A 144,179-nucleotide genomic window follows, 5' to 3' on the forward strand; every position below is an offset into this window, starting at 1 on the left:
ACCGACCCCTCCGTCACCCAGTCTCCACACACACACACACACCGAACCCTCCATCACCCAGTCTCCACACACACACACACACACCAAACCCTCCGTCACCCAGTCTCCACACACACACACACCGAACCCTCCATCACCCAGTCTCCACACACACACACACACACCGACCCCTCCGTCACCCAGTCTCCACACACACACACACACCGAACCCTCCATCACCCAGTCTCCACTCACACACACACACCAAACCCTCCGTCACCCAGTCTCCACACAGACACACACCGAACCCTCCGTCACCCAGTCCCCACTCACACACACCGAACCCTCCGCCACCCAGTCTCCACTCACACACCGAACCCTCCATCACCCAGTCACCACTCACACACCGAACCCTCCATCACCCAGTCTCCACACAGACACACACCGAACCCTCCGTCACCCAGTCTCCACACAGACACACACACCGAACCCTCCGTCACCTAGTCACCACTCACACACACACCGAACCCTCCGTCACCCAGTCACCACTCACACACACACACACACCAAACCCTCCGTCACCCAGTCTCCACTCACACACACACCGAACCCTCCGTCACCCAGTCACCACTCACACACACACCGAACCCTCCGTCACCCAGTCACCACTCACACACACACACACACACCAAACCCTCCGTCACCCAGTCACCACTCACACACACACACACACCAAACCCTCCGTCACCCAGTCTCCACACAGACACACACCGAACCCTCCGTCACCCAGTCCCCACTCACACACACACACACACCAAACCCTCCGTCACCCAGTCTCCACTCACACACACACACACACCAAACCCTCCGTCACCCAGTCTCCACACAGACACACACCGAACCCTCCGTCACCCAGTCTCCACACACACACACCGAACCCTCCGTCACCCAGTCCCCACTCACACACACCGAACACTCCGCCACCCAGTCTCCACTCACACACCGAACCCTCCATCACCCAGTCACCACTCACACACCGAACCCTCCGTCACCCAGTCTCCACACACACACACCGAACCCTCCGTCACCCAGTCTCCACACACACACACACCGAACCCTCCGTCACCCAGTCTCCACACACACACACACCGAACACTCCGTCACCCAGTCTCCACACACACACACACCGAACCCTCCGTCACCCAGTCTCCACACACACACACACCGAACCCTCCGTCACCCAGTCTCCACACACACACACACCGAACCCTCCGTCACCCAGTCTCCACACACACACACACCGAACCCTCCGTCACCCAGTCTCCACACACACACCGAACCCTCCGTCACCCAGTCCCCACTCACACACACCGAACCCTCCGTCACCCAGTCTCCACACACACACACCGAACCCTCCATCACCCAGTCACCACTCACACACACACCGAACCCTCCGTCACCCAGTCTCCACTCACACACACCGAACCCTCCATCACCCAGTCTCCACTCACACACCAAACCCTCCATCACCCAGTCACCACTCACACACCGAACCCTCCGTCACCCAGTCTCCACACACACACACACCGAACCCTCCGTCACCCAGTCTCCACACACACACCGAACCCTCCGCCACCCAGTCTCCACACACACACACACACCGAAACCTCCATCACCCAGTCTCCACACACACACACCGAACCCTCCGTCACCCAGTCTCCACTCACAAACACACCGAACCCTCCGTCACCCAGTCTCCACTCACACACACACCGAACACTCCGTCACCCAGTCTCCAGACACACACACACCGAACCCTCCATCACCCAGTCTCCACACACACACACACCGAACCCTCCATCACCCAGTCTCCACACACACACACACACCGACCCCTCCGTCACCCAGTCTCCACACACACACACACACCGAACCCTCCGTCACACAGTCTACACACACACACACACACACACACAACGATCCCTCCGTCACACAGTCTCCACTCACACACACCAAACCCTCCGTCACCCAGTCTCCACTCACACACACACCGAACCCTCCGTCACCCAGTCTCCACACAGACACACACCGAACCCTCCGTCACCCAGTCTCCAGACACACACACCGAACCCTCCGTCACCCAGTCTCCACACACACACTCACCGAACACTCCGTCACCCAGTCTCCACACACACACACACCGAACCCTCCGTCACCCAGTCTCCACACACACACACACACCGAACCCTCCGTCACCCAGTCTCCACTAACACACACACCAAACCCTCCGTCACCCAGTCTTCACACAGACACACACCGAACCCTCCGTCACCCAGTCTCCACTCACACACACACCGAACCCTCCATCACCCAGTCTCCACTCACACACACACCAAACCCTCCGTCACCCAGTCTCCACACACACACACCGAACCCTCCATCACCCAGTCTCCACTCACACACACACACCGAACCCTCCGTCACCCAGTCTCCACACAGACACACACCGAACCCTCCGTCACCCAGTCCCCACTCACACACACACCGAACCCTCCATCACCCAGTCTCCACTCACACACACACACCAAACCCTCCGTCACCCAGTCTCCACACAGACACACACCGAACCCTCCGTCACCCAGTCCCCACTCACACACACCGAACCCTCCGCCACCCAGTCTCCACTCACACACCGAACCCTCCATCACCCAGTCACCACTCACACACCGAACCCTCCATCACCCAGTCTCCACACAGACACACACCGAACCCTCCGTCACCCAGTCTCCACTCACACACACACCGAACCCTCCGTCACCCAGTCACCACTCACACACACACCGAACCCTCCGTCACCCAGTCACCACTCACACACACACACACACACCAAACCCTCCGTCACCCAGTCACCACTCACACACACACACACACCAAACCCTCCGTCACCCAGTCTCCACACAGACACACACCGAACCCTCCGTCACCCAGTCCCCACTCACACACACACACACACCAAACCCTCCGTCACCCAGTCTCCACTCACACACACACACACACCAAACCCTCCGTCACCCAGTCTCCACACAGACACACACCGAACCCTCCGTCACCCAGTCTCCACACACACACACCGAACCCTCCGTCACCCAGTCCCCACTCACACACACCGAACACTCCGCCACCCAGTCTCCACACACACACACACCGAACCCTCCGTCACCCAGTCCCCACTCACACACACCGAACCCTCCGTCACCCAGTCTCCACTCACACACACCGAACCCTCCATCACCCAGTCACCACTCACACACCGAACCCTCCATCACCCAGTCACCACTCACACACACACCGAACCCTCCGTCACCCAGTCTCCACTCACACACACCGAACCCTCCATCACCCAGTCTCCACTCACACACCAAACCCTCCATCACCCAGTCACCACTCACACACCGAACCCTCCGTCACCCAGTCTCCACACACACACACACCGAACCCTCCGTCACCCAGTCTCCACACACACACCGAACCCTCCGCCACCCAGTCTCCACACACACACACACACCGAACCCTCCATCACCCAGTCTCCACACACACACACCGAACCCTCCGTCACCCAGTCTCCACACACACACACACCGAACCCTCCGTCACCCAGTCTCCACTCACACACACACCGAACACTCCGTCACCCAGTCTCCACACACACACACACCGAACCCTCCATCACCCAGTCTCCACACACACACACACCGAACCCTCCATCACCCAGTCTCCACACACACACACACACCGACCCCTCCGTCACCCAGTCTCCACACACACACACACACCGAACCCTCCGTCACACAGTCTCCACACACACACACACACACACACAACGATCCCTCCGTCACACAGTCTCCACTCACACACACCAAACCCTCCGTCACCCAGTCTCCACACACACACACACCGAACCCTCCGTCACCCAGTCTCCACACAGACACACACCGAACCCTCCGTCACCCAGTCTCCACTCACACACACACCGAACCCTCCGTCACCCAGTCTCCACACACACACACACACCGAACCCTCCGTCACCCAGTCTCCACACACACACACCGAACCCTCCGTCACCCAGTCTCCACACACACACACACCGAACCCTCCATCACCCAGTCTCCACACACACACACACACCGAACCCTCCGTCACCCAGTCTCCACTCACACACAACGAACCCTCCGTCACCCAGTCTCCACACAGACACACACCGAACCCTCCGTCACCCAGTCCCCACTCACACACACCGAACCCTGCATCACCCAGTCACCACTCACACACCGAACCCTCTGTCACCCAGTCCCCACTCACACACACCAAACCCTCCATCACCCAGTCTCCACTCACACACCGAACCCTCCATCACCCAGTCACCACTCACACACCGAACCCTCCGTCACCCAGTCTCCACACACACACACACCGAACCCTCCGTCACCCAGTCTCCACACACACACACACCGAACCCTCCGTCACCCAGTCTCCACACACACACACACCGAACCCTCCGTCACCCAGTCTCCACTCACAAACACACCGAACCCTCCGTCACCCAGTCTCCACTCACACACACACCGAACACTCCGTCACCCAGTCTCCAGACACACACACACCGAACCCTCCATCACCCAGTCTCCACACACACACACACCGAACCCTCCATCACCCAGTCTCCACACACACACACACACCGACCCCTCCGTCACCCAGTCTCCACACACACACACACACCGAACCCTCCGTCACACAGTCTCCACACACACACACACACAACGATCCCTCCGTCACACAGTCTCCACTCACACACACCAAACCCTCCGTCACCCAGTCTCCACTCACACACACACCGAACCCTCCGTCACCCAGTCTCCACACAGACACACACCGAACCCTCCGTCACCCAGTCTCCACACACACACACACCGAACCCTCCGTCACCCAGTCTCCACACACACACACCGAACCCTCCATCACCCAGTCTCCACACACACACCGAACCCTCCATCACCCAGTCTCCACACAGACACACCGAACCCTCCATCACCCAGTCTCCACACAGACACACCGAACCCTCCATCACCCAGTCTCCACACAGACACACCGAACCCTCCATCACTCAGTCTCCACTCACACACACACCGAACCCTCCGTCACCCAGTCTCCACACAGACACACACCGAACCCTCCGTCACCCAGTCTCCACTCACACACACACCGAACCCTCCGTCACCCAGTCTCCACACACACACACACCGAACCCTCCGTCACCCAGTCTCCACACACACACACACCGAACCCTCCGTCACCCAGTCTCCACTCACACACACACCGAACCCTCCGTCACCCAGTCTCCACACACACACACACCGAACCCTCCGTCACCCAATCTCCACACAGACACACACCGAACACTCCGTCACCCAGTCTCCACACACACACACACCGAACCCTCCGTCACCCAGTCTCCACACACACACACACCGAACCCTCCGTCACCCAGTCTCCACTCACACACAACGAACCCTCCATCACCCAGTCTCCACACACACACACCAAACCCTCCGTCACCCAGTCTCCACTCACACACACACCGAACCGTCCGTCACCCAGTCTCCACACACACACACACCGAACCCTCCATCACCCAGTCTCAACACACACACACACCGAACCCTCCGTCACCCAGTCTACACACACACACCGAACCCTCCGTCACCCAGTCTCCACTCACACACACACCAAACCCTCCGTCACCCAGTCTCCACACACACACACACTGAACCCTCCGTCACCCAGTCTCCACACACAGACACACCGAACCCTCCGTCACCCAGTCTCCACACACACACACCGAACCCTCCATCACCCAGTCTCCACACAGACACACAACGAAACCTCCGTCACCCAGTCTCCACCCACACACACACACCGAACCCTCCGTCACAGTCTCCACACACACACACACACCGAACCCTCCGTCACACAGTCTCCACACACACACACACCAAACCCTCCATCACCCAGTCTCCACACACACACACACACCGACCCCTCCGTCACCCAGTCTCCACACACACACACACACCGAACCCTCCATCACCCAGTCTCCACACACACACACACACACCAAACCCTCCGTCACCCAGTCTCCACACACACACACACCGAACCCTCCATCACCCAGTCTCCACACACACACACACACACCGACCCCTCCGTCACCCAGTCTCCACACACACACACACACCGAACCCTCCATCACCCAGTCTCCACTCACACACACACACCAAACCCTCCGTCACCCAGTCTCCACACAGACACACACCGAACCCTCCGTCACCCAGTCCCCACTCACACACACCGAACCCTCCGCCACCCAGTCTCCACTCACACACCGAACCCTCCATCACCCAGTCACCACTCACACACCGAACCCTCCATCACCCAGTCTCCACACAGACACACACCGAACCCTCCGTCACCCAGTCTCCACACAGACACACACACCGAACCCTCCGTCACCTAGTCACCACTCACACACACACCGAACCCTCCGTCACCCAGTCACCACTCACACACACACACACACCAAACCCTCCGTCACCCAGTCTCCACTCACACACACACCGAACCCTCCGTCACCCAGTCACCACTCACACACACACCGAACCCTCCGTCACCCAGTCACCACTAACACACACACACACACACCAAACCCTCCGTCACCCAGTCACCACTCACACACACACACACACCAAACCCTCCGTCACCCAGTCTCCACACAGACACACACCGAACCCTCCGTCACCCAGTCCCCACTCACACACACACACACACCAAACCCTCCGTCACCCAGTCTCCACTCACACACACACACACACCAAACCCTCCGTCACCCAGTCTCCACACAGACACACACCGAACCCTCCGTCACCCAGTCTCCACACACACACACCGAACCCTCCGTCACCCAGTCCCCACTCACACACACCGAACACTCCGCCACCCAGTCTCCACTCACACACCGAACCCTCCATCACCCAGTCACCACTCACACACCGAACCCTCCGTCACCCAGTCTCCACACACACACACACCGAACCCTCCGTCACCCAGTCTCCACACACACACCGAACCCTCCGTCACCCAGTCCCCACTCACACACACCGAACCCTCCGTCACCCAGTCTCCACACACACACACCGAACCCTCCATCACCCAGTCACCACTCACACACACACCGAACCCTCCGTCACCCAGTCTCCACTCACACACACCGAACCCTCCGTCACCCAGTCTCCACACAGACACACACCGAACCCTCCGTCACCCAGTCCCCACTCACACACACCGAACCCTGCATCACCCAGTCACCACTCACACACCGAACCCTCTGTCACCCAGTCCCCACTCACACACACCAAACCCTCCATCACCCAGTCTCCACTCACACACCGAACCCTCCATCACCCAGTCTCCACACACACACACACCGAACCCTCCGTCACCCAGTCTCCACACACACACACACCGAACCCTCCGTCACCCAGTCTCCACACACACACACCGAACCCTCCGTCACCCAGTCTCCACTCACAAACACACCGAACCCTCCGTCACCCAGTCTCCACTCACACACACACCGAACACTCCGTCACCCAGTCTCCAGACACACACACACCGAACCCTCCATCACCCAGTCTCCACACACACACACACCGAACCCTCCATCACCCAGTCTCCACACACACACACACACCGACCCCTCCGTCACCCAGTCTCCACACACACACACACACCGAACCCTCCGTCACACAGTCTCCACACACACACACACACAACGATCCCTCCGTCACACAGTCTCCACTCACACACACCAAACCCTCCGTCACCCAGTCTCCACTCACACACACACCGAACCCTCCGTCACCCAGTCTCCACACAGACACACACCGAACCCTCCGTCACCCAGTCTCCACACACACACACACCGAACCCTCCGTCACCCAGTCTCCACACACACACACCGAACCCTCCATCACCCAGTCTCCACACACACACCGAACCCTCCATCACCCAGTCTCCACACAGACACACCGAACCCTCCATCACCCAGTCTCCACACAGACACACCGAACCCTCCATCACCCAGTCTCCACACAGACACACCGAACCCTCCATCACTCAGTCTCCACTCACACACACACCGAACCCTCCGTCACCCAGTCTCCACACAGACACACACCGAACCCTCCGTCACCCAGTCTCCACTCACACACACACCGAACCCTCCGTCACCCAGTCTCCACACACACACACACCGAACCCTCCGTCACCCAGTCTCCACACACACACACACCGAACCCTCCGTCACCCAGTCTCCACTCACACACACACCGAACCCTCCGTCACCCAGTCTCCACACACACACACACCGAACCCTCCGTCACCCAATCTCCACACAGACACACACCGAACACTCCGTCACCCAGTCTCCACACACACACACACCGAACCCTCCGTCACCCAGTCTCCACACACACACACACCGAACCCTCCGTCACCCAGTCTCCACTCACACACAACGAACCCTCCATCACCCAGTCTCCACACACACACACCAAACCCTCCGTCACCCAGTCTCCACTCACACACACCGAACCGTCCGTCACCCAGTCTCCACACACACACACACCGAACCCTCCATCACCCAGTCTCCACTCACACACACACCAAACCCTCCGTCACCCAGTCTCCACACACACACACACCGAACCCTCCGTCACCCAGTCTCCACACACAGACACACCGAACCCTCCGTCACCCAGTCTCCACACACACACACCGAACCCTCCATCACCCAGTCTCCACACAGACACACAACGAAACCTCCGTCACCCAGTCTCCACCCACACACACACACCGAACCCTCCGTCACAGTCTCCACACACACACACACACCGAACCCTCCGTCACACAGTCTCCACACACACACACACCAAACCCTCCATCACCCAGTCTCCACACACACACACACACCGACCCCTCCGTCACCCAGTCTCCACACACACACACACACCGAACCCTCCATCACCCAGTCTCCACACACACACACACACACCAAACCCTCCGTCACCCAGTCTCCACACACACACACACCGAACCCTCCATCACCCAGTCTCCACACACACACACACACACCGACCCCTCCGTCACCCAGTCTCCACACACACACACACACCGAACCCTCCATCACCCAGTCTCCACTCACACACACACACCAAACCCTCCGTCACCCAGTCTCCACACAGACACACACCGAACGCTCCGTCACCCAGTCCCCACTCACACACACCGAACCCTCCGCCACCCAGTCTCCACTCACACACCGAACCCTCCATCACCCAGTCACCACTCACACACCGAACCCTCCATCACCCAGTCTCCACACAGACACACACCGAACCCTCCGTCACCCAGTCTCCACACAGACACACACACCGAACCCTCCGTCACCTAGTCACCACTCACACACACACCGAACCCTCCGTCACCCAGTCACCACTCACACACACACACACACCAAACCCTCCGTCACCCAGTCTCCACTCACACACACACCGAACCCTCCGTCACCCAGTCACCACTCACACACACACCGAACCCTCCGTCACCCAGTCACCACTCACACACACACACACACACCAAACCCTCCGTCACCCAGTCACCACTCACACACACACACACACCAAACCCTCCGTCACCCAGTCTCCACACAGACACACACCGAACCCTCCGTCACCCAGTCCCCACTCACACACACACACACACCAAACCCTCCGTCACCCAGTCTCCACTCACACACACACACACACCAAACCCTCCGTCACCCAGTCTCCACACAGACACACACCGAACCCTCCGTCACCCAGTCTCCACACACACACACCGAACCCTCCGTCACCCAGTCCCCACTCACACACACCGAACACTCCGCCACCCAGTCTCCACTCACACACCGAACCCTCCATCACCCAGTCACCACTCACACACCGAACCCTCCGTCACCCAGTCTCCACACACACACACCGAACCCTCCGTCACCCAGTCTCCACACACACACCGAACCCTCCGTCACCCAGTCTCCACACACACACCGAACCCTCCGTCACCCAGTCCCCACTCACACACACCGAACCCTCCGTCACCCAGTCTCCACACACACACACCGAACCCTCCATCACCCAGTCACCACTCACACACACACCGAACCCTCCGTCACCCAGTCTCCACACACACACACACCGAACCCTCCGCCACCCAGTCTCCACTCACACACACCGAACCCTCCATCACCCAGTCTCCACTCACACACCAAACCCTCCATCACCCAGTCACCACTCACACACCGAACCCTCCGTCACCCAGTCTCCACACACACACACACCGAACCCTCCGTCACCCAGTCTCCACACACACACCGAACCCTCCGCCACCCAGTCTCCACACACACACACACACCGAAACCTCCATCACCCAGTCTCCACACACACACACCGAACCCTCCGTCACCCAGTCTCCACTCACAAACACACCGAACCCTCCGTCACCCAGTCTCCACTCACACACACACCGAACACTCCGTCACCCAGTCTCCAGACACACACACACCGAACCCTCCATCACCCAGTCTCCACACACACACACACCGAACCCTCCATCACCCAGTCTCCACACACACACACACACCGACCCCTCCGTCACCCAGTCTCCACACACACACACACACCGAACCCTCCGTCACACAGTCTACACACACACACACACACACACACAACGATCCCTCCGTCACACAGTCTCCACTCACACACACCAAACCCTCCGTCACCCAGTCTCCACTCACACACACACCGAACCCTCCGTCACCCAGTCTCCACACAGACACACACCGAACCCTCCGTCACCCAGTCTCCAGACACACACACCGAACCCTCCGTCACCCAGTCTCCACACACACACTCACCGAACACTCCGTCACCCAGTCTCCACACACACACACACCGAACCCTCCGTCACCCAGTCTCCACACACACACACACCGAACCCTCCGTCACCCAGTCTCCACACATACACACCGAACCCTCCATCACCCAGTCTCCACACACACACACACACACACCGAACCCTCCGTCACCCAGTCTCCACTCACACACAACGAACCCTCCATCACCCAGTCTCCACACACACACACCAAACCCTCCGTCACCCAGTCTCCACTCACACACACCGAACCGTCCGTCACCCAGTCTCCACACACACACACACCGAACCCTCCGTCACCCAGTCTCAACACACACACACACCAAACCCTCCGTCACCCAGTCTCCACACAGACACACACCGAACCCTCCGTCACCCAGTCCCCACTCACACACACCGAACCCTCCATCACCCAGTCACCACTTACACACCGAACCCTCCGTCACCCAGTCCCCACTCACACACACCAAACCCTCCATCACCCAGTCTCCACTCACACACCGAACCCTCCGTCACCCAGTCTCCACACACACACACACCGAACCCTCCGTCACCCAGTCTCCACACAGACACACACCGAACCCTCCGTCACCCAGTCTCCACACACACACACCGAACCCTCCGTCACCCAGTCTCCACACACACACACCGAACCCTCCGTCACCCAGTCTCCACTCACAAACACACCGAACCCTCCGTCACCCAGTCTCCACTCACACACACACCGAACCCTCCGTCACCCAGTCTCCACACACACACACCGAACACTCCGTCACCCAGTCTCCAGACACACACACACCGAACCCTCCATCACCCAGTCTCCACACACACACACACCGAACCCTCCATCACCCAGTCTCCACACACACACACACACCGACCCCTCCGTCACCCAGTCTCCACACACACACACACACCGAACCCTCCGTCACACAGTCTCCACACACACGCACACACAACGATCCCTCCGTCACACAGTCTCCACTCACACACACCAAACCCTCCGTCACCCAGTCTCCACTCACACACACACCGAACCCTCCGTCACCCAGTCTCCACACAGACACACACCGAACCCTCCGTCACCCAGTCTCCACTCACACACACACCGAACGCTCCGTCACCCAGTCTCCACACAGACACACACCGAACCCTCCGTCACCCAGTCTCCACTCACACACACACCGAACCCTCCGTCACCCAGTCTCCACACACACACACACACCGAACCCTCCGTCACCCAGTCTCCACACACACACACACCGAACCCTCCGTCACCCAGTCTCCACTCACACACACACCGAACCCTCCGTCACCCAGTCTCCACACACACACACACCAAACCCTCCGTCACCCAGTCTCCACACAGACACACACCGAACACTCCGTCACCCAGTCTCCACACACACACACACCGAACCCTCCGTCACCCAGTCTCCACTCACACACAACGAACCCTCCATCACCCAGTCTCCACACACACACACCAAACCCTCCGTCACCCAGTCTCCACTCACACACACCGAACCGTCCGTCACCCAGTCTCCACACACACACACACCGAACCCTCCATCACCCAGTCTCAACACACACACACACCGAACCCTCCGTCACCCAGTCTACACACACACACCGAACCCTCCGTCACCCAGTCTCCACTCACACACACACCAAACCCTCCGTCACCCAGTCTCCACACACAGACACACCGAACCCTCCGTCACCCAGTCTCCACACACACACACCGAACCCTCCATCACCCAGTCTCCACACAGACACACAACGAAACCTCCGTCACCCAGTCTCCACCCACACACACACACCGAACCCTCCGTCACAGTCTCCACACACACACACACACCGAACCCTCCGTCACACAGTCTCCACACACACACACACCGAACCCTCCATCACCCAGTCTCCACACACACACACACACCGAACCCTCCATCACCCAGTCTCCACACACACACACACCGAACCCTCCGTCACCCAGTCTCCACACACACACACCGAACACTCCGTCACCCAGTCTCCACACACACACACCGAACCCTCCGTCACCCAGTCTCCACACACACACACACCGAACCCTCCATCACCCAGTCTCCACACTCACACACACCGAACCCTCCGTCACCCAGTCTCCACACACACACACCGAACCCTCCGTCACCCAGACTCCACACACACACACACACACCGAACCCTCCATCACCCAGTCTCCACACACACACACACCGAACCCTCCGTCACCCAGTCTCCACGCACACACACACCGAACCCTCCGTCACCCAGTCTCCACACACACACACACCGAGCCCTCCATCACCCAGTCTCCACACACAAACACACACCGAACCCTCCGTCACCCAGTCTCCACACACACACACACCGAACCCTCCGTCACCCAGTCTCCACACACACACACCGAACCCTCCATCACCCAGTCTCCACACACACACACCGAACCCTCCATCACCCAGTCTCCACACAGACACACAACGAAACCTCCGTCTCCCAGTCTCCACACACACACACACCGACCCCTCCGTCACCCAGTCTCCACACACACACACCGAACCCTCCGTCACCCAGTCTCCACTCACACACACACCGATCCCTCCGTCACCCAGTCTCCACTCACACACACACCGAACCCTTCGTCACCCAGTCTCCACTCACACACACACCGAACCCTCCGTCACCCAGTCTCCACACACACACACCGAACCCTCCGTCACCCAGTCTCCACTCACACACACACCGATCCCTCCGTCACCCAGTCTCCACACACACACACACCGAACCCTCCGTCACCCAGTCTCCACACACACACACACACCGAACCCTCCATCACCCAGTCTCCACACACACACCGAACCCTCCGTCACCCAGTCTCCACACAGACACACAACGAAACCTCCGTCTCCCAGTCTCCACACACACACACACCGACCCCTCCGTCACCCAGTCTCCACACACACACACACACCGAACCCTCCATCACCCAGTCTCCACACACACACACCGAACCCTCCGTCACCCAGTCTCCACTCACACACACACCGATCCCTCCGTCACCCAGTCTCCACACACACACACACCGAACCCTCCGTCACCCAGTCTCCACACACACACACACACACCGAACCCTCCGTCACCCAGTCTCCACACACACACACACACACCAAACCCTCCGTCACTCAGTCTCCACACATTCACACACCTAACCCTCCGTCACCCAGTCTCCACACACACACACCGAACCCTCCGTCACCCAGTCTCCACACACACACACACACACACCGAACCCTCCGTCACCCAGTCTCCACACACACACACACCGAACCCTCCATCACCCAGTCTCCACACACACACCGAACCCTCCGTCACCCAGTCTCCACACACACACACACACCCAACCCTCCATCACCCAGTCTCCGCACACACACACACCGAACCCTCCGTCACCCAGTCTCCACACACACACACCGAACTCTCCGTCACCCAGTCACCACACACACACCGAACCCTCCGTCACCCAGTCTCCACACACACACACACCGAACCCTCCGTCACCCAGTCTCTCCTCAGTGTACCATCACACAATCTAATGTACCCTTCCCCACTCAGTCTCAACGCTGTGCACGTCTCTGCTCTCTGTATAGATTGTCCAGAACACAGCATTTCTGGTCTGATACTGCACCACGTGGTAAAATCTTCACACTTACAACCAGTTGAAATGGACGCCAGCCCAGTGTGGTATTTATTTATTGATTTAGCAATACATCTTGGTTTCGGCCCTTCAAAAGGGAACGATAACTGACAACTCCCAAATTATCCCTAAACGAATCCTGTGACAGTTTGCAATTGGTGATCAGTACATCTTTGGATTGTGGGAGGGAACCGGCGCACCAGGAGAAATCCCATCCCCTCCATCGGGGGGATGTACTCCTTACAGAGCAGACTGGGATTGAACTGTGAACCCTGCTTCCCAAGCTGCCAAGCTACTGTCGCGCCCAGCTGTGCATTTCTCCGCTGAGTTTACGTGTAGTCAAGGAACTCCACTGCCCGCGCCCCACCTCCAACAGCAGACTCAGTGGCGTGAGATGGCTGGAGTATGACCAGGGTAGTTGTCTGCCCACAGCACTGCAGTGCTGGCTACAGTGGGGTATCAGGGCAGTGTGGTCAGGGCCACCACAGTAAACCAGCAGCTAGTCAGCACCGCCCCAACAATGGGTGCAACGTTCAGAGCAACAAACATGTCACATTTTCCCCAGGATCCCTCAGATCATTTACTGTAGACAACCTGGAGGACAGGGATTGGGAATTGCCTGCCTTTTGTGCCACAGTCATCAGGAGAACCCTCAATGGAAATTCAATAACCACATCCTGGAACAAATTCACACCACTGGAAATCCCTGAACTCTGTCCAGGGCTGTACCGGCTACCATTCCAACCCCAAGCTTGGCTGCACTTAGAGATATTTGCAGATTCGGAACCACTTGTTGACAGAGTCCATAACGTTGCTGTATGATGAGTTCCAGTCCCGTTCAAACACCTCTCGCAGCTGCTGAGCGACAGTGGGAGCTGAGGACCGTCCCCTTGCGTCGGACTGGTTTACCACCAGCCCCGCTCCCGCCGTGTTCTCAAAGTAGTCACCAGACCAATTGGATGTCCCTGGAATGCAGAGCAAACACTGGGATTAGCAAAGGCCTGTGATGGAACTGCAATACAACCCTGTTACCGTTCCCAAACCTCACTGGTGAGGAGACACTATCCAGTCCTGAAGAGGGTCCTGGCCCAAAACGTAATTTTTTAATCCCCCTCCATAGATGCTGCCTGACCTGTTGAGGTGTGTGTGTGTGTGTGTGTGTGTGTGTGTGTGTGTGTGTGTGTGTGTGTGTGTGTGTGTGTGTGTGTGTGTGTGTGTGTGTGTGTGTGTGTGTGTGTGTGTGTGTGTGTGTGTGTGTGTGTGTGTGTGTGTGTGTGTGTGTGTCTGTCTGTCTCTGGATTTCCAGCATCTACAGCGTCTCATGTTTAAGTCCTTATCTGGTAAAGACTGAAAAACGTTTATCACGTAGTGATTCCCCCCTCACAATCTCCTGTAACCTTTGCCCCCAACACTAAGTGACATCACTGACCTGTCTCCTCAGGAGACCTTACAACTGCCCGTACATCGGCCTTCCACCTGCACAAGTCTACGTTGCATCAGGACCCGTGTCACACGCTCGTGATCTGAAGGGCACGAGGGCACGAGGGCAGCTGTAGCTGGTGCTCTGCCTCAGAAAGGTTGTATCTATCAAGGACGCCCACAACCCGGCTCTGCCACTGCTGCCAAGTCTCCAAACACCAAAATCCAGAGCAGCTACTTTCTGACAACCATCCGGTTCTTGAACTGATCCAAGACCATAAGACTATGAAATATTAGGCCATTCAGCCCATCAAATATCCATTTTCCTCTCAATCCCATTCTGCTGCCTTCTCCCCATGACCTTTCAGACCCCGACTAATCAAGAACCTTAAATACGACCAATGTCCTGCCCACCACAGCTGCCTGTGGCAGTGAATTCCACAGATTCACCATTCTCTGGCTAAAGAGATTCTTCCACATCTCCATTCTAAATGGATGCCCTTCAATTCTGAGACAGTGCCCTCTGGTGCAAGACCACCTCGCTGCAGGAAACATCCTCTCCACAACCCTATCCAGGCCTATCAACACTTGGTAGGTTTCGATGAGATCTCCCTCTCATTCTTCTGAATTCCAGAAAGTACAGGCCCAGAGCCATCAAACGCTCCTCAAACAATAACCCTTTCATTCCTGGAATCCTTCTCCACTGCTCTCTCTCCAATGGCAGCACATCCTTTCTTAGACAAGGGGCCCAAAAACTGCCCACAACAATCCGAGCTCCACCCACAGCTCCAAGCTGCTAATTAAATTTGCTGACAACACTACTACACTGATTGGCCTCACCTCAAATAATAACACGGCAGCCTACAGAGAAGTCTGATCACCCTGACATAGTGGCATCAAGAAAACAACCTCTCCCTCAATGTTGCAAAAACAAAGCTTGTGGACGACAGGAGGAATGCCACCCCCATTGACATCAATGGATCTGGGGTTGAGGAGGTGAGCAGCTCGGCAGAAACATCACCGAGGATCTCGTGGTCTGTGCATACCAGCTGTTTGGTGAAAAAAAACACAACAGCGCCTCTTTCACCTCAGACAGTTGAAGAAGTTTGGAATGATTCCCCAGATCCTAAAGACTTTCTATAGGGGCACAATTGAGAGCATCCTGACTGGCCGTATCACTCCTGGTATGGGAACTGTACTTCCCTCAATCACAGGACTCTGCAGAGAGTGGTGCGGACAGCCCAGCGCATCTGCAGATGTGAACTTCCCACTATTCAGGACATTTACAAAGACAGGTATGAGAAAAAGGGCCCGGAGGATCATTTGGGAGCCAAGTCACCCCAACCACAAACTGTTCCAGCTGCTACCATCTGGGAAACGGTATCGCAGCATAAAAGCCAGGACCAACAGGCTCCGGGACAGCTTCTTCCACCAGGCCATCAGACTGATTGATTCACACTCATGTATTTTTACTCATGTACGTGAAGGATGTAAGAAATACATCCGTCCCAAACACTCAACAGATGACGCCATTGCCATCACCCTCCATCTGGCCCTAACCCACCCGGACAAAAAAGACACATACATTCGAATGCTGTTCATAGACTTCAGTTCAGCATTCAACACAATCATCCCTCAGAAACTAATCGGAAAGCTGAGCCAACTGGGCCTGAACACCTCCCTCTGCAACTGGATCCTAGACTTCCTGACTGGGAGACCTCAGTCAGTCCGGATCGGGAGCAGCATCTCTAACATCATCACACTGAGGACAGGGGCTCCCCAGGGCTGTGTGCTCAGTCCACTGCTGTTCACTCTGCTGACCCACGACTGTGCTGCAACACACAGCTCGAACCACATCATCAAATTCGCTGATGACACGACTGTGGTGGATCTCATCAGCAAGAACGACGAGTCAGCTTACAGAGAGGAGGTGCAACGGCTAACAGACTGGTGCAGAGCCAACAACCTATCTCTGAACGTGAACAAAACAAAAGAGATGGTTGTTGACTTCAGGAGGGCACGGAGCAACCACTCTCCACTGAACATCGACAGCTCCTCGGTAGAGATCGTAAAGAGCACCAAATTTCTTGGTGTTCACCTGACGGAGAATCTCACCTGGTCCCTCAACACCAGCTCCATTGCAAAGAGAGCCCAGCAGTGTCTCTACTTTCTGCGAAAGCTGAGGAAAGTCCATCTCCCATCCCCCCCCATTCTCATCACATTCTACAGGGGTTGTATTGAGAGCATCCTGAGCAGCTGCATCACTGCCTGGTTCGGAAATTGCACCATCTCGGATCACAAGACCCTGCAGCGGGTAGTGAGGTCAGCTGAGAAGATCATCAGGGTCTCTCTTCCTACCATCACGGACATTTACACTACACGCTGCATCCGCAAAGGAAACAGCATTATGAAGGACCCCATGCACCCCTCATACAATCTCTTCTCCCTCCTGCCGTCTGGGAAAAGGCTCCAAAGCATTCGGGCTCTCACGACCAGACTATGTAACAGTTTCTTCCCCCAAGCTATCAGACTCCTCAATACCCAGAGCCTGGACTGACACCTTACTGCCCTATTGTCCTGTTTATTATTTATTGTAATGCCTGCACTGTTTTGTGCACTTTATGCAGTCCTGGGTAGGTCTGTAGTCTAGTGTAGCTTTCTCTGTGTTTTTTTTTTTACGGAGTTCAGTCTAGTTTTTGTACTGTGTCATGTAACACCATGGTCCTGAAAAACGTTGTCTCATTTTTACTATGTACTGTACGTAGCAGTTACGGTCGAAATGACAATAAAAGTGATTTGACTTGACTTGAAATAAAGTCAATTCAATTCAAGCGAGGCCTCGCCAGTTCTTTATAACGTCTTGGCATTACCATCCTTGCTTTTATATTCTAGTCCACTCAAAATCGATGCTAACATTGCATTTGCCTTCCTCACCACTGATTCAACCTACAAGTGAAACTTTACAGAATTGTGCACGAAGACTCACTAATCCCTTCGCACCTCAGCTGTTTGAATTCTCTGCCCTGTTAGCAAAGCAATCTGTATTTTAATTTCTTGTACCAAAGTGCATGACCAAACATTTCCCAACACTCTGTTCCATCTGCCACTTCTGCGCCCATTCTTGTAATCTATCTGTCCTTCTGCAGCTTCTCGGCTTCCGCAACGCCCATCTCTGTATCATCCGCAACTTAGCCACAGGGCCATCAATGCTGCCATCCAAAACACTGACAGAGCCGACAGTTCGCAATCAAATCAGCCGGGAACTCACCGATATAGGCCACCTTGTCTGTTACCATGTATTTGTTGTGATTGACCCGAGCGAATGGGATCTTCCTCTGCTTCTGTGTTGCTGGGACAACAAAGACTCTCTGTAAGAAGCAAACAGAAAAGGTTACTGTATTTCCATAACAACAGACCACTGGAGACGGGGCTCCCGGTAACATTACCCAGCCTCAGTGAGTGAGGGGAGGGTAGAAAGGTCAGTGTGGAGTGAACACATCTGCCCTTTCAGAGTCTGTGTGGGGTGAACACATCTGCCCTTTCAGAGTCTCAGTGGAGTGAACACATCTGTCCTTTCAGAGTCTCAGTGGAGTGAACACATCTGCCCTTTCAGAGTCTGTGTGGAGTGAACACATCTGCCCTTTCAGAGTCTGTGTGGGGTGAACACATCTGCCCTTCCAGTGTCTGTGTGGGGTGAACACATCTGCCCTTTCAGAGTCTGTGTGGGGTGAACACATCTGCCCTTTCAGAGTCTCAGTGGAGTGAACACATCTGTCCTTTCAGAGTCTCAGTGGAGTGAACACATCTGCCCTTTCAGAGTCTCAGTGGAGTGAACACATCTGTCCTTTCAGAGTCTGTGTGGGGTGAACACATCTGCCCTTTCAGAGTCTGTGTGGAGTGAACACATCTGCCCTTTCAGAGTCTGTGTGGGGTGAACACATCTGCCCTTTCAGAGTCTCAGTGGAGTGAACACATCTGCCCTTTCAGAGTCTGTGTGGGGTGAACACATCTGCCCTTTCAGAGTCTGTGTGGAGTGAACACATCTGCCCTTTCAGAGTCTGTGTGGAGTGAACACATCTGCCCTTTCAGAGTCTGTGTGGAGTGAACACATCTGCCCTTTCAGAGTCTGTGTGGAGTGAACACATCTGCCCTTTCAGAGTCTCAGTGGAGTGAACACATCTGCCCTTTCAGAGTCTGTGTGGGGTGAACACATCTGTCCTTTCAGAGTCTGTGTGGAGTGAACACATCTGCCCTTTCAGAGTCTCAGTGGAGTGAACACATCTGCCCTTTCAGAGTCTCAGTGGAGTGAACACATCTGCCCTTTCAGAGTCTGTGTGGGGTGAACACATCTGCCCTTTCAGAGTCTCGGTGGGGTGAACACATCTGCCCTTTCAGAGTCTGTGTGGGGTGAACACATCTGCCCTTTCAGAGTCTCAGTGGGGTGAACACATCTGTCCTTTCAGAGTCTGTGTGGGGTGAACACATCTGCCCTTTCAGAGTCTCAGTGGAGTGAACACATCTGTCCTTTCAGAGTCTGTGTGGGGTGAACACATCTGCCCTTTCAGAGTCTCAGTGGAGTGAACACATCTGCCCTTTCAGAGTCTGTGTGGGGTGAACACATCTGCCCTTTCAGAGTCTCGGTGGGGTGAACACATCTGCCCTTTCAGAGTCTGTGTGGAGTGAACACATCTGTCCTTTCAGAGTCTGTGTGGGGTGAACACATCTGCCCTTTCAGAGTCTCAGTGGAGTGAACACATCTGCCCTTTCAGAGTCTGTGTGGGGTGAACACATCTGCCCTTTCAGAGTCTGTGTGGGGTGAACACATCTGCCCTTTCAGAGTCTGTGTGGAGTGAACACATCTGCCCTTTCAGAGTCTGTGTGGAGTGAACACATCTGTCCTTTCAGAGTCTGTGTGGAGTGAACACATCTGCCCTTTCAGAGTCTGTGTGGAGTGAACACATCTGCCCTTTCAGAGTCTGTGTGGAGTGAACACATCTGCCCTTTCAGAGTCTGTGTGGGGTGAACACATCTGCCCTTTCAGAGTCTGTGTGGAGTGAACACATCTGTCCTTTCAGAGTCTGTGTGGGGTGAACACATCTGCCCTTTCAGAGTCTCAGTGGAGTGAACACATCTGCCCTTTCAGAGTCTGTGTGGGGTGAACACATCTGCCCTTTCAGAGTCTGTGTGGGGTGAACACATCTGCCCTTTCAGAGTCTGTGTGGAGTGAACACATCTGCCCTTTCAGAGTCTGTGTGGAGTGAACACATCTGTCCTTTCAGAGTCTGTGTGGAGTGAACACATCTGCCCTTTCAGAGTCTGTGTGGGGTGAACACATCTGCCCTTTCAGAGTCTGTGTGGGGTGAACACATCTGCCCTTTCAGAGTCTCAGTGGAATGAACACATCTGCCCTTTCAGAGTCTCAGTGGGGTGAACACATCTGCCCTTTCAGAGTCTGTGTGGCCAGAAGCTGTGGGGGAGCAGGTACAGAGACCAGGACCAACACGGTTGTGCACGTCAATCCCCATGTTGCTCATCCAGTGCCCCAACGTCTGAAGACATCCGTCCACTTAAAAGGAGAGCTTTTACTGACATGAACCTCGAATGTGGTAGTGTGGAAAATCCCATTTGTTTCACATTTGAAACTCCACACGGACAGCACCCGGGATCAGGGTCAGACCCAGGCCTCTGGAGTCTGTGCAAACTCCACACGGACAGCACCCGGGATCAGGGTCAGACCCAGGCCTCTGGAGTCTGTGCAAACTCCACACGGACAGCACCCGGGATCAGGGTCAGACCCAGGCCTCTGGAGTCTGTGCAAACTCCACACGGACAGCACCCGGGATCAGGGTCAGACCCAGGCCTCTGGAGTCTGTGCAAACTCCACACGGACAGCACCCGGGATCAGGGTCAGACCCAGGCCTCTGAAGTCTGTGCAAACTCCACACGGACAGCACCCGGGATCAGGGTCAGACCCAGGCCTCTGGAGTCTGTGCAAACTCCACACGGACAGCACCCGGGATCAGGGTCAGACCCAGGCCTCTGGAGTCTGTGCAAACTCCACACGGACAGCACCCGGGATCAGGGTCAGACCCAGGCCTCTGGAGTCTGTGCAAACTCCACACGGACAGCACCCGGGATCAGGGCCAGACCCAGGGCCCTGGAACTCGGAGGAAGTCTATAAGATGAGCCATTGTGGCACCTACACTCTGTAAATGCCTGCAGTACGTGGAGGAAAATGTAGACAGGTGGGTTAGTAAGTTTGCGGATGATAACAAGACTGGTGGAGTTGTGGATGGTGTAGACGATTGTCGAAGAATACAGTGCAATATTGATCAGTTGCAGATATGGGCTGAGAAATGGCAGATGGAGTTTAACCCATGTTAATGTGAGGAGCTTCACCTCGGGAGGGGAAATGCATGGAGACATTACACTGTTACGGGCAAGGTCCTTAACAGTGTTGCTGAGCCGATAGATCTTGGGATCCTTGTTCATAGCTCCTCGAACATGGTTACACAGGTCGAAGGCTTATGGAATACTTGCTTTTATTAGTCAAAGTATTGAGTTCAGAAGTCAAGACGTTATGTTGCAATTTTATGAAACCCTGGCTCGGCCACTTCTGGTCACCCCACTGTAGGGAGGATGATCACGATTTGGAGAGGCTGCAGAGAGGTTTACCAGGGTGCTAGAGTGCATGTGCTATCACAAGAGAGTGGACAAACTTGGGATAATTTTCTCTGGAGCGGCGAAGGCTGAGAGGAGATCTGATAAAGGTTTACAAGATTATGAGATAAAGCGAACAGAGAGTGAGCAGAGCACCTGTTTGTCAGGGTTGAGGTGTCTAATACCAGAGGGTATGCACTGAAGGTGAGAGGGGCCAACTTCAAAGGGGATGTTTCTTTACTCAGGGAGTGGTGGAAGCCTGGAATGTGCTGTCTGGTATGCTGACAGGGGCAAATACATTCAAAGGGGATGTTTCTTTACTCAGAGAGTGCTGGATGCCCGGACTGCGCTGTCTGGTATGCTGACAGGGGCAAATACATTCAAAGGGGATGTTTCTTTACTCAGAGAGTGCTGGATGCCCGGAGTGCGCTGTCTGGTATGCTGACAGGGGCAAATACATTCAAAGGGGATGTTTCTTTACTCAGGGAGTGGTGGAAGCCTGGAATGTGCTGTCTGGTATGCTGACAGGGGCAAATACATTCAAAGGGGATGTTTCTTTACTCAGGGAGTGGTGGAAGCCTGGAATGTGCTGTCTGGTATGCTGACAGGGGCAAATACATTCAAAGGGGATGTTTCTTTACTCAGGGAGTGGTGGAAGCCTGGAATGCGCTGTCTGGTATGCTGACGGGGCAAATACATTCAAAGGGGATGTTTCTTTACTCAGGGAGTGGTGGAAGCCTGGAATGTGCTGTCTGGTATGCTGACAGGGGCAAATACATTCAAAGGGGATGTTTCTTTACTCAGGGAGTGGTGGAAGCCTGGAATGTGCTGTCTGGTATGCTGACAGGGGCAAATACATTAGAGGCTCAGCTAGGCACATGGATGCAAGGAAGGTGGAGAATATGGACACGGTGTAGGTAGGAGGGATTAGTGTTTGGGTGTTTTTGATTTGCTTTTTAGCTGGTTCAGCACAACGTTTTGGGCCGAATGGCCTATTCCTCCTCTATGTTCTATCATAAACATCACCCAAGACGTGATTTTCTGTAACATGAGCCCTTCTTTACCAAAGCAGTCAGGCTAATCAACATCTCCACCCACTAACCCATCAGACCACAATTTTATTATTTCCTGTCAGTCACCAAGTGTCACATGATTGACATACAATCACTGTATACAAGCTATCTAATGTAGTTATAGTTATTGTGTGCTTTATTATTGTGTTTTTGTGCTGCAGCAGACCTAGAGTAACAATTATTTCATTCTCCTTTACACTCGTGTACAGGAGATAACACTAATCCACGTCTCTGGAGGTTTTCCGTCATCGTATATCAATTGCAGGTAAAGCTGGACGCTGTGTTGCCTAGGAGACGTTTTGCCACTCATCCAAGAGTCCTCTCCAATTCTGATCCATGGTGGTTGACAGACTCTGAGAGTTGTTGAAAGGTATCATTAGTCTTACCTTTGCATGAATGGAGGTGCGAACCATTGTGGAGATGGGGTAGAGAGGTTAGGACTGCATGGAAGTAGCTGATAGGTGGTCTGGTAGCTCGCCCTCTCTATTCAGGATAGGTTTTCCAGTTTGACTGGGATGGCTTCTTTAACCCCTCTTTCAAACCACCCGTCCTCTCTGATAACAACGTGCACATTTTGGACAAAGGGTTTTTAACAAACACCATATCCCCGTTTTTCAAACCTGACAGAAGATCGTCCACCCCAAGGATCCTACACCCAAACATAAACAGAGTAATATTGTAGATGCTATCTGTGTATCAGTGAGACAAAAGAACCACTGTGGCGACCCACTTCCCAGCGCACTCGAACCGGCTCACAAATCGGCGCGCGCCGGCATCGAGGCCAGTCCCAAAGAGAGCGCCAAGCCTGCTTCACCAGCAAGGGGAAAAGCCCGCGCGCGGGTCTGTGTCTACAGCATTCCCGCCCGGGGAGGGCGGGATCAGGAAGGCTTTAAAGCGAGGCTGCGAAGTTCGAATACATCTCTTTTGCAACTGCAGCTCATCGACTTCGTGTCGTTATTTCAGCGCGGCGTGTAGCACACCACTACAATTGGTGACCCCGACGGCCCAAACGATATTTGGACCGGAGATGAACGACGCCGCATCTGTTCATGCAGTTTCGTTAAAACTGCCAAGCTTCTGGACGCTGCAACCTCACCTATGGTTCCAGCAGGCAGAAGCCCAATTCCACATTCGGCAGATAACCTCGAAGTAGTAACATCACGTTACAACTACGTGGTGAGCTCCCTCGACCAGGAGACAGCGGCCCAGGTTGAGGAGTTCATACAGTCGCCCCCGGAGGACGGGAAATACACAGCATTCAAACCCCTACTCATAAGGACTTTCGGACTCTCACGGCGCGAACGAGCTGCCCGCTTACTGCACCTGGATAGTTTGGGTGACAGACCGCCATCGGCTTTGATGAACAAGATGCTGTCCCTGGCCGGAGGACACAAGCCCTGCCTCATGTTTGAGCAGGCATTCCTGGAGCAGCTGCCCGAGGACATACGCTTGCTGCTGTCCGACGTGGATTTCAGCGACCCCCGGAAGGTGGCAGCCCGGGCAGACTTGCTGTGGAACACCAAGAAGGAGAGTGGGGCGTCCGTCGCACAGATCACCAGGCCACACTCCCAGCAGCAAACTGGACCAGGCCCGGCAGCAGAGCCTGCTAACCCCAGAGGCAGGGGTGAGGAGCCCAACGAACAATGGTGCTTCTACCACCAGCGGTGGGGCACAGAAGCCCGCCGCTGTCGCCCGCCCTGCAAGTTCCCGGGAAACGCCAGGGCCAGCCGCCGCTGATGGCTACGGCGGCTGGCCATCGGGATAGCTTCCTGTATGTCTGGGACAAGCAGTCGGAACGCCGCTTTTTGGTCGACACTGGAGCCGAGATCAGCGTCTTACCTCCGACGAGTTACGACACTCGCAACAGGGCACCGGGTCCCACCTTGAGGGCCGTGAACGGCAGCACAGTAAGGACCTACGGCACCCGTACGGTGCGGCTACAGTTCAGCTCCAGCCGGTTCACGTGGGACTTCACACTGACCGCCGTAGCCCAACCGCTCCTGGGTGCGGATTTTTTGTGGGCTCACAGCCTACTGGTCAACCTGCCAAGGAAGAGACTGATCCACGCTGAGACCTTTCAAACATTCTCCCTGGGTGAAGCCCAGTTGCCGGCCCCACACCTAGACTCCGTCACCCTGTCCGACAACGACTTCACCAGAGTCCTGGCGGATTTCCCATCGGTTCTGGCACTGCAGTTCACCACATCCCGACAAAAGGACCACCCCTCCACGCCCGTGCTCGAAGGCTTGCTCCAGACAAGCTCCGACTGGCGAAGGAGGAGTTCAAGAGGATGGAGGAATTGGGGATGATCCGGCGGTCCGACAAGTCCATGGGCCTCCCCCCTGCACATGGTGCCCAAAGCATCAGGGGGTTGGAGACCATGCGGCGACTACCGCAGGCTGAATGAGGCTACAACACCGGACCGCTACCCTGTGCTGCACATTCAGGACTTTGCAGCAAACCTGCACGGCGCACGGATCTTCTCCAAGGTGGACCTCGTCCGGGGATACCATCAAATCCCGATGCATCCGGACGACGTCCCCAAAACGGCTCTCATCACCCCTTTCGGCCTTTTCGAGTTCCTCCGCATGCCGTTCGGCCTAAAGAATGCCGCACAGACGTTCCAGCGGTGAATGGACGCGGTGGGACGCGACCTGGACTTTGCTTTCATCTACTTGGACGACATCCTCATAGCCAGCAGCAGTCGTCAGGAGCATCTGTCCCACCTCCGTCAACTCTACGCCCGACTGAGTGAATACGTCCTGACAATCAACCCGGCCAAATGCCAGTTCGGGCTCGACACCATCGACTTCCTGGGCCACGGGATTACTAAAGATGGGGCAACTCCTCTGCCCGCCAAGGCAGACGCGGTCCGCCATTTCCACCGACCCAACACAAACAAAGGCCTTCAGGAATTCGTGGGTATGGTAAATTTCTACCACTGCTTCCTCCCTTCAGCTGCCCGAATCATGTGCCCCCTGTTCGCCCTGATGTCGGGTAAGGGCAAGGACATTACCTGGGACGAGGAGTCTGCTGCTGCTTTCATTAAAATGAAAGAAGCCTTGGCAAACGCCGCGATGCTAGTGCACCCCAGAACGGACGTCCCTACCGCCCTCACAGTGGACGCATCTAACACGGCAGTCGGTGGGGTGCTGGAACAGCTCATCGAGGGTCGCTGGCAACCCCTGGTGTTTTTCAGCAAACATCTACGACCACCCGAGCTCAAATACAGTGCTTTCGACCGGGAACTGTTGGCGCTATACCTGGCAATCTGGGATTTCAGGTACTTCTTAGAAGGTAGGCCCTTCACCGCGTTCATGGACCACAAACCGCTTACCTTTACGTTCACGAAGGTGTCCGATCCCTGGTCGTCCCGCCAGCAGCGCCATCTGTCCTACATCTCTGAATACACGACGGACGTCCGGCATGTCTCGGGAAAGGACAATGTCGTGGCGGACGCCCTCTCCCGCCCTAACATCCAAGCCCTGTCCCAGGGGGTAGACTATGAAGCACTGGCGGAGGTGCAACAGGCAGACGAGGAGATCCCTAGTTGCAGAACCGCAGTCTCTGGTTTGCAGCTCCAGGACCTCCCCATAGGCCCAGGTGAGAGGACCCTACTCTGTGTCGTCACCACCGGCCAACCCCGCCCCGTCGTCCCGGCAAACTGGCGGCGGCGCGTTTTCAACTCCATTCACAACTTAGCGCACCCCTCCATCAGGTCAGCCGTCCGGATGGTCTCCAGCAGGTTCGTTTGGCACGGACTCCGCAAGCAGGTCCGTGAATGGGCCAGAACGTGCATGCACTGCCAGACGGCCAAGGTGCAGCGACACACCAAGGCCCCGCCGCAGCAGTTCCACCTCACCCACCGGCGTTTCGACCACATTCATGTGGATATCGTGGGCCCCCTGCCAGTGTCGCGAGGAGCGCGGCACCTCCTGACTATTGTGGACCGGTTCACAAGATGGCCAGAGGCGGTCCCGCTCACCGACACCACCTCCGAATCTTGCGCCTGGGCACTGATTGCCACCTGGGTATCTCGCTTTGGTGTACCGGCCCACATTACCTCCGACAGAGGCGCCCAGTTCACCTCCAGCCTGTGGTCAGCTATGGCCAGCCTTTTGGGGACACAGCTGCACCACACAACTGCCTACCACCCACAGTCGAACGGCCTGGTGGAGCGTTTCCACCGTCACCTAAGGTCGGCTCTCATGGCCCGCCTGCGAGGAGCTAACTGGGCGGACGAGCTTCCCTGGGTCCTACTCGGCATCCGCACGGCACCCAAAGAGGATCTGCACGCTTCGTCGGCCGAGTTGGTGTACGGCGCACCCCTGGCCGTCCCAGGGGAGTTCATACCAGCCCCAAGGGGGCAAAAGGAAGAACCCGCAGCAGTCCTGGGCAGACTACGCGAGAGGCTCGGTAACCTGGCCCCCATACCCACGTCGTAGCATGGGCAGAACCCGACCTGCGTACCCAAAGACCTGCAAAACTGTAAGTTCGTTTTTGTACGACGGGGCGGACATCGGGCACCGCTACAGCGGCCCAACGAGGGGCCGTTTACGGTGATCAGAAACAACGGGTCCACATTCGTGCTGGACATTGGGGGGAAAGAGGAGGTTTTCACAGTGGACCGACTCAAACCGGCCCATGTGGACTTGGCGCAGCCGGTCGAGGTTCAGGCACCGCAGCGCAGAGGCCGACCTCCCAAACAGAGTCCAACCCAGACTGTGGACATTGGGGGGTGTATCGCCGGTTCTAGGGGAGGGGGGTTATGTGGCGACCCACTTCCCAGCGCACTCGAACCGGCCCACAAAGTGGCGCACGCCGACATTGAGGCCGGTCCCAAACAGGGCGCCAAGTCTGCTTCACCAGCAAGGGGAAAAGTCTGCGCGCGGGACGGGACAGTGAATACGCGCCCCCTACATCAGGAAGGCTTTAAAGCGAGGCTGCGAAGTTCGAATAAATCTCTTTTGCAACTGCAGCTCACCGACTACGTGTCGTTATTTCAGCGCTGCGTGTAGCACCCCGCCACACCACTTCATAAACGGATGGCCTAACCCCTCAGGTCAAGGCTCAGCTATACATCTACACCGAAAGGACAAGGGACACTTCTTTAATTACAACAATAGAGTCCTGACCTACTCGATCTTTCCCTATAACTCAGTCCTGGCAACATCCTTGTAAATTTTCTCTGGACAAGGAGGAAACAACAAACTTGGTCAGTTTTTAAATTTTGTGCCATGGAGCGATACGTTATGGCTACTGAATCACTGGGCTGGGAGTCGTAGCCAATCCCCTCCTTTTCCCTCGCCCTCTCCAGCACTGCCGCCCTCTTCAACTGCGAGGCACGTTCTCTGATGGCGTGGGCTAGTGAATTCAGGAAGAGTTTCTTCGCGAGGGAGTACCTCAAGAAGGCAGCATCCATCACGAAGGACCTCACCCCTTCTCATTCCTGCCATCAGGGAGGTACAGGAGCCTGAAGACCCATAATCAGTGTTAACAAACCTGAGAAAGGGATGTGTTTCAAGACTCGGATCCAACACTGTCCTGTTAAAACACAAGCTCAGGAAACAGCTTGACAAAGTCCATGTGAATAACAGAACTACAGATCTTCCCTGCCTACAGCTACTGCTTGCAGCGTGCAGGATCACGGTTCACTCACCACTTCCACTTCCAGGGGTTTCCAGCGGCTCTTCAGGGCAGCCAGGGAGTGGAGGAAAGGGAACATGGAGGGGTCCGTGTGACGCCAACAGCTGACCAGGAGACGGACGCGCAATCTCCGTTCGAACGCTGCCTTCCTCAGCCTGTTGTCGATTGCTGGCCAGAACCTGCGGGGTCACTGACATTAGTACTGGGCGTTGTCGATTGCTGGCCAGAACCTGCGGGGTCACTGACATTAGTACTGGGCGCTGTCGATTGCTGGCCAGAACCTGCGGGGTCACTGACATTAGTACTGGGCGTTGTCGATTGCTGGCCAGAACCTGCGGGGTCACTGACATTAGTACTGGGCGTTGTCGATTGCTGGCCAGAACCTGCGGGGTCACTGACATTAGTACTGGGCGCTGTCGATTGCTGGCCAGAACCTGCGGGGTCACTGACATTAGTACTGGGCGCTGTCGATTGCTGGCCAGAACCTGCGGGGTCACTGACATTAGTACTGGGTGCTGTCGATTGCTGGCCGGAACCTGCGGGGTCACTGACATTAGTACTGGGCGCTGTCGATTGCTGGCCGGAACCTGCGGGGTCACTGACATTAGTACTGGGCGTTGTCGATTGCTGGCCAGAACCTGCGGGGTCACTGACATTAGTACCGGGCGCTGTCGATTGCTGGCCAGAACCTGCGGGGTCACTGACATTAGTACCGGGCGCTGTCGATTGCTGGCCAGAACCTGCGGGGTCACTGACATTAGTACCGGGCGCTGTCGATTGCTGGCCAGAACCTGCGGGGTCACTGACATTAGTACCGGGCGCTGTCGATTGCTGGCCAGAACCTGCGGGGTCACTGACATTAGTACTGGGCGCTGTCGATTGCTGGCCAGAACCTGCGGGGTCACTGACATTAGTACTGGGCGCTGTCGATTGCTGGCCAGAACCTGCGGGGTCACTGACATTAGTACTGGGCGTTGTCGATTGCTGGCCAGAACCTGCGGGGTCACTGACATTAGTACTGGGCGTTGTCGATTGCTGGCCAGAACCTGCGGGGTCACTGACATTAGTACTGGGCGCTGTCGATTGCTGGCCAGAACCTGCGGGGTCACTGACATTAGTACTGGGCGCTGTCGATTGCTGGCCAGAACCTGCGGGGTCACTGACATTAGTACTGGGCGCTGTCGATTGCTGGCCAGAACCTGCGGGGTCACTGACATTAGTACTGGGCGCTGTCGATTGCTGGCCAGAACCTGCGGGGTCACTGACATTAGTACTGGGCGCTGTCGATTGCTGGCCAGAACCTGCGGGGTCACTGACATTAGTACTGGGCGCTGTCGATTGCTGGCCAGAACCTGCGGGGTCACTGACATTAGTACTGGGCGTTGTCGATTGCTGGCCAGAACCTGCGGGGTCACTGACATTAGTACTGGGCGTTGTCGATTGCTGGCCGGAACCTGCGGGGTCACTGACATTAGTACTGGGCGCTGTCGATTGCTGGCCGGAACCTGCGGGGTCACTGACATTAGTACTGGGCGCTGTCGATTGCTGGCCGGAACCTGCGGGGTCACTGACATTAGTACTGGGCGCGACTGATCCTCTCCCTGGGAAACTCTGGACATGAACGATCCCCACCCTCACAAACAGATGCTGCAAATCCGCTGCCTGGGAAACTCTGGACATGAACGATCCCCACCCTCACAAACAGATGCTGCAAATCCTCTCCCTGGGAAACTCTGGACATGAACGATCCCCACCCTCACAAACAGATGCTGCAAATCCTCTCCCTGGGAAACTCTGGACATGAACGATCCCCACCCTCACAAACAGATGCTGCAAATCCGCTGCCTGTCCTGCTGAGTTCCTTCGGCACTTGTACATATTGCTCCTCACCATCAATTGGAGCACGAGCACTACACTTAACTTTGTAACTGTAGGATCAAATTTACCCCGTACAATTGCAGGGTGTGACGTGCAATAAAACACACAAGATTCACAATTAGAAACATTTCTATAAAAAAGCTATTAAAAATACAATTAAGTGTTTAAACAGTGTTTACAGTGCAGTGCATTAATTGGGATAACCGATGGGGTGGGGGGAGGGGCAGGGTGTGGAGCGAACAAGAACAGTTGATCAGATTAACTGCCTGGGAGGAGACACTTTTAAGATGGTGTGAAGTTTTCGCTGTAATAGCCCAATAGCACTTTTCAGAAGGCAGATTGCTGGGTGGGTAGTGTCTGCCATGATTTTCCCTGCCTTGGACGCTAAAACTAAATTCTTCACTCTAACACTGCTTTTCCCTTGCACGACATCGATAACAGTTAGTTTTGAAATGAATGGCATGAAAGCATTTCCCACTGTATCTTGGTGCACGCAACAATAAACCAATTCCTCTTCCAGACTGACGTGACTCGTACAAGAAAGGAGAACAGATTGATGAAAGCTAGTGCCTGTTTCTCTGCAGCAGAGGAAACTCCCATAAACAGAAACATGCTAGCAGTAAGGAGGAGCACCTCCCACCTTCCCTCGTAGACAGGGTAACCTGCTGCTGTGAACAGCTCACTGGGGGTAAGAGGTAGGAGAATGGGGCAGGAGGGATGTGGGGAGGAGTCACGAGAGACTGCCGATGCTGGAATATGGAGCAACCAAATCTGCTCAAGAAACTCGGCAGGTCGAGCAGGCCTTGTGAAGGGTCGAGGACGAAGGAACAAGACCCTGTACGACTGAGAGTGGTGTAGAGTGGGCAAGTTTGGGAGAGGCAAAAGGGAGCGAGAAATGTGGAAGTGAAACAGGAGCCTGACGTGACTGGTGGACTGATGAAGAGGGAAAGGTGATGGGCAGGCTGTGCCAGGGAGGGGAGGGGAGGGGATGGAGTTTGTAGACACTGTAGGCAGGTGGGTGATAGATAGTGACAGGCAAAGAGAGAGAATGCAATGACAGATAGAGTGGAGTGTGGCAAGGATGAAGGTTGGAGATCGCTGCTGGAGGAAGATGAGCAGAAATACAGAGGCCATCAGTGAAGAAGTTGCTAATGGGATCCATTGCGGGGGATGATCGATGCAACCAGAACTAGATAGAGGTGGGGGGGGGGGGGGATTGTTGGGAAGGAAGGTGCGTGTGTGTGTACTATGAGTGCAGTGCGTGGGGTCAAAGGCAATGTGGAAGAGATCAGGCTCTCAAGGAACATTTAGGGAAAAGGTATTGTTCTGAGATCCAGTATAGATTCAATGGGTCATAAGGCCTCTTTTGATGTCTGGGCTTGTCAAACGAGGAACATTTCATGGCTTTGGGCCTGAACTCACTGGAATTAAGAATGAAGGGGATTGTCATTGTCACTGAAACCTATCAGATGTCGAAAGGTCTCAATCAAGTGAATATGCAGGAGATGTTTCCTATGGTGGGAGAGTCTAAGACCAGAGGACACAGCCTCAGAATAGAGGGGCATCCTTTTAGAATGGAGATGAAAGGAATGTCTTTAGCCAAAGGGTAACGAGTCTGTGGAATCTGTTGCCACAGGTAGTAGTGGAGGCCAAGTCATTGGATACACTTAAGGCAGAGGTTGATAGGTTATTGATTAGTCAGGGCATGAAGGGTTGTAGGGAGAAGGCAGGAGAGTGGAGCTGATAGGGAAATGGGTCAACCACAATGAAGTTGCACAGCAGACTCGATGGGCTAAATGGCCTGACGTCCTATATCTTATGGAATTCCTCTGCCAATAACTATTAAGAACTAAAACACAGCTTTATAGAACCGTAGTACTACTGGTAGTGTTCTTTTCTCTATATTTCAATTAAATACACAACTTGTTACTGTTTATCTTTTTTTTATACCTTTTTAACTATTTCCATGAAACTTTGGCTAATTGGAACAGCCACTTAAATGGGCCAAAACACGACCCAATTAACTGGAATCCACTGTTTATATTTCTATTGCAACTTACAGATTTTTAAAAAATATATATTCCACTGCTACAAAACAACAAATTCACAACATGTGAGTGATATTAAACCTGATTCTGATCAGGACACTCTTTTACCAACCAGAGGTGGAATTGCTGGAGGCCTGACTCCCAACTATAATGGAGGTGCAGAATGCAGCTCACACATAACCAATGACCCTTCATCGCCCAGACACCCACCCACCAAACCACCCACACAGAAGGTTACAGTTCTCTTTGAAAGGCTGGATAAAAACAAACATAGGTCATCACTGGCCAGTAACAGCAACTAGTGACAGCAGGTTTTAAATACAATTAGCTACACAACCGTGGGTGGGTTTTAGCTAAGCAGAGGATGCTTGGATTCCACCTCTGGGGCGGGTGACAGGGGAGCAACAGACATGAGTGGGGCACGAACGAGAGAGACACAAGGAAACGCACACAGATAGACAGACAGACGAAGAACGTCCATTACCTTCTGGGGGAAGTAAATATCGTAGCAGGGATGTAATTCATGACGGCCACATAGACAAACTTCTCTGCGTCGTCAATGATGCTGAGGATGGACGTGAGATCATCGGTCCGGTTCTTTGGGCACAGAGCAGGCGGAGAGCTCTGGAAGGGAGAAGGGTTCAAGAGATTGCAGTCACAGTCTATTTGCTCGAGTATGCACAGGGTGCAATGAAAAGCTGACTTGCAGCTGCATCCCAGGCATTGAGAATTAGAGACACGGCCAGGGAAAACCCACAGCGGCCATACAAACTCCTTACTGGGATTGAACTCTGAACTCCGACACCTTGAACTCTAACAGCATTGCTCTAATCAATAAGTTACAGAGGCCCCCCCCCCCCCCACCCCAAAAAATCTTATCAATCATTGACAATTGTTCCAAAGGGTAGAGGGGGAAGAGTGGAGGTCCACCTTGTCACAAGTGCGGGGTGGGAGAACGAAAAAGCTGCATCTTAATCACAGGGGCGTTGGGTTGTTCACCTCTCCACCCACAGGCCAGATCTGGTTTGCTCCTCCAGGGAACTCACCGAGAAGTAAACGCTAGCTGGAGTGTTGTTGAACTTCAGTTCCATGGGACTTTCTCTGTTGTAGGCCGTGGAGTAATTACTGGGCCAAGTGTGAGGGATGGTACCATTGGGCCCACCGATAATCCAGTATGCGTCAAAAATCTTCTCCAGGTCCTCGGCCAGACAGCTGCAGTTGTAGATGATGACGCCCAGCTCCTTCACCTGTTGACGGAAGAGAAAGACGAGGAGTTTGTGAACACGCAGCAGCCCCTCCCAAACAGCATCACCGCCTGTTCATGAGGGTTGGGTATGGAGAGGGAACACAGGGGGCAACATGGGCAGCAGTGGGGAGAGGGAAGTGCTCTAGGAGCATCAGTTTCACTGAGGATCTTACTCAGACAAGGCATCTAACACCCTCTGTCACCCACGGCACACCCCTCTAAAGGGCAGCAACCGTGCCCGTGTTGTGCCCTGCAAGCCTCAGCTTGGTGCTGGCATGCCTGGAGTTGTGCTCCAACCGACAGCCCTCCAGCCCGGAAACTGGGGTGGCCAGCCTGGAGGCAAATGACAGAAGTTGCCAGAGGTGGATCGGTGGGAGCGTATGCCGAAATGTGACCCGTACACCAAGCTGGGCTGCCCTGCCACAATCGCCTCTCTCTGGAGGTCCTTAAAGACTTGGAATCTCAGATCAAAGTCCCCCAGCCAGCTGACATTTCACGGTCTCTGACAAGTGCCGTCCTGTACCTGTGTCAGCGATCTCCAGTCCATGTTGGCGCTCCCAATGTACAAGTGTTTCTTATCCACAATCCAGAACTTGGTGTGCAGAACCCCCGTGGTCAGTCTGGGCATGTCCACCACCGTCACCTGGGCTCCTGCCAATGCATCAAACACACATTCACCCAACTGCACCTCCGTAGAGAAACACTGGAAACAGGAACAGGCACAGACCCCTCAGCCGTCAACCTTCCCTGGTATTCAACACAATTGTTGTTGACCCACTACATTCCCACTCTCTTCCCAATATTCTCAATGCCTTTGGTGTCCGGAACACTCAAGCAGGCCCTTCAGCCCATCCTGTCCATGATGAACCTTTCCCTTTCGACACCCAGCCCACGTGCATGCAGTAGGCCAGTCCTTTTCCTCGCCATGTTAAATTTTCTGTCTACGCTTCCTCAGGAAAGCACCCAACATAATCAAGGACTCTTCCCACCTTGCCCCTCTTCTCTTCTTGCCTCTCCCATCAGATAGAAGATACAAAAGCTTGAGAACATGTACCACCAGATCAACTGTTATAAACCTGGACATTAAAGATGAACTCCTGATCGCTCAGTCTGCCTCATGACCTCTGCACTGTGATGTCCTCCATTTTCTCCTCGTGGCCCCTCCCTTCCACATGGCCTTTGCACAGTCATGTCTCCCAGGGCAGCACATTCTCTATAACCATTTCCCCTTTCGTACCACTGCCATGTACTGATCTATGGAATAATGTCTAGATGGCAGGCAAACAGAAAGCTTTTTGCTATATCTTCATGCATCTAATAGTAATAAAACCAATGACCATCATCTAATTGCTTCTTAAACATGGACTGTCCACCTTAACAATATTCAGCGACTTGACCCCCCCCCCACCAACCGTCTACTTGTCAAAGCGTTGCAAACTCAGGCGCCCTTTCAAAATGCAACCTACTTAACCTCTCCTCATTCACAGAGTGGTGACCCACTGCCTCTACAGCAGGAGTTCCCAACCATGGCATAAAAACGGTTGGGAACTCCTGCTTTAAGACAAGCACAGGCTGTTCCTGGGTTCTGTCCCTGAGAACAGTCTGTAAACCAATTTTTCTGTAAATCAGACATGAAAAAAATCCCCCAAAATGAAGAAAAGAAGTCACAACCAAAGTAGTTTTATCTCCCCTTCCTGATGTACTATTTTGATATCGCACTGCACTGTTACCCATTTCTCTAGCTGACCATATGGTATCGCTCCACCTACACTTCCTATAATTCATTCATATCATGGACAAGCAACATTTCCAGTCAAGATCCTCCACCTGGATTGGATCTGCATTCAGCATACAGTGACGTCGATGACAGGCAGCACAGGGTCACGCACCCGGAAGGAGGAGGTCTGGTGAACTGGCCTGTCCCTTCCTGAACCACTGGCCAGGACTACTGGAGTCTCTCTACAGAGCCATTAGCCCCAACCCCCATTCTCCACCACAGGTCTGCAGTCCCCCAATCCAGCAACATTCTCCCACCTCCGACACACTCCGGTATCCCGGTCGCTCCCCAGTTTCCTCACCGCTTTGCTTCAGCAGATTAAGGTCGGCTAGAGTCTGCTCCTGGTTCGGCTTGCTGACAGCAACTCGGACTGAGAGCTTCCCAGATACTCTCTGTAGTTCCTTTAGTATGGCTTCCCCCTGAGGAGACAAGGCCACAGATCAGGAAGTTAGTGACAGGTGCAGACGGAATTCAGCACAGCATAGCACTTTCAACAAAAGGAATGAGAGGAGGTGGATGGAGCCAGTTGTGAGAGGCTGCAAGAAGAGAGATCTGGGTGGAAAATGTGTTCGCATCACGAAAGGAGACAGGACTGGTTAGCCCAAGACCCAACGGTACAGCAAGGAATTTATAGTAAACCCTACCCAGCACAACTACTGTCCCAGCAGGGCTCCACAGCACAGCGTGACGACCAAGAAGAGGTTTATTTGCCCTGATTGACCTGCCCCTGGGCCTGACCAAACTGCCCATGCAGTTGAGGGCCCTGCCCAAGCTGGGTAGACCCCCGGCATCCCTGAAAGATAAAAGGTGCTGGCTATGAGCGTGAAGGAAGGGCCGGACACTGCAGGGAATTCAATGGCTTCCCAGATCAGTTTGGCAATATTTTAATTTGGCTGAAGTTAGTCGGGTGCGACAGCTGTCAGCACAATTCTATCGTAGCTCAGGGTGTTGGGGCTCAGAGTTCAATTCCAATATGATCTGCAGGGAGCACCTGTTACGACCCCCTCCTAGTGCTTCTGTTTCCTTCCACATCCAAACTCGTTACCGGTCAGTAGGTTACGGTAATTGGTTATTGTAAATTGTCCGGGGAGTTAGGCCAGGGTTGCTGTATGGAGGGCCACGGGACAATTCCACACTGTTTCTCTATCAATCAATCAATCAGTTTAGTTGTCATTGCAGTGTGAAACGATTTATTGAAGCACTTCCAATAAAGTTGCTTTTTTCTTTGAACCAGGCAGCAAAGTCAATGACCAGCAGAACAGGGTCACAGATGTGGGAGAAGGAGCGACGAGGTCTGGTGAACTGATGGTGCGGAGAGGCCATTTCCTATAGCGGGGGGCATGTCTAGGAACGCAGGCCACAGCTTCAGGACGAAGCAGAGGAGGAGGAATTTCTTTAGCCAGAGGGTGATAAATCTGTGGAATTCATGACGACAGACAGCAGATGAGTCCATGTCATTCAGTATATTTAAAGCAGAAGTTGACATAGAACAATGTTGTGCTGACCATGCCATCTGCTCTGGAGACAACTTCCCCACCCCATCGCCCTCTACTTTTCTAAGCTCCACGTACCTATCCAAGAGACTCTTAAAAGACCCTACTGTATCCGCCTCCAACACCATTGCTGGCAGTGCATTCCATGCAATCACCAATCTGTGTGAAAAACTTCCCTCTATCACACCCCCTCCCCCCAACCTCCTTCAAACTATGCCTCCTCACGTTAGCCATTCCAGCCCTGGGAAAAAGCCTCTGACTATCCACATGATCAATGCCTCTCATCATCTTGTACACCTCTATCAGGTCACCTCTCATCCTCCGTCGCTCCAAGGAGAAAAGGCCAAGTTTACTCAGCCTGGAGGATATGTTCTTGAATAGTCAGGGAATTACAAGGAGATGGCAGGAGAATAGGGTTAAGAGGTACAATAAATCAGCCAGGAAGGAATGTTGCAGCAGACTCAATGGGCTGAATGGCCCAGTTTTGCTCCTACATCTTATGGATTAAGACCAAGTGACAATGAAGGACTAGCCACAAAGTAGCACGGTAATGTTGTGGTTAGCGTAACACTAATACAATGACACAGACTCGGGTTCAATTCTGTCGCTGTCTGTAAGGAGTTTGCACGTTCTCCCCATGAATGCGTGGGTTTCCTCCAAGTGCTCTGATTTCCTCCCACAGTCAAAAGACGTACAAGTCAGTAGATTATTTGGTCACATGGGTGTAACAAAGTGGCGCGAGCTCTCTGGGCTGGAAGTGCCTTTTACTGAGCTGAATCAATGAACTGAATGGGAACCTGTAGGAGTTGTCAACTCCCAAATTTCTACAGATGTACCGTGGAGGTCATTCCGACTGGCTGCATCACTGTCTGCTATGGACTGCACGGGATCAGAAAAGCTGCAGAAAGTTGTAAACTCAGACAAATCCATCAAGGACACTGGCCTTCCCAGCATCCAGGTCCCCGTCAAAAGGCAGCATCCACCAGGGAGGAGATTCAGGAGCCTGAAGAGCCACACTAAACATTTCAGGAACACGTCCTCCCCTCTGCCATCAGATTTCTGATGTGGATAATGAACCAGAACACTAGCTCTGAATGCTTTTTTTCTCCTTTCTTAATGCACTTTTTAATTAACTTATATATATACACACACACACACACTTATTGTAACTTAGTTTTCTTTAAGATCATATACTGCAATGGACTGTCACTGCAACATTTTACGACGTATGCCAGTGATATCAAGCCTGATTCCGATTCCAATTCCCTTGCAGCTGCTGTCATTTTCCTTCCTGGAGCAGGGATGGCAGAGTTTGGGAAATGCCGTCCGAGTATCCGGGCAAGTAACTGCAGTGTGCTTTGAAGGCACGCCACTGCTCTGTGGCGGAGGGAGCGAACGCTTACGTGGACAGACGGGAGGCCTGCTCGGAAGATTGCTGTGCCCTCGACTTTCACGCGAGGTTCTGGGGTCGTATTCATCTGGCCACCTGGAGACTGTTGCAGCACAGTCCTGTCCACGAGGGCGCGGTTCACCGCAAGTGGCCACTCACGTAATCAGGGCGGAGAAGGCGGCATTTAACACGCTGGCTTTCACCAAAGCGTCACACATTATACAGGTCACTCATGAGTTCGCGCTTGGCGTACTGTGTGCAGATTTGGACACCCTGTAATAGGACAAGCTGAAGAGGTACGGTGCATAAGAGATACGGTGCCTACAAAAAGTATTCAACACCATGGAAATTTTCACGGTCTATAACACTGAATCACAGCGGATTTAATTTGGCTTTTTTGACACTGATCAACAGAAAATACTTTGTCAAAGTGAAAACAAATTTCTACATATTGGTCTAAATTTATTACAATTATTAAACACAAAGTAATTACTAACCCCACTCAAGTCAGTAATTAGTACAAGCACCTTTGGTAGCAATTATAGCTGAGTCTGTGTGGATGGGTCTCTATCAGCTTTGCACAGCTGGACACTGAAATTTTTCCCCATTCTTCTTTACAAGACTGCAGAAGCCCTGTTATGTTGCATGGGGATTGCAAGTGGACATCCGTTTTCAAGTCCAGCCACAAATTCTCAATTGGATTGAGGTCTGGACTTTGACTTGGCCATCAGGATATTAACTCTGTTGTTTTTAACCCATTCCTGTGTAACTTTGACTTTCTGTTTGAGACCATTATCTTGCTGGAAACAAATCTTCTCGCAAGTCAAGGTTTTCTTGCAGACTGCATCGGGTTTTCCTCCAGGATCTCCCTGTATTTTGCTGCATTCATTTTGCCCTCTACCTTCACAAGCCTTCCAGGGCCTGGGGCAGTGAAGCATCCCCACAGCACGATGCAGCCACCACCGTGCTTCACAGCAGGGATGGTGTGGTATTGATGGTGTGCAGTGTTTGATTTACGCCACCGTCTGATGGCCAAAAAGCTCAATTTTGGTTTCATCAGACCATAGAACCTTCCTCCAGCTGACTTCAGAGTCTTCATATACCTTCTGACAAACTCCAGCTGAGATTTTATGTGAGTTTTTTCCAACAGTGGCTTTCTCTTTGCCACTCTCCCATGAAGCTGCGACTGGTGAAGCACCCGGGCAACAGTTGTTGTACGTGCAGTTTCTCCCATCTCAGCCACTGAAGCTTGTAACTCCTCCAGAGCTGTCGGCCTCCCTCACTAGTCCCCTTCTTGCACAGTCACTCAGTTTTTGAGGACAGCCTGCTCCAGGCTGATTTACAGCTGTGACATATTCTTTCCATTTCTTGATGACTGACTGAACTGTACTCCAAGGGATATTCAGTGACTTGGAAATTTTCCTGTATCCATCTCCTGACATGTGCTTTTCATCAACCTTTGCGTGGAGTTGCTTGGAGTGTTCTTTTGTCTTCATGGTGTAGTTTTTGCCAGGATAAACAACTCTCCAGTGATTGGACCTTCCAGATACAGGTGTATTTTTACTACAATCAATCGAAACACCTTTACTGCACACAGGTGATCTCCATTTAACTAATTATGTGACTTCGAAAACCAATTGGCTGCACCAGTGATGATTTGGTTTGTCATGTTAAGGGGGGGGGGGGGGGTGAATACTGATGCAGTTATTTTGTATTTGTAATTGATTTAGATCACTTTGTAGAGATCTGTTTTCACTTTGACATGAAAGAGTATTTTTCTGTTGATCAGTCTCAAAAAAAGCCAAATCAAATCCACTGTGATTCAATGTTGTAAAACAATAAAACTTGAAAACTCCCAATGGGGGGGGAAATACTCTTTATAGGCACTCTACATGACGATGCTATCTGGACTAGAGAGTTGGAGTTACAGAGAGTGGTTGGCCACACTATCTTATTCCCTGGAGTATAGGAGAATGAGGGATGTTTGTAAACTCATGAGGGAATGGATAAGATGGAACCACAGGGTTTTCCCTAGGGTTGGGGAGACCAAAACTAGAGCACAGATACAAGATAAGATGAGAGGTAACAGGAGAGTAGCTGGAATGAGCTGCCAGGTTCACAGCAGGTACAACTGCGATGTTTAACATGCATTTGAAGAGGTATATGAAGGAAGGTGAGTTCAAGGGTTATGGGACAAATGCAGGCAGCTCAGACTAGCAGGGAGAATGCTGTGGTGAAATGGGCTGAAGGGCCTGTTATCATGTTAAATTCATCTATGACCAAGGGTGGCCCGTGCATCATTCCGGACTCCCATCTGCCCGTGAAGAGGTCAGTGATGGGTTACAGGCAGAGGTTACCGACTGAGCATCTCCTGACTCACCTGCCTGGCTGTGGGCTCTTCTGTCCTCGTGTCGTTGTTTCTCATGGTCCAGTAGAAGGAGGCGATGTCAACGCTGCTCCCAGCACTGCTCAACAGCTTCATCCAGCCATCAGAAATGGAGGGATTCCTGGTGAAATTGGGATCAAAGTGCATCCCTTCTGGAATGCTTTCGACAAGGGTGAGACTGGGAACAGAAGAATGATCTTCAGTAACTTGAACAAAAAAAAAATTTGTTACAACAAAATCTCTCCCCATCACTACATTTGGCTGACACCCCCTCACAGAAGTGGCATTAGGTAATGGGTGGGACCTGGAAGCTAGGGCTGTAATATTCCCCCCCCCCCCCCCCCACCGATCCCAGTCACACCGAGAGGCAGGGAAACCTTATTAATGCAACCTTCCTTAATGTCATTTCCAGCATGATAGAAAATTGTTACTCCGGGTCCAATGCAGCACAAAAAAACACAACACAATAATTTTTTAAAAAATCAATACATATAGGATAGCTTATATAGATTGACTGTATTGATTATAGCTTATATAGATTGATTGTATGTCCATGAAGTGACGCTAGGTACAGGAGAGCCCGTACACAAGGCGACTCTGATGGGAAATGATAAAGTAGTGGTGGAGGGGTGGGTTAGTGGGTGGAGGTGTTGACCAGCTTGGGGAAAGTTACTGTTTTTGAGCCTGGTGGTCCTGGAGTGGATACCCCATATCCTCCCCGATGGGAGTGGGAATTAGTCCGTTCCTTAATCGTTCACAGATCGGGCACTGTCTATACTGAAGGAATGTAGTCCAGATAATCAGAAGAGGCTGCTATGTCTCATGGGGAAAGGCTGAGTGAGCCAGGGCTTTTCTCTCTGAAGCAGAGGAGGATGAAAGGTGACCTGATAGAGGCGTACAAGACAGCAGGAACAGACCAGGTGGGCAGCCAGACTTATTTCCCAGTATGAAAATGGCTTTTACAAGGGGGAATAAAGAGATCGGAGGAAAGCATAGTGGGGAAGGACTGTCAGAGGCAAGTTCTTTGCGTAGAGAGTGCTGAGTGCATGGAACACCCCTGGGCTGGTGGTAGAGGTAGACACATCAGGGGCATTTAAGAAACACTTAGACGGCACATAGGTGACAGAAAAATGGAGGTCTATGCAAGAGGAAACGGTTAGATTGACCTTAAAGCAAGAGATCGGCACAACATTGTGGGCCGAAGGACGTATATCCAGATGAAGTGTTCTATGTTAGTGGCACAAACGAAAAGTTAAGCAGCCAAACCCTGTTAGCCTTAATGCTTCACAGAATAAATCTTTATTAAGGACAGAACTTGACTTCTACTGGAATGACATCTCATATCTGACACTGAAAACATCTGCTTGAAACTACACTTAGAACCACTTTATCAGGTATACCTGCTCGTTAATGCAAATACCCAATCAGCCAATCATGTGGCAGCAACTCAGTGCATGAAAGCATGCAGACGTGGTCAAGAGGTTCAGTTGTCGTTCAGACCAAAATTCAGAATGGGGGAAGAAATGTGATCTAAGTGACTTTGACCATGGAATGATTGTTGGTGCCAGATGGGGTGGTTTGAGTATCTCAGAAACTGCTCACCTCCTGGGATTTTCATGAACAGTCTCGAGAGTTTAAAGAGAATGGTGTGAAAACAAAAAATATCCAGTGAGTACCGTTCTGTGGGACAAAACATCTTGCAATGAGAGGTCGGAGGAGCTGACAGTAACTCAAATAACCACACATTACAACAGTGATGTGCAGAAGCGCATCTCTGAATGCACAGCATGTCAAACCGAGAAGTGGACGGGCTACAGCAGCAGGAGACCACAGACATACACTCAGTGGCCACTTTATTAGCTGAAACAAGTAAATTTGCTACAACAGGCATATCACTGCCAACACCACAGAATGCACCCAGGACCAATCTGTTCCCCGGGATACCAGCAGGAGATGATGGGTTTTGACACTCCTCCCTCCCCCAACCCTCCGGATAGTTGGAGAAACCACTGCAGCCCGGCATTGCCAAGGCTAACCTCAGGAGCCTGCCTCCACCCCGCCGGGTGCCAGAGCCCGCTATCCCATCGGTACCTGCAGGAGTCAATGCAAGCCCTGGTCCGGTCCTCGTCCGGCCGTAGTGCTCCGCCCTGCGTCCGAGCCGTGTGGCTGACTCGCTGGTTGAGGGGGAAGAGCAGCAGCTGTACCAGCATCAGGAGGACGAGGATGAGGATGACAGACAGCACCATGGCCGCCTCTCGGTAGATCTGAAGCAGGAAGGTTCATACTCAGTGTGGGTTAAAACAGCAACCCCACACCGCCACCCAACAATCTGTCCACAAACCCCTCCAACACGGGCCCTTCCAGTAAAAGCAAGGCACAGGGCAGATTCTGATCATGCAGAACCCTTGGACTCTGGCTGCTGCAGACCAGCAGATGTCCCGGACTGTTAGATGTTGCTTCCACTAATATCGATTGTTATACTGCTGAAACTACCCTGCCTGGTTGCAACATGCTCTGCTGTGGTAATTCCAACGTGCAAGAACATAGGAAGCTGTAGAGTAATGGACTCAGCTCAATACATCACGGGCACCTCCCTCCCCCACCATCGGTAGCATCTACAGGAGCTGTCAAAGAACCCCAGCATCTCACAGCACCATCAGGCAGGAGGTACAGTAGCCTGAAGTCCTGCCAGATTCAAGTTCGAGAACAGCTGCTTCCCTTTAACCATTCAGTTCTTGAACCAACCTGCACAACCCTATTCTCTACCCCAAGTACAGCAGCACTATGTCACTTTGCATTACAATTTGGTCCTATTGTGTTCTTTCGTGTATAACTGTTGTTATTAATTTAGCGCTTTCTTGTAAATGTTGTTTATCTGAACCTACGTTTGCAGCCTCTGACGCTGCTGCAAATAACTTTTTAATCACGGTGTGTACGTGCATGACAATAAACTCTATTTTGACACACTAGCATTCTGACTGGACCCCCACCACTCACTTTCAGCACCTGCCCCAAGAGCAGGACAGACCTATACCCATCCCCCTCACCCCTGGTAACAGACCTTCCCAACCTCGGGGATGTGTTGGAGGTTGGACCCGTACCTTGTGCAGTCCTGGGGTCGGTGGAGTGCAGCCTACACTCCCACTGGGTGATGGTAAAGATGGCTTCATCTACAGGGAGAAAGGAGGTCATGGTCAGAAGGAGCTAACACAACAATGTCAATGCGAAAGGATAGAAATGTTCGTCAGAGAAGTACTGCACAGAAACAGGCCTTTTGGCCCATCTAGTCCTTGCCAAACCATCTAACCTGCCTACTCCCATTGACCTGCGCCAGGCCCCAAGCACTTCATATCCCCAACATCCGCGTACCCATCTACACTTCTCTTAAATGTTGAAATCGAGCTCGCACGCACCATTTGTGCTGGCAGTTTGCTCCCCATTCTCACGACTCCCTGAATGAAGCTGTTTCCCCTCGTTCCCCTTAAAAATTTCAACTTTCACCCTTAACCCATGATCTCTAGTTGTAGTCCCACCCAACTTCAGTAGAAAAAGCCTGCTTACATTTACCCTATTTATACCCCTTATAATTTTGCATACCTCTATCAAATCTCCTCTCAGTACAGAACCAAGGATCTAGCAGGAATGAGAATCGAGTACGATAAATATTGATCATAAACTGGCCCTGGAGATGCCGATGAGACCAGGCCCAGTCCCGTGACACTTAGCTACCCCCAGCACAGTGTCAGGGACGCAATTACCTTCTGGTGGATCAGCTGTAGCCTCATGTTGTTATTGCACAGGACTGGAGCTCAGTCACGTACCTGCAGAAAGGGACAAGGTGGGGCATTAGTGAGGAAGGGAAAGAAAGGCAGGACCACACACCCAGCAAGTTACTGAACAGAATACAGACCTTTCCATCTGTTTTCCCACTTGCCCCAAGCTGTCACTCTGGATTTAAAAATATTTTTTCTCGTATCCAATTCCCTTATTTAGTTAGTGATATTTGTTGAGGTACAGCACAGAACAGGCCCTTCTGGCCCTTTGAGTCACATTGCCTAGCAACCCCCGATTTAACCCGGGCCTAATAACAGGACAACTTACAACGACCAATTAACCTACCAACCGGTACGTCTTTGGACCGCCGGAGAATCCGGAGAAAATCTATCCGCTTCACGAGGAGAACATACAAACTCCTTACAGATGGTACGAGAAATGAATTCAAACTTCAACACCCCAAGCTGTAGTGGTGTTGTGCTAACTGTCACACTACCAGAACTAGAGGTCACTGGTTAATCGATCTCTAGACCACAAAAGTCAGCACTGGTTCTTACTTCGTTATCTCCGGGCCACTCAGACAGTGCCTGTCGATTAAAACCCCTCAGCATCTCGCTGCCCTGACCTTCTCTGCCGAGAGGTGGATTGCCCCAGCCCTGCCGAGGGACTGCTCTTTCCCAGCCGGTGCTGCTTAATAGATGCCACGGCTCCCATACAGCACTAGAGACCCAGGTTCAACCCTGGACTCGGACACTGTTGTCACGACGTCCTGTCTACAACCACGTGGGTTTCCTTCTGCATCCCCGAGACGCTGGGGCTGGTGGGTTAACTGACGCTGCAAATTGCCCCCAGTGTGCGGGTGTACGGAAGAATCTGGGGGGGGGGGGGGGAGAGAGTTGATGGGAACATGGGGAGAATAAATAAAAATATTTACAGTGAATTCAAGGCAGTTTAGTGTCATTTCCTGTACACAAATGTAAAGGAGAATGAAATCATTGATAATCCGGATCCAATGCAGCAGGAAAGACTAAGATAACAGTCATAAAAAAAAACAATAAACACTCAAAATTAAAGTAAAAATCTAGAAGATAAAGGAATGGTGGGGGTGTGGAGGGGTGGGTCAGTGGGTGTTTGGGGGGTGTGGAGGGGTGGGTCAGTGGGTGGTTGGGGGGTGTGGAGGGGTGGGTCAGTGGGTGGTTGGGGATGTGTGGAGGGTGGGTTAGTGGGTGGTTGGGGATGTGTGGAGGGTGGGTTAGTGGGTGTTTGGGGATGTGTGGAGGGTGGGTTAGTGGGTGGTTGGGGGGTGTGGAGGGGTGGGTCTGTGGGTGTTTGGGGGGTGTGGAGGGGTGGGTCAGTGGGTGGTTGGGGATGTGTGGAGGGTGGGTCAGTGGGTGGTTGGGGGGTGTGGAAGGGTGGGTCAGTGGGTGGTTGGGGATGTGGAGGGTGGGTTAGTGGGTGGTTGGGGATGTGTGGAGGGTGGGTTAGTGGGTGGTTGGGGGTGTGGAGGGTGGGTTAGTGGGTGGTTGGGGATGTGTGGAGGGTGGGTTAGTGGGTGTTTGGGGATGTGTGGAGGGTGGGTCTGTGGGTGGTTGGGGGGTGTGGAAGGGTGGGTCAGTGGGTGGTTGGGGGGTGTGGAAGGGTGGGTCAGTGGGTGGTTGGTGGGTGTGGAGGGGTGGGTTAGTGGGTGGTTGGGGGGTGTGGAGGGGTGGTTGGGGGGTGTGGAGGGTGGGTTACTGGGTAGTGAGGGGGTGTGGAGTGTGGTTAGTGGGTGGTTGGGGGTGTGGAGGGTGGGTTAGTGGGTGGTTGGGGATGTGTGGAGGGTGGGTTAGTGGGTGTTTGGGGGGTGTGGAGGGGTGGGTCTGTGGGTGGTTGGGGGGTGTGGAGGGGTGGTTGGGGGGTGTGGAGGGGTGGGTCAGTGGGTGTTTGGGGATGTGTGGAGGGTGGGTTAGTGGGTGGTTGGGGGGTGTGGAGGGGTGGGTCTGTGGGTGTTTGGGGGGTGTGGAGGGGTGGGTCAGTGGGTGGTTGGGGATGTGTGGAGGAGTGGGTTAGTGGGTGTTTGGGGATGTGTGGAGGGTGGGTCTGTGGGTGTTTGGGGGGTGTGGAGGGTGGGTCAGTGGGTGGTTGGGGGGTGTGGAGGGGTGGGTCAGTGGGTGGTTGGGGGGTGTGGAAGGGTGGGTCAGTGGGTGGTTGGTGGGTGTGGAGGGGTGGGTTAGTGGGTGGTTGGGGGGTGTGGAGGGGTGGTTGGGGGGTGTGGAGGGTGGGTTACTGGGTAGTGAGGGGGTGTGGAGTGTGGTTAGTGGGTGGTTGGGGGTGTGGAGGGGTGGGTCAGTGGGTGGTTGGGGATGTGTGGAGGGTGGGTCAGTGGGTGGTTGGGGGGTGTGGAAGGGTGGGTCAGTGGGTGGTTGGGGATGTGTGGAGGGGTGGGTTAGTGGGTGTTTGGGGGGTGTGGAAGGGTGGGTCAGTGGGTGGTTGGGGGGTGTGGAGCGGTGGGTCAGTGGGTGTTTGGGGGGTGTGGAAGGGTGGGTCAGTGGGTGGTTGGGGATGTGTGGAGGGGTGGGTTAGTGGGTGTTTGGGGGGTGTGGAAGGGTGGGTCAGTGGGTGGTTGGGGGGTGTGGAAGGGTGGGTCAGTGGGTGGTTGGGGATGTGTGGAGGGTGGGTTAGTGGGTGGTTGGGGGGTGTGGAAGGGTGGGTCAGTGGGTGGTTGGGGGGTGTGGAGGGTGGGTTAGTGGGTGGTTGGGGGGTGTGGAAGGGTGGGTCAGTGGGTGGTTGGGGGGTGTGGAAGGGTGGGTCAGGGGGTGTTTGGGGGGTGTGGAGGGGTGGGTCAGTGGGTGGTTGGGGGGTGTGGAAGGGTGGGTCAGTGGGTGGTTGGGGATGTGTGGAGGGGTGGGTTAGTGGGTGTTTGGGGGGTGTGGAAGGGTGGGTCAGTGGGTGGTTGGGGGGTGTGGAAGGGTGGGTCAGTGGGTGGTTGGGGATGTGTGGAGGGTGGGTTAGTGGGTGGTTGGGGGGTGTGGAAGGGTGGGTCAGTGGGTGGTTGGGGGGTGTGGAGGGTGGGTTAGTGGGTGGTTGGGGGGTGTGGAAGGGTGGGTCAGTGGGTGGTTGGGGGGTGTGGAAGGGTGGGTCAGGGGGTGGTTGGGGGGTGTGGAGGGTGGGTCAGTGGGTGGTTGGGGGGTGTGGAAGGGTGGGTCAGTGGGTGGTTGGGGATGTGTGGAGGGTGGGTTAGTGGGTGTTTGGGGATGTGTGGAGGGTGGGTTAGTGGGTGTTTGGGGATGTGTGGAGGGTGGGTCTGTGGGTGTTTGGGGGGTGTGGAGGGTGGGTCAGTGGGTGGTTGGGGGGTGTGGAGGGGTGGGTCAGTGGGTGGTTGGGGGGTGTGGAAGGGTGGGTCAGTGGGTGGTTGGTGGGTGTGGAGGGGTGGGTTAGTGGGTGGTTGGGGGGTGTGGAGGGGTGGTTGGGGGGTGTGGAGGGTGGGTTACTGGGTAGTGAGGGGGTGTAGAGTGTGGTTAGTGGGTGGTTGGGGGTGTGGAGGGTGGGTTAGTGGGTGTTTGGGGATGTGTGGAGGGTGGGTCTGTGGGTGTTTGGGGGGTGTGGAGGGTGGGTCAGTGGGTGGTTGGGGATGTGTGGAGGGTGGGTCTGTGGGTGTTTGGGGGGTGTGGAGGGTGGGTCAGTGGGTGGTTGGGGGGTGTGGAGGGGTGGGTTAGTGGGTGGTTGGGGGGTGTGGAGGGGTGGGTTACTGGGTGGTTGGTGGGTGTGGAGGGGTGGGTCTGTGGGTGTTTGGGGGGTGTGGAGGGTGGGTTACTGGGTAGTGAGGGGGTGTGGAGTGTGGTTAGTGGGTGGTGAGGGTGTGTGGAGGGTGGGTCTGTGGGTGTTTGGGGGGTGTGGAGGGGTGGGTCAGTGGGTGTTTGGGGGGTGTGGAGGGGTGGGTCTGTGGGTGCTTGGGGGGTGTGGAGCGGTGGGTCAGTGGGTGTTTGGGGGGTGTGGAGCGGTGGGTCAGTGGGTGATTGGGGGTGTGGAGGGGTGGGTCAGTGGGTGATTGGGGGTGTGGAGGAGTGGGTCAGTGGGTGATTGGGGGTGTGGAGGAGTGGGTCAGGGGGTGATTGGGGGTGTGGAGGAGTGGGTTACTGGGTGTTTGGGGGGTTGTGGAGGGTGGGTTACTGGGTGTTTGGGGGGTGTGGAGGGTGGGTTACTGGGTGTTTGGGGGGTGTGGAGGGTGGGTTACTGGGTGGTTGGGGGGTGTGGAGGGGTGGGTTAGTGGGTGGTTGGGGGTGTGTACTGGGTGGTTGGGGGGGTGTTACTGGGTGGTTGGGGGGTGTGTTACTGGGTGGTTGGGGGGTGTGGAGGGTGGGTTACTGGGTAGTGAGGGGGTGTGGAGTGTGGTTAGTGGGTGGTGAGGGTGTGTGGAGGGTGGGTCTGTGGGTGTTTGGGGGGTGTGGAGGGTGGGTCTGTGGGTGTTTGGAGGGTGTGGAGGGTGGGTCTGTGGGTGCTTGGGGGGTGTGGAGCGGTGGGTTAGTGGGTGGTTGGGGGTGTGTACTGGGTGGTTGGGGGTGTGTTACTGGGTGGTTGGGGGTGTGTTACTGGGTGGTTGGGGGTGTGGAGGGGTGGGTTACAGGGTGATTGGGGGTGTGGAGGGGTGGGTCAGTGGGTGGCTGGGGGGTGTGGAGGGGTGGGTCAGTGGGTGATTGGGGGTGTGGAGGGGTGGGTCAGTGGGTGGCTGGGGGGTGTGGAGGGGTGGTTGGGGGGTGTGGAGGGGTGGGTCTGTGGGTGGTTGGTGGGTGTGGAGGGGTGGGTCAGTGGGTGGTTGGGGAGTGTGGAGGGGTGGTTGGGGGGTGTGGAGGGGTGGGTCAGTGGGTGGTTGGGGGGTGTGGAGGGGTGGGTTAGTGGGTGGTTGGGGGGTGTGGAGGGGTGGGTTAGTAGGTGGAGGTGTTGATCGGCCTTACTGATTGGGGAAAGGAACTGGTTTTGAGTCTGGTGGTCCTGGAGTGGATGCTACACAGTCTCCTCCCTGATGGGAGTGGGACAAACTGTCTATGAGGAAGGTGGGTGGGACCCTTCGTGATGTCACTGGCCCTTTTCTGTGTATACGTTTACACGATGGCGGGTAGACTGATACCAGGGATGTGCTCAGCACTTCTGACAGATGGTTTGCTCTGCAGACTTGAGTCAGCGTCAGAGAACACCACAGCACAGAACATCTAGTCAATGCTGAATCTATTATTCTGCCTCGTCCCTTCGATGCTCAGCTGGAACATAGCCCTCCATACCCCGGTAAGCCACGTACTTAGCCAAATCTCCCTTAAATGTTGAAATCAAATCCACATCCCCCACTTCTGCTGGCAGCTTGTTCCACACTCTCACCACCCTCTGAGTGAGGAAGTTCCCCTCAGGTTATTTCACCTTTCACCCTTAACCCATGACCTCCAGTTCAAGTCTCACCCAAACACAGCCTGCTTGCATTTATCCCTTGTCGCTCTCATAATTTTGTGTACTTCTATCAAATCTCCCCATATTCACCCAAGTTCCAGGGAATAAAGTCCTAACCTATTTGACCTTTCCCTAGAACTCAGGCCCTCAAGTACCAGCAAAATCCCTTGCTGGCCACCGTGTCCATGCTCTGTGACCCAAGCCACAATCTGGGCCTAGATGGGGCCCCACCTACTTTTTTCTGGAAGTTTAAACACAAATTCTATGCACCTTCCCTCGCCAAAGAACTTGTTAAAACTACTCCAATGAGTAACACTCCGCTCTGCCCCAGGCTTCACAATCTGCAGCAGTTAGCATGTCACTATTCGGCCTGTCGGGAAGCGGCCTGGTCGAGGGGAGTGCCTGGTGTGAAAAGTGCTAGTCTTTGGCTCGAGAGTCTTCGGCGAGGAGACTACGCCAGGCACAATTGCAGAGGGTGAAGACATGACCGCTAAGCTGATTCAGTGTGCTACGTGCATGATGTGGGAGGTCAGGGACACTGATGGTGCCCCCGGCTGCTACAGCTGTGGAAAGTGTGTCCAGATTCAGCTTCTGAAGGAGCACTGAAGAAAGAACTGGATGACCTCAGGTTTATCCGCGAAAACGAGGGTTTTCTGGACAGGACCTACAGTGAGGTCGTTACACCGAGGATACCGGAAGAGAGAAAGGGGGCGACGATGAGGAAGGAAAGGATGCTTGAAGTACAGGAGACCCCGGGGGATGTACCTCTCATAAAGAGGTTCACCTTCTTGGAAGCTGTCAGGACAGAAGATAATGCCAGTCTGAGAGGCGGACAGGTCTGCGAGCCGAAAATTGGTGCAGAAGCAGAGCCGAGGAGTCAGACATCAGGAAGAGCCGTTGTAGTAGGGGACTCCATAGTAAGAGGTACGGAAAGGGGTTTCTGCGGCAACAGGCGAGATTTAAGGATGGTGTGTTGCCTCCCTGGTGCTAGGATCCAGGACATCATGGACCGATTGCAGGGAATCCTCAAGGGTGAAGGTGAACAGCCGGAAGTGGTAGTGCATGTCGGCACAAATGACATCGGGAAGAAGAGGAAGGACATTCTTCAGCGGGACTTCAGAGAACTCGGAAAAAGGCTGAAAAGTAGGACTTCCAGGGTGGTTATCTCCGGTTTGCTTCCAGTTCCTCGTGCTGGAGAGGGCAGGAACAGGGAGATAATGGATCTGAATGTGTGGCTAAGGAACTGGTGCAGGAAGCAAGGATTTACATTCTTGGACCACTGGGATCTGTTTTGGGGTAGGGATGAATTGTACAAAGGGGACGGGTTGCACGTTAATAGGCGGAGGACCAGCATTCTGGCAGACAGGTTTGCCACTGCAACACGAATGTGTTTAAACTAAGTAGTGGGGGGGAGGGGATGAACTGGAAATATAAGGATGGAGTTAAAGGGAAAGTGAAAATAAGAAAAGTTAAAAAGGACAGCAGAATCAATAGAGTAGAAAGCTCAAGAAGAGTTCATACAGTATGGCCAAGTGAAATAGGAATTGATATGAAAGGAGACGGAAGTACCGAATTAAAAGTATTATATATGAATGCACGAAGTATAAGGAATAAAGTAGAAGAGCTTGAGGCTCAGTTGGAAATTGGCAAGTACGATGTTGTTGGAATAACTGAGACATGGCTTCAAGCAGACAGGGCCTGGAAAATGAATATTCAAGGTTATACATCTTATCAAAAGGACAGACTGACTTGCAGAGGGGTTGGGGTGGCTCTGTTGGTGAGGAATGATATTCAGTCCCTTGCGAGGGGGGACATAGAATTTGGGGATGTAGAGTCAGTATGGATAGAACTGAGAAATTCTAAGGGTAGAAAGACCCTAATGAGAGTTATCTACAGGCCCCCAAACAGCAGTCTGGATGTAGGGTGTAAGTTGAATGAAGAGTTAAAACTGGCAGGTCCCAAAGGTAATGATACAGTTGTCATGGGGGATTTCAACATGCAGGTAGACTGGGAGAATCAGAATGGTACTGGACCCCAAGAAAGGGAGTTTGTGGAGTGTCTCCGAGATGGATTCTTAGAACAGCTGTATTGGAGCCTACCAGGGAGAAGGCAATTCTAGATTTAGTGTTGTGCAATGAACCGGATTTGATCAGGGACCTCGAGGTAAAGGAACCATTAGGAGGTAGTGACCATAATATGATATGTTTTAACCTACAATTTGAGAAGGAGAAGGGAAAATTAGATGTGTCAGTATTACAGTTGAACAAAGGGAACTATGGAGCTATGAGGGAGGAGCTGGACAAAGTTCAATGGAACAATACCCTAGCAGGGAAGACAGTGGAACAAAAATAGCAGGTATTTCTGGGAATAATGCAGAAGGTGCAGGATCGGTTCATTCCAAAGAGGAAGAAAGATCCTAAGGGGAATAAGGGGCAGCCGTGGCTGATGAGGGAAGTAAAGGGCAGTATAAAAATAAAAGAGAAGTATAACATAGCAAAGATGAGCGGGAAACTGGAGAACTGGGAAGCTTTTAAAGAGCAACAGAAGATAACAAAAAAGGCAATACGCCAAGAAAAAATGAGGTACGAAGGTAAACTAGCCAAGAATATAAAGGAGGATAGTAAAAGCTTCTTTAGGTATGTGAATAGCAAAAAAATAGTTAAGACCAAAATTGGGCCATTGAAGACAGAAACGGGTGAATTTATTATGGGGAACAAGGAAATGGCAGATGAGTTGAACAGGTACTTTGGATCTGTCTTCACTAGGGAAGACACAAACAATCTCCCAGATGTAATAGTGGCCAAAGGATCTAGGGTAAAGGATGAAATGAAGGAAATTTATATTAGGCAAGAAACGGTGTTGGATAGACTGTTGAGTCTGAAGGCTGATAAGTCCCCGGGACCTGATGGTCTGCATCCCAGGGTACTTAAAGAGGTGGCTCTAGAAATCGTGGACGCATTGGTAATCATTTTCCAATGTTCTATAGATTCAGGAACAGTTCCTGCTGATTGGAGGGTGGCTAATGTTGTCTCACTTTTCAAGAAAGGAGGGAGAGAAAACAGGGAATTATAGACCGGTTAGCATGACATCAGTGGTGGGAAAGATGCTGGAGTCAATTATAAAAGAGGAAATTATGACACATTTGGATGGCAGTAGAAGGATCAGTCCGAGTCAGCATGGATTTATGAAGGGAAAATCATGCTTGACTAATCTTCTGGAGTTTTTTGAGGATGTAGCTATGAAAATGGACAAGGAAGAACCAGTGGATGTAGTGTACCTGGACTTCCAGAAAGTTTTCGATAAAGTCCCACATAGGAGATTAGTGGGCAAAATTAGGGCACATGGTATTGGGGGGCAGAGTACTGACATGGATTGAAAATTGGCTGGCTGACAGGAAACAAAGAGTAGTGATTAACGGGTCCCTTTCAGAATGGCAGGCTGTGACCAGTGGGGTGCTGTGTTCGGTGCTGGGACCGCAGCTGTTTACAATATACATTAATGATTTAGATGAAGGGATTAAAAGTAACATTAGCAAATTTGCCGATGACACAAAGCTGGGTGGCAGTGTGAAATGTCAGGAGGATGTTATGAGAATGCAGGGTGACTTGGACAGGTTGGGTGAGTGGGCAAATGTATGGCAGATGCAGTTTAATGTGGATAAATGTGAGGTTATCCACTTTGGTGGCAAGAACAAGAAGGCAGATTACTATCTAAATGGAGTCAAGTTAGGAGAAGGGGAAGTACAACGAGATCTAGGTGTTCTTGTACATCAGTCAATGAAAGCAAGCATGCAGGTACAGCAGGCAGTGAAGAAAGCTAATGGCATGCTGGCTTTTATAACAAGAGGAATTGAGTATAGGAGTAAAGAGGTCCTTCTGCAGCTGTACAGGGCCCTGGTGAGACCACACCTGGAGTATTGTGTGCAGTTTTCGTCTCCAAATTTGAGGAAGGACATTCTTGCTATTGAGGGAGTGCAGCGTAGGTTCACAAGGTTAATTCCCGGAATGGCGGGACTGTCATATGTTGAAAGATTGGAGCGACTGGGCTTGTATACACTGGAATTTAGAAGGATGAGAGGGGATCTGATTGAAACATATAAGATTATTAAGGGATTGGACACGCTGGAGGCAGGAAGCATGTTCCCGCTGATGGGTGAGACCAGAACTAGAGGCCACAGTTTAAGAATAAGGGGTAGGCCATTTAGAACAGAGATGTGGAAAAACTTTTTCACCCAGAGAGTGGTGGATATGTGGAATGCTCTGCCCCAGAAGGCAGTGGAGGCCAAGTCTCTGGATGCATTCAAGAGAGTTAGATAGAGCTCTTATAGATAGCGGGGTCAAGGGATATGGGGAGAGGGCAGGAACGGGGCACTGATTGTGTATGATCAGCCATGATCACAGTGAATGGCGGTGCTGGCTAGAAGGGCCAAATGGCCTACTCCTGCACCTACTGTCTATTCCAGCTCGGAGTGTCGGAGTTCTAGCGTCCTCTGGAGGGAGTCTGTACACCCTCCCCTTGGAATGTCTGGGTTTCCTCCCACAGTCCAAAGACACACCAGTTAGTAGGTGAATTAGTCATTGTAAATTGCCCCGTGATTAAGCTGGGGTTAAATCAGGAGCTGCTGGATGGTGCAGCCTGGAGGGCCACTGTATCTCAATAAACAATTCTCAGCTCAGCATTGCTCCCCCCTCCATTTCCTGTCAACATGGAACCACGTGCAAGAGTGAAATTGTGCTTTTGTTTACTTTGTATTTGAGCAGAGATTAAACCAAACTCCTCTGCCCCCGCCTAGGCAACTAAACCCACCAGCAGGAAAGTTAACAGATTATGGAGAATGAAAATTGGAAATGGAGGGCTGGGGTGGAGGGAGTTTGGGAAGAGGTTGGGGATGTGTTAGAGGGAGAGAGAGAGAAAGGAAGAACCGGTGTGGGTAGGCTGAAATTGGAAAACTCAATGTGCGTGTAGACCACCCAGGTGGAATACCATGTTTTCTGGCAGTGGACGAGGTTGAGGACTGACTGGTCAACGTGGCAAGAGCTGAAGAGGCTGACAACTGGGAGCCCGAGATGGCCGCAGGTGCTCAGCTGTAATGCTGTCTGTGTGGAGTTTGCACGTTCTCCCAGCCACCAAAACAGAAGGTGTTGAGAATACCCGGCAGGGCAGGCGGCTCCTGAGGAAAGAGAAACAACGGGCTTTGCAGGCCTCGGATTCTTCCTCAGAAGAGACTCTGACCAGAAAATGGTGACTGTTTCTCTCTCCACAGATGCTGCCTGACCTGCTGAGTGCTTCTTGCATTTTCAAGCTTTACTGCAGATTTCCAGCGTCTGCAAATGCACAAGCTCTTCCTGGTGCTCTGGTTTCCTCCCACATTCACACAAAGACATACTGGTTGGGTTGCTAATCAGCCACGGGACACTGCCCCATGGCAAGTGGGGAAAGATCGAGAGAGAAAATGCGCAGTAGGGAATTCGTGGGGGAATGGATTTGCTCCAAGGGCCTGTTACCGTGCTAGACCCAGGACATGCCCTCTCCTCATCGAGGAGGCCCACACGCCTGAAACACACTCAACATTTCAGGAACAACTTCTTCCCCCCCCCCCCACTATCAGACTTCTGAATGGACATTGAACCCCTGAGCACGACCACACGTGACAGGGCAGCGATTGAACCCCTGAGCACGACCACACGTGACAGGGCAGCGATTGAACCCCTGAGCACGTCCACACGTGACAGGGCAGCGACTGAACCCCTGAGCACGTCCACACGTGACAGGGCAGCGATTGAACCCCTGAGCACGTCCACACGTGACAGGGCAGCGACTGAACCCCTGAGCACGTCCACACGTGACAGGGCAGTGACTGAACCCCTGAGCACGACCACACGTGACAGGGCAGCGATTGAACCCCTGAGCACGACCACACGTGACAGGGCAGCGATTGAACCCCTGAGCACGACCACACGTGACAGGGCAGCGATTGAACCCCTGAGCACGACCACACGTGACAGGGCAGCGATTGAACCCCTGAGCACGTCCACACGTGGCAGGGCAGCGATTGAACCCCTGAGCACGACCACACGTGGCAGGGCAGCGACTGAACCCCTGAGCACGACCACACGTGACAGGGCAGCGACTGAACCCCTGAGCACGACCACACGTGACAGGGCAGTGATTGAATCCCTGAGCACGACCACACGTGACAGGGCAGCGATTGAACCCCTGAGCACGACCACACGTGACAGGGCAGCGATTGAATCCCTGAGCACGACCACACGTGACAGGGCAGCGATTGAACCCCTGAGCACGACCACACGTGGCAGGGCAGCGATTGAACCCCTGAGCACGACCACACGTGACAGGGCAGCGATTGAACCCCTGAGCACGTCCACACGTGGCAGGGCAGCGACTGAACCCCTGAGCACGTCCACACGTGACAGGGCAGCGATTGAATCCCTGAGCACGACCACACGTGACAGGGCAGCGATTGAACCCCTGAGCACGTCCACACGTGACAGGGCAGCGATTGAACCCCTGAGCACGACCACACGTGGCAGGGCAGCGACTGAACCCCTGAGCACGACCACACGTGACAGGGCAGCGACTGAACCCCTGAGCACGACCACACGTGACAGGGCAGTGATTGAATCCCTGAGCACGACCACACGTGACAGGGCAGCGATTGAACCCCTGAGCACGACCACACGTGACAGGGCAGCGATTGAATCCCTGAGCACGACCACACGTGACAGGGCAGCGATTGAACCCCTGAGCACGTCCACACGTGACAGGGCAGCGATTGAATCCCTGAGCACGACCACACGTGGCAGGGCAGCGATTGAACCCCTGAGCACGACCACACGTGACAGGGCAGCGATTGAACCCCTGAGCACGTCCACACGTGGCAGGGCAGCGATTGAACCCCTGAGCACGACCACACGTGACAGGGCAGCGATTGAACCCCTGAGCACGTCCACACGTGGCAGGGCAGCGATTGAACCCCTGAGCACGACCACACGTGGCAGGGCAGCGATTGAACCCCTGAGCACGTCCACACGTGACAGGGCAGCGATTGAACCCCTGAGCACGTCCACACGTGGCAGGGCAGCGATTGAACCCCTGAGCACGACCACACGTGGCAGGGCAGCGATTGAACCCCTGAGCACGACCACACGTGGCAGGGCAGCGACTGAACCCCTGAGCACGTCCACACGTGACAGGGCAGCGATTGAATCCCTGAGCACGACCACACGTGACAGGGCAGCGATTGAACCCCTGAGCACGTCCACACGTGGCAGGGCAGCGATTGAATCCCTGAGCACGACCACACGTGACAGGGCAGCGATTGAATCCCTGAGCACGACCACACGTGACAGGGCAGCGATTGAACCCCTGAGCACGTCCACACGTGGCAGGGCAGCGATTGAATCCCTGAGCACGACCACACGTGGCAGGGCAGCGATTGAACCCCTGAGCACGACCACACGTGACAGGGCAGCGATTGAACCCCTGAGCACGTCCACACGTGGCAGGGCAGCGATTGAACCCCTGAGCACGACCACACGTGACAGGGCAGCGATTGAACCCCTGAGCACGTCCACACGTGGCAGGGCAGCGATTGAACCCCTGAGCACGACCACACGTGGCAGGGCAGCGATTGAACCCCTGAGCACGTCCACACGTGACAGGGCAGCGATTGAACCCCTGAGCACGTCCACACGTGGCAGGGCAGCGATTGAACCCCTGAGCACGACCACACGTGGCAGGGCAGCGATTGAACCCCTGAGCACGACCACACGTGGCAGGGCAGCGACTGAACCCCTGAGCACGTCCACACGTGACAGGGCAGCGATTGAATCCCTGAGCACGACCACACGTGACAGGGCAGCGATTGAACCCCTGAGCACGTCCACACGTGGCAGGGCAGCGATTGAATCCCTGAGCACGACCACACGTGGCAGGGCAGCGATTGAACCCCTGAGCACGACCACACGTGACAGGGCAGCGATTGAACCCCTGAGCACGTCCACACGTGGCAGGGCAGCGATTGAACCCCTGAGCACGACCACACGTGACAGGGCAGCGATTGAACCCCTGAGCACGTCCACACGTGGCAGGGCAGCGATTGAACCCCTGAGCACGACCACACGTGGCAGGGCAGCGATTGAACCCCTGAGCACGTCCACACGTGACAGGGCAGCGATTGAACCCCTGAGCACGTCCACACGTGGCAGGGCAGCGATTGAACCCCTGAGCACGACCACACGTGGCAGGGCAGCGATTGAACCCCTGAGCACGACCACACGTGGCAGGGCAGCGACTGAACCCCTGAGCACGTCCACACGTGACAGGGCAGCGATTGAACCCCTGAGCACGACCACACGTGACAGGGCAGCGATTGAACCCCTGAGCACGTCCACACGTGACAGGGCAGTGATTGAACCCCTGAGCACGACCACACGTGGCAGGGCAGCGATTGAACCCCTGAGCACGTCCACACGTGACAGGGCAGCGATTGAATCCCTGAGCACGACCACACGTGGCAGGGCAGTGATTGAACCCCTGAGCACGTCCACACGTGACAGGGCAGCGATTGAATCCCTGAGCACGACCACACGTGGCAGGGCAGCGATTGAATCCCTGAGCACGACCACACGTGACAGGGCAGCGATTGAACCCCTGAGCACGACCACACGTGACAGGGCAGCGATTGAACCCCTGAGCACGTCCACACGTGGCAGGGCAGCGATTGAACCCCTGAGCACGACCACACGTGACAGGGCAGCGATTGAACCCCTGAGCACGACCACACGTGGCAGGGCAGCGACTGAACCCCTGAGCACGTCCACACGTGACAGGGCAGCGATTGAATCCCTGAGCACGACCACACGTGACAGGGCAGCGATTGAACCCCTGAGCACGTCCACACGTGACAGGGCAGCGATTGAACCCCTGAGCACGACCACACGTGGCAGGGCAGCGATTGAACCCCTGAGCACGACCACACGTGACAGGGCAGCGATTGAACCCCTGAGCACGACCACACGTGACAGGGCAGCGATTGAACCCCTGAGCACGACCACACGTGGCAGGGCAGCGATTGAACCCCTGAGCACGACCACACGTGACAGGGCAGCGACTGAACCCCTGAGCACGACCACACGTGACAGGGCAGCGACTGAACCCCTGAGCACGTCCACACGTGACAGGGCAGCGATTGAACCCCTGAGCACGACCACACGTGACAGGGCAGCGACTGAACCCCTGAGCACGTCCACACGTGGCAGGGCAGCGATTGAACCCCTGAGCACGACCACACGTGACAGGGCAGCGACTGAACCCCTGAGCACGTCCACACGTGGCAGGGCAGCGATTGAACCCCTGAGCACGACCACACGTGACAGGGCAGCGACTGAACCCCTGAGCACGACCACACGTGACAGGGCAGCGATTGAATCCCTGAGCACGTCCACACGTGACAGGGCAGCGACTGAACCCCTGAGCACGACCACACGTGACAGGGCAGCGACTGAACCCCTGAGCACGTCCACACGTGACAGGGCAGCGATTGAACCCCTGAGCACGACCACACGTGGCAGGGCAGCGATTGAACCCCTGAGCACGTCCACACGTGACAGGGCAGCGATTGAACCCCTGAGCACGACCACACGTGACAGGGCAGCGATTGAACCCCTGAGCACGACCACACGTGGCAGGGCAGCGATTGAATCCCTGAGCACGACCACACGTGACAGGGCAGCGATTGAACCCCTGAGCACGACCACACGTGACAGGGCAGCGATTGAACCCCTGAGCACGTCCACACGTGGCAGGGCAGCGATTGAACCCCTGAGCACGACCACACGTGACAGGGCAGCGATTGAACCCCTGAGCACGACCACACGTGGCAGGGCAGCGATTGAACCCCTGAGCACGACCACACGTGACAGGGCAGCGATTGAACCCCTGAGCACGACCACACGTGACAGGGCAGCGATTGAACCCCTGAGCACGTCCACACGTGACAGGGCAGCGATTGAACCCCTGAGCACGACCACACGTGACAGGGCAGCGATTGAACCCCTGAGCACGTCCACACGTGACAGGGCAGCGATTGAACCCCTGAGCACGACCACACGTGACAGGGCAGCGAGATGCCATTACAGCTCTGGTGCTGTTCTCCGAGGAGGCTCGTTCCACGTGGAGTGTGTGGGTCTTCTACGCAACCTCCAGTATTATCCCACAACCCAACGACGTACCGGCTAGGTTAACTGGTCACTGTAAATGATTAATTAGGGTTAAATCGAGGTTTTCGGGGGTTGCTGGGGCAGCAAGTCTCGAAGGACCTACACCACGCTGTATCTCTAAGAATTTACTTCTCTCTCTCTCTCTCTCCAGTAATTCTACATTGCAATTTCTACACTGCTATATTGCTAGAAGCAATTTCTATATTGCTTCATTTTATATTGCAAAGTACTGCTGCCACAAAGCAACATATTTCGTGATGTATGCCAGCGATATTAAACCTAATTCTGAATCTCTAAATACGAAGCCCCTGAGCAGCAGGCCAGTCATATTGGGGGAGTGGGATTCATCCACCACTCCCATTCAGTCACTGAGTCCCGTCTGCGTGCTGTGTCGCAGACCACCAGCACGGCCACAACGGACCGAAAGGCACCTACGAATCTGCTACCGTCCCGCGTCACGGGGCTTGCCACGAGCATACGCGTGTAGTAAATAAAGGAAGTCATACTATTTATAACGATATGTAATAATTTGCTTGGCTTCCTTCCTTCAGCATTCATTGCAACAAAAGGGAGAACTTTGCTAGAATCCTGCTCTTTGGTGAATGACTTTGATCACAACCAACTAGAGGCTTCATTAATTGCCACCCTTTGTGAGGAAGTTAGTGGGATGACACTGGGCATTACCTTGACACCTCCAGTCATTTTATTAACGGAGCCTGCGACAGCAGAAAGTGACGAGATTGGGGTCAGGCTCCAGGGAAGTGAGGAGAGCTGCTGTCCCATTCATTCTGTGCCGACTTCCTCACGAAACTTGCGTTTCAGTATCGGTCTGCACAAATTACTCAGCACTTCGATGCCACAAATGACAGCTTGCATTTATGTAGCGCCCGTAACAGCAGCGTTCTCAGAGTGTCCCCAAGCAGGTAGGAGTTTCGGATCGCGGATGCCGAGGACTTACTCAGCCACGGCAGAGGATGATCACAGCGGCATAACTGGAGGAACCATGCAGGGTTTTCGGAGAGTTACAGAGGTGGGGAGGGGCAAGGCTTGAGGCTGCAAATAGATGACGAATCTAGCTTACAAGCCGATTTTGTTTTTTGGAACAAGGCCAATGCTCCACCCAAGCCAACTCATCGAAACACAAGTCAGAAGTTTAAAAAGACTGCAGATGCTGAAAACCTGAGACCCAAAACACAAACTTTCTTTCTCCACAGATGCAGCCTGACCTGATGTGTGTTCTGTAAGTGTTTGTTAATGGCATAGAAAGTACACAGATTACACAGAAATTTAAAAAATTAAGACAGCGAGGCCAGGGGCAAAGTATGATCCGGTGTTCAGCTCAACTGTCCCAGGAGGTTTTACTCATCTCAGCACTGAACTGACTCTGTGGCCGTGGCCTGCAGCCATCGGGCCCCTGGACTGACTGTGGTAGTGAAGACTCTGTGGCCGTAGCCTGTAGCCATCGGGCCCCCGGACTGGCTGTGGCAGTGAAGACTCTGTGGCCTGTAGCCATCAGGCCCCCGGACTGACTGTGGCAGTGAAGACTCTGTGGCCGTGGCCTGTAGCCATCGGGCCCCCGGACTGGCTGTGGCACTGAAGACTCTGTGGCTGTGGCCTGCAGCCATCGGGCCCCCGGACTGGCTGTGGCACTGAAGACTTTGTGGCCGTGGCCTGCAGCCATCGGGCCCCGGACTGGCTGTGGCCTGCAGCCATCAGGCCCCTGGACTGGCTGTGGCAGTGAAGACTCTGTGGCCATGGCCTGTAGCCATCAGGCCCCTGGACTGGCTGTGGCAGTGAAGACTCTGTGGCCGTGGCCTGTAGCCATCGGGCCCCCGGACTGGCTGTGGCAGTGAAGACTCTGTGGCCGTGGCCTGCAGCCATCGGGCCCCCGGACTGGCTGTGGCCTGCAGCCATCAGGCTCCTGGACTGGCTGTGGCAGTGAAGACTCTGTGGCCGTGGCCTGTAGCCATCGGGCCCCCGGACTGGCTGTGGCAGTGAACTGACTCTGTGGCCGTGGCTCATTCTGCAGTTCATGTTATTTGCTTACTTTAATTGCTTGCATGATTTGTTCTTTTTAAAAATGCACATTGGATGTTTGATGGTGTTTCTCTGTGGATCTTTTATCTTTTCTGGCTGCCTGTAAGATGGTGAATCACAAGGTTGTACCTTAATAACAAATGCACTTGGAACTTCAGAAGTGTTTTGTCCTGGGAGTTTATAATGCACGTGTTGCCGACCACAGTCCTTGGGCACCTGGAAACCAGTTACCGAAAGGACTGTGACATTTACAGTCAGAGTTACAATCAGCTCTTGCTTCTATCCTCCTGTCAAACATGTCCATTTCTACCCCCCACCGGCCTGGTTCCAACCTAACTTACAAACTTTCCCTTCTGGCTGTCAGGGTTAACGTACGAGGAACGTTTGATGGCCCAGGGCCTGTACTTACTTAATTACTTTATTCTCACCAAACAATTGATACTAGAGCGTACAATCATCACAGTGATATTTGATTCTGCGCTTCTCGCTCCCTTAAGTACAAATCAAATTAAATATAATAATTTAAATTATAAATCATAATTAGAAAATAGAAAAGGGAAAGTAAGGTAGTGCAAGTTAGGTCCAGATATTTGGAAGGAACGGCCCAGATCCGGGTCAGGATCTGTTCAGCAGTCTTATCACAGTAGGAAAGAAGCTGTTCCCAAATCTGGCCGTACGAATCTTCATGCTCCTGAACCTTCTCCCGGAGGGAAGAGGGACAAAAAGTATGTTGGCTGGGTGGGACTTATCCTTGATTATCCTGGCAGCACTGCTCCGACAGCATGTGGTGTAAAGTGAGCCCAAGGGTGGAAGATTGGTTTGTATGATGTGCTGAGCTATGTTCACGATCTTCTGCAGCTTCTTCAGGTCTTGGACAGGACAACTTCCATACCAGGTTGTGATACACCCTAGAAGAATGCTTTCTACGGTGCACCTTTTAAAATTAGTGAGGGTTTTAGGGGACAGGCCAAATTTCTTCAGCTTTCTCAGGAAGTAAAGGCACTGGTGGGCCTTCTTGGCAGTGGACTCTGCTTGGTTAGACCAAGTCAGGTCATTTGTGATATTCACCCCGAGGAACTTAAAGCTTTTGACCTGTTCCACCTGCGCATCACCGATGTAGATGGTCGTGCGGTCCGCTACGCCTTCTGAAGTCAACAACCAATTCCTTCATCTTGCTGACGTTGAGGGATAGGTTATTGTCTTCGCACCATGCCACCAGGTTCTTAATTTCCTCTCTGTACTCAGACTCATCATTACCCAAGATACGGCCTACAATTGTGGTGTCATCAGCAAACTTATATATTGAGTTCTATGGAAACTTGGCTACACAATCATGGGTGTACAGTGAGTACAGCAGGGGGCCGAGTACACAGCCTTGTGGGGCACCGGTGTTCAGAGTGATTGTAGAGGAGAGCTTGTCCCCTATTTTTACAGCCTGGGTCTTGTCTGTGAGGAAGTTGAAGATCCAGCTGCAGATCTGAGTGCTAAGACCCAGGTTCCGGAGCTTAGGAATCAATTTATTTGGAATGATGGTATTAAAGGCAGAGCTGTAGTCGATGAAAAGGAGCCTTACATATGTGTCTTTATTTTCCAGGTGTTCTAAGGAGGAATGTAGTGCCAGAGAGATGGCATCTGCCTGTTGCTCCAGTAGGCGAATTGCAAAGCGTCGAGGTTGACCGGTAGGTTATGGTTGATGTGTGCCATAACCAATTGCTCAAAGCACTTCATAGCAATTGATGTTAGAGCCACAGGTCGATAGTCATTCAGGCACGCCACCTTGCTTTTCTTTGGCATCGGGATTATCGTTGTCTTCTTAAAACACGAGGGGATCTTAGACTGAAGCAGGGAGCAGTTGAAGATGTCAGCAAACACTCCAGCTAGCTCGCTTGCACAGGCCCGGAGAACCCGTCCCGGGATGCCATCTGGGCCCGTCGCCTTCCTTGGATTTATCTTCAGGAAGGCTCTTCTGACATCTTCCTCGGTGACGATGAATCTTGATGCCACAAGGTCCGGTTCATCCAGAGGGGGCGGGATGCTCCTCTTCTGTTTGAATCTTGCGTAGAATACATTAAGTTCATCAGGAAGAGAAGCGCTACAGTTATTGATATTCTCAGCCTTTTCTTTGCGCCCAGTGATCTCATTTAGACCCTGCCATAGTCTACTGGCATCCCTCTGGTTAGCCTGGGCTTCCAACTTGGCTCGATATTGCCTCTTGGTGCCCTTAATGGCTTTCCAGAGTTCACGCCTGGATTCCGTGTAGCGACTGGTATCTCCGGACCTAAAAGCTGTGGCTCTAGCCTCCAAAAGGGGCTGGACCTCATAATTCATCCAAGGTTTCTGGTTAGGGAATACCCAGATCGTCTTGCGAGACACACAGTCCACAGTACATTTCCAGATAAAGTCTGTGACAGCTGAGGCATACTCATTGAGGTTAGCTGCCGAGTCCTTGAATACTAACCAGTCCACCGATTCAAAGCAGTCACGGAGGACCTCATCCGTTTCCTCTGTCCAACGCGACACCACTTCTGACACCGTGATCTCCCGCTTCAGTTTCTGTTTGTAAGCCGGGAGGAGGAGTACTGCTGATGGTCCGATTTTCCGAAGTGAGGTCGTTGGACGGAACGGTAGGCATCCTTGACTGCTGTGTAGCAGTGGTCAAGTATATTCGGGCCTCTAGTGGAGCAGGAGACATGTTGGTATAACTTTGGCAGCGCTTTTCTGAGGTTGGCCTGGTTAAATTCCCCGTCTGTAATGAGCAAAGCCTCTGGATACCTGGTCTCACATTCACTGATGTTGCCGTACAGTGTATTCACACTCACTGGAGAATGAGGGAAGGATCTCATTGAAATCTACTGAATATTAGTGAGTATGTTACCAATAGTGGGGGAGCTTAGGACCAGAGGCCACAGCCTCAGAATGGCAGCTTATCCCTTTAGAACAAAAATGAGGAGGAATTTCTTTATCCAGAGGGCAGTGAATCTGTGGAATTCATTGCCACAAGCGGCTGTGGAGGCCAAGTCGTTGGGTATATTTAAACTGGAGGTTGAAAGGCAAAGGATACAGGGAGAAGACCGGGGAATGGGGTTAAGTGTTCCAAGTAAATTTATTTCCAAAGTATGTCTTTGTCATCATATGCTACTATGAAATTCATTTTTTGTGGGCATTCAAAGTAGAACAAATAGAATAGAATCAATGAGAAACTACATACAAAGACTGACAAAAAAAGTAAATGCATAGTGCTGAGAACTAAGAGTGCAGTAAGTGAGTCCACAGTCAGAGGGAAAATAAATCATCAAATGACAGAGCAGGCTTGATGGGCCAAATGGCCTACGTCATATAACTGGATGGCCTTCACTCACTGCTGTGATTCCTACTTTCAACAGTTGGGCCCTTAAGTCGCGGCGGAAACTTTGGCCTTTCGTTTCCAAAGGCCAATCGCTCTCAGGTCTTGGTGGGGACCTGAAAGCCGGCAGCGATCGTGCAGCCGGGAGGGCTGATTGGCTTGGTGCAAACCTAAAACCACACGGGAAGGAAGTGCGGATGACTGCACAATGTTCCCTCTGCACGTTACAGAAACCTCTCCGCTCCTCCTCCAAAAACCACCAAGTGATTCGAGCTTCCGTCACACATTAGTCCAAACCACTGAGCTGTCCGAGGCGAGGGAATATTCCTCCCTTCCCTACACCCAAGGGCTCACCTTGGCTCCTCACACAGAGCCTCACTGAAGGTGGAGAAGTGCCACGGTCTATTCGAGGAGAAATTTTGTTACATTAGCCCCCAAAACGATATACTGTGCATCACACCCCACACTGCACAGTCGAGTGGCAAAGGTAGGCAGCAGTTAAGCCTTACTTTGAAGGGGGGCAGACTGAAAAAGATCACTGTAAACTGGTGGCTGATATTCAGCACAAACCCAATAGGCCAAAGGGCTGTACGATTCCACAGCAAACTCACTGGGACAAAAGGCCTGTTTCTCCGTTGTACTTGACAACTTCACATAAATATTTCTGAGACTTGCAGGCCAGTGAGTGAACAGTAACGTGTCGAGAGAGAGGGTGACAACTCTCCATCATGTCGGCACAGCAGCTGATGGTATCAGCATTTAACACATGGTTAAACCTCATGGTTAAACCTTCACCTCCGAGACTGTAATTAGGCACCCACACCTTGTGAAGGAATTAGCCTTTTCTATGCTTAAGTGGAGTAAGGTACCTGATATTCCAATGTTCTCCAACTGCTGATTACCCACACACCACAAATCTCAGCATTCAGTGGCCCGTTCACCAACACCCAGTCCTCCCAGGAGTGACAACACCCAGAATCCTGTTCACCAGCACCCTGTCCTCACAGGAGTGACAACACCCAGAATCCTGTTCACCAGCACTCAGTCCTCACAGGAGTGACAACACCCAGAATCCTGTTCACCAGCACCCTGTCCTCACAGGAGTGACAACACCCAGAATCCTGTTCACCAGCACCCAGTCCTCACAGGAGTGACAACACCCAGAATCCTGTTCACCAGCACCCTGTCCTCACAGGAGTGACAACACCCAGAATCCTGTTCACCAGCACCCAGTCCTCACAGGAGTGACAACACCCAGAATCCTGTTCACCAGCACCCAGTCCTCACAGGAGTGACAACACCCAGAATCCTGTTCACTAGCACCCTGTCCTCACAGGAGTGACAACACCCAGAATCCTGTTCACCAGCACCCTGTCCTCACAGGAGTGACAACACCCAGCGTCCCATTCACCAGCACCCCATCTCCAATGAAGTCCCATCACCCAGTGACCTGCTCCCCAATACCCCATCCCCACTGGGGTAACATCACCCAGTGTCCTGCGCTACAATACCCCATCCCCCCTGGGGTCCCATGACCCAGTGTCCTGCTCCCCAATACCCCATTCCCACTGGGGGAACATCACCCAGTGTCCTGCGCTACAATACCCCATCCCCCCTGGGGTCCCATCACCCAGTGACCTTCTCCCCAATACCCCATCCCCCCTGGGGTCCCATCACCCAGTGACCTGCTCCCCAATACCCCATCCCCACTGGGGTCCCATCACCCAGTGACCTGCTCCCCAATACCCCATCCCCACTGGGGTCCCATCACCCAGTGACCTGCTCCCCAATACCCCATCCCCACTGGGGTCCCATCATCCAGTGACCTGCTCCCCAATACCCCATCCCCCCTGGGGTCCCATCACCCAGTGACCTGCTCCCCAATACCCCATCCCCACTGGGGTCCTATCACCCAGTGACCTGCTCCCCAATACCCCATCCCCACTGGGGTCCTATCACCCAGTGACCTGCTCCCCAATACCCCATCCCCACTGGGGTCCCATCACCCAGTGACCTGCTCCACAATACCCCATCCCCACTGGGGTCCCATCACCCAGTGACCTGCTCCCCTATACCCCATCCCCACTGGGGTCCCATCACCCAGTGACCTGCTCCCCAATACCCCATCCCCCCTGGGGTCCCATCACCCAGTGACCTGCTCCCCAATACCCCATCCCCACTGGGGTCCCATCACCCAGTGACCTGCTCCACAATACCCCATCCCCACTGGGGTCCCATGACCCAGTGACCTGCTCCCCAATACCCCATCCCCACTGGGGTCCCATGACCCAGTGACCTGCTCCCCAATACCCCATCCCCACTGGGGTCCCATCACCCAGTGACCTGCTCCCCAATACCCCATCCCCCCCTGGGGTCCCATCACCCAGTGTCCTGCTCCACAATACCCCATCCCCCCTGGGGTCCCATCACCCAGTGACCTGTACCTCATCAGCTCCCAATCAGTCAACTGCTTAACTTCTACCTCCCCTCACTAACTTCACCATCCCCCACATACTGACCTCTCCTGCCCCTGCCTCTAACTTACTCCCTCAACCCCTTCGGGATCTCTGCTCCGATACTCCCACATTCCTTTCCTCTGCCACAGTCAAACCTCAGGCCGTCCACCTCCCATCCCAACCCCCCCCCCCCCGAAATACAAGCAGTACCCTACAAATACAACTTGTTGTTGCCTCTGAACAGCAAGCTGTGATGTAGAGACAGAGAAATGTGATATAGAAGTCGGCCCTTCGGCCCACTGAGTAGATGCTAACCACCTACTTGCGTTAATTCAATTCTATTCTCCCCAAGTTCCCATCAACACATACTGAGAGAATGTTACAGCGACTACGTCTTCGGATGCTGGAGGATACTGGACGAACGTGCAAACTCCACACGGACAGCACCCGAGAGCAAGATCGAACCCGCCTCCCACCCCCCCCTCCCCACGTCATCCGAAACCCCTTACCCTCCTGACCCCTGAATCCTTACTTTCCGTGCCTCTACTCTCCGTGAAAGGAGCCCAGCTTTCACCGGAGGCTGCGGGACTGCGAAGGGCCAACCTACCAGCTTACGCCCGCCTCCTGTCTCGGGTGTCCGTCCACGGCGCTGCCGGGTGAGGGGAGCCGTGGCTCGGCCTGACTGAGCGGTTCGCGTCCGTCCCTCCCTCTCCCCGCTCGCAGAGCTGCGGTCACTCGCATCGAGCGAGCCGGCCCAACTCATGTTACAAAGGCTGACATCAGGATCACATGATTCCCAGGAATCGGGAGCGGCGCCAATCAGAGCGCGCTCCCGTCTCCGGCTCCCCGATCAATGCGAAGCCTGTGGAAGGGACTCACCCTCGCCGTTTCAGGCTGAGACCCTGCAGCGCCGGACAGGAAGGGGGCAGACACCGGAATAGAAGGGTGGGGAGGGTAGAAGGTGATAGGTGAGGCCAGGTGCGTGGGAAGGTAAAGGGCTGGAGGAGCAGGAACCCGAGAGGAGAGCAGTGGACCGTGGAGAAAGGGAAGGTGAGATTCGGCTTTCTTGCCTCTGTGGCAGTTTCTGACCAAAACAAAAACGGTCCAATTTCTTCTTGTCACTTTTTTCTTAGCAATCACGTACCTGAAATCAGGCAATCATAATCTACTCGCATTGCATGTCCTAACGAGGGGTCTCAGCCCAAACTGGCAACTGGCCCCGTCCCTCCTCCTCCCGCCCCGGGGGTGGGAACATGTCAGGGGTAACAGTCCTATGGGGTTTATGGAACATAATAGAACAGTACTGACTGTGGATGTAGAAGGAAAAGGCTTTATTCTAGTAAAATAATTTTCATTATGAATACATTTTATTTTATCTGTGACACCTGATGCACAGTAGACTGGGGGAGGCTGCTTTGTTGAACACCTTGTCTGCTGCAAAAGGTGAGATTCCCATTTACATTCCGACATGTCAGTCCATGGCTTCCTCTATGAGGCCACGCTCAGGTTAGACCTCCTGTTCCATCAGGGTAGCCTCCAACCTGATGGCGTGTACATCAACCTCAATAACCTCCAGTAATTTCTTCCCCCTCCCCTTCTCCATTCCGATCCCCTCGACTCCTTCTCAACTGCCCACCACCTCCCTCCTTCCTTTCTCTTATGGACAATTTTTTCTTGTGTTAGATTCCTCCTCCTCCTCCAGCCCTTTACTTCTTCCACTTGCACGCTCCCAGATTCTCACGTCATCCCCACCCCCACCCACCTACCTTCCCCTGACCTGCCTTCGCCTACCACGTGCCAGCTTGCACCCCTCTCACCTTCTTATTCTGGCTTCTTCCCCCCTTCCTTTCCAGTTCTGATCGAGGGGTTGGCTGTTGAATCTTCTCCACAGATGCTGCCTGACCTGCTGAGTTACAACCATAACACAATGACAGCACGGAAACAGGCCATCCCGGCCCTTCCAGTCCGTGCCGAACGCTTACTCTCACCTAGTCCCACTGGCCCCCACTCAGCCCATAACCCTCCATTCCTTTCCTGTCCATACACCTATCCAATTTTACTTTAAATGACAATATCGAATCTGCCTCTACCACTTCTAATGGAAGCTCGTTCCACACAGCTACCACTCTCTGAGTAAAGAAATTCCCCCTCGTGCTACCCCTAAACTTCTGCCCCTTAACTCTCAACTCATGTCCTCTTGTTTGAATCTCCCCTACTCTCAATGGAAAAGGCCTATCCACGTCAACTCTATCCATCCCCCTCATAATTTTAAATAGCTCTATCAAGTCCCCTCTCAACCTTCTGCGCTCCAAAGAATAAAGACCTAACTTGTTCGACCTTTCCCTGTAACTTGGGTTCCCCAAGCATTTTGTGTGAGTTGCTCTGGATTGCCAGTACCTGTGAAATCTCTTGTTTATGATTTGCTACCTGCCCGGCTGAGTTCATCCAACATTTTGTGTGTGTTGTCTTGATCCAGATTTCCGGCATCTACAGCCTCTCATGTGTCACATTCCGGTGCTCCATATGAAGGCTCAGAACTATACAGCACAGAAAATGGCTCACATACACAAGAGAGTCAGCAAATGCTGCAAGTCTTGACAATTGCACACAAAATATTGGAGTGCAAAATAGCTCGTCTTTACTTATCCCATTTACCAGCACTTGATCTGTAGACTCCTCTGTCTTGCCAATTCATCCAGAGATGGGTAGTCCCAGGTTATCCACACCCTACATGTCAATCTCATCCAGAGATGGTCTGTCCCAGGTTATCCACACCCTACGTCAATCTCATCCAGAGATGGTCTGTCCCAGCTTATCCACACCCTATATATGAATCTCATCCAGAGACGGTCTGTCCCAGGTTATCCAGACCCTGCATGTCAATCTCATCTAGAGATGGTCTGTCCCAGGTTATCCACACCCTACATATGAATCTCATCCAGAGATGGTCTGTCGCAGGTTATCCACACCCTACAAATGAATCTCATCCAGAGATGGTCTGACCAAGGTTATCCACACCCTACATATAAATCTCATCCAGAGATGGTCTGTCCCAGGTTATCCACACCCTACATATGAATCTCATCCAGAGATGGTCTGTCGCAGGTTATCCACACCGTACATATGAATCTCATCCAGAGATGGTCTGTCCCAGGTTATCCACACCCTACATATGAATCTCATTCAGAGATGGTCTGTCCCAGGTTATCCACACCCTAGATGTCAATCTCATCCAGAGATGGTCTGTCCCAGGTTATCCACACCCTACATATGAATCTCATCCAGAGATGGTCTGTCCCAGGTTATCCACACCCTACATATGAATCTCATCCAGAGATGGTCTGTCGCAGGTTATCCACACCCTACGTCAATCTCATCCAGTGATGGGCAGTCCCAGGTTATCCACACCCTACATATGAATCTCATCCAGAGATGGGCAGTCCCAGGTTATCCACAACCTACGTCAATCTCATCCAGAGATGGTCTGTCCCAGGTTATCCACATCCTACATGTCAATCTCATCCAGAGATGGTCTGTCCCAGGTTATCCACACCCTACATATGAATCTCATCCAGAGATGGTCTGTCCTAGGTTATCCACACCCTACATATGAATCTCATCCAGAGATGGTCTGTCCCAGGTTATCCACACCCTTCATGTCAATCTCATCCAGAGATGGTCTGTCCCAGGTTATCCACATCCTACATGTCAATCTCATCCAGAGATGGTCTGTCCCAGGTTATCCACACCCTACATATGAATCTCATCCAGAGATGGTCTGTCCCAGGTTACCCACACCCTACATATGAATCTCATCCAGAGATGGTCTGTCCCAGGTTATCCACACCCAACATATGAATCTCATTCAGAGATGGCAGTCCCAGGTTATCCACACCCTACATGTCAATCTCATCCAGAGATGGTCTGTCCCAGGTTATCCACACCCTACATATGAATCTCATCCAGAGATGGTCTGTCCCAGGTTATCCACACCCTACATATGAATCTCATCCAGAGATGGTCTGTCCCAGGTTATCCACACCCTACATGTCAATCTCATCCAGAGATGGTTTGTCCCAGGTTATCCACACCCTACGTCAATCTCATCCAGAGATGGTCTGTCCCACGTTATCCACACCCTACTTCAATCTCATCCAGAGATGGTCTGGCCCAGGTTATCCACACCCTACGTCAATCTCATCCAGAGATGGTCTGTCCCAGGTTATCCACACCCTACATATGAATCTCATCCAGAGATGGTCTGTCGCAGGTTATCCACACCCTACGTCAATCTCATCCAGTGATGGGCAGTCCCAGGTTATCCACACCCTACATATGAATCTCATCCAGAGATGGGCAGTCCCAGGTTATCCACAACCTACGTCAATCTCATCCAGAGATGGTCTGTCCCAGGTTATCCACATCCTACATGTCAATCTCATCCAGAGATGGTCTGTCCCAGGTTATCCACACCCTACATATGAATCTCATCCAGAGATGGTCTGTCCTAGGTTATCCACACCCTACATATGAATCTCATCCAGAGATGGTCTGTCCCAGGTTATCCACACCCTTCATGTCAATCTCATCCAGAGATGGTCTGTCCCAGGTTATCCACATCCTACATGTCAATCTCATCCAGAGATGGTCTGTCCCAGGTTATCCACACCCTACATATGAATCTCATCCAGAGATGGTCTGTCCCAGGTTATCCACACCCTACATATGAATCTCATCCAGAGATGGTCTGTCCCAGGTTATCCACACCCAACATATGAATCTCATTCAGAGATGGCAGTCCCAGGTTATCCACACCCTACATGTCAATCTCATCCAGAGATGGTCTGTCCCAGGTTATCCACACCCTACATATGAATCTCATCCAGAGATGGTCTGTCCCAGGTTATCCACACCCTACATATGAATCTCATCCAGAGATGGTCTGTCCCAGGTTATCCACACCCTACATATGAATCTCATCCAGAGATGGTCTGTCCCAGGTTATCCACACCCTACATGTCAATCTCATCCAGAGATGGTTTGTCCCAGGTTATCCACACCCTACGTCAATCTCATCCAGAGATGGTCTGTCCCACGTTATCCACACCCTACTTCAATCTCATCCAGAGATGGTCTGGCCCAGGTTATCCACACCCTACGTCAATCTCATCCAGAGATGGTCTGTCCCAGGTTATCCACACCCTACATATGAATCTCATCCAGAGATGGGTAGTCCCAGGTTATCCACACCGTACGTATGAATCTCATCCAGAGATGGTCTGTCCCAGGTTATCCACACCCTACATATGAATCTCATCCAGAGATGGTCTGTCCCAGGTTATCCACACCCTACATATGAATCTCATCCAGAGATGGTCTGTCCCAGGTTATCCACACCCTACATATGAATCTCATCCAGAGATGGTCTGTCGCAGGTTATCCACACCCTACGTCAATCTAATCCAGTCATGGGCAGTCCCAGGTTATCCACACCCTACATATGAATCTCATCCAGAGATGGGCAGTCCCAGGTTATCCACACCCTACATGTCAATCTCATCCAGAGATGGTCTGTCCCAGGTTATCGACACCCTACGTCAATCTTAACCAGAGATGGACTGTCCCAGTTTATCCACACCCCAAATGTCAATCTCATCCAGAGATGGTCTGTCCCAGGTTATTCACACCGTACATATGAATCTCATTCAGAGATGGCAGTCCCAGGTTATCCACACCCTACATGTCAATCTCATCCAGAGATGGTCTGTCCCAGGTTATCCACACCCTAGATGTCAATCTCATCCAGAGATGGTCTGTCCCAGGTTATCCACACCCTACATATGAATCTCATCCAGAGATGTTCTGTCCCAGGTTATCCACACCCTACATATGAATCTCATCCAGAGATGGTCTGTCGCAGGTTATCCACACCCTACGTCAATCTCATCCAGTGATGGGCAGTCCCAGGTTATCCACACCCTACATATGAATCTCATCCAGAGATCGGCAGGTCCAGGTTATCCACAACCTACGTCAATCTCATCCAGAGATGGTCTGTCCCAGGTTATCCACATCCTACATGTCAATCTCATCCAGAGATGGTCTGTCCCAGGTTATCCACACCCTACATATGAATCTCATCCAGAGATGGTCTGTCCTAGGTTATCCACACCCTACATATGAATCTCATCCAGAGATGGTCTGTCCCAGGTTATCCACACCCTTCATGTCAATCTCATCCAGAGATGGTCTGTCCCAGGTTATCCACATCCTACATGTCAATCTCATCCAGAGATGGTCTGTCCCAGGTTATCCACACCCTACATATGAATCTCATCCAGAGATGGTCTGTCCCAGGTTATCCACACCCTACATATGAATCTCATCCAGAGATGGTCTGTCCCAGGTTATCCACACCCAACATATGAATCTCATTCAGAGATGGCAGTCCCAGGTTATCCACACCCTACATGTCAATCTCATCCAGAGATGGTCTGTCCCAGGTTATCCACACCCTACATATGAATCTCATCCAGAGATGGTCTGTCCCAGGTTATCCACACCCTACATATGAATCTCATCCAGAGATGGTCTGTCCCAGGTTATCCACACCCTACATGTCAATCTCATCCAGAGATGGTCTGTCCCAGGTTATCCACACCCTACGTCAATCTCATCCAGAGATGGTCTGTCCCACGTTATCCACACCCTACTTCAATCTCATCCAGAGATGGTCTGGCCCAGGTTATCCACACCCTACGTCAATCTCATCCAGAGATGGTCTGTCCCAGGTTATCCACACCCTACATATGAATCTCATCCAGAGATGGGTAGTCCCAGGTTATCCACACCGTACGTATGAATCTCATCCAGAGATGGTCTGTCCCAGGTTATCCACACCCTACATATGAATCTCATCCAGAGATGGTCTGTCGCAGTTTATCCACACCCTACATGTCAATCTCATCCAGAGATGGTCTGTCCCAGGTTATCCACACCCTATATGTCAATCTCATCCAGAGATCGTCTGTCCCAGGTTATCCACACCCTACATGTCAATCTCATCCAGAGATGATCTGTCCCAGGTTATCCACACCCTACATGTCAATCTCATCCAGAGATGGTCTGTCCCAGGTTATCCACACCCTACATGTTAATCTCATCCAGAGATGGTCTGTCCCAGGTTATCCACACCTTACATGTCAATCTCATCCAGAGATGGTCTGTCCCAGGTTATCGACACCCTACGTCAATCTTAACCAGAGATGGACTGTCCCAGTTTATCCACACCCTAAATGTCAATCTCATCCAGAGATGGTCTGTCCCAGGTTATCCACACCCTACATGTCAATCTCATCCAGAGATGGTCTGTCCCAAGTTATCCACACCCTACCTGTCAATCTCATCCAGAGATGGTCTGTCCCAGGTTATCCACACCCTACATATGAATCTTCTCCAGAGATGAGTAGTCCCAGGTTATCCACACCCTACATGTCAATCTCATCCAGAGATGATCTGTCCCAGGTTATCCACACCCTACATGTCAATCTCATCCAGAGATGGTCTGTCCCAAGTTATCCACACCCTACATATGAATCTCAACCAGAGATGGTCTGTCCCAGGTTATCCACACCCTACATATGAATCTCATCCAGAGATGGTCTGTCGCGGGTTATCCACACCCTACATATGAATCTCATCCAGAGATAGGTAGTCCCATGTTATCCACACCCTACAGGTCAATCTCATCCAGAGATTGTCTGTCACAGGTTATCCACACCCTACACGTCAATCTCATCCAGAGATGGGTTGTCCCAGGTTATCCACACCCTACATGTCAATCTCATCCAGAGATGGTCTGCCCCAGGTTATCCACTCCCTACGTCAATCTCATACAGTGATGGGCAGTCCCAGGTTATCCACACCCTACATATGAATCTCATCCAGAGATGGGCAGTCCCAGGTTATCCACACCCTACATGTCAATATCATCCAGAGATGGTCTGTCCCAGGTTATCCACACCCTACGTCAATCTCATCCAGAGATGGTCTGTCCCAGTTTATCCACACCCTACATGTCAATCTCATCCAGAGATGGTCTGTCCCAGGTTATCCACACCGTACATATGAATCTCATTCAGAAATGGCAGTCCCAGGTTATCCACACCCTACATGTCAATCTCATCCAGAGATGGTCTGTCCCAGGTTATCCACACCCTACATGTCAATCTCATCCAGAGATGGTCTGTCCCAGGTTATCCACACCCTACATGTCAATCTCATCCAGAGATGGTCTGTCCCAGGTTATCGACACCCTACGTCAATCTTAACCAGAGATGGACTGTCCCAGTTTATCCACACCCCAAATGTCAATCTCATCCAGAGATGGTCTGTCCCAGGTTATTCACACCGTACATATGAATCTCATTCAGAGATGGCAGTCCCAGGTTATCCACACCCTACATGTCAATCTCATCCAGAGATGGTCTGTCCCAGGTTATCCACACCCTAGATGTCAATCTCATCCAGAGATGGTCTGTCCCAGGTTATCCACACCCTACATATGAATCTCATCCAGAGATGGTCTGTCCCAGGTTATCCACACCCTACATATGAATCTCATCCAGAGATGGTCTGTCGCAGGTTATCCACACCCTACGTCAATCTCATCCAGTGATGGGCAGTCCCAGGTTATCCACACCCTACATATGAATCTCATCCAGAGATGGGCAGTCCCAGGTTATCCACAACCTACGTCAATCTCATCCAGAGATGGTCTGTCCCAGGTTATCCACATCCTACATGTCAATCTCATCCAGAGATGGTCTGTCCCAGGTTATCCACACCCTACATATGAATCTCATCCAGAGATGGTCTGTCCTAGGTTATCCACACCCTACATATGAATCTCATCCAGAGATGGTCTGTCCCAGGTTATCCACACCCTTCATGTCAATCTCATCCAGAGATGGTCTGTCCCAGGTTATCCACATCCTACATGTCAATCTCATCCAGAGATGGTCTGTCCCAGGTTATCCACACCCTACATATGAATCTCATCCAGAGATGGTCTGTCCCAGGTTATCCACACCCTACATATGAATCTCATCCAGAGATGGTCTGTCCCAGGTTATCCACACCCAACATATGAATCTCATTCAGAGATGGCAGTCCCAGGTTATCCACACCCTACATGTCAATCTCATCCAGAGATGGTCTGTCCCAGGTTATCCACACCCTACATATGAATCTCATCCAGAGATGGTCTGTCCCAGGTTATCCACACCCTACATATGAATCTCATCCAGAGATGGTCTGTCCCAGGTTATCCACACCCTACATGTCAATCTCATCCAGAGATGGTCTGTCCCAGGTTATCCACACCCTACGTCAATCTCATCCAGAGATGGTCTGTCCCACGTTATCCACACCCTACTTCAATCTCATCCAGAGATGGTCTGGCCCAGGTTATCCACACCCTACGTCAATCTCATCCAGAGATGGTCTGTCCCAGGTTATCCACACCCTACATATGAATCTCATCCAGAGATGGGTAGTCCCAGGTTATCCACACCGTACGTATGAATCTCATCCAGAGATGGTCTGTCCCAGGTTATCCACACCCTACATATGAATCTCATCCAGAGATGGTCTGTCGCAGTTTATCCACACCCTACATGTCAATCTCATCCAGAGATGGTCTGTCCCAGGTTATCCACACCCTATATGTCAATCTCATCCAGAGATCGTCTGTCCCAGGTTATCCACACCCTACATGTCAATCTCATCCAGAGATGATCTGTCCCAGGTTATCCACACCCTACATGTCAATCTCATCCAGAGATGGTCTGTCCCAGGTTATCCACACCCTACATGTTAATCTCATCCAGAGATGGTCTGTCCCAGGTTATCCACACCCTACATGTCAATCTCATCCAGAGATGGTCTGTCCCAGGTTATCGACACCCTACGTCAATCTTAACCAGAGATGGACTGTCCCAGTTTATCCACACCCTAAATGTCAATCTCATCCAGAGATGGTCTGTCCCAGGTTATCCACACCCTACATGTCAATCTCATCCAGAGATGGTCTGTCCCAAGTTATCCACACCCTACCTGTCAATCTCATCCAGAGATGGTCTGTCCCAGGTTATCCACACCCTACATATGAATCTTCTCCAGAGATGGGTAGTCCCAGGTTATCCACACCCTACATGTCAATCTCATCCAGAGATGATCTGTCCCAGGTTATCCACACCCTACATGTCAATCTCATCCAGAGATGGTCTGTCCCAGGTTATCCACACCCTACATATGAATCTCATCCAGAGATGGTCTGTCCCAGGTTATCCACACCCTACATATGAATCTCATCCAGAGATGGTCTGTCGCAGGTTATCCACACCCTACATATGAATCTCATCCAGAGATGGGTAGTCCCATGTTATCCACACCCTACAGGTCAATCTCATCCAGAGATTGTCTGTCACAGGTTATCCACACCCTACACGTCAATCTCATCCAGAGATGGGTTGTCCCAGGTTATCCACACCCTACATGTCAATCTCATCCAGAGATGGTCTGCCCCAGGTTATCCACTCCCTACGTCAATCTCATACAGTGATGGGCAGTCCCAGGTTATCCACACCCTACATATGAATCTCATCCAGAGATGGGCAGTCCCAGGTTATCCACACCCTACATGTCAATATCATCCAGAGATGGTCTGTCCCAGGTTATCCACACCCTACGTCAATCTCATCCAGAGATGGTCTGTCCCAGTTTATCCACACCCTACATGTCAATCTCATCCAGAGATGGTCTGTCCCAGGTTATCCACACCGTACATATGAATCTCATTCAGAAATGGAAGTCCCAGGTTATCCACACCCTACATGTCAATCTCATCCAGAGATGGTCTGTCCCAGGTTATCCACACCCTACATGTCAATCTCATCCAGAGATGGTCTGTCCCAGGTTATCCACACTCTACATATGAATCTCATCCAGAGATGGTCTGTCCCAGGTTATCCACACCCTACATATGAATCTCATCCAGAGATGGTCTGTCGCAGGTTATCCACATCCTACATATGAATCTCATCCAGAGAGGGGTAGTCCCATGTTATCCACACCCTACATATGAATCTCCTCCAGAGATGGTCTGTCCCAGGTTATCCACACCTTACATATGAATCTCATCCAGAGATGGGCAGTCCCAGGTTAACCACACCCTACAGGTCAATCTCATCCAGAGATTGTCTGTCCCAGGTTATCCACACCCTACACGTCAATCTCATCCAGAGATGGGTTGTCCCAGGTTATCCACACCCTACATGTCAATCTCATCCAGAGATGGTCTGTCCCAGGTTATCCACTCCCTACGTCAATCTCATCCAGTGATGGGCAGTCCCAGGTTATCCACACCCTACATATGAATCTCATCCAGAGATGGGCAGTCCCAGGTTATCCACACCCTACGTCAATCTCATCCAGAGATGGGCAGTCCCACGTTATCCTCCCCCTACATCAATCTCATCCAGAGATGGTCTGTCCCAGGTTATCCACACCCTATGTCAATCTCATCCAGAGATGGTCTGTCCCAGGTTATCCGCACCCTACATATGAATCTCATCCAGAGATGGGTAGTCCCAGGTTATCCACACCCTACATGTCAATCTCATCCAGAGATGGTCTGTCCCAGGTTATCCACACCGTACATATGAATCTCATTCAGAAATGGCAGTCCCAGGTTATCCACACCCTACATGTCAATCTCATCCAGAGATGGTCTGTCCCAGGTTATCCACACCCTACATGTCAATCTCATCCAGAGATGGTCTGTCCCAGGTTATCCACACCCTACATATGAATCTCATCCAGAGATCGTCTGTCCCAGGTTATCCACACCCTACATGTCAATCTCATCCAGAGATGATCTGTCCCAGGTTATCCACACCCTACATGTCAATCTCATCCAGAGATGGTCTGTCCCAGGTTATCCACACCCTACATGTTAATCTCATCCAGAGATGGTCTGTCCCAGGTTATCCACACCCTACATGTCAATCTCATCCAGAGATGGTCTGTCCCAGGTTATCGACACCCTACGTCAATCTTAACCAGAGATGGACTGTCCCAGTTTATCCACACCCTAAATGTCAATCTCATCCAGAGATGGTCTGTCCCAGGTTATCCACACCCTACATGTCAATCTCATCCAGAGATGGTCTGTCCCAAGTTATCCACACCCTACCTGTCAATCTCATCCAGAGATGGTCTGTCCCAGGTTATCCACACCCTACATATGAATCTTCTCCAGAGATGGGTAGTCCCAGGTTATCCACACCCTACATGTCAATCTCATCCAGAGATGATCTGTCCCAGGTTATCCACACCCTACATGTCAATCTCATCCAGAGATGGTCTGTCCCAGGTTATCCACACCCTACATATGAATCTCATCCAGAGATGGTCTGTCCCAGGTTATCCACACCCTACATATGAATCTCATCCAGAGATGGTCTGTCGCAGGTTATCCACACCCTACATATGAATCTCATCCAGAGATGGGTAGTCCCATGTTATCCACACCCTACAGGTCAATCTCATCCAGAGATTGTCTGTCACAGGTTATCCACACCCTACACGTCAATCTCATCCAGAGATGGGTTGTCCCAGGTTATCCACACCCTACATGTCAATCTCATCCAGAGATGGTCTGCCCCAGGTTATCCACTCCCTACGTCAATCTCATACAGTGATGGGCAGTCCCAGGTTATCCACACCCTACATATGAATCTCATCCAGAGATGGGCAGTCCCAGGTTATCCACACCCTACATGTCAATATCATCCAGAGATGGTCTGTCCCAGGTTATCCACACCCTACGTCAATCTCATCCAGAGATGGTCTGTCCCAGTTTATCCACACCCTACATGTCAATCTCATCCAGAGATGGTCTGTCCCAGGTTATCCACACCGTACATATGAATCTCATTCAGAAATGGAAGTCCCAGGTTATCCACACCCTACATGTCAATCTCATCCAGAGATGGTCTGTCCCAGGTTATCCACACCCTACATGTCAATCTCATCCAGAGATGGTCTGTCCCAGGTTATCCACACTCTACATATGAATCTCATCCAGAGATGGTCTGTCCCAGGTTATCCACACCCTACATATGAATCTCATCCAGAGATGGTCTGTCGCAGGTTATCCACATCCTACATATGAATCTCATCCAGAGAGGGGTAGTCCCATGTTATCCACACCCTACATATGAATCTCCTCCAGAGATGGTCTGTCCCAGGTTATCCACACCTTACATATGAATCTCATCCAGAGATGGGCAGTCCCAGGTTAACCACACCCTACAGGTCAATCTCATCCAGAGATTGTCTGTCCCAGGTTATCCACACCCTACACGTCAATCTCATCCAGAGATGGGTTGTCCCAGGTTATCCACACCCTACATGTCAATCTCATCCAGAGATGGTCTGTCCCAGGTTATCCACTCCCTACGTCAATCTCATCCAGTGATGGGCAGTCCCAGGTTATCCACACCCTACATATGAATCTCATCCAGAGATGGGCAGTCCCAGGTTATCCACACCCTACGTCAATCTCATCCAGAGATGGGCAGTCCCACGTTATCCTCCCCCTACATCAATCTCATCCAGAGATGGTCTGTCCCAGGTTATCCACACCCTATGTCAATCTCATCCAGAGATGGTCTGTCCCAGGTTATCCGCACCCTACATATGAATCTCATCCAGAGATGGGTAGTCCCAGGTTATCCACACCCTACATGTCAATCTCATCCAGAGATGGTCTGTCCCAGGTTATCCACACCCTACATATGAATCTCATCCAGAGATGCTCTGTCCCAGGTTATCCACATCCTACATGTCAATCTCATCCAGAGATGGTCTGTCCCAGGTTATCCACACCCTACATATGAATCTCATCCAGAGATGGTCTGTCCCAGGTTATCCACACCCTACATATGAATCTCATCCAGAGATGGTCTGTCCCAGTTTATCCACACCCTTCATGTCAATCTCATCCAGAGATGGTCTGTCCCAGGTTATCCACACCCTACATATGAATCTCATCCAGAGATGGTCTGTCCCAGGTTATCCACACCCTACATATGAATCTCATCCAGAGATGGTCTGTCCCAGGTTAACCACACCCTACATGTCAATCTCATCCAGAGATGGTCTGTCCCAGGTTATCCACACCCTTCATGTCAATCTCATCCAGAGATGGTCTGTCCCAGGTTATCCACACCCTACATATGAATCTTCTCCAGAGATGGGTTGTCCCAGGTTATCCACACCCTACATGTCAATCTAATCCAGAGATGGTCTGTCCCACGTTATCCACACCCTACATATGAATCTCATTCAGAAATGGCAGTCCCAGGTTATCCACACCCTACACGTCAATCTCATCCAGAGATGGGTTGTCCCAGGTTATCCACACCCTACATGTCAATCTCATCCAGAGATGGTCTGTCCCAGGTTATCCACTCCCTACGTCAATCTCATCCAGTGATGGGCAGTCCCAGGTTATCCACACCCTACATATGAATCTCATCCAGAGATGGGCAGTCCCAGGTTATCCACACCCTACGTCAATCTCATCCAGAGATGGGCAGTCCCACGTTATCCTCCCCCTACATCAATCTCATCCAGAGATGGTCTGTCCCAGGTTATCCACACCCTACGTCAATCTCATCCAGAGATGGTCTGTCCCAGGTTATCCGCACCCTACATATGAATCTCATCCAGAGATGGGTAGTCCCAGGTTATCCACACCCTACATGTCAATCTCATCCAGAGATGGTCTGTCCCAGGTTATCCACACCCTACATATGAATCTCATCCAGAGATGCTCTGTCCCAGGTTATCCACATCCTACATGTCAATCTCATCCAGAGATGGTCTGTCCCAGGTTATCCACACCCTACATATGAATCTCATCCAGAGATGGTCTGTCCCAGGTTATCCACACCCTACATATGAATCTCATCCAGAGATGGTCTGTCCCAGTTTATCCACACCCTTCATGTCAATCTCATCCAGAGATGGTCTGTCCCAGGTTATCCACACCCTACATATGAATCTCATCCAGAGATGGTCTGTCCCAGGTTATCCACACCCTACATATGAATCTCATCCAGAGATGGTCTGTCCCAGGTTAACCACACCCTACATGTCAATCTCATCCAGAGATGGTCTGTCCCAGGTTATCCACACCCTTCATGTCAATCTCATCCAGAGATGGTCTGTCCCAGGTTTCCACACCCTACATATGAATCTTCTCCAGAGATGGGTTGTCCCAGGTTATCCACACCCTACATGTCAATCTCATCCAGAGATGGTCTGTCCCAGGTTATCCACACCCTACATATGAATCTCATTCAGAAATGGCAGTCCCAGGTTATCCACACCCTACATGTCAATCTCATCCAGAGATGGTCTGTCCCAGGTTATCCACACCCTACATGTCAATCTCATCCAGAGATGGTCTGTCCCAGGTTATCCACACCCTACATATGAATCTCATCCAGAGATGGTCTGTCCCAGGTTATCCACACCCTACATATGAATCTCATCCAGAGATGGTCTGTCGCAGGTTATCCACACCCTACATATGAATCTCATCCAGAGATGGGTAGTCCCATGTTATCCACACCCTACATATGAATCTCCTCCAGAGAGGGTCTGTCCCAGGTTATCCACACCTTACATATGAATCTCATCCAGAGATGGGCAGTCCCAGGTTAACCACACCCTACAGGTCAATCTCATCCAGAGATTGTCTGTCCCAGGTTATCCACACCCTACACGTCAATCTCATCCAGAGATGGGTTGTCCCAGGTTATCCACACCCTACATGTCAATCTCATCCAGAGATGGTCTGTCCCAGGTTATCCACTCCCTACGTCAATCTCATCCAGTGATGGGCAGTCCCAGGTTATCCACACCCTACATATGAATCTCATCCAGAGATGGGCAGTCCCAGGTTATCCACACCCTACATGTCAATCTCATCCAGAGATGGTCTGTCCCAGGTTATCCACACCCTACGTCAATCTCATCCAGAGATGGTCTGTCCCAGTTTATCCACACCCTACATGTCAATCTCATCCAGAGATGGTCTGTCCCAGGTTATCCACACCGTACATATGAATCTCATTCAGAAATGGCAGTCCCAGGTTATCCACACCCTACATGTCAATCTCATCCAGAGATGGTCTGTCCCAGGTTATCCACACCCTACATGTCAATCTCATCCAGAGATGGTCTGTCCCAGGTTATCCACACCCTACATATGAATCTCATCCAGAGATGGTCTGTCCCAGGTTATCCACACCCTACATATGAATCTCATCCAGAGATGGTCTGTCGCAGGTTATCCACATCCTACATAAGAATCTCATCCAGAGATGGGTAGTCCCACTTTATCCACACCCTACATATGAATCTCCTCCAGAGATGGTCTGTCGCAGGTTATCCACACCCTACATATGAATCTCATCCAGAGATGGGTAGTCCCATGTTATCCACACCCTACAGGTCAATCTCATCCAGAGATTGTCTGTCACAGGTTATCCACACCCTACACGTCAATCTCATCCAGAGATGGGTTGTCCCAGGTTATCCACACCCTACATGTCAATCTCATCCAGAGATGGTCTGCCCCAGGTTATCCACTCCCTACGTCAATCTCATACAGTGATGGGCAGTCCCAGGTTATCCACACCCTACATATGAATCTCATCCAGAGATGGGCAGTCCCAGGTTATCCACACCCTACATGTCAATATCATCCAGAGATGGTCTGTCCCAGGTTATCCACACCCTACGTCAATCTCATCCAGAGATGGTCTGTCCCAGTTTATCCACACCCTACATGTCAATCTCATCCAGAGATGGTCTGTCCCAGGTTATCCACACCGTACATATGAATCTCATTCAGAAATGGCAGTCCCAGGTTATCCACACCCTACATGTCAATCTCATCCAGAGATGGTCTGTCCCAGGTTATCCACACCCTACATGTCAATATCATCCAGAGATGGTCTGTCCCAGGTTATCCACACTCTACATATGAATCTCATCCAGAGATGGTCTGTCCCAGGTTATCCACACCCTACATATGAATCTCATCCAGAGATGGTCTGTCGCAGGTTATCCACATCCTACATATGAATCTCATCCAGAGAGGGGTAGTCCCATGTTATCCACACCCTACATATGAATCTCCTCCAGAGATGGTCTGTCCCAGGTTATCCACACCTTACATATGAATCTCATCCAGAGATGGGCAGTCCCAGGTTAACCACACCCTACAGGTCAATCTCATCCAGAGATTGTCTGTCCCAGGTTATCCACACCCTACACGTCAATCTCATCCAGAGATGGGTTGTCCCAGGTTATCCACACCCTACATGTCAATCTCATCCAGAGATGGTCTGTCCCAGGTTATCCACTCCCTACGTCAATCTCATCCAGTGATGGGCAGTCCCAGGTTATCCACACCCTACATATGAATCTCATCCAGAGATGGGCAGTCCCAGGTTATCCACACCCTACGTCAATCTCATCCAGAGATGGGCAGTCCCACGTTATCCTCCCCCTACATCAATCTCATCCAGAGATGGTCTGTCCCAGGTTATCCACACCCTATGTCAATCTCATCCAGAGATGGTCTGTCCCAGGTTATCCGCACCCTACATATGAATCTCATCCAGAGATGGGTAGTCCCAGGTTATCCACACCCTACATGTCAATCTCATCCAGAGATGGTCTGTCCCAGGTTATCCACACCCTACATATGAATCTCATCCAGAGATGCTCTGTCCCAGGTTATCCACATCCTACATGTCAATCTCATCCAGAGATGGTCTGTCCCAGGTTATCCACACCCTACATATGAATCTCATCCAGAGATGGTCTGTCCCAGGTTATCCACACCCTACATATGAATCTCATCCAGAGATGGTCTGTCCCAGTTTATCCACACCCTTCATGTCAATCTCATCCAGAGATGGTCTGTCCCAGGTTATCCACACCCTACATATGAATCTCATCCAGAGATGGTCTGTCCCAGGTTATCCACACCCTACATATGAATCTCATCCAGAGATGGTCTGTCCCAGGTTAACCACACCCTACATGTCAATCTCATCCAGAGATGGTCTGTCCCAGGTTATCCACACCCTTCATGTCAATCTCATCCAGAGATGGTCTGTCCCAGGTTATCCACACCCTACATATGAATCTTCTCCAGAGATGGGTTGTCCCAGGTTATCCACACCCTACATGTCAATCTCATCCAGAGATGTTCTGTCCCAGGTTATCCACACCCTACATATGAATCTCATTCAGAAATGGCAGTCCCAGGTTATCCACACCCTACACGTCAATCTCATCCAGAGATGGGTTGTCCCAGGTTATCCACACCCTACATGTCAATCTCATCCAGAGATGGTCTGTCCCAGGTTATCCACTCCCTACGTCAATCTCATCCAGTGATGGGCAGTCCCAGGTTATCCACACCCTACATATGAATCTCATCCAGAGATGGGCAGTCCCAGGTTATCCACACCCTACGTCAATCTCATCCAGAGATGGGCAGTCCCACGTTATCCTCCCCCTACATCAATCTCATCCAGAGATGGTCTGTCCCAGGTTATCCACACCCTACGTCAATCTCATCCAGAGATGGTCTGTCCCAGGTTATCCGCACCCTACATATGAATCTCATCCAGAGATGGGTAGTCCCAGGTTATCCACACCCTACATGTCAATCTCATCCAGAGATGGTCTGTCCCAGGTTATCCACACCCTACATATGAATCTCATCCAGAGATGCTCTGTCCCAGGTTATCCACATCCTACATGTCAATCTCATCCAGAGATGGTCTGTCCCAGGTTATCCACACCCTACATATGAATCTCATCCAGAGATGGTCTGTCCCAGGTTATCCACACCCTACATATGAATCTCATCCAGAGATGGTCTGTCCCAGTTTATCCACACCCTTCATGTCAATCTCATCCAGAGATGGTCTGTCCCAGGTTATCCACACCCTACATATGAATCTCATCCAGAGATGGTCTGTCCCAGGTTATCCACACCCTACATATGAATCTCATCCAGAGATGGTCTGTCCCAGGTTAACCACACCCTACATGTCAATCTCATCCAGAGATGGTCTGTCCCAGGTTATCCACACCCTTCATGTCAATCTCATCCAGAGATGGTCTGTCCCAGGTTTCCACACCCTACATATGAATCTTCTCCAGAGATGGGTTGTCCCAGGTTATCCACACCCTACATGTCAATCTCATCCAGAGATGGTCTGTCCCAGGTTATCCACACCCTACATATGAATCTCATTCAGAAATGGCAGTCCCAGGTTATCCACACCCTACATGTCAATCTCATCCAGAGATGGTCTGTCCCAGGTTATCCACACCCTACATGTCAATCTCATCCAGAGATGGTCTGTCCCAGGTTATCCACACCCTACATATGAATCTCATCCAGAGATGGTCTGTCCCAGGTTATCCACACCCTACATATGAATCTCATCCAGAGATGGTCTGTCGCAGGTTATCCACACCCTACATATGAATCTCATCCAGAGATGGGTAGTCCCATGTTATCCACACCCTACATATGAATCTCCTCCAGAGAGGGTCTGTCCCAGGTTATCCACACCTTACATATGAATCTCATCCAGAGATGGGCAGTCCCAGGTTAACCACACCCTACAGGTCAATCTCATCCAGAGATTGTCTGTCCCAGGTTATCCACACCCTACACGTCAATCTCATCCAGAGATGGGTTGTCCCAGGTTATCCACACCCTACATGTCAATCTCATCCAGAGATGGTCTGTCCCAGGTTATCCACTCCCTACGTCAATCTCATCCAGTGATGGGCAGTCCCAGGTTATCCACACCCTACATATGAATCTCATCCAGAGATGGGCAGTCCCAGGTTATCCACACCCTACATGTCAATCTCATCCAGAGATGGTCTGTCCCAGGTTATCCACACCCTACGTCAATCTCATCCAGAGATGGTCTGTCCCAGTTTATCCACACCCTACATGTCAATCTCATCCAGAGATGGTCTGTCCCAGGTTATCCACACCGTACATATGAATCTCATTCAGAAATGGCAGTCCCAGGTTATCCACACCCTACATGTCAATCTCATCCAGAGATGGTCTGTCCCAGGTTATCCACACCCTACATGTCAATCTCATCCAGAGATGGTCTGTCCCAGGTTATCCACACCCTACATATGAATCTCATCCAGAGATGGTCTGTCCCAGGTTATCCACACCCTACATATGAATCTCATCCAGAGATGGTCTGTCGCAGGTTATCCACATCCTACATATGAATCTCATCCAGAGATGGGTAGTCCCACTTTATCCACACCCTACATATGAATCTCCTCCAGAGATGGTCTGTCCCAGGTTAACCACACCTTACATATGAATCTCATCCAGAGATGGGCAGTCCCAGGTTAACCACACCCTAGAGGTCAATCTCATCCAGAGATTGTCTGTCCCAGGTTATCCACACCCTACACGTCAATCTCATCCAGAGATGGGTTGTCCCAGGTTATCCACACCCTACATGTCAATCTCATCCAGAGATGGTCTGTCCCACGTTATCCACTCCCTACGTCAATCTCATCCAGTGATGGGCAGTCCCAGGTTATCCACACCCTACATATGAATCTCATCCAGAGATGGGCAGTCCCAGGTTATCTACACCCTACGTCAATCTCATCCAGAGATGGGCAGTCCCACATTATCCACCCCCTACATCAATCTCATCCAGAGATGGTCTGTCCCAGGTTATCCACACCCTACGTCAATCTCATCCAGAGATGGTCTGTCCCAGGTTATCCGCACCCTACATATGAATCTCATCCAGAGATGGGTAGTCCCAGGTTATCCACACCCTACATGTCAATCTCATCCAGAGATGGTCTGTCCCAGGTTATCCACACCCTACATATGAATCTCATCCAGAGATGCTCTGTCCCAGGTTATCCACATCCTACATGTCAATCTCATCCAGAGATGGTCTGTCCCAGGTTATCCACACCCTACATATGAATCTCATCCAGAGATGGTCTGTCCCAGGTTATCCACACCCTACATATGAATCTCATCCAGAGATGGTCTGTCCCAGTTTATCCACACCCTTCATGTCAATCTCATCCAGAGATGGTCTGTCCCAGGTTATCCACACCCTACATATGAATCTCATCCAGAGATGGTCTGTCCCAGGTTATCCACACCCTACATATGAATCTCATCCAGAGATGGTCTGTCCCAGGTTAACCACACCCTACATGTCAATCTCATCCAGAGATGGTCTGTCCCAGGTTATCCACACCCTTCATGTCAATCTCATCCAGAGATGGTCTGTCCCAGGTTATCCACACCCTACATATGAATCTTCTCCAGAGATGGGTTGTCCCTGGTTATCCACACCCTACATGTCAATCTCATCCAGAGATGGTCTGTCCCAGGTTATCCACACCCTACATATGAATCTCATTCAGAAATGGCAGTCCCAGGTTATCCACACCCTACACGTCAATCTCATCCAGAGATGGGTTGTCCCAGGTTATCCACACCCTACATGTCAATCTCATCCAGAGATGGTCTGTCCCAGGTTATCCACTCCCTACGTCAATCTCATCCAGTGATGGGCAGTCCCAGGTTATCCACACCCTACATATGAATCTCATCCAGAGATGGGCAGTCCCAGGTTATCCACACCCTACGTCAATCTCATCCAGAGATGGGCAGTCCCACGTTATCCTCCCCCTACATCAATCTCATCCAGAGATGGTCTGTCCCAGGTTATCCACACCCTACGTCAATCTCATCCAGAGATGGTCTGTCCCAGGTTATCCGCACCCTACATATGAATCTCATCCAGAGATGGGTAGTCCCAGGTTATCCACACCCTACATGTCAATCTCATCCAGAGATGGTCTGTCCCAGGTTATCCACACCCTACATATGAATCTCATCCAGAGATGCTCTGTCCCAGGTTATCCACATCCTACATGTCAATCTCATCCAGAGATGGTCTGTCCCAGGTTATCCACACCCTACATATGAATCTCATCCAGAGATGGTCTGTCCCAGGTTATCCACACCCTACATATGAATCTCATCCAGAGATGGTCTGTCCCAGTTTATCCACACCCTTCATGTCAATCTCATCCAGAGATGGTCTGTCCCAGGTTATCCACACCCTACATATGAATCTCATCCAGAGATGGTCTGTCCCAGGTTATCCACACCCTACATATGAATCTCATCCAGAGATGGTCTGTCCCAGGTTAACCACACCCTACATGTCAATCTCATCCAGAGATGGTCTGTCCCAGGTTATCCACACCCTTCATGTCAATCTCATCCAGAGATGGTCTGTCCCAGGTTATCCACACCCTACATATGAATCTTCTCCAGAGATGGGTTGTCCCAGGTTATCCACACCCTACATGTCAATCTCATCCAGAGATGGTCTGTCCCAGGTTATCCACACCCTACATATGAATCTCATCCAGAGATGGTCTGTCGCAGGTTATCCACACCCTACATATGAATCTCATCCAGAGATGGGTAGTCCCATGTTATCCACACCCTACAGGTCAATCTCATCCAGAGATTGTCTGTCACAGGTTATCCACACCCTACACGTCAATCTCATCCAGAGATGGGTTGTCCCAGGTTATCCACACCCTACATGTCAATCTCATCCAGAGATGGTCTGCCCCAGGTTATCCACTCCCTACGTCAATCTCATACAGTGATGGGCAGTCCCAGGTTATCCACACCCTACATATGAATCTCATCCAGAGATGGGCAGTCCCAGGTTATCCACACCCTACATGTCAATATCATCCAGAGATGGTCTGTCCCAGGTTATCCACACCCTACGTCAATCTCATCCAGAGATGGTCTGTCCCAGTTTATCCACACCCTACATGTCAATCTCATCCAGAGATGGTCTGTCCCAGGTTATCCACACCGTACATATGAATCTCATTCAGAAATGGCAGTCCCAGGTTATCCACACCCTACATGTCAATCTCATCCAGAGATGGTCTGTCCCAGGTTATCCACACCCTACATGTCAATCTCATCCAGAGATGGTCTGTCCCAGGTTATCCACACTCTACATATGAATCTCATCCAGAGATGGTCTGTCCCAGGTTATCCACACCCTACATATGAATCTCATCCAGAGATGGTCTGTCGCAGGTTATCCACATCCTACATATGAATCTCATCCAGAGAGGCGTAGTCCCATGTTATCCACACCCTACATATGAATCTCCTCCAGAGATTGTCTGTCCCAGGTTATCCACACCCTACACGTCAATCTCATCCAGAGATGGGTTGTCCCAGGTTATCCACACCCTACATGTCAATCTCATCCAGAGATGGTCTGTCCCAGGTTATCCACTCCCTACGTCAATCTCATCCAGTGATGGGCAGTCCCAGGTTATCCACACCCTACATATGAATCTCATCCAGAGATGGGCAGTCCCAGGTTATCCACACCCTACGTCAATCTCATCCAGAGATGGGCAGTCCCACGTTATCCTCCCCCTACATCAATCTCATCCAGAGATGGTCTGTCCCAGGTTATCCACACCCTATGTCAATCTCATCCAGAGATGGTCTGTCCCAGGTTATCCGCACCCTACATATGAATCTCATCCAGAGATGGGTAGTCCCAGGTTATCCACACCCTACATGTCAATCTCATCCAGAGATGGTCTGTCCCAGGTTATCCACACCCTACATATGAATCTCATCCAGAGATGCTCTGTCCCAGGTTATCCACATCCTACATGTCAATCTCATCCAGAGATGGTCTGTCCCAGGTTATCCACACCCTACATATGAATCTCATCCAGAGATGGTCTGTCCCAGGTTATCCACACCCTACATATGAATCTCATCCAGAGATGGTCTGTCCCAGTTTATCCACACCCTTCATGTCAATCTCATCCAGAGATGGTCTGTCCCAGGTTATCCACACCCTACATATGAATCTCATCCAGAGATGGTCTGTCCCAGGTTATCCACACCCTACATATGAATCTCATCCAGAGATGGTCTGTCCCAGGTTAACCACACCCTACATGTCAATCTCATCCAGAGATGGTCTGTCCCAGGTTATCCACACCCTTCATGTCAATCTCATCCAGAGATGGTCTGTCCCAGGTTATCCACACCCTACATATGAATCTTCTCCAGAGATGGGTTGTCCCAGGTTATCCACACCCTACATGTCAATCTCATCCAGAGATGGTCTGTCCCAGGTTATCCACACCCTACATATGAATCTCATTCAGAAATGGCAGTCCCAGGTTATCCACACCCTACACGTCAATCTCATCCAGAGATGGGTTGTCCCAGGTTATCCACACCCTACATGTCAATCTCATCCAGAGATGGTCTGTCCCAGGTTATCCACTCCCTACGTCAATCTCATCCAGTGATTGGCCGTCCCAGGTTATCCACACCCTACATATGAATCTCATCCAGAGATGGGCAGTCCCAGGTTATCCACACCCTACGTCAATCTCATCCAGAGATGGGCAGTCCCACGTTATCCTCCCCCTACATCAATCTCATCCAGAGATGGTCTGTCCCAGGTTATCCACACCCTACGTCAATCTCATCCAGAGATGGTCTGTCCCAGGTTATCCGCACCCTACATATGAATCTCATCCAGAGATGGGTAGTCCCAGGTTATCCACACCCTACATGTCAATCTCATCCAGAGATGGTCTGTCCCAGGTTATCCACACCCTACATATGAATCTCATCCAGAGATGCTCTGTCCCAGGTTATCCACATCCTACATGTCAATCTCATCCAGAGATGGTCTGTCCCAGGTTATCCACACCCTACATATGAATCTCATCCAGAGATGGTCTGTCCCAGGTTATCCACACCCTACATATGAATCTCATCCAGAGATGGTCTGTCCCAGTTTATCCACACCCTTCATGTCAATCTCATCCAGAGATGGTCTGTCCCAGGTTATCCACACCCTACATATGAATCTCATCCAGAGATGGTCTGTCCCAGGTTATCCACACCCTACATATGAATCTCATCCAGAGATGGTCTGTCCCAGGTTAACCACACCCTACATGTCAATCTCATCCAGAGATGGTCTGTCCCAGGTTATCCACACCCTTCATGTCAATCTCATCCAGAGATGGTCTGTCCCAGGTTATCCACACCCTACATATGAATCTTCTCCAGAGATGGGTTGTCCCAGGTTATCCGCACCCTACATGTCAATCTCATCCAGAGATGGTCTGTCCCAGGTTATCCACACCCTACATATGAATCTCATTCAGAAATGGCAGTCCCAGGTTATCCACACCCTACATGTCAATCTCATCCAGAGATGGTCTGTCCCAGGTTATCCACACCCTACATGTCAATCTCATCCAGAGATGGTCTGTCCCAGGTTATCCACACCCTACATATGAATCTCATCCAGAGATGGTCTGTCCCAGGTTATCCACACCCTACATATGAATCTCATCCAGAGATGGTCTGTCGCAGGTTATCCACACCCTACATATGAATCTCATCCAGAGATGGGTAGTCCCATGTTATCCACACCCTACATATGAATCTCCTCCAGAGAGGGTCTGTCCCAGGTTATCCACACCTTACATATGAATCTCATCCAGAGATGGGCAGTCCCAGGTTAACCACACCCTACAGGTCAATCTCATCCAGAGATTGTCTGTCCCAGGTTATCCACACCCTACACGTCAATCTCATCCAGAGATGGGTTGTCCCAGGTTATCCACACCCTACATGTCAATCTCATCCAGAGATGGTCTGTCCCAGGTTATCCACTCCCTACGTCAATCTCATCCAGTGATGGGCAGTCCCAGGTTATCCACACCCTACATATGAATCTCATCCAGAGATGGGCAGTCCCAGGTTATCCACACCCTACGTCAATCTCATCCAGAGATGGGCAGTCCCACGTTATCCTCCCCCTACATCAATCTCATCCAGAGATGGTCTGTCCCAGGTTATCCACACCCTATGTCAATCTCATCCAGAGATGGTCTGTCCCAGGTTATCCGCACCCTACATATGAATCTCATCCAGAGATGGGTAGTCCCAGGTTATCCACACCCTACATGTCAATCTCATCCAGAGATGGTCTGTCCCAGGTTATCCACACCCTACATATGAATCTCATCCAGAGATGCTCTGTCCCAGGTTATCCACATCCTACATGTCAATCTCATCCAGAGATGGTCTGTCCCAGGTTATCCACACCCTACATATGAATCTCATCCAGAGATGGTCTGTCCCAGGTTATCCACACCCTACATATGAATCTCATCCAGAGATGGTCTGTCCCAGTTTATCCACACCCTTCATGTCAATCTCATCCAGAGATGGTCTGTCCCAGGTTATCCACACCCTACATATGAATCTCATCCAGAGATGGTCTGTCCCAGGTTATCCACACCCTACATATGAATCTCATCCAGAGATGGTCTGTCCCAGGTTAACCACACCCTACATGTCAATCTCATCCAGAGATGGTCTGTCCCAGGTTATCCACACCCTTCATGTCAATCTCATCCAGAGATGGTCTGTCCCAGGTTATCCACACCCTACATATGAATCTTCTCCAGAGATGGGTTGTCCCAGGTTATCCACACCCTACATGTCAATCTCATCCAGAGATGGTCTGTCCCAGGTTATCCACACCCTACATATGAATCTCATTCAGAAATGGCAGTCCCAGGTTATCCACACCCTACACGTCAATCTCATCCAGAGATGGGTTGTCCCAGGTTATCCACACCCTACATGTCAATCTCATCCAGAGATGGTCTGTCCCAGGTTATCCACTCCCTACGTCAATCTCATCCAGTGATTGGCCGTCCCAGGTTATCCACACCCTACATATGAATCTCATCCAGAGATGGGCAGTCCCAGGTTATCCACACCCTACGTCAATCTCATCCAGAGATGGGCAGTCCCACGTTATCCTCCCCCTACATCAATCTCATCCAGAGATGGTCTGTCCCAGGTTATCCACACCCTACGTCAATCTCATCCAGAGATGGTCTGTCCCAGGTTATCCGCACCCTACATATGAATCTCATCCAGAGATGGGTAGTCCCAGGTTATCCACACCCTACATGTCAATCTCATCCAGAGATGGTCTGTCCCAGGTTATCCACACCCTACATATGAATCTCATCCAGAGATGCTCTGTCCCAGGTTATCCACATCCTACATGTCAATCTCATCCAGAGATGGTCTGTCCCAGGTTATCCACACCCTACATATGAATCTCATCCAGAGATGGTCTGTCCCAGGTTATCCACACCCTACATATGAATCTCATCCAGAGATGGTCTGTCCCAGTTTATCCACACCCTTCATGTCAATCTCATCCAGAGATGGTCTGTCCCAGGTTATCCACACCCTACATATGAATCTCATCCAGAGATGGTCTGTCCCAGGTTATCCACACCCTACATATGAATCTCATCCAGAGATGGTCTGTCCCAGGTTAACCACACCCTACATGTCAATCTCATCCAGAGATGGTCTGTCCCAGGTTATCCACACCCTTCATGTCAATCTCATCCAGAGATGGTCTGTCCCAGGTTATCCACACCCTACATATGAATCTTCTCCAGAGATGGGTTGTCCCAGGTTATCCGCACCCTACATGTCAATCTCATCCAGAGATGGTCTGTCCCAGGTTATCCACACCCTACATATGAATCTCATTCAGAAATGGCAGTCCCAGGTTATCCACACCCTACATGTCAATCTCATCCAGAGATGGTCTGTCCCAGGTTATCCACACCCTACATGTCAATCTCATCCAGAGATGGTCTGTCCCAGGTTATCCACACCCTACATATGAATCTCATCCAGAGATGGTCTGTCCCAGGTTATCCACACCCTACATATGAATCTCATCCAGAGATGGTCTGTCGCAGGTTATCCACACCCTACATATGAATCTCATCCAGAGATGGGTAGTCCCATGTTATCCACACCCTACATATGAATCTCCTCCAGAGAGGGTCTGTCCCAGGTTATCCACACCTTACATATGAATCTCATCCAGAGATGGGCAGTCCCAGGTTAACCACACCCTACAGGTCAATCTCATCCAGAGATTGTCTGTCCCAGGTTATCCACACCCTACACGTCAATCTCATCCAGAGATGGGTTGTCCCAGGTTATCCACACCCTACATGTCAATCTCATCCAGAGATGGTCTTTCCCAGGTTATCCACTCCCTACGTCAATCTCATCCAGTGATGGGCAGTCCCAGGTTATCCACACCCTACATATGAATCTCATCCACAGATGGGCAGTCCCAGGTTATCCACACCCTACATGTCAATCTCATCCAGAGATGGTCTGTCCCAGGTTATCCACACCCTACGTCAATCTCATCCAGAGATGGTCTGTCCCAGTTTATCCACACCCTACATGTCAATCTCATCCAGAGATGGTCTGTCCCAGGTTATCCACACCGTACATATGAATCTCATTCAGAAATGGCAGTCCCAGGTTATCCACACCCTACATGTCAATCTCATCCAGAGATGGTCTGTCCCAGGTTATCCACACCCTACATGTCAATCTCATCCAGAGATGGTCTGTCCCAGGTTATCCACACCCTACATATGAATCTCATCCAGAGATGGTCTGTCCCAGGTTATCCACACCCTACATATGAATCTCATCCAGAGATGGTCTGTCGCAGGTTATCCACATCCTACATATGAATCTCATCCAGAGATGGGTAGTCCCACTTTATCCACACCCTACATATGAATCTCCTCCAGAGATGGTCTGTCCCAGGTTAACCACACCTTACATATGAATCTCATCCAGAGATGGGCAGTCCCAGGTTAACCACACCCTAGAGGTCAATCTCATCCAGAGATTGTCTGTCCCAGGTTATCCACACCCTACACGTCAATCTCATCCAGAGATGGGTTGTCGCAGGTTATCCACACCCTACATGTCAATCTCATCCAGAGATGGTCTGTCCCACGTTATCCACTCCCTACGTCAATCTCATCCAGTGATGGGCAGTCCCAGGTTATCCACACCCTACATATGAATCTCATCCAGAGATGGGCAGTCCCAGGTTATCTACACCCTACGTCAATCTCATCCAGAGATGGGCAGTCCCACATTATCCACCCCCTACATCAATCTCATCCAGAGATGGTCTGTCCCAGGTTATCCACACCCTACGTCAATCTCATCCAGAGATGGTCTGTCCCAGGTTATCCGCACCCTACATATGAATCTCATCTAGAGATGGGTAGTCCCAGGTTATCCACACCCTACATGTCAATCTCATCCAGAGATGGTCTGTCCCAGGTTATCCACACCCTACATATGAATCTCATCCAGAGATGCTCTGTCCCAGGTTATCCACATCCTACATGTCAATCTCATCCAGAGATGGTCTGTCCCAGGTTATCCACACCCTACATATGAATCTCATCCAGAGATGGTCTGTCCCAGGTTATCCACACCCTACATATGAATCTCATCCAGAGATGGTCTGTCCCAGTTTATCCACACCCTTCATGTCAATCTCATCCAGAGATGGTCTGTCCCAGGTTATCCACACCCTACATATGAATCTCATCCAGAGATGGTCTGTCCCAGGTTATCCACACCCTACATATGAATCTCATCCAGAGATGGTCTGTCCCAGGTTAACCACACCCTACATGTCAATCTCATCCAGAGATGGTCTGTCCCAGGTTATCCACACCCTTCATGTCAATCTCATCCAGAGATGGTCTGTCCCAGGTTATCCACACCCTACATATGAATCTTCTCCAGAGATGGGTTGTCCCAGGTTATCCACACCCTACATGTCAATCTCATCCAGAGATGGTCTGTCCCAGGTTATCCACACCCTACATATGAATCTCATTCAGAAATGGCAGTCCCAGGTTATCCACACCCTACACGTCAATCTCATCCAGAGATGGGTTGTCCCAGGTTATCCACACCCTACATGTCAATCTCATCCAGAGATGGTCTGTCCCAGGTTATCCACTCCCTACGTCAATCTCATCCAGTGATGGGCAGTCCCAGGTTATCCACACCCTACATATGAATCTCATCCAGAGATGGGCAGTCCCAGGTTATCCACACCCTACGTCAATCTCATCCAGAGATGGGCAGTCCCACGTTATCCTCCCCCTACATCAATCTCATCCAGAGATGGTCTGTCCCAGGTTATCCACACCCTACGTCAATCTCATCCAGAGATGGTCTGTCCCAGGTTATCCGCACCCTACATATGAATCTCATCCAGAGATGGGTAGTCCCAGGTTATCCACACCCTACATGTCAATCTCATCCAGAGATGGTCTGTCCCAGTTTATCCACACCCTACATATGAATCTCATCCAGAGATGCTCTGTCCCAGGTTATCCACATCCTACATGTCAATCTCATCCAGAGATGGTCTGTCCCAGGTTATCCACACCCTACATATGAATCTCATCCAGAGATGGTCTGTCCCAGGTTATCCACACCCTACATATGAATCTCATCCAGAGATGGTCTGTCCCAGTTTATCCACACCCTTCATGTCAATCTCATCCAGAGATGGTCTGTCCCAGGTTATCCACACCCTACATATGAATCTCATCCAGAGATGGTCTGTCCCAGGTTATCCACACCCTACATATGAATCTCATCCAGAGATGGTCTGTCCCAGGTTAACCACACCCTACATGTCAATCTCATCCAGAGATGGTCTGTCCCAGGTTATCCACACCCTTCATGTCAATCTCATCCAGAGATGGTCTGTCCCAGGTTATCCACACCCTACATATGAATCTTCTCCAGAGATGGGTTGTCCCAGGTTATCCACACCCTACATGTCAATCTCATCCAGAGATGGTCTGTCCCAGGTTATCCACACCCTACATATGAATCTCATTCAGAAATGGCAGTCCCAGGTTATCCACACCCTACATGTCAATCTCATCCAGAGATGGTCTGTCCCAGGTTATCCACACCCTACATGTCAATCTCATCCAGAGATGGTCTGTCCCAGGTTATCCACACCCTACATATGAATCTCATCCAGAGATGGTCTGTCCCAGGTTATCCACACCCTACATATGAATCTCATCCAGAGATGGTCTGTCGCAGGTTATCCACACCCTACATATGAATCTCATCCAGAGATGGGTAGTCCCATGTTATCCACACCCTACTTATGAATCTCCTCCAGAGAGGGTCTGTCCCAGGTTATCCACACCTTACATATGAATCTCATCCAGAGATGGGCAGTCCCAGGTTAACCACACCCTACAGGTCAATCTCATCCAGAGATTGTCTGTCCCAGGTTATCCACACCCTACACGTCAATCTCATCCAGAGATGGGTTGTCCCAGGTTATCCACACCCTACATGTCAATCTCATCCAGAGATGGTCTGTCCCAGGTTATCCACTCCCTACGTCAATCTCATCCAGTGATGGGCAGTCCCAGGTTATCCACACCCTACATATGAATCTCATCCAGAGATGGGCAGTCCCAGGTTATCCACACCCTACATGTCAATCTCATCCAGAGATGGTCTGTCCCAGGTTATCCACACCCTACGTCAATCTCATCCAGAGATGGTCTGTCCCAGTTTATCCACACCCTACATGTCAATCTCATCCAGAGATGGTCTGTCCCAGGTTATCCACACCGTACATATGAATCTCATTCAGAAATGGCAGTCCCAGGTTATCCACACCCTACATGTCAATCTCATCCAGAGATGGTCTGTCCCAGGTTATCCACACCCTACATGTCAATCTCATCCAGAGATGGTCTGTCCCAGGTTATCCACACCCTACATATGAATCTCATCCAGAGATGGTCTGTCCCAGGTTATCCACACCCTACATATGAATCTCATCCAGAGATGGTCTGTCGCAGGTTATCCACACCCTACATATGAATCTCATCCAGAGATGGGTAGTCCCATGTTATCCACACCCTACATATGAATCTCCTCCAGAGAGGGTCTGTCCCAGGTTATCCACACCTTACATATGAATCTCATCCAGAGATGGGCAGTCCCAGGTTAACCACACCCTACAGGTCAATCTCATCCAGAGATTGTCTGTCCGAGGTTATCCACACCCTACACGTCAATCTCATCCAGAGATGGGTTGTCCCAGGTTATCCACACCCTACATGTCAATCTCATCCAGAGATGGTCTGTCCCAGGTTATCCACTCCCTACGTCAATCTCATCCAGTGATGGGCAGTCCCAGGTTATCCACACCCTACATATGAATCTCATCCAGAGATGGGCAGTCCCAGGTTATCCACACCCTACATGTCAATCTCATCCAGAGATGGTCTGTCCCAGGTTATCCACACCCTACGTCAATCTCATCCAGAGATGGTCTGTCCCAGTTTATCCACACCCTACATGTCAATCTCATCCAGAGATGGTCTGTCCCAGGTTATCCACACCGTACATATGAATCTCATTCAGAAATGGCAGTCCCAGGTTATCCACACCCTACATGTCAATCTCATCCAGAGATGGTCTGTCCCAGGTTATCCACACCCTACATGTCAATCTCATCCAGAGATGGTCTGTCCCAGGTTATCCACACCCTACATATGAATCTCATCCAGAGATGGTCTGTCCCAGGTTATCCACACCCTACATATGAATCTCATCCAGAGATGGTCTGTCGCAGGTTATCCACATCCTACATATGAATCTCATCCAGAGATGGGTAGTCCCACTTTATCCACACCCTACATATGAATCTCCTCCAGAGATGGTCTGTCCCAGGTTAACCACACCTTACATATGAATCTCATCCAGAGATGGGCAGTCCCAGGTTAACCACACCCTAGAGGTCAATCTCATCCAGAGATTGTCTGTCCCAGGTTATCCACACCCTACACGTCAATCTCATCCAGAGATGGGTTGTCGCAGGTTATCCACACCCTACATGTCAATCTCATCCAGAGATGGTCTGTCCCACGTTATCCACTCCCTACGTCAATCTCATCCAGTGATGGGCAGTCCCAGGTTATCCACACCCTACATATGAATCTCATCCAGAGATGGGCAGTCCCAGGTTATCTACACCCTACGTCAATCTCATCCAGAGATGGGCAGTCCCACATTATCCACCCCCTACATCAATCTCATCCAGAGATGGTCTGTCCCAGGTTATCCACACCCTACGTCAATCTCATCCAGAGATGGTCTGTCCCAGGTTATCCGCACCCTACATATGAATCTCATCTAGAGATGGGTAGTCCCAGGTTATCCACACCCTACATGTCAATCTCATCCAGAGATGGTCTGTCCCAGGTTATCCACACCCTACATATGAATCTCATCCAGAGATGCTCTGTCCCAGGTTATCCACATCCTACATGTCAATCTCATCCAGAGATGGTCTGTCCCAGGTTATCCACACCCTACATATGAATCTCATCCAGAGATGGTCTGTCCCAGGTTATCCACACCCTACATATGAATCTCATCCAGAGATGGTCTGTCCCAGTTTATCCACACCCTTCATGTCAATCTCATCCAGAGATGGTCTGTCCCAGGTTATCCACACCCTACATATGAATCTCATCCAGAGATGGTCTGTCCCAGGTTATCCACACCCTACATATGAATCTCATCCAGAGATGGTCTGTCCCAGGTTAACCACACCCTACATGTCAATCTCATCCAGAGATGGTCTGTCCCAGGTTATCCACACCCTTCATGTCAATCTCATCCAGAGATGGTCTGTCCCAGGTTATCCACACCCTACATATGAATCTTCTCCAGAGATGGGTTGTCCCAGGTTATCCACACCCTACATGTCAATCTCATCCAGAGATGGTCTGTCCCAGGTTATCCACACCCTACATATGAATCTCATTCAGAAATGGCAGTCCCAGGTTATCCACACCCTACACGTCAATCTCATCCAGAGATGGGTTGTCCCAGGTTATCCACACCCTACATGTCAATCTCATCCAGAGATGGTCTGTCCCAGGTTATCCACTCCCTACGTCAATCTCATCCAGTGATGGGCAGTCCCAGGTTATCCACACCCTACATATGAATCTCATCCAGAGATGGGCAGTCCCAGGTTATCCACACCCTACGTCAATCTCATCCAGAGATGGGCAGTCCCACGTTATCCTCCCCCTACATCAATCTCATCCAGAGATGGTCTGTCCCAGGTTATCCACACCCTACGTCAATCTCATCCAGAGATGGTCTGTCCCAGGTTATCCGCACCCTACATATGAATCTCATCCAGAGATGGGTAGTCCCAGGTTATCCACACCCTACATGTCAATCTCATCCAGAGATGGTCTGTCCCAGTTTATCCACACCCTACATATGAATCTCATCCAGAGATGCTCTGTCCCAGGTTATCCACATCCTACATGTCAATCTCATCCAGAGATGGTCTGTCCCAGGTTATCCACACCCTACATATGAATCTCATCCAGAGATGGTCTGTCCCAGGTTATCCACACCCTACATATGAATCTCATCCAGAGATGGTCTGTCCCAGTTTATCCACACCCTTCATGTCAATCTCATCCAGAGATGGTCTGTCCCAGGTTATCCACACCCTACATATGAATCTCATCCAGAGATGGTCTGTCCCAGGTTATCCACACCCTACATATGAATCTCATCCAGAGATGGTCTGTCCCAGGTTAACCACACCCTACATGTCAATCTCATCCAGAGATGGTCTGTCCCAGGTTATCCACACCCTTCATGTCAATCTCATCCAGAGATGGTCTGTCCCAGGTTATCCACACCCTACATATGAATCTTCTCCAGAGATGGGTTGTCCCAGGTTATCCACACCCTACATGTCAATCTCATCCAGAGATGGTCTGTCCCAGGTTATCCACACCCTACATATGAATCTCATTCAGAAATGGCAGTCCCAGGTTATCCACACCCTACATGTCAATCTCATCCAGAGATGGTCTGTCCCAGGTTATCCACACCCTACATGTCAATCTCATCCAGAGATGGTCTGTCCCAGGTTATCCACACCCTACATATGAATCTCATCCAGAGATGGTCTGTCCCAGGTTATCCACACCCTACATATGAATCTCATCCAGAGATGGTCTGTCGCAGGTTATCCACACCCTACATATGAATCTCATCCAGAGATGGGTAGTCCCATGTTATCCACACCCTACATATGAATCTCCTCCAGAGAGGGTCTGTCCCAGGTTATCCACACCTTACATATGAATCTCATCCAGAGATGGGCAGTCCCAGGTTAACCACACCCTACAGGTCAATCTCATCCAGAGATTGTCTGTCCCAGGTTATCCACACCCTACACGTCAATCTCATCCAGAGATGGGTTGTCCCAGGTTATCCACACCCTACATGTCAATCTCATCCAGAGATGGTCTGTCCCAGGTTATCCACTCCCTACGTCAATCTCATCCAGTGATGGGCAGTCCCAGGTTATCCACACCCTACATATGAATCTCATCCAGAGATGGGCAGTCCCAGGTTATCCACACCCTACATGTCAATCTCATCCAGAGATGGTCTGTCCCAGGTTATCCACACCCTACGTCAATCTCATCCAGAGATGGTCTGTCCCAGTTTATCCACACCCTACATGTCAATCTCATCCAGAGATGGTCTGTCCCAGGTTATCCACACCGTACATATGAATCTCATTCAGAAATGGCAGTCCCAGGTTATCCACACCCTACATGTCAATCTCATCCAGAGATGGTCTGTCCCAGGTTATCCACACCCTACATGTCAATCTCATCCAGAGATGGTCTGTCCCAGGTTATCCACACCCTACATATGAATCTCATCCAGAGATGGTCTGTCCCAGGTTATCCACACCCTACATATGAATCTCATCCAGAGATGGTCTGTCGCAGGTTATCCACATCCTACATATGAATCTCATCCAGAGATGGGTAGTCCCACTTTATCCACACCCTACATATGAATCTCCTCCAGAGATGGTCTGTCCCAGGTTAACCACACCTTACATATGAATCTCATCCAGAGATGGGCAGTCCCAGGTTAACCACACCCTAGAGGTCAATCTCATCCAGAGATTGTCTGTCCCAGGTTATCCACACCCTACACGTCAATCTCATCCAGAGATGGGTTGTCCCAGGTTATCCACACCCTACATGTCAATCTCATCCAGAGATGGTCTGTCCCACGTTATCCACTCCCTACGTCAATCTCATCCAGTGATGGGCAGTCCCAGGTTATCCACACCCTACATATGAATCTCATCCAGAGATGGGCAGTCCCAGGTTATCTACACCCTACGTCAATCTCATCCAGAGATGGGCAGTCCCACATTATCCACCACCTACATCAATCTCATCCAGAGATGGTCTGTCCCAGGTTATCCACACCCTACGTCAATCTCATCCAGAGATGGTCTGTCCCAGGTTATCCACACCCTACATATGAATCTCATCCAGAGATGGGTAGTCCCAGGTTATCCACACCCTACATGTCAATCTCATCCAGAGATGGTCTGTCACAGGTTATCCACACCCTACATATGAATCTCATCCAGAGATGCTCTGTCCCAGGTTATCCACATCCTACATGTCAATCTCATCCAGAGATGGTCTGTCCCAGGTTATCCACACCCTACATATGAATCTCATCCAGAGATGGTCTGTCCCAGGTTATCCACACCCTACATATGAATCTCATCCAGAGATGGTCTGTCCCAGGTTATCCACACCCTTCATGTCAATCTCATCCAGAGATGGTCTGTCCCAGGTTATCCACACCCTACATATGAATCTCATCCAGAGATGGTCTGTCCCAGGTTATCCACACCCTACATATGAATCTTCTCCAGAGTTGGGTAGTCCCAGGTTATCCACACCCTACATGTCAATCTCATCCAGAGATGGTCTGTCTCAGGTTATCCACACCCTACGTCAATCTCATCCAGAGATGGTCTGTCCCAAGTTATCCACACCCTACATGTCAATCTCACCCTGAGATTGTCTGTCCCAGGTTGTCCACATCCTACATATGAATCTCATCCAGAGATGGTCTGTCCCAGGTTATCCACACCCTACATATGAATCTCATCCAGAGATGGTCTGTCCCAGGTTATCCACACCCTTCAAGTCAATCTCATCCAGAGATGGTCTGTCCCAGGTTATCCACACCCTACATATGAATCTCATCCAGAGATGGTCTGTCCCAGGTTATCCACACCCTACATATGAATCTCATCCAGAGATGGTCTTTCCCAGGTTAACGACACCCTACATGTCAATCTCTTCCAGAGATGGTCTGTCCCAGGTTATCCACACCCTTCATGTCAATCTCATCCAGAGATGGTCTGTCCCAGGTTATCCACACCCTACATATGAATCTCATCCAGAGATGGTCTTTCCCAGGTTATCCACACCCTACATATGAATCTCATCCAGAGATGGTCTGTCCCAGGTTATCCACACCCTACATGTCAATCTCATCCAGAGATGGTCTGTCCCAGGTTATCCACACCCTACCTGTCAATCTCATCCAGAGATGGTCTGTCCCAGGTTATCCACACCCTACATATGAATCTTCTCCAGAGATGGGTAGTCCCAGGTTATCCACACCCTACATGTCAATCTCATCCAGAGATGGTCTGTCTCAGGTTATCCACACCCTACGTCAATCTCACCCAGAGATTGTCTGTCCCATGTTGTCCACATCCTACATATGAATCTCATCCAGAGATGGTCTGTCCCAGGTTATCCACACCCTACATATGAATCTCATCCAGAGATGGTCTGTCCCAGGTTATCCACACCCTTCATGTCAATCTCATCCAGAGATGGTCTGTCCCAGGTTATCCACAACCTACATATGAATCTCATCCAGAGATGGTCTGTCCCAGGTTATCCACACCCTACATATGAATCTCATCCAGAGATGGTCTGTCGCAGGTTATCCACACCCTACATATGAATCTCATCCAGAGATGGGTAGTCCAATGTTATCCACACCCTACAGGTCAATCTCATCCAGAGATTGTCTGTCACAGGTTATCCACACCCTACACGTCAATCTCATCCAGAGATGGGTTGTCCCAGGTTTTCCACACCCTACATGTCAATCTCATCCAGAGATGGTCTGTCCCAGGTTATCCACTCCCTACGTCAATCTCATACAGTGATGGGCAGTCCCAGGTTATCCACACCCTACATATGAATCACATCCAGAGATGGGCAGTCCCAGGTTATCCACACCCTACATGTCAATATCATCCAGAGATGGTCTGTCCCAGGTTATCCACACCCTACGTCAATCTGATCCAGAGATGGTCTGTCCCAGTTTATCCACACCCTACATGTCAATCTCATCCAGAGATGGTCTGTCCCAGGTTATCCACACCGTACATATGAATCTCATTCAGAAATGGCAGTCCCAGGTTATCCACACCCTACATGTCAATCTCATCCAGAGATGGTCTGTCCCAGGTTATCCACACCCTACATGTCAATCTCATCCAGAGATGGTCTGTCCCAGGTTATCCACACCCTACATATGAATCTCATCCAGAGATGGTCTGTCCCAGGTTATCCAGACCCTACACATGAATCTCATCCAGAGATGGTCTGTCGCAGGTTATCCACATCCTACATATGAATCTCATCCAGAGATGGGTAGTCCCATGTTATCCACACCCTACATATGAATCTCCTCCAGAGATGGTCTGTCCCAGGTTATCCACACCTTACATATGAATCTCATCCAGAGATGGGCAGTCCCAGGTTAACCACACCCTATAGGTCAATCTCATCCAGAGATTGTCTGTCCCAGGTTATCCACACCCTACACGTCAATCTCATCCAGAGATGGGTTGTCCCAGGTTATCCACACCCTACATGTCAATCTCATCCAGAGATGGTCTGTCCCAGGTTATCCACACCCTACGTCAATCTCATCCAGAGATGGTCTGTCCCAGGTTATCCACACCCTACATATGAATCTCATCCAGAGATGGGTAGTCCCAGGTTATCCACACCCTACATGTCAATCTCATCCAGAGATGGTCTGTCACAGGTTATCCACACCCTACATATGAATCTCATCCAGAGATGCTCTGTCCCAGGTTATCCACATCCTACATGTTAATCTCATCCAGAGATGGTCTGTCCCAGGTTATCCACACCCTACATATGAATCTCATCCAGAGATGGTCTGTCCCAGGTTATCCACACCCTACATATGAATCTCATCCAGAGATGGTCTGTCCCAGGTTATCCACACCCTTCATGTCAATCTCATCCAGAGATGGTCTGTCCGAGGTTATCCACACCCTACATATGAATCTCATCCAGAGATGGTCTGTCCCAGGTTTTCCACACCCTACATATGAATCTCATCCAGAGATGGTCTGTCCCAGGTTAACCACACCCTACATGTCAATCTCATCCAGAGATGGTCTGTCCCAGGTTATCCACACCCTTCATGTCAATCTCATCCAGAGATGGTCTGTCCCAGGTTATCCACACCCTACATATGAATCTTCTCCAGAGATGGGTAGTCCCAGGTTATCCACACCCTACATGTCAATCTCATCCAGAGATGGTCTGTCCCAGGTTATCCACACCCTACATATGAATCTCATTCAGAAATGGCAGTCCCAGGTTATCCACACCCTACATGTCAATCTCATCCAGAGATGTTCTGTCCCAGGTTATCCACACCCTACATGTCAATCTCATCCAGAGATGGTCTGTCCCAGGTTATCCACACCCTACATATGAATCTCATCCAGAGATGGTCTGTCCCAGGTTATCCACACCCTACATATGAATCTCATCCAGAGATGGTCTGTCGCAGGTTATCCACACCCTACATATGAATCTCATCCAGAGATGGGTAGTCCCATGTTATCCACACCCTACATATGAATCTCCTCCAGAGAGGGTCTGTCCCAGGTTATCCACACCTTACATATGAATCTCATCCAGAGTTGGGCAGTCCCAGGTTAACCACACCCTACAGGTCAATCTCATCCAGAGATTGTCTGTCCCAGGTTATCCACACCCTACACGTCAATCTCATCCAGAGATGGGTTGTCCCAGGTTATCCACACCCTACATGTCAATCTCATCCAGAGATGGTCTGTCCCAGGTTATCCACTCCCTACGTCAATCTCATCCAGTGATGGGCAGTCCCAGGTTATCCACACCCTACATATGAATCTCATCCAGAGATGGGCAGTCCCAGGTTATCCACACCCTATATGTCAATCTCATCCAGAGATGGTCTGTCCCAGGTTATCCACACCCTACGTCAATCTCATCCAGAGATGGTCTGTCCCAGTTTATCCACACCCTACATGTCAATCTCATCCAGAGATGGTCTGTCCCAGGTTATCCACACCGTACATATGAATCTCATTCAGAAATGGCAGTCCCAGGTTATCCACACCCTACATGTCAATCTCATCCAGAGATGGTCTGTCCCAGGTTATCCACACCCTACATGTCAATCTCATCCAGAGATGGTCTGTCCTAGGTTATCCACACCCTACATATGAATCTCATCCAGAGATGGTCTGTCCCAGGTTATCCACACCCTACATATGAATCTCATCCAGAGATGGTCTGTCGCAGGTTATCCACATCCTACATATGAATCTCATCCAGAGATGGGTAGTCCCATTTTATCCACACCCTACATATGAATCTCCTCCAGAGATGGTCTGTCCCAGGTTATCCACACCTTACATATGAATCTCATCCAGAGATGGGCAGTCCCAGGTTAACCACACCCTACAGGTCAATCTCATCCAGAGATTGTCTGTCCCAGGTTATCCACACCCTACACGTCAATCTCATCCAGAGATGGGTTGTCCCAGGTTATCCACACCCTACATGTCAATCTCATCCAGAGATGGTCTGTCCCAGGTTATCCACTCCCTACGTCAATCTCATCCAGTGATGGGCAGTCCCAGGTTATCCACACCCTACATATGAATCTCATCCAGAGATGGGCAGTCCCAGGTTATCCACACCCTACGTCAATCTCATCCAGAGATGGGCAGTCCCACATTATCCACCCCCTACATCAATCTCATCCAGAGATGGTCTGTCCCAGGTTATCCACACCCTTCATGTCAATCTCATCCAGAGATGGTCTGTCCCAGGTTATCCACACACTACATATGAATCTCATCCAGAGATGGTCTGTCCCAGGTTATCCACACCCTACATATGAATCTCATCCAGAGATGGTCTGTCCCAGGTTATCCACACCCTACATGTCAATCTCATCCAGATATGGTCTGTCCCAGGTTATCCACACCCTTCATGTCAATCTCATCCAGAGATGGTCTGTCCCAGGTTATCCACACCCTACATATGAATCTCATCCAGAGATGGTCTGTCCCAGGTTATCCACACCCAACATATGAATCTCATCCAGAGATGGTCTGTCCCAGGTTAACCGCACCCTACATGTCAATCTCATCCAGAGATGGTCTGTCCCAGGTTATCCACACCCTACCTGTCAATCTCATCCAGAGATGGTCTGTCCCAGGTTATCCACACCCTACATATGAATCTTCTCCAGAGATGGGTAGTCCCAGGTTATCCACACCCTACATGTCAATCTCATCCAGAGATGGTCTGTCTCAGGTTATCCACACCCTACGTCAATCTCATCCAGAGATGGTCTGTCCCAAGTTATCCACACCCTACATGTCAATCTCACCCAGAGATTGTCTGTCCCAGGTTGTCCACATCCTACATATGAATCTCATCCAGAGATGGTCTGTCCCACGTTATCCACACCCTACATATGAATCTCATCCAGAGATGGTCTGTCCCAGGTTATCCACACCCTTCATGTCAATCTCATCCAGAGATGGTCTGTCCCAGGTTATCCACACCCTACATATGAATCTCATCCAGAGATGGTCTGTCCCAGGTTATCCACACCCTACATATGAATCTCATCCAGAGATGGGTTGTCCCAGGTTATCCACACCCTACATGTCAATCTCATCCAGAGATGGTCTGTCCCAGGTTATCCACTCCCTACGTCAATCTCATCCAGTGATGGGCAGTCCCAGGTTATCCACACCCTACATATGAATCTCATCCAGAGATGGGCAGTCCCAGGTTATCCACACCCTACGTCAATCTCATCCAGAGATGGGCAGTCCCACATTATCCACCCCCTACATCAATCTCATCCAGAGATGGTCTGTCCCAGGTTATCCACACCCTTCATGTCAATCTCATCCAGAGATGGTCTGTCCCAGGTTATCCACACCCTACATATGAATCTCATCCAGAGATGGTCTGTCCCAGGTTATCCACACCCTACATATGAATCTCATCCAGAGATGGTCTGTCCCAGGTTATCCACACCCTACATGTCAATCTCATCCAGATATGGTCTGTCCCAGGTTATCCACACCCTTCATGTCAATCTCATCCAGAGATGGTCTGTCCCAGGTTATCCACACCCTACATATGAATCTCATCCAGAGATGGTCTGTCCCAGGTTATCCACACCCAACATATGAATCTCATCCAGAGATGGTCTGTCCCAGGTTAACCGCACCCTACATGTCAATCTCATCCAGAGATGGTCTGTCCCAGGTTATCCACACCCTACCTGTCAATCTCATCCAGAGATGGTCTGTCCCAGGTTATCCTCACCCTACATATGAATCTTCTCCAGAGATGGGTAGTCCCAGGTTATCCACACCCTACATGTCAATCTCATCCAGAGATGGTCTGTCTCAGGTTATCCACACCCTACGTCAATCTCATCCAGAGATGGTCTGTCCCAAGTTATCCACACCCTACATGTCAATCTCACCCAGAGATTGTCTGTCCCAGGTTGTCCACATCCTACATATGAATCTCATCCAGAGATGGTCTGTCCCAGGTTATCCACACCCTACATATGAATCTCATCCAGAGATGGTCTGTCCCAGGTTATCCACACCCTTCATGTCAATCTCATCCAGAGATGGTCTGTCCCAGGTTATCCACACCCTACATATGAATCTCATCCAGAGATGGTCTGTCCCAGGTTATCCACACCCTACATATGAATCTCATCCAGAGATGGTCTTTCCCAGGTTATCCACACCCTACATGTCAATCTCATCCAGAGATGGTCTGTCCCAGGTTATCCACACCCTTCATGTCAATCTCATCCAGAGATGGTCTGTCCCAGGTTATCCACACCCTACATATGAATCTCATCCAGAGATGGTCTGTCCCAGGTTATCCACACCCTACATATGAATCTCATCCAGAGATGGTCTGTCCCAGGTTATCCACACCCTACATGTCAATCTCATCCAGAGATGGTCTGTCCCAGGTTATCCACACCCTACCTGTCAATCTCATCCAGAGATGGTCTGTCCCAGGTTATCCACACCCTACATATGAATCTTCTCCAGAGATGGGTAGTCCCAGGTTATCCACACCCTACATGTCAATCTCATCCAGAGATGGTCTGTCTCAGGTTATCCACACCCTACGTCAATCTCATCCAGAGATGGTCTGTCCCAAGTTATCCACACCCTACATGTCAATCTCACCCAGAGATTGTCTGTCCCAGGTTGTCCACATCCTACATATGAATCTCGTCCAGAGATGGTCTGTCCCAGGTTATCCACACCCTACATATGAATCTCATCCAGAGATGGTCTGTCCCAGGTTATCCACACCCTTCATGTCAATCTGATCCAGAGATGGTCTGTCCCAGGTTATCCACACCCTACATATGAATCTCATCCAGAGATGGTCTGTCCCAGGTTATCCACACCCTACATATGAATCTCATCCAGAGATGGTCTGTCGCAGGTTATCCACACCCTACATATGAATCTCATCCAGAGATGGGTAGTCCCATGTTATCCACACCCTACAGGTCAATCTCATCCAGAGATTGTCTGTCACAGGTTATCCACACCCTACACGTCAATCTCATCCAGAGATGGGTTGTCCCAGGTTATCCACACCCTACATATGAATCTCATCCAGAGATGGGTAGTCCCATGTTATCCACACCATACAGGTCAATCTCATCCAGAGATTGTCTGTCACAGGTTATCCACACCCTACATATGAATCTCATCCAGAGATGGTCTGTCCCAGGTTATCCACACCCTACATATGAATCTCATCCAGAGATGGGTAGTCCCATGTTATCCACACCCTACACGTCAATCTCATCCAGAGATGGTCTGTCCCAGGTTATCCACACCCTACATATGAATCTCATCCAGAGATGGTCTGTCCCAGGTTATCCACACCCTACATATGAATCTCATCCAGAGATGGTCTGTCCCAGGTTGTCCACATCCTACATATGAATCTCATCCAGAGATGGTCTGTCCCAGGTTATCCACACCCTACATATGAATCTCATCCAGAGATGGTCTGTCCCAGGTTATCCACACCCTTCATGTCAATCTCATCCAGAGATGGTCTGTCCCAGGTTATCCACACCCTACATATGAATCTCATCCAGAGTTGGACAGTCCCAGGTTATCCAGACCCTACGTCAATGTCATCCAGAGATGGGCAGTCCCACATTATCCACCCCCTACATCAATCTCATCCAGAGATGGTCTGTCCCAGGTTATCCACACCCTACATGTCAATCTCATCCAGATATGGTCTGTCCCAGGTTATCCACACCCTTCATGTCAATCTCATCCAGAGATGGTCTGTCCCAGGTTATCCACACCCTACATATGAATCTCATCCAGAGATGGTCTGTCCCAGGTTATCCACACCCAACATATGAATCTCATCCAGAGATGGTCTGTCCCAGGTTAACCGCACCCTACATGTCAATCTCATCCAGAGATGGTCTGTCCCAGGTTATCCACACCCTACCTGTCAATCTCATCCAGAGATGGTCTGTCCCAGGTTATCCACACCCTACATATGAATCTTCTCCAGAGATGGGTAGTCCCAGGTTATCCACACCCTACATGTCAATCTCATCCAGAGATGGTCTGTCTCAGGTTATCCACACCCTACGTCAATCTCATCCAGAGATGGTCTGTCCCAAGTTATCCACACCCTACATGTCAATCTCACCCAGAGATTGTCTGTCCCAGGTTGTCCACATCCTACATATGAATCTCATCCAGAGATGGTCTGTCCCAGGTTATCCACACCCTACATATGAATCTCATCCAGAGATGGTCTGTCCCAGGTTATCCACACCCTTCATGTCAATCTCATCCAGAGATGGTCTGTCCCAGGTTATCCACACCCTACATATGAATCTCATCCAGAGTTGGACAGTCCCAGGTTATCCAGACCCTACGTCAATGTCATCCAGAGATGGGCAGTCCCACATTATCCACCCCCTACATCAATCTCATCCAGAGATGGTCTGTCCCAGGTTATCCACACCCTTCATGTCAATCTCATCGAGAGATGGTCTGTCCCAGGTTATCCACACCCTACATATGAATCTCATCCAGAGATGGTCTGTCCCAGGTTATCCACACCCTACATATGAATCTCATCCAGAGATGGTCTGTCCCAGGTTATCCACACCCTACATGTCAATCTCATCCAGATATGGTCTGTCCCAGGTTATCCACACCCTTCATGTCAATCTCATCCAGAGATGGTCTGTCCCAGGTTATCCACACCCTACATATGAATCTCATCCAGAGATGGTCTGTCCCAGGTTATCCACACCCAACATATGAATCTCATCCAGAGATGGTCTGTCCCAGGTTAACCGCACCCTACATGTCAATCTCATCCAGAGATGGTCTGTCCCAGGTTATCCACACCCTACCTGTCAATCTCATCCAGAGATGGTCTGTCCCAGGTTATCCACACCCTACATATGAATCTTCTCCAGAGATGGGTAGTCCCAGGTTATCCACACCCTACATGTCAATCTCATCCAGAGATGGTCTGTCTCAGGTTATCCACACCCTACGTCAATCTCATCCAGAGATGGTCTGTCCCAAGTTATCCACACCCTACATGTCAATCTCACCCAGAGATTGTCTGTCCCAGGTTGTCCACATCCTACATATGAATCTCATCCAGAGATGGTCTGTCCCAGGTTATCCACACCCTACATATGAATCTCATCCAGAGATGGTCTGTCCCAGGTTATCCACACCCTTCATGTCAATCTCATCCAGAGATGGTCTGTCCCAGGTTATCCACACCCTACATATGAATCTCATCCAGAGATGGTCTGTCCCAGGTTATCCACACCCTACATATGAATCTCATCCAGAGATGGTCTTTTCCAGGTTATCCACACCCTACATGTCAATCTCATCCAGAGATGGTCTGTCCCAGGTTATCCACACCCTTCATGTCAATCTCATCCAGAGATGGTCTGTCCCAGGTTATCCACACCCTACATATGAATCTCATCCAGAGATGGTCTGTCCCAGGTTATCCACACCCTACATATGAATCTCATCCAGAGATGGTCTGTCCCAGGTTATCCACACCCTACATGTCAATCTCATCCAGAGATGGTCTGTCCCAGGTTATCCACACCCTACCTGTCAATCTCATCCAGAGATGGTCTGTCCCAGGTTATCCACACCCTACATATGAATCTTCTCCAGAGATGGGTAGTCCCAGGTTATCCACACCCTACATGTCAATCTCATCCAGAGATGGTCTGTCTCAGGTTATCCACACCCTACGTCAATCTCATCCAGAGATGGTCTGTCCCAAGTTATCCACACCCTACATGTCAATCTCACCCAGAGATTGTCTGTCCCAGGTTGTCCACATCCTACATATGAATCTCATCCAGAGATGGTCTGTCCCAGGTTATCCACACCCTACATATGAATCTCATCCAGAGATGGTCTGTCCCAGGTTATCCACACCCTCCATGTCAATCTGATCCAGAGATGGTCTGTCCCAGGTTATCCACACCCTACATATGAATCTCATCCAGAGATGGTCTGTCCCAGGTTATCCACACCCTACATATGAATCTCATCCAGAGATGGTCTGTCGCAGGTTATCCACACCCTACATATGAATCTCATCCAGAGATGGGTAGTCCCATGTTATCCACACCCTACAGGTCAATCTCATCCAGAGATTGTCTGTCACAGGTTATCCACACCCTACACGTCAATCTCATCCAGAGATGGGTTGTCCCAGGTTATCCACACCCTACATATGAATCTCATCCAGAGATGGGTAGTCCCATGTTATCCACACCCTACAGGTCAATCTCATCCAGAGATTGTCTGTCACAGGTTATCCACACCCTACACGTCAATCTCATCCAGAGATGGTCTGTCCCAGGTTATCCACACCCTACATATGAATCTCATCCAGAGATGGTCTGTCCCAGGTTATCCACACCCTACATATGAATCTCATCCAGAGATGGTCTGTCCCAGGTTATCCACACCCTACATATGAATCTCATCCAGAGATGGTCTGTCGCAGGTTATCCACATCCTACATATGAATCTCATCCAGAGATAGAGTAGTCCCATGTTATCCACACCCTACAGGTCAATCTCATCCAGAGATTGTCTGTCACAGGTTATCCACACCCTACACGTCAATCTCATCCAGAGATGGTCTGTCCCAGGTTATCCACACCCTACATATGAATCTCATCCAGAGATGGTCTGTCCCAGGTTATCCACACCCTACATATGAATCTCATCCAGAGATGGTCTGTCCCAGGTTATCCACACCCTACATGTCAATCTCATCCAGAGATGGTCTGTCCCAGGTTATCCACACCCTACATATGAATCTCATCCAGAGATGGTCTGTCCCAGGTTATCCACACCCTACATATGAATCTCATCCAGAGATGGTCTGTCCCAGGTTATCCACACCCTACATATGAATCTCATCCAGAGATGGTCTGTCGCAGGTTATCCACACCCTACATATGAATCTCATCCAGAGATTGTCTGTCCCAGGTTATCCACACCCTACACGTCAATCTCATCCAGAGATGGGTTGTCCCAGGTTATCCACACCCTACATATGAATCTCATCCAGAGATGGTCTGTCCCAGGTTATCCACACCCTACATATGAATCTCATCCAGAGATGGTCTGTCGCAGGTTATCCACACCCTACATATGAATCTCATCCAGAGATTGTCTGTCCCAGGTTATCCACACCCTACACGTCAATCTCATCCAGAGATGGGTTGTCCCAGGTTATCCACACCCTACATGTCAATCTCATCCAGAGATGGTCTGTCCCAGGTTATCCACTCCCTACGTCAATCTCATCCAGTGATGGGCAGTCCCAGGTTATCCACACCCTACATATGAATCTCATCCAGAGATGGGCAGTCCCAGGTTATCCACACCCTACGTCAATCTCATCCAGAGATGGGCAGTCCCACGTTATCCTCCCCCTACATCAATCTCATCCAGAGATGGTCTGTCCCAGGTTATCCACACCCTACGTCAATCTCATCCAGAGATGGTCTGTCCCAGGTTATCCACACCCTACATATGAATCTCATCCAGAGATGGGTAGTCCCAGGTTATCCACACCCGACTTGTCAATCTCATCCAGAGATGGTCTGTCACAGGTTATCCACACCCTACATATGAATCTCATCCAGAGATGCTCTGTCCCAGGTTATCCACATCCTACATGTCAATCTCATCCAGAGATGGTCTGTCCCAGGTTATCCACACCCTACATATGAATCTCATCCAGAGATGGTCTGTCCCAGGTTATCCACACCCTACATATGAATCTCATCCAGAGATGGACTGTCCCAGGTTATCCACACCCTTCATGTCAATCTCATCCAGAGATGGTCTGTCCCAGGTTCTCCACACCCTACATATGAATCTCATCCAGAGATGGTCTGTCCCAGGTTATCCACACCCTACATGTCAATCTCATCCAGAGATGGTCTGTCCCAGGTTATCCACACCCTACCTGTCAATCTCATCCAGAGATGGTCTGTCCCAGGTTATCCACACCCTACATATGAATCTTCTCCAGAGATGGGTAGTCCCAGGTTATCCACACCCTACATGTCAATCTCATCCAGAGATGGTCTGTCTCAGGTTATCCACACCCTACGTCAATCTCATCCAGAGATGGTCTGTCCCAAGTTATCCACACCCTACATGTCAATCTCACCCAGAGATTGTCTGTCCCAGGTTGTCCACATCCTACATATGAATCTCATCCAGAGATGGTCTGTCCCAGGTTATCCACACCCTACATATGAATCTCATCCAGAGATGGTCTGTCCCAGGTTATCCACACCCTTCATGTCAATCTCATCCAGAGATGGTCTGTCCCAGGTTATCCACACCCTACATATGAATCTCATCCAGAGATGGTCTGTCCCAGGTTATCCACACCCTACATATGAATCTCATCCAGAGATGGTCTTTCCCAGGTTATCCACACCCTACATGTCAATCTCATCCAGAGATGGTCTGTCCCAGGTTATCCACACCCTTCATGTCAATCTCATCCAGAGATGGTCTGTCCCAGGTTATCCACACCCTACATATGAATCTCATCCAGAGATGGTCTGTCCCAGGTTATCCACACCCTACATATGAATCTCATCCAGAGATGGTCTGTCCCAGGTTATCCACACCCTACATGTCAATCTCATCCAGAGATGGTCTGTCCCAGGTTATCCACACCCTACCTGTCAATCTCATCCAGAGATGGTCTGTCCCAGGTTATCCACACCCTACATATGAATCTTCTCCAGAGATGGGTAGTCCCAGGTTATCCACACCCTACATGTCAATCTCATCCAGAGATGGTCTGTCTCAGGTTATCCACACCCTACGTCAATCTCATCCAGAGATGGTCTGTCCCAAGTTATCCACACCCTACATGTCAATCTCACCCAGAGATTGTCTGTCCCAGGTTGTCCACATCCTACATATGAATCTCATCCAGAGATGGTCTGTCCCAGGTTATCCACACCCTACATATGAATCTCATCCAGAGATGGTCTGTCCCAGGTTATCCACACCCTACATATGAATCTCATCCAGAGATGGTCTGTCGCAGGTTATCCACACCCTACATATGAATCTCATCCAGAGATGGGTAGTCCCATGTTATCCAGACCCTACAGGTCAATCTCATCCAGAGATTGTCTGTCACAGGTTATCCACACCCTACACGTCAATCTCATCCAGAGATGGGTTGTCCCAGGTTATCCACACCCTACATGTCAATCTCATCCAGAGATGGTCTGTCCCAGGTTATCCACTCCCTACGTCAATCTCATACAGTGATGGGCAGTCCCAGGTTATCCACACCCTACATATGAATCTCATCCAGAGATGTGCAGTCCCAGGTTATCCACACCCTACATGTCAATATCATCCAGAGATGGTCTGTCCCAGGTTATCCACACCCTACGTCAATCTCATCCAGAGATGGTCTGTCCCAGTTTATCCACACCCTACGTCAATCTCATCCAGTGATGGGCAGTCCCAGGTTATCCACACCCTACATATGAATCTCATCCAGAAATGGGCAGTCCCAGGTTATCCACACCCTACGTCAATCTCATCCAGAGATGGGCAGTCCCACGTTATCCTCCCCCTACATGTCAATCTCATCCAGAGATGGTCTGTCCCAGGTTATCCACACCCTACATGTCAATCTCATCCAGAGATGGTCTGTCTCAGGTTATCCACACCCTACGTCAATCTCATCCAGAGATGGTCTGTCCCAAGTTATCCACACCCTACATGTCAATCTCACCCAGAGATTGTCTGTCCCAGGTTGTCCACATCCTACATATGAATCTCATCCAGAGATGGTCTGTCCCAGGTTATCCACACCCTACATATGAATCTCATCCAGAGATGGTCTGTCCCAGGTTATCCACACCCTCCATGTCAATCTGATCCAGAGATGGTCTGTCCCAGGTTATCCACACCCTACATATGAATCTCATCCAGAGATGGTCTGTCCCAGGTTATCCACACCCTACATATGAATCTCATCCAGAGATGGTCTGTCGCAGGTTATCCACACCCTACAGATGAATCTCATCCAGAGATGGGTAGTCCCATGTTATCCACACCCTACAGGTCAATCTCATCCAGAGATTGTCTGTCACAGGTTATCCACACCCTACACGTCAATCTCATCCAGAGATGGGTTGTCCCAGGTTATCCACACCCTACATATGAATCTCATCCAGAGATGGGTAGTCCCATGTTATCCACACCCTACAGGTCAATCTCATCCAGAGATTGTCTGTCACAGGTTATCCACACCCTACACGTCAATCTCATCCAGAGATGGTCTGTCCCAGGTTATCCACACCCTACATATGAATCTCATCCAGAGATGGTCTGTCCCAGGTTATCCACACCCTACATATGAATCTCATCCAGAGATGGTCTGTCCCAGGTTATCCACACCCTACATATGAATCTCATCCAGAGATGGTCTGTCGCAGGTTATCCACATCCTACATATGAATCTCATCCAGAGATGGGTAGTCCCATGTTATCCACACCCTACAGGTCAATCTCATCCAGAGATTGTCTGTCACAGGTTATCCACACCCTACACGTCAATCTCATCCAGAGATGGTCTGTCCCAGGTTATCCACACCCTACATATGAATCTCATCCAGAGATGGTCTGTCCCAGGTTATCCACACCCTACATATGAATCTCATCCAGAGATGGTCTGTCCCAGGTTATCCACACCCTACATGTCAATCTCATCCAGAGATGGTCTGTCCCAGGTTATCCACACCCTACATATGAATCTCATCCAGAGATGGTCTGTCCCAGGTTATCCACACCCTACATATGAATCTCATCCAGAGATGGTCTGTCCCAGGTTATCCACACCCTACATATGAATCTCATCCAGAGATGGTCTGTCGCAGGTTATCCACACCCTACATATGAATCTCATCCAGAGATTGTCTGTCCCAGGTTATCCACACCCTACACGTCAATCTCATCCAGAGATGGGTTGTCCCAGGTTATCCACACCCTACATATGAATCTCATCCAGAGATGGTCTGTCCCAGGTTATCCACACCCTACATATGAATCTCATCCAGAGATGGTCTGTCGCAGGTTATCCACACCCTACATATGAATCTCATCCAGAGATTGTCTGTCCCAGGTTATCCACACCCTACACGTCAATCTCATCCAGAGATGGGTTGTCCCAGGTTATCCACACCCTACATGTCAATCTCATCCAGAGATGGTCTGTCCCAGGTTATCCACTCCCTACGTCAATCTCATCCAGTGATGGGCAGTCCCAGGTTATCCACACCCTACATATGAATCTCATCCAGAGATGGGCAGTCCCAGGTTATCCACACCCTACGTCAATCTCATCCAGAGATGGGCAGTCCCACGTTATCCTCCCCCTACATCAATCTCATCCAGAGATGGTCTGTCCCAGGTTATCCACACCCTACGTCAATCTCATCCAGAGATGGTCTGTCCCAGGTTATCCACACCCTACATATGAATCTCATCCAGAGATGGGTAGTCCCAGGTTATCCACACCCGACTTGTCAATCTCATCCAGAGATGGTCTGTCACAGGTTATCCACACCCTACATATGAATCTCATCCAGAGATGCTCTGTCCCAGGTTATCCACATCCTACATGTCAATCTCATCCAGAGATGGTCTGTCCCAGGTTATCCACACCCTACATATGAATCTCATCCAGAGATGGTCTGTCCCAGGTTATCCACACCCTACATATGAATCTCATCCAGAGATGGACTGTCCCAGGTTATCCACACCCTTCATGTCAATCTCATCCAGAGATGGTCTGTCCCAGGTTCTCCACACCCTACATATGAATCTCATCCAGAGATGGTCTGTCCCAGGTTATCCACACCCTACATGTCAATCTCATCCAGAGATGGTCTGTCCCAGGTTATCCACACCCTACCTGTCAATCTCATCCAGAGATGGTCTGTCCCAGGTTATCCACACCCTACATATGAATCTTCTCCAGAGATGGGTAGTCCCAGGTTATCCACACCCTACATGTCAATCTCATCCAGAGATGGTCTGTCTCAGGTTATCCACACCCTACGTCAATCTCATCCAGAGATGGTCTGTCCCAAGTTATCCACACCCTACATGTCAATCTCACCCAGAGATTGTCTGTCCCAGGTTGTCCACATCCTACATATGAATCTCATCCAGAGATGGTCTGTCCCAGGTTATCCACACCCTACATATGAATCTCATCCAGAGATGGTCTGTCCCAGGTTATCCACACCCTTCATGTCAATCTCATCCAGAGATGGTCTGTCCCAGGTTATCCACACCCTACATATGAATCTCATCCAGAGATGGTCTGTCCCAGGTTATCCACACCCTACATATGAATCTCATCCAGAGATGGTCTTTCCCAGGTTATCCACACCCTACATGTCAATCTCATCCAGAGATGGTCTGTCCCAGGTTATCCACACCCTTCATGTCAATCTCATCCAGAGATGGTCTGTCCCAGGTTATCCACACCCTACATATGAATCTCATCCAGAGATGGTCTGTCCCAGGTTATCCACACCCTACATATGAATCTCATCCAGAGATGGTCTGTCCCAGGTTATCCACACCCTACATGTCAATCTCATCCAGAGATGGTCTGTCCCAGGTTATCCACACCCTACCTGTCAATCTCATCCAGAGATGGTCTGTCCCAGGTTATCCACACCCTACATATGAATCTTCTCCAGAGATGGGTAGTCCCAGGTTATCCACACCCTACATGTCAATCTCATCCAGAGATGGTCTGTCTCAGGTTATCCACACCCTACGTCAATCTCATCCAGAGATGGTCTGTCCCAAGTTATCCACACCCTACATGTCAATCTCACCCAGAGATTGTCTGTCCCAGGTTGTCCACATCCTACATATGAATCTCATCCAGAGATGGTCTGTCCCAGGTTATCCACACCCTACATATGAATCTCATCCAGAGATGGTCTGTCCCAGGTTATCCACACCCTACATATGAATCTCATCCAGAGATGGTCTGTCGCAGGTTATCCACACCCTACATATGAATCTCATCCAGAGATGGGTAGTCCCATGTTATCCAGACCCTACAGGTCAATCTCATCCAGAGATTGTCTGTCACAGGTTATCCACACCCTACACGTCAATCTCATCCAGAGATGGGTTGTCCCAGGTTATCCACACCCTACATGTCAATCTCATCCAGAGATGGTCTGTCCCAGGTTATCCACTCCCTATGTCAATCTCATACAGTGATGGGCAGTCCCAGGTTATCCACACCCTACATATGAATCTCATCCAGAGATGTGCAGTCCCAGGTTATCCACACCCTACATGTCAATATCATCCAGAGATGGTCTGTCCCAGGTTATCCACACCCTACGTCAATCTCATCCAGAGATGGTCTGTCCCAGTTTATCCACACCCTACGTCAATCTCATCCAGTGATGGGCAGTCCCAGGTTATCCACACCCTACATATGAATCTCATCCAGAAATGGGCAGTCCCAGGTTATCCACACCCTACGTCAATCTCATCCAGAGGTGGGCAGTCCCACGTTATCCTCCCCCTACATGTCAATCTCATCCAGAGATGGTCTGTCCCAGGTTATCCACACCCTACATGTCAATCTCATCCAGAGATGGTCTGTCCCAGGTTATCCACACCCTACATATGAATCTCATCCAGAGATGGTCTGTCCCAGGTTATCCACACCCTACATATGAATCTCATCCAGAGATGGTCTGTCGCAGGTTATCCACATCCTACATATGAATCTCATCCAGAGATGGGTAGTCCCATGTTATCCACACCCTACATATGAATCTCCTCCAGAGATGGTCTGTCCCAGGTTATCCACACCTTACATATGAATCTCATCCAGAGATGGGCAGTCCCAGGTTAACCACACCCTATAGGTCAATCTCATCCAGAGATTGTCTGTCCCAGGTTATCCACACCCTACACGTCAATCTCATCCAGAGATGGGTTGTCCCAGGTTATCCACACCCTACATGTCAATCTCATCCAGAGATGGTCTGTCCCAGGTTATCCACTCCCTACGTCAATCTCATCCAGTGATGGGCAGTCCCAGGTTATCCACACCCTACATATGAATCTCATCCAGAGATGGGCAGTCCCAGGTTATCCACACCCTACGTCAATCTCATCCAGAGATGGGCAGTCCCACGTTATCCTCCCCCTACATCAATCTCATCCAGAGATGGTCTGTCCCAGGTTATCCACACCCTACGTCAATCTCATCCAGAGATGGTCTGTCCCAGGTTATCCACACCCTACATATGAATCTCATCCAGAGATGGGTAGTCCCAGGTTATCCACACCCTACATGTCAATCTCATCCAGAGATGGTCTGTCACAGGTTATCCACACCCTACATATGAATCTCATCCAGAGATGCTCTGTCCCAGGTTATCCACATCCTACATGTCAATCTCATCCAGAGATGGTCTGTCCCAGGTTATCCACACCCTACATATGAATCTCATCCAGAGATGGTCTGTCCCAGGTTATCCACACCCTACATATGAATCTCATCCAGAGATGGTCTGTCCCAGGTTATCCACACCCTTCATGTCAATCTCATCCAGAGATGGTCTGTCCCAGGTTATCCACACCCTACATATGAATCTCATCCAGAGATGGTCTGTCCCAGGTTATCCACACCCTACATATGAATCTCATCCAGAGATGGTCTGTCCCAGGTTAACCACACCCTACATGTCAATCTCATCCAGAGATGGTCTGTCCCAGGTTATCCACACCCTTCATGTCAATCTCATCCAGAGATGGTCTGTCCCAGGTTATCCACACCCTACATATGAATCTTCTCCAGAGATGGGTAGTCCCAGGTTATCCACACCCTACATGTCAATCTCATCCAGAGATGGTCTGTCCCAGGTTATCCACACCCTACATATGAATCTCATTCAGAAATGGCAGTCCCAGGTTATCCACACCCTACATGTCAATCTCATCCAGAGATGGTCTGTCCCAGGTTATCCACACCCTACATGTCAATCTCATCCAGAGATGGTCTGTCCCAGGTTATCCACACCCTACATATGAATCTCATCCAGAGATGGTCTGTCCCAGGTTATCCACACCCTACATATGAATCTCATCCAGAGATTGTCTGTCGCAGGTTATCCACACCCTACATATGAATCTCATCCAGAGATGGGTTGTCCCATGTTATCCACACCCTACATATGAAACTCCTCCAGAGAGGGTCTGTCCCAGGTTATCCACACCTTACATATGAATCTCATCCAGAGATGGGCAGTCCCAGGTTAACCACACCCTACAGGTCAATCTCATCCAGAGATTGTCTGTCCCAGGTTATCCACACCCTACACGTCAATCTCATCCAGAGATGGGTTGTCCCAGGTTATCCACACCCTACATGTCAATCTCATCCAGAGATGGTCTGTCCCAGGTTATCCACTCCCTACGTCAATCTCATCCAGTGATGGGCAGTCCCAGGTTATCCACACCCTACATATGAATCTCATCCAGAGATGGGCAGTCCCAGGTTATCCACACCCTACATGTCAATCTCATCCAGAGATGGTCTGTCCCAGGTTATCCACACCCTACGTCAATCTCATCCAGAGATGGTCTGTCCCAGTTTATCCACACCCTACATGTCAATCTCATCCAGAGATGGTCTGTCCCAGGTTATCCACACCGTACATATGAATCTCATTCAGAAATGGCAGTCCCAGGTTATCCACACCCTACAGGTCAATCTCATCCAGAGATTGTCTGTCCCAGGTTATCCACACCCTACACGTCAATCTCATCCAGAGATGGGTTGTCCCAGGTTATCCACACCCTACATGTCAATCTCATCCAGAGATGGTCTGTCCCAGGTTATCCACTCCCTACGTCAATCTCATCCAGTAATGGGCAGTCCCAGGTTATCCACACCCTACATATGAATCTCATCCAGAAATGGGCAGTCCCAGGTTATCCACACCCTACGTCAATCTCATCCAGAGATGGGCAGTCCCACGTTATCCTCCCCCTACATGTCAATCTCATCCAGAGATGGTCTGTCCCAGGTTATCCACACCCTACATGTCAATCTCATCCAGAGATGGTCTGTTCCAGGTTATCCACACCCTACATATGAATCTCATCCAGAGATGGTCTGTCCCAGGTTATCCACACCCTACATATGAATCTCATCCAGAGATGGTCTGTCGCAGGTTATCCACATCCTACATATGAATCTCATCCAGAGATGGGTAGTCCCATGTTATCCACACCCTACATATGAATCTCCTCCAGAGATGGTCTGTCCCAGGTTATCCACACCTTACATATGAATCTCATCCAGAGATGGGCAGTCCCAGGTTAACCACACCCTACAGGTCAATCTCATCCAGAGATTGTCTGTCCCAGGTTATCCACACCCTACACGTCAATCTCATCCAGAGATGGGTTGTCCCAGGTTATCCACACCCTACATGTCAATCTCATCCAGAGATGGTCTGTCCCAGGTTATCCACTCCCTACGTCAATCTCATCCAGTGATGGGCAGTCCCAGGTTATCCACACCCTACATATGAATCTCATCCAGAGATGGGCAGTCCCAGGTTATCCACACCCTACGTCAATCTCATCCAGAGATGGGCAGTCCCACGTTATCCTCCCCCTACATCAATCTCATCCAGAGATGGTCTGTCCCAGGTTATCCACACCCTACGTCAATCTCATCCAGAGATGGTCTGTCCCAGGTTATCCACACCCTACATATGAATCTCATCCAGAGATGGGTAGTCCCAGGTTATCCACACCCTACATGTCAATCTCATCCAGAGATGGTCTGTCACAGGTTATCCACACCCTACATATGAATCTCATCCAGAGATGCTCTGTCCCAGGTTATCCACATCCTACATGTCAATCTCATCCAGAGATGGTCTGTCCCAGGTTATCCACACCCTACATATGAATCTCATCCAGAGATGGTCTGTCCCAGGTTATCCACACCCTACATATGAATCTCATCCAGAGATGGTCTGTCCCAGGTTATCCACACCCTTCATGTCAATCTCATCCAGAGATGGTCTGTCCCAGGTTATCCACACCCTACATATGAATCTCATCCAGAGATGGTCTGTCCCAGGTTATCCACACCCTACATATGAATCTCATCCAGAGATGGTCTGTCCCAGGTTAACCACACCCTACATGTCAATCTCATCCAGAGATGGTCTGTCCCAGGTTATCCACACCCTTCATGTCAATCTCATCCAGAGATGGTCTGTCCCAGGTTATCCACACCCTACATATGAATCTTCTCCAGAGATGGGTAGTCCCAGGTTATCCACACCCTACATGTCAATCTCATCCAGAGATGGTCTGTCCCAGGTTATCCACACCCTACATATGAATCTCATTCAGAAATGGCAGTCCCAGGTTATCCACACCCTACATGTCAATCTCATCCAGAGATGGTCTGTCCCAGGTTATCCACACCCTACATGTCAATCTCATCCAGAGATGGTCTGTCCCAGGTTATCCACACCCTACATATGAATCTCATCCAGAGATGGTCTGTCCCAGGTTATCCACACCCTACATATGAATCTCATCCAGAGATTGTCTGTCGCAGGTTATCCACACCCTACATATGAATCTCATCCAGAGATGGGTTGTCCCATGTTATCCACACCCTACATATGAAACTCCTCCAGAGAGGGTCTGTCCCAGGTTATCCACACCTTACATATGAATCTCATCCAGAGATGGGCAGTCCCAGGTTAACCACACCCTACAGGTCAATCTCATCCAGAGATTGTCTGTCCCAGGTTATCCACACCCTACACGTCAATCTCATCCAGAGATGGGTTGTCCCAGGTTATCCACACCCTACATGTCAATCTCATCCAGAGATGGTCTGTCCCAGGTTATCCACTCCCTACGTCAATCTCATCCAGTGATGGGCAGTCCCAGGTTATCCACACCCTACATATGAATCTCATCCAGAGATGGGCAGTCCCAGGTTATCCACACCCTACATGTCAATCTCATCCAGAGATGGTCTGTCCCAGGTTATCCACACCCTACGTCAATCTCATCCAGAGATGGTCTGTCCCAGTTTATCCACACCCTACATGTCAATCTCATCCAGAGATGGTCTGTCCCAGGTTATCCACACCGTACATATGAATCTCATTCAGAAATGGCAGTCCCAGGTTATCCACACCCTACAGGTCAATCTCATCCAGAGATTGTCTGTCCCAGGTTATCCACACCCTACACGTCAATCTCATCCAGAGATGGGTTGTCCCAGGTTATCCACACCCTACATGTCAATCTCATCCAGAGATGGTCTGTCCCAGGTTATCCACTCCCTACGTCAATCTCATCCAGTAATGGGCAGTCCCAGGTTATCCACACCCTACATATGAATCTCATCCAGAGATGGGCAGTCCCAGGTTATCCACACCCTACGTCAATCTCATCCAGAGATGGGCAGTCCCACATTATCCACCCCCTACATCAATCTCATCCAGAGATGTTCTGTCCCAGGTTATCCACACCCTACGTCAATCTCATCCAGAGATGGTCTGTCCCAGGTTATCCACACCCTACATATGAATCTCATCCAGAGATGGGTAGTCCCAGGTTATCCACACCCTACATGTCAATCTCATCCAGAGATGGTCTGTCACAGGTTATCCACACCCTACATATGAATCTCATCCAGAGATGCTCTGTCCCAGGTTATCCACATCCTACATGTCAATCTCATCCAGAGATGGTCTGTCCCAGGTTATCCACACCGTACATATGAATCTCATCCAGAGATGGTCTGTCCCAGGTTATCCACACCCTACATATGAATCTCATCCAGAGATGGTCTGTCCCAGGTTATCCACACCCTTCTTGTCAGTCTCATCCAGAGATGGTCTGTCCCAGGTTATCCACACCCTACATATGAATCTCATCCAGAGATGGTCTGTCCCAGGTTATCCACACCCTACATATGAATCTCATCCAGAGATGGTCTGTCCCAGGTTATCCACACCCTACATGTCAATCTCATCCAGATATGGTCTGTCCCAGGTTATCCACACCCTTCATGTCAATCTCATCCAGAGATGGTCTGTCCCAGGTTATCCACACCCTACATATGAATCTCATCCAGAGATGGTCTGTCCCAGGTTATCCACACCCAACATATGAATCTCATCCAGAGATGGTCTGTCCCAGGTTAACCGCACCCTACATGTCAATCTCATCCAGAGATGGTCTGTCCCAGGTTATCCACACCCTACCTGTCAATCTCATCCAGAGATGGTCTGTCCCAGGTTATCCACACCCTACATATGAATCTTCTCCAGAGATGGGTAGTCCCAGGTTATCCACACCCTACATGTCAATCTCATCCAGAGATGGTCTGTCTCAGGTTATCCACACCCTACGTCAATCTCATCCAGAGATGGTCTGTCCCATGTTATCCACACCCTACATGTCAATCTCACCCAGAGATTGTCTGTCCCAGGTTGTCCACATCCTACATATGAATCTCATCCAGAGATGGTCTGTCCCAGGTTATCCACACCCTACATATGAATCTCATCCAGAGATGGTCTGTCCCAGGTTATCCACACCCTTCATGTCAATCTCATCCAGAGGTGGTCTGTCCCAGGTTATCCACACCCTACATATGAATCTCATCCAGAGATGGTCTGTCCCAGGTTATCCACACCCTACATATGAATCTCATCCAGAGATGGTCTTTCCCAGGTTATCCACACCCTACATGTCAATCTCATCCAGAGATGGTCTGTCCCAGGTTATCCACGCCCTTCATGTCAATCTCATCCAGAGATGGTCTGTCCCAGGTTATCCACACCCTACATATGAATCTCATCCAGAGATGGTCTGTCCCAGGTTATCCACACCCTACATATGAATCTCATCCAGAGATGGTCTGTCCCAGGTTATCCACACCCTACATGTCAATCTCATCCAGAGATGGTCTGTCCCAGGTTATCCACACCCTACCTGTCAATCTCATCCAGAGATGGTCTGTCCCAGGTTATCCACACCCTACATATGAATCTTCTCCAGAGATGGGTAGTCCCAGGTTATCCACACCCTACATGTCAATCTCATCCAGAGATTGTCTGTCCCAGGTTATCCACACCCTACACGTCAATCTCATCCAGAGATGGGTTGTCCCAGGTTATCCACACCCTACATGTCAATCTCATCCAGAGATGGTCTGTCCCAGGTTATCCACTCCCTACGTCAATCTCATCCAGTGATGGGCAGTCCCAGGTTATCCACACCCTACATATGAATCTCATCCAGAGATGGGCAGTCCCAGGTTATCCACACCCTACATGTCAATCTCATCCAGAGATGGTCTGTCCCAGGTTATCCACACCCTACGTCAATCTCATCCAGAGATGGTCTGTCCCAGTTTATCCACACCCTACATGTCAATCTCATCCAGAGATGGTCTGTCCCAGGTTATCCACACCGTACATATGAATCTCATTCAGAAATGGCAGTCCCAGGTTATCCACACCCTACAGGTCAATCTCATCCAGAGATTGTCTGTCCCAGGTTATCCACACCCTACACGTCAATCTCATCCAGAGATGGGTTGTCCCAGGTTATCCACACCCTACATGTCAATCTCATCCAGAGATGGTCTGTCCCAGGTTATCCACTCCCTACGTCAATCTCATCCAGTAATGGGCAGTCCCAGGTTATCCACACCCTACATATGAATCTCATCCAGAGATGGGCAGTCCCAGGTTATCCACACCCTACGTCAATCTCATCCAGAGATGGGCAGTCCCACATTATCCACCCCCTACATCAATCTCATCCAGAGATGTTCTGTCCCAGGTTATCCACACCCTACGTCAATCTCATCCAGAGATGGTCTGTCCCAGGTTATCCACACCCTACATATGAATCTCATCCAGAGATGGGTAGTCCCAGGTTATCCACACCCTACATGTCAATCTCATCCAGAGATGGTCTGTCACAGGTTATCCACACCCTACATATGAATCTCATCCAGAGATGCTCTGTCCCAGGTTATCCACATCCTACATGTCAATCTCATCCAGAGATGGTCTGTCCCAGGTTATCCACACCGTACATATGAATCTCATCCAGAGATGGTCTGTCCCAGGTTATCCACACCCTACATATGAATCTCATCCAGAGATGGTCTGTCCCAGGTTATCCACACCCTTCTTGTCAGTCTCATCCAGAGATGGTCTGTCCCAGGTTATCCACACCCTACATATGAATCTCATCCAGAGATGGTCTGTCCCAGGTTATCCACACCCTACATATGAATCTCATCCAGAGATGGTCTGTCCCAGGTTATCCACACCCTACATGTCAATCTCATCCAGATATGGTCTGTCCCAGGTTATCCACACCCTTCATGTCAATCTCATCCAGAGATGGTCTGTCCCAGGTTATCCACACCCTACATATGAATCTCATCCAGAGATGGTCTGTCCCAGGTTATCCACACCCAACATATGAATCTCATCCAGAGATGGTCTGTCCCAGGTTAACCGCACCCTACATGTCAATCTCATCCAGAGATGGTCTGTCCCAGGTTATCCACACCCTACCTGTCAATCTCATCCAGAGATGGTCTGTCCCAGGTTATCCACACCCTACATATGAATCTTCTCCAGAGATGGGTAGTCCCAGGTTATCCACACCCTACATGTCAATCTCATCCAGAGATGGTCTGTCTCAGGTTATCCACACCCTACGTCAATCTCATCCAGAGATGGTCTGTCCCATGTTATCCACACCCTACATGTCAATCTCACCCAGAGATTGTCTGTCCCAGGTTGTCCACATCCTACATATGAATCTCATCCAGAGATGGTCTGTCCCAGGTTATCCACACCCTACATATGAATCTCATCCAGAGATGGTCTGTCCCAGGTTATCCACACCCTTCATGTCAATCTCATCCAGAGGTGGTCTGTCCCAGGTTATCCACACCCTACATATGAATCTCATCCAGAGATGGTCTGTCCCAGGTTATCCACACCCTACATATGAATCTCATCCAGAGATGGTCTTTCCCAGGTTATCCACACCCTACATGTCAATCTCATCCAGAGATGGTCTGTCCCAGGTTATCCACGCCCTTCATGTCAATCTCATCCAGAGATGGTCTGTCCCAGGTTATCCACACCCTACATATGAATCTCATCCAGAGATGGTCTGTCCCAGGTTATCCACACCCTACATATGAATCTCATCCAGAGATGGTCTGTCCCAGGTTATCCACACCCTACATGTCAATCTCATCCAGAGATGGTCTGTCCCAGGTTATCCACACCCTACCTGTCAATCTCATCCAGAGATGGTCTGTCCCAGGTTATCCACACCCTACATATGAATCTTCTCCAGAGATGGGTAGTCCCAGGTTATCCACACCCTACATGTCAATCTCATCCAGAGATGGTCTGTCTCAGGTTATCCACACCCTACGTCAATCTCATCCAGAGATGGTCTGTCCCAAGTTATCCACACCCTACATGTCAATCTCACCCAGAGATTGTCTGTCCCAGGTTGTCCACATCCTACATATGAATCTCATCCAGAGATGGTCTGTCCCAGGTTATCCACACCCTACATATGAATCTCATCCAGAGATGGTCTGTCCCAGATTATCCACACCCTTCATGTCAATCTCATCCAGAGATGGTCTGTCCCAGGTTATCCACACCCTATATGTCAATCTCATCCAGAGATGATCTGTCCCAGGTTATCCACACCCTACATGTCAATCTCATCCAGAGATGGTCTGTCCCAGGTTATCCACACCCTACATGTCAATCTCATCAAGAGATGGTCTGTCCCAGGTTATCCACACCCTACATGTCAATCTCATCCAGAGATGGTCTGTCCCAGGTTATCCACACCCTACATATGAATCTCCTCCAGATATGGTCTGTCCCAGGTTATCCACACCTTAAATATGAATCTCATCCAGAGATGGGCAGTCCCAGGTTAACCACACCCTACAGGTCAATCTCATCCAGAGATTGTCTGTCCCAGGTTATCCATACCCTACACGTCAATCTCATCCAGAGATGGTCTGTCCCAGGTTATCCACACCCTACATGTCAATCTCATCCAGAGATGGTCTGTCCCAGGTTATCCACACCCTACGTATGAATCTCATCCAGAGATGGGTAGTCCCAGGTTATCCACACCCTACATGTCAATCTCATCCAGAGATGGTCTGTCACAGGTTATCCACACCCTACGTCAATCTCATCCAGAGATTGGCTGTCCCAGGTTATCCACACACTACATGTCAATCTCATCCAGAGATGGTCTGTCCCAGGTTATCCACACCCTACATATGAATCTCATCCAGAGATGGTCTGTCCCAGGTTATCCACACCCTACATATGAATCTCATCCAGAGATGGTCTGTCCCAGGTTATCCACACCCTACATGTCAATCTCATCCAGAGATTATCTGTCCCAGGTTATCCACACCCTACATGTCAATCTCATCCAGAGATGGTCTGTCCCAGGTTATCCACACCCTACATGTCAATCTCATCCAGAGATGGTCTGTCCCAGGTTATCCACACCCTACATGTCAATCTCATCCAGAGATGGTCTGTCCCAGGTTATCCACACCCTACGTCAATCTCATCCAGAGATGGTCTGTCCCAGTTTATCCACACCCTACATGTCAATCTCATCCAGAGATGGTCTGTCCCAGGTTATCCACACCGTACATATGAATCTTATTCAGAGATGGCAGTCCCAGGTTATCCACACCCTACATGTCAATCTCATCCAGAGATGGTCTGTCCCAGGTTATCCACACCCTACATGTCAATCTCATCCAGAGATGCTCTGTCCCAGGTTATCCACACCCTACATATGAATCTCATCCAGAGATGGTCTATCCCAGGTTATCCACACCCTACATATGAATCTCATCCAGAGATGGCCTGTTGCAGGTTATCCACACCCTACATATGTATCTCATCCAGAGATGGGTAGTCCCATGTTATCCACACCCTACATGTCAATCTCATCCAGAGATGGTCTGTCCCAGGTTATCCACTCCCTACGTCAATCTCATCCAGTGATGGGCAGTCGCAGGTTATCCACACCCTACATATGAATCTCATCCAGAGATGGGCAGTCCCAGGTTATCCACACCCTACGTCAATCTCATCCAGAGATGGGCAGTCCCACGTTATCGACACCCTACATCAATCTCATCCAGAGATGGTCTGTCCCAGGTTATCCACACCCTACGTCAATCTCATCCAGAGATGGTCTGTCCCAGGTTATCCACACCCAACATGTCAATCTCATCCAGAGATGGTCTGTCCCAGGTTATCCACACCCTACATGTCAACCTCATCCAGAGATCGTCTGTCCCAGGTTATCCACACCCTATATGTCAATCTCATCCAGAGATGATCTGTCCCAGGTTATCCACACCCTACATGTCAATCTCATCCAGAGATGGTCTGTCCCAGGTTATCCACACCCTACATGTCAATCTCATCAAGAGATGGTCTGTCCCAGGTTATCCACACCCTACATGTCAATCTCATCCAGAGATGGTCTGTTCCATGTTATCCACACCCTACGTCAATCTCATCCAGAGATGGTCTGTCCCAGTTTATCCACACCCTACATGTCAATCTCATCCAGAGATGGTCTGTCCCAGGTTATCCACACCGTACATATGAATCTCATTCAGAGATGGCAGTCCCAGGTTATCCACACCCTACATGTCAATCTCATCCAGAGATGGTCTGTCCCAGGTTATCCACACCCTACATGTCAATCTCATCCAGAGATGGGTAGTCCCATGTTATCCACACCCTACATATGAATCTCCTCCAGATATGGTCTGTCCCAGGTTATCCACACCTTAAATATGAATCTCATCCAGAGATGGGCAGTCCCAGGTTAACCACACCCTACAGGTCAATCTCATCCAGAGATTGTCTGTCCCAGGTTATCCATACCCTACACGTCAATCTCATCCAGAGATGGGTTGTCCCAGGTTATCCACACCCTACATGTCAATCTCATCCAGAGATGGTCTGTCCCAGGTTATCCACTCCCTACGTCAATCTCATCCAGTGATGGGCAGTCCCAGGTTATCCAGACCCTACATCTGAATCTCATCCAGAGATGGGCAGTCCCAGGTTATCCACAGCCTACGTCAATCTCATCCAGAGATGGGCAGTCCCACGTTATCCACACCCTACATCAATCTCATCCAGAGTTGGTCTGTCCCAGGTTATCCACACCCTACGTCAATCTCATCCAGAGATGGTCTGTCCCAGGTTATCCACACCCTACATATGAATCTCATCCAGAGATGGGTAGTCCCAGGTTATCCACACCCTACATGTCAATCTGATCCAGAGATGGTCTGTCCCAGGTTATCCACACCCTACATATGAATCTCATCAAGAAATGCTCTGTCCCAGGTTATCCACATCCTACATGTCAATCTCATCCAGAGATGGTCTGTCCCAGGTTATCCACACCCTACATATGAATCTCATCCAGAGATGGTGTGTCCCAGGTTATCCACACCCTACATATGAATCTCATCCAGAGATGGTCTGTCCCAGGTTATCCACACCCTTCATGTCAATCTCATCCAGAAATGGTCTGTCCCAGGTTATCCACACCCTTCATGTCAATCTCATCCAGAGATGGTCTGTCCCAGGTTATCCACACCCTACATGTCAATCTCATCCAGAGATAGTCTGTCCCAGGTTATCCACACCCTACATATGAATCTCGTCCAGAGATGGTCTGTCCCAGGTTATCCACACCCTACATGTCAATCTCATCCAGAGATGGTCTGTCCCAGGTTATCCACACCCTACATTTCAATCTCATCCAGAGATGGTCTGTCCCAGGTTAACCACACCCTACATATGAATCTTCTCCAGAGATGGGTAGTGCCAGGTTATCCACACCCTACATGTCAATCTCATCCACAGATGGTCTATCTCAGGTTATCCACACGCTACGTCAATCTCATCCAGAGATGGTCTGTCCCAGGTTATCCACACCCTACATGTCAATCTCATCCAGAGATGGTCTGTCACAGGTTATCCACTCCCTACGTCAATCTCATCCAGAGATTGGCTGTCCCAGGTTATCCACACACTACATGTCAATCTCATCCAGAGATGGTCTGTCCCAGGTTATCCACACCCTACATATGAATCTCATCCAGAGATGGTCTGTCCCAGGTTATCCACACCCTACATATGAATCTCATCCAGAGATGGGTAGTCCCAGGTTATCCACACCCTACATGTCAATCTCATCCAGAGATGCTCTGTCCCAGGTTATCCACACCCTACATATGAATCTCATCCAGAGATGGTCTGTCCCAGGTTATCCACACCCTACATATGAATCTCATCCAGAGATGGCCTGTTGCAGGTTATCCACACCCTACATATGAATCTCATCCAGAGATGGGTAGTCCCCTGTTATCCACACCCTACATATGAATCTCCTCCAGAGATGGTCTGTCCCAGGTTATACACACCTTACATATGAATCTCTTCCAGAGATGGGCAGTCCAAGGTTAACCACACCCTACAGGTCAATCTCATCCAGAGATTGTCTGTCCCAGGTTATCCACACCCTACACGTCAATCTCATCCAGAGATGGGTTGTCCCAGGTTATCCACACCCTACATGTCAATCTCATCCAGAGATGGTCTGTCCCAGGTTATCCACTCCCTACGTCAATCTCATCCAGTGATGGGCAGTCCCAGGTTATCCACACCCTACATATGAATCTCATCCAGAGATGGGCAGTCCCAGGTTATCCACACCCTACGTCAATCTCATCCAGAGATGGGCAGTCCCACGTTATCCACACCCTACATCAATCTCATCCAGAGATGGTCTGTCCCAGGTTATCCACACCCTACGTCAATCTCATCCAGAGATGGTCTGTCCCAGGTTATCCACACCCTACATGTCAACCTCATCCAGAGATCGTCTGTCCCAGGTTATCCACACCCTATATGTCAATCTCATCCAGAGATGATCTGTCCCAGGTTATCCACACCGTACATATGAATCTCATCCAGAGATGGCAGTCCCAGGTTATCCACACCCTACATGTCAATCTCATCCAGAGATGTTCTGTCCCAGGTTATCCACACCCTACATGTCAATCTCATCCAGAGATGGTCTGTCCCAGGTTATCCACACCCTACATATGAATCTCATCCAGAGATGGTCTGTCCCAGGTTATCCACACCCTACATATGAATCTCATCCAGAGATGGTCTGTCGCAGGTTATCCACACCCTACATATGAATCTCATCCAGAGATGGGTAGTCCCATGTTATCCACACCCTACATATGAATCTCCTCCAGATATGGTCTGTCCCAGGTTATCCACACCTTAAATATGAATCTCATCCAGAGATGGGCAGTCCCAGGTTAACCACACCCTACAGGTCAATCTCATCCAGAGATTGTCTGTCCCAGGTTATCCACACCCTACACGTCAATCTCATCCAGAGATGGGTTGTCCCAGGTTATCCACACCCTACATGCCAATCTCATCCAGAGATGGTCTGTCCCAGGTTATCCACTCCCTACGTCAATCTCATCCAGTGATGGGCAGTCCCAGGTTATCCACACCCTGCATCTGAATCTCATCCAGAGATGGGCAGTCCCAGGTTATCCACACCCTACGTCAATCTCATCCAGAGATGGGCAGTCCCACGTTATCCACACCCTACATGACTCTCATCCAGAGATGTTCTGTCCCAGGTTATCCACACCCTACGTCAATCTCATCCAGAGATGGTCTGTCCCAGGTTATCCACACCCTACATATGAATCTCATCCAGAGATGGGTAGTCCCAGGTTATCCACACCCTACATATGAATCTCATCCAGAGATGCTATGTCCCAGGTTATCCACATCCTACATGTCAATCTCATCCAGAGATGGTCTGTCCCAGGTTATCCACACCCTACATATGAATCTCATCCAGAGATGGGTAGTCCCATGTTATCCTCACCCTACATGTCAATCTCATCCAGAGATGGTCTGTCCCAGGTTATCCACTCCCTACGTCAATCTCATCCAGTGATGGGCAGTCGCAGGTTATCCACACCCTACATATGAATCTCATCCAGAGATGGGCAGTCCCAGGTTATCCACACCCTACGTCAATCTCATCCAGAGATGGGCAGTCCCACGTTATCGACACCCTACATCAATCTCATCCAGAGATGGTCTGTCCCAGGTTATCCACACCCTACGTCAATCTCATCCAGAGATGGTCTGTCCCAGGTTATCCACACCCAACATGTCAATCTCATCCAGAGATGGTCTGTCCCAGGTTATCCACACCCTACATGTCAACCTCATCCAGAGATCGTCTGTCCCAGGTTATCCACACCCTACATGTCAACCTCATCCAGAGATGGTCTGTTCCATGTTATCCACACCCTACGTCAATCTCATCCAGAGATGGTCTGTCCCAGTTTATCCACTCCCTACATGTCAATCTCATCCAGAGATGGTCTGTCCCAGGTTATCCACACCGTACATATGAATCTCATTCAGAGATGGCAGTCCCAGGTTATCCACACCCTACATGTCAATCTCATCCAGAGATGGTCTGTCCCAGGTTATCCACACCCTACATGTCAATCTCATCCAGAGATGGGTAGTCCCAAGTTATCCACACCCTACATATGAATCTCCTCCAGATATGGTCTGTCCCAGGTTATCCACACCTTAAATATGAATCTCATCCAGAGATGGGCAGTCCCAGGTTAACCACACCCTACAGGTCAATCTCATCCAGAGATTGTCTGTCCCAGGTTATCCATACCCTACACGTCAATCTCATCCAGAGATGGGTTGTCCCAGGTTATCCACACCCTACATGTCAATCTCATCCAGAGATGGTCTGTCCCAGGTTATCCACTCCCTACGTCAATCTCATCCAGTGATGGGCAGTCCCAGGTTATCCAGACCCTACATCTGAATCTCATCCAGAGATGGGCAGTCTCAGGTTATCCACACCCTACGTCAATCTCATCCAGAGATGGGCAGTCCCACGTTATCCACACCCTACATCAATCTCATCCAGAGATGGTCTGTCCCAGGTTATCCACAACCTACGTCAATCTCATCCAGAGATGGTCTGTCCCAGGTTATCCACACCCTACATATGAATCTCATCCAGAGATGGGTAGTCCCAGGTTATCCACACCCTACATGTCAATCTCATCCAGAGATGGTCTGTCCCAGGTTATCCACACCCTACATATGAATCTCATCAAGAGATGCTCTGTCCCAGGTTATCCACATCCTACATGTCAATCTCATCCAGAGATGGTCTGTCCCAGGTTATCCACACCCTACATATGAATCTCATCCAGAGATGGTGTGTCCCAGGTTATCCACACCCTACATATGAATCTCATCCAGAGATGGTCTGTCCCAGGTTATCCACACCCTTCATGTCAATCTCATCCAGAGATGGTCTGTCCCAGGTTATCCACACCCTTCATGTCAATCTCATCCAGAGATGGTCTGTCCCAGGTTATCCACACCCTACATGTCAATCTCATCCAGAGATAGTCTGTCCCAGGTTATCCACACCCTACATATGAATCTCGTCCAGAGATGGTCTGTCCCAGGTTATCCACACCCTACATGTCAATCTCATCCAGAGATGGTCTGTCCCAGGTTATCCACACCCTACATGTCAATCTCATCCAGAGATGGTCTGTCCCAGGTTAACCACACGCTACATATGAATCTTCTCCAGAGATGGGTAGTGCCAGGTTATCCACACCCTACATGTCAATCTCATCCACAGATGGTCTGTCTCAGGTTATCCACACGCTACGTCAATCTCATCCAGAGATGGTCTGTCCCAGGTTATCCACACCCTACACGTCAATCTCATCCAGAGATGGTCTGTCCCAGGTTGTCCACATCCTACATATGAATCTCATCCAGAGATGGTCTGTCCCAGGTTATCCACACCCTACATATGAATCTCATCCAGAGATGGTCTGTCCCAGGTTATCCACACCCTACATGTCAATCTCATCCAGAGATGGTCTGTCCCAGGTTATCCACACCCTACGTATGAATCTCATCCAGAGATGGGTAGTCCCAGGTTATCCACACCCTACATGTCAATCTCATCCAGAGATGGTCTGTCACAGGTTATCCACACCCTACGTCAATCTCATCCAGAGATTGGCTGTCCCAGGTTATCCACACACTACATGTCAATCTCATCCAGAGATGGTCTGTCCCAGGTTATCCACACCCTACATATGAATCTCATCCAGAGATGGTCTGTCCCAGGTTATCCACACCCTACATATGAATCTCATCCAGAGATGGGTAGTCCCAGGTTATCCACACCCTACATGTCAATCTCATCCAGAGATGCTCTGTCCCAGGTTATCCACACCCTACATATGAATCTCATCCAGAGATGGTCTGTTCCAGGTTATCCATACCCTACATATGAATCTCATCCAGAGATGGCCTGTTGCAGGTTATCCACACCCTACATATGAATCTCATCCAGAGATGGGTAGTCCCATGTTATCCACACCCTACATATGAATCTCCTGCAGAGATGGTCTGTCCCAGGTTATACACACCTTACATATGAATCTCTTCCAGAGATGGGCAGTCCAAGGTTAACCACACCCTACAGGTCAATCTCATCCAGAGATGGTCTGTCCCAGGTTATCCACACCCAACATGTCAATCTCATCCAGAGATGGTCTGTCCCAGGTTATCCACACCCTACATGTCAACCTCACCCAGAGATCGTCTGTCCCAGGTTATCCACACCCTACATGTCAATCTCATCCAGAGATGGTCTGTCCCAGGTTATCCACTCCCTACGTCAATCTCATCCAGTGATGGGCAGTCCCAGGTTATCCACACCCTGCATCTGAATCTCATCCAGAGATGGGCAGTCCCAGGTTATCCACACCCTACGTCAATCTCATCCAGAGATGGGCAGTCCCACGTTATCCACACCCTACATGACTCTCATCCAGAGATGGTCTGTCCCAGGTTATCCACACCCTACGTCAATCTCATCCAGAGATGGTCTTTCCCAGGTTATCCACACCCTACATATGAATCTCATCCAGAGATGGGTAGTCCCAGGTTATCCACACCCTACATATGAATCTCATCCAGAGATGCTCTGTCCCAGGTTATCCACATCCTACATGTCAATCTCATCCAGAGATGGTCTGTCCCAGGTTATCCACACCCTACATATGAATCTCATCCAGAGATGGGTAGTCCCATGTTATCCACACCCTACATGTCAATCTCATCCAGAGATGGTCTGTCCCAGGTTATCCACTCCCTACGTCAATCTCATCCAGTGATGGGCAGTCGCAGGTTATCCACACCCTACATATGAATCTCATCCAGAGATGGGCAGTCCCAGGTTATCCACACCCTACGTCAATCTCATCCAGAGATGGGCAGTCCCACGTTATCGACACCCTACATCAATCTCATCCAGAGATGGTCTGTCCCAGGTTATCCACACCCTACGTCAATCTCATCCAGAGATGGTCTGTCCCAGGTTATCCACACCCAACATGTCAATCTCATCCAGAGATGGTCTGTCCCAGGTTATCCACACCCTACATGTCAACCTCATCCAGAGATCGTCTGTCCCAGGTTATCCACACCCTATATGTCAATCTCATCCAGAGATGATCTGTCCCAGGTTATCCACACCCTACATGTCAATCTCATCCAGAGATGGTCTGTCCCAGGTTATCCACACCCTACATGTCAATCTCATCCAGAGATGGTCTGTTCCATGTTATCCACACCCTACGTCAATCTCATCCAGAGATGGTCTGTCCCAGTTTATCCACTCCCTACATGTCAATCTCATCCAGAGATGGTCTGTCCCAGGTTATCCACACCGTACATATGAATCTCATTCAGAGATGGCAGTCCCAGGTTATCCACACCCTACATGTCAATCTCATCCAGAGATGGTCTGTCCCAGGTTATCCACACCCTACATGTCAATCTCATCCAGAGATGGGTAGTCCCATGTTATCCACACCCTACATATGAATCTCCTCCAGATATGGTCTGTCCCAGGTTATCCACACCTTAAATATGAATCTCATCCAGAGATGGGCAGTCCCAGGTTAACCACACCCTACATGTCAATCTCATCCAGAGATGGTCTGTCCCAGGTTATCCACACCCTACATATGAATCTCATCCAGAGATGGGTAGTCCCATGTTATCCACACCCTACATGTCAATCTCATCCAGAGATGGTCTGTCCCAGGTTATCCACTCCCTACGTCAATCTCATCCAGTGATGGGCAGTCGCAGGTTATCCACACCCTACATATGAATCTCATCCAGAGATGGGCAGTCCCAGGTTATCCACACCCTACGTCAATCTCATCCAGAGATGGTCAGTCCCACGTTATCGACACCCTACATCAATCTCATCCAGAGATGGTCTGTCCCAGGTTATCCACACCCTACGTCAATCTCATCCAGAGATGGTCTGTCCCAGGTTATCCACACCCAACATGTCAATCTCATCCAGAGATGGTCTGTCCCAGGTTATCCACACCCTACATGTCAACCTCATCCAGAGATCGTCTGTCCCAGGTTATCCACACCCTATATGTCAATCTCATCCAGAGATGATCTGTCCCAGGTTATCCACACCCTACATGTCAATCTCATCCAGAGATGGTCTGTCCCAGGTTATCCACACCCTACATGTCAATCTCATCAAGAGATGGTCTGTCCCAGGTTATCCACACCCTACATGTCAATCTCATCCAGAGATGGTCTGTTCCATGTTATCCACACCCTACGTCAATCTCATCCAGAGATGGTCTGTCCCAGTTTATCCACACCCTACATGTCAATCTCATCCAGAGATGGTCTGTCCCAGGTTATCCACACCCTACATGTCAATCTCATCCAGAGATGGTCTGTCCCAGGTTAACCACACGCTACATATGAATCTTCTCCAGAGATGGGTAGTGCCAGGTTATCCACACCCTACATGTCAATCTCATCCACAGATGGTCTGTCTCAGGTTATCCACACGCTACGTCAATCTCATCCAGAGATGGTCTGTCCCAGGTTATCCACACCCTACACGTCAATCTCATCCAGAGATGGTCTGTCCCAGGTTGTCCACATCCTACATATGAATCTCATCCAGAGATGGTCTGTCCCAGGTTATCCACACCCTACATATGAATCTCATCCAGAGATGGTCTGTCCCAGGTTATCCACACCCTACATGTCAATCTCATCCAGAGATGGTCTGTCCCAGGTTATCCACACCCTACGTATGAATCTCATCCAGAGATGGGTAGTCCCAGGTTATCCACACCCTACATGTCAATCTCATCCAGAGATGGTCTGTCACAGGTTATCCACACCCTACGTCAATCTCATCCAGAGATTGGCTGTCCCAGGTTATCCACACACTACATGTCAATCTCATCCAGAGATGGTCTGTCCCAGGTTATCCACACCCTACATATGAATCTCATCCAGAGATGGTCTGTCCCAGGTTATCCACACCCTACATATGAATCTCATCCAGAGATGGGTAGTCCCAGGTTATCCACACCCTACATGTCAATCTCATCCAGAGATGCTCTGTCCCAGGTTATCCACACCCTACATATGAATCTCATCCAGAGATGGTCTGTTCCAGGTTATCCATACCCTACATATGAATCTCATCCAGAGATGGCCTGTTGCAGGTTATCCACACCCTACATATGAATCTCATCCAGAGATGGGTAG

General features: G+C 51.0%; 1 protein-coding gene across 3 annotated transcripts; it reads right to left on the reverse strand.

The window, feature by feature from the left end:
• Positions 1–14,807: 14,807 nt before the first annotated feature.
• LOC140716642 (5'-3' exonuclease PLD3-like) lies at positions 14,808–70,257 on the reverse strand. Of its 3 annotated transcripts, none has more exons than XM_073029468.1 (12): positions 70,212–70,257; positions 45,560–45,622; positions 44,903–44,971; positions 43,893–44,065; positions 41,796–41,979; positions 36,834–36,951; positions 35,279–35,406; positions 34,556–34,756; positions 33,994–34,133; positions 29,597–29,762; positions 19,473–19,572; positions 14,808–15,750 (listed from the first exon to the last, which is right to left on the reverse strand). In XM_073029468.1, the coding sequence occupies exons 2-12, from the start codon at positions 45,584–45,586 to the stop codon at positions 15,548–15,550; spliced, it is 1,509 nt and encodes a 502-aa protein (XP_072885569.1). In that variant the 5' UTR covers positions 45,587–45,622; positions 70,212–70,257; the 3' UTR covers positions 14,808–15,547. The 3 variants fall into 3 exon arrangements, with proteins under 3 accessions (XP_072885569.1, XP_072885567.1, XP_072885568.1); XM_073029466.1 differs by lacking the exon at positions 70,212–70,257 and adding an exon at positions 69,675–69,918; XM_073029467.1 differs by lacking the exon at positions 70,212–70,257 and adding an exon at positions 69,600–69,635.
• Positions 70,258–144,179: the final 73,922 nt, after the last annotated feature.

This window comes from Hemitrygon akajei, chromosome 25 (genome assembly GCF_048418815.1).
Source record: "Hemitrygon akajei chromosome 25, sHemAka1.3, whole genome shotgun sequence".
Taxonomy (NCBI): domain Eukaryota; kingdom Metazoa; phylum Chordata; class Chondrichthyes; order Myliobatiformes; family Dasyatidae; genus Hemitrygon; species Hemitrygon akajei.

What these genes read in the sequence shown, in the direction of transcription:
- LOC140716642 (XM_073029468.1), bottom strand. Translation starts at nt 45,586, where the DNA reads ATGAGGCTACAGCTGATCCACCAGAAG. An exon ending in CAGCTAGCGTTTACTTCTCG is followed by an intron (nt 34,134 to 34,555) that starts GTGAGTTCCCTG and finishes TCTCCCTTCCAG; the next exon opens with AGCTCTCCGCCTGCTCTGTG. An exon ending in AGACAAGGTGGCCTATATCG is followed by an intron (nt 15,751 to 19,472) that starts GTGAGTTCCCGG and finishes TCTGCATTCCAG; the next exon opens with GGACATCCAATTGGTCTGGT.